We start from the raw sequence: 144,179 nt of genomic DNA, 5'->3' as shown, positions 1-144,179 counted from the left end.
TCTTTTATATACATTAACCGAGAGACTAATTTTATCTTATTAATGAGCGTACATATTCTAATAGTTTTTTCATTGCGTAAGTGGCAACAAGATGTCAAGTTTTTTGTGAGAGTGGTTTGTTTTTCTATATATCTTTAATAAGTAGGGATGCGCGATTTTATCGGTATACCGGTATATCGTGATTTTTTATTGTGTAATACGTATCGTGATACGGAGACTAAAATACCGGTATTTGGTACATAATTAAAAATTGCAGAAATTATTCATTTATATATTCGAACTATTAAATAAAAATTACAGAGAGTCTAAAAAATGTTGAAAAATGTTAAATTACGGCATCCAAACATGATTTATATTATATAAATTAAAATGAAGAAATTGAAGTTATGTTTTTACAGCGTATTTGTAAGAAAAATTACAGAAATTCATCAGAAATGTAGTAAAAATTCCGTGTAAAAATATCACGATATTATCGTGATATTTTTTGGGGGGGGGGGGGAATCGTGATATATCACGATACGAAATTTTTGGCGATACCCATCCCTATTAATAAGGCTCAATTAAGATTCAAAGAAGCTGAAAAACATGTGACATGATACATTTTGGAAATTAAAAAAAAAATTGCACTATAGAATTTTACAATGCAAAATTAATGTAACATTAGAATCAATTCAAGCTGCAAGCGCCATAAGTAGAGATTTCATTAAATCATGCAGTTGGCATATACAATCATTGAACAATTCACCAATCAGATACCTGTATTCTGAGCTAAAATAGTATTGATAGATTGATAGATTGAGACTTGAAACATTTCATTTTTTTTGGGGGGGGGGGGTCATTTTTCACTGAGAAGTAATATCTACCATTTTAAGTCGAGCTGGGGCAGTAGTAGTAATTTGCCAGAATTTTAATCAAGTCTGATATTAAGGACATACGCAGCGGACCTTACCTACTGATAATTGTTCAAGATATTCTTAATTTAAAATTATAGTACCATTAGATGTTCATAGACAAAAAAAAGCATGCATTTATTACCAGGGGTTTTGAATAGATATCAATTGATAAAAATTCTTGTATAATTCAAAGAAAAATATACAAAAAATATTAAAGATATATTCTAGATGTTTTTGTCATCCAATTTTGTTTTAGAAGAAGTGTCCAGCACCATATATAGAAATTAAAAGAGTAGCACACAGGTCCTTCAAGCAATGGAACTCTTCAATTCCAGGAAAAAAAGGACAGTAAAGTTCAAACTACGTTGCCTATGTCCTTAAGCTTATTATAACCAAGCATTGATACACAAAATTACTCAGTATGTACTGATGCAGTTTTATTTGTAGCAGAATTTTCCGGTATTTAAATTGTACCAAATTTGTTTATAAATATAAGACAAGTATCTTTCTTACAATATATTTTTTTTTACAGAAAACTCGGTATACATTTACAGTATCAATAAAGTTGATGGAAAATGAAAACCATCTCAATGAGGTCTATATGATTAACCCTATAATTTCTTCTATGATATTCTGTCTTAACTAACATAGTCACATAGCCAAGTAGACGGAGAATTCCATGGTTTATGTTTCCTTAGTACCCAAGAAAACTGGGAACCAGAAAAGATTTTTTTAAACGAGTTTGATTCTTCATCAGATGACACCCAAATGTTTGTACATTGTATAATGAAGCTGCTATATGCAGAGTATACTACATGTACTTAAATATAGGTCATCGTCAGACTTGGGTAATGAGGTACAAGCAAAGATTCCACAAAGAACTGCGAACGATAGTATTGTTCTCCCTCCTACCTCCAAGTCAATTTTCAAAAGTTAACATATTTGAATGATTTTTCATATATTTAAAGATCTTTATATGAATTTTCATAAAAAAATTATTTATTTAGGAAAAGAAAGAGAGAAAACTGTATAATTTTGGTAATACTTGTGTTTTTCACCATAGAAATCAACGGAAAACGGAAAATATTTTTAAAACATCCCCCCACCCCGAGAAACAGAAATTCCTTTTTACAGGTAATAATATGGATTGATATTTCACAAATTCATACCAAAGCTTCTTGTGTTTCACGGGGGGATATGTTTACAGACAAAATCGACAAAAATTTTCATTTTTTCACCAATTTCGAAGGGGGTTTACAACTTAAACGTTGTATTTTATCAATTACATAACTATGCGTAATTTTATATGCGTGAAACATAAGAAAAGATTTAAAAAACAATAATCCATATCCAAAAATATTTTTAAAATATGCTGATGCTTTCAAGCTTGATTTCACTGGAAAACATCGTCTACCCCCTTATAAAAAGAGCTGGAATTAACTATTTAACACTGGTATTAAAATTATTAATCATTTACCATTGCACTCTTTTCTGCATTCAACAAAGATTTTATGGCCAAATTGCCATTAATATTGAATTAAATGGGTGTAAAATGTAGGCGGGAATCCAGAGTTAGCGTGCGTAGCTTTTTTTTAATCCCCTACTGTTCACACACAGTTTTGGGCCAAAAATGTCTCCATTACATCACAGTGAATTGCTTGTGATTTATTTTAGCAATAATGCTCTCAGTGAGCCATATTTCAATTTGAACCAAACAAGTATATATACATGCATTATGTATATATACATACATGTATTATTATATCATTTTGGTCTTTGCAGTTTGAATAGAGTAATTTGGTATTATACGATTATGAAAGTTAAAGATAATAATTATACATAATAGTGTATAAGGTTCTGTAACTCTTGCAAAGAAAATGAAAACTGGCACAAAATTTTACGGTTTGGTTGAGGTTCATATTAGCTGATTGTCATCAAGTATACGGCGTGGTTTCTAAATTTCAAGGAACACGGGCGATTTTCAACTGTTTACTGCTATAGGACTTGAATAAGGGGGCATGATCGAATTTCACTATTTTTTCTACATGCCCATCTGAAAGAGAAAATGAATTTAGTTAAAAGAAGGCGTTTATGCATAAAGTTATTCCGCAAGCCAATTGCTTGATCATCGTCATGAAACCAAACAAGAGGCCCAAGGGCCTTGAATCGCTCTTCTGATAAACTGTGCAACCTATCACTTCTATTTGAAGCCTCTAAGTATCCTGTATATTTAGATAAAGCCTTGAAATTCCAAATGTAGGTCATCATGACCTTTATTTTAGATGAAACAATCTGAGAAACAAAAGATGATTCTAAGCCAATTAGTACCTGAGAGTAGGTCATGGTGACCTACTTATCACCTGTCATTCTCTGAGGATCCAAGATACATCAACTAACAAAGTTTGATGATTCTAAGCCAAATAGTACCTGATATATTTAAATAAAGCCATAAAATTTCAAAAATAGGTCACGGTGATCTACTTTTCAATCAACTTACTCCGAGGACCCAAGATGCACCAACCGACAAAGTTTGATGATTCTAAGCCAATTAGTACCCGAAATATTAAATAAAGTCATATAAATTGAAAAGTAGGTCATGGTGACCTACTTTTCAGTCGAGCTACTCCGAGGACCCAAGATACATCAACTGACAAATTTTGATGATTCTTATCCAAATAGTGCCAGAAAATATTAAATATAGCCATAAAATTTCAAAAGTAGGTTACGGTGACCTACTTTTCAGTTGACATTTTTTGAGGACCCAAGATGCATCAACTTATTAAGTTTTATGATCATAGGCCTTAAAATGTCCAAATTATGCCTGTAAAACGCTTTGAAATCGAATGCCTGCAAAGTTCAAAAAGTAGGTCACTGTGAGCTACTTTTTAATAAATAAGTTTTATGGCCCCAACATGCATCATCTTACAAGATTTAATAATTCTTAACCTCTCAGTATTCGAATTAATGACCTTAATTGTTTTGAAAAAGATTAGCCATAAAATTCAAAAGGAGGTCAAGGTGACCAACTTTTTAGTTGATGTACTCCAAGGACCCAACATACATCAACTGACAAAGCTTGATGATCATAGGCCTTAAATTGTTGAAAATATGCCTCTAAATCATTTTGAAAAAGAATGGCCGCAAAATTTAAAAAGTAGGTCACCGTGACCTACTTTTGAGTTAACATGATATGAGGTCCTTAGATGCATCAACTGACAAGATTTGATGATCCTAGTCCTTATAGTAAGCAAAATATCAACATTTTAATAAATTGTAATTTTTGGTCAACTTTGAAGTGACCTTGAGACCACGTCCTTTGCCCCAGGGTGATGCCTTGAACAATTTTTTAATCTACAACATATCCTCATCCTTTTATGTAAGTTTGGTGATAATCTGCCCAGTGGTTCTTGAGAAGAAGATTTTTTAGCAACCAGTACGTTTGGTTTTATTTACCCAATTATCCCCCCCTCCTTTTTAAGGATCACAACCCTAGTTTTAGTATGAACAGGAGATCTTGGGCCAAGGATACCCTGTGACAAAGAACAAGGTACGGTTTCAATACAAATTTTGCCCTGTGTTTTTCTTAAAAATAAAAGTGATGTAAAAAATTAAAACTCATGCTTTTTGAATTATTGAAATTCCATGCAGAAAGATCATACAAATCTTTTTTCTCACATGACCTTCCAAATGCTAATTGTGACGTCATAAACTTGTGCATTTTCCCGTATTTTCTTAAAAAGTTGCAGAAGACATCAATTTTCAATGGAATTTTCTTTCAGATAATATTGTCCACAGGCATCGCCCACAAAGATTTTGAGATATGTGATTTTTCAAAGAATTTTACACAACATATCTAAAAATTAACGTGGGCGACGGCTGTGGACACTATTTTCTTAAGGAAAATAACCCTTGAAATGGGTCATTTTGAGCCCTTTTCTGTTTAAAAGAGAGAAATGCATCAAATTAATGACGTCATATATCCAGAATGGTACTCCATCTTGCTATATTCTTTCCTGATTTATTACAGTCATATACTCAACTAATATTTAAGCCAGTTTCAAAACTTTTGAAAACAATAAATTTTTAGGGTACAATAAAGCTAAAACCATACCTTCTTCTTTGACAATAATTGCCAAGGGGTTCTTAAATTAGGGCCCATAATCTAAAAAGTTTACGCACACCGCACAAATGGCTGTAGCATTAGCTCTTTGAAGCTTTGGCTCAGAAGAGCTAAAAATCTAACAGTTATTCCCTATATTTACATGCTATCAATTCCGTTAATTCACGTGCTACAAGCCCCACCTATTTTTGTCTCTCCGTGTGCTGCCCCGTACGTGATTTTTTAACCACGCCTATCGATGAACCAGTAGCGTTATGTAGAAATCAAGTATTTTTTACTATTTGTAGTTTTGTCTCAGACAGAGAAATTTTAAAATGTAAATATAAAAATGTATTTTCAATATTTGACAAATGAAACCCTACAATAAGTTCTCAACCATATGAAGTTCACAATTTTTGAAGAGGGCACATTGCCTACATGTATAATAATCATGCCAAGAATTTGACTGCTTCACTATGGGAGTATAATAGATGACTTTAGAAGCATGCATTAATTTTGATAGTTTTGGCCCCAACCCTTAGGCGCCAGGGAGACAGAGATAAAAAAGATTCACAATATTAACTTCTGCTTCATTTATTGTTGCTATATGACAAAATGGGCAAAGTTTGTTCAGTTGTTCTATAGAACAAGCTGAAAATATTCCAAAGTTTATGACAGACAAGTAACCAATTAACTAGGATAGAAACAGACAGGTAAAAGATCACCTGAGTGACAAACATATTTGTTATACTTCATATTAGGAATCTGGCTGTAATCTAATAAATCAATAATAGTTCAATGGGGCCATCTTTTAAAAAAAAAAAGTTTGTTGCCCTCTACCAGCTGGTCATTGTAACCAGAAGTCTCTGACGAGACTGTAGCTCTACTGGTTGTACTTATAAAGGAAGATAAAAGTAGCACTTGGACTTGAAACTTTGCAACAGCAATAGCAATTTACTTTCCATCGACGTATAAAAGTATCTAGTATTCATTAACACAAGGAGTGATGTCAAAATAATGCATTTGATAAATATGAATAAATGTATACTCTTTTAATGAAGTTGGTTTACATATGGCCATCCCTGCACAAAGAAGGACAATCTGAAAAACACATGTTAAGCAGAGCAAAAAATTTAATCAACATTAACTTATATTAGGTAAAAGATCACTTCGCGATAACAAAAGAAAACAATAATATTGTGCGAAAAAGGTCATATTTCAATTTTAATATTCTTTTTTTCTTACTTTCTTTTGTATTTGAATATTTTTTTTTCTGCATTTTGATCTTATAATTGATTATTTGAAACTTTAAATTAACTTCAAAATTGTTTAAAACGGAGTCTTCCTCATTTAAACACCGAATTTTGTTTGAGGTGTCGGTCTAGAAGTCCTTCGGAAAGGCATGTCCCTGCAGATGTTATGTTGAAAGGTTTGTGAACTTAGTACTATATTTATTTTGATAGTTTAACTTTGCAATACTTTTAATTCGAAATTCAATTAATATATTTTAAGGGGCAAGCACACAAATACTCATATAACTGATCCTTATTACCGGCGTTATTTTGTTGGCATTGTACAAATCCATTCAGAGCCCTGCTTTTACTGTTTTAAATGTCTTGCTATTTTTTACACGTTAACTAAAAATAGCTTTTCGTGTATTTCATTGTATACGTTAATGCAACTCAAAAAGCACAAAAAAGAAAATGTTGGAGGAGAATTTCATATTTTCCTACGCTGAATCATAATTTTGTTTTAATACAATGTTTGAAAACAAAGTCCGAAGTTTTGTTCTCTTCGATTGTTTTATTATCAGGCTATTTGCGTATAAGGCGATTTACTTATTTTGGTCTTTTGTTTTAAATAATTTTTATAACAATGTATAGACATGTTTACCATATAAAGGTATACTGTGGAAAAAGATGATCTATCACCTTCCCCAGCCCCCACCCCCACCCTTCCATACCATATCATATAAATACAAATGAATGGATTAATAAATTTAAAGTGGAACACATAAATTTAAATATCTTGTGATTGGTCATCTGCAATTTACTTTGTTAAAATCATTTGACATGCAATTTTATTTTATTATATTTTATTATATTTTATTTCAGGAATTCATTCATTCGTCCATAAATTAATATTATTAATATGTTTTTTTTATTCCTTATTACTGCCTACAATGCTAATTTTAATGAGTGTTTAACCCAAAGACTGTAGGTTATTGGAAATTTAAGGAAACAATCTATCTATAAATAAGGGCATTGTCCATTTCCATAAATTGTATTAGTCAGTTGATATTGCATGGTGGGAAACCTTTGATTTTGGATTCCATTCAGAGATTTTGTCTGACATTGTGTGTAAAGGTCAATGTTTCTGACTGTGTTGTAATTTGATATATTTTGGATTATATTTAGACATACCCTAACCTTTAGATAAAATCATTTAATGATGATGAACTAAAATTAAAGATAATGAATAAAATAAAGTATTTTGATTTAAACTTGGTAAATGAATATTAATGTGTCAGAGAAAAAACGTTCTAAACGTTCTTAATTTATTAAAGTTAAGATTAGTATTGCAAAGAAATAGCAAGTTATGTTTTAATCTTATGTAGATCTTTGGACTTAATATCTAGGTTCGATTATTATGATTTTGTAATTTATTAATCCATTAGGCCATCATGTAAAGAGCTCTGAAAGTCATCCTGAGAGATAAATCACTCAGTTCCATACACTGATATGTTAAACCTATCATATTCATAAATTCTTGGAGCTATTTCAATATTTTGTTTGTTCTTCAATCGAAGAGTTTCAAAGAGTTATTGTCCTTTGATTGCCTTTGCAGAAAGTGTACTGAAGTGGCCTAAATGAATGCTTTATGTTTTTAAATTGTGATCTATTTGTGCTGAGAGTTAATGTGTTTGTCTATATATTTTCAATGTCTGTTAATTTGGGAATTCAATTTTTATTGAAAAACAGCAGTTGTCTACGATGTCAAAAAACATAGTCTTTAGTTTACCAAGGAGAATGGTTATATATATAAAGTGTCGCGGAATGGTTATATAAAGTAATGGGGAATGGTTATATAAAGTGTTGGGGAATGGTTTGTATTCATATGAAGCAGAATTTGTCCAAAATCTTGTACGTGAAAAGAAGAAAACACTTGCTGTGGCCTTCAACTCGACATTTAGATATATCGACGACGTATTGTCAATTAACAATGGCTATTTCCATTCTTATGTCGATACAATATATCCTTGTGAGCTTGAGATAAAAGATACCACAGAGTCTGACACATCTGTTTCATATTTGGATATTTTACTTGAAAAAGACGTTAATGGTAATCTAACAACCAAGCTTTATGATAAACGTGATGACTTTAACTTTTCAATCGTCAACTTCCCTTACTTATGCAGCAATATACTCATCACCTGCATACGGGGTATATATCTCTCAGTTGATTCGATGCGCAAAAGCATGCTCTACGTATGTACAATTTCTAAAACGAGGTAAATTATTGACAAACAAGTTGATGAAACAAGAATATCAGCTGTCTCGTTTAAAGTCATCATTTCGTAAGTTCTATGGTCGATACAATGACCTTGTCAGCAAATACAATTTATCATTGAGGCAAATGCTGACTGACGTTTTTCATACAAATTGTTAGGCCATTATTTACACACTGAATTGTCGACGGATTTTTCCGTTATTTCCCGATCATGACAAGGAGCACACGGCGGGTGTGACCGGTCGGCAGGGGATGCTCACTCCTCCATGGCACCTGTACCCACCTCTGATGTTTGGAGGTCCGTGTTTACTCTGCTCCTATTTTGTATTGTTTGATGGACTTTTGAGCTTGATTACTGTTCGTTATCTTCATATATTTCATTGTATAAAATTTTAAACAGTCACATGTAACATATGGGTTTTTTTCTTTTAATTTATTTATTTTGCAGCTGCGATATAGATTGTGATCTATATGAGGTGTATAGAAGGCTTGATGGAACATATACCAGAACCCACTATGTATCTTTCTTTGCAAGATTTTGTTTCTGTAAATTAGGAATCCAGCATAGGTAATGTACATCATGGGTACGATTGTGTATTTTTTTTCCTTTTAAATTTCAGAGGTAGGATCTGGTGTCTAGGAGTAAGTATTCTCGATCGACCGGACACACCTGCCGTGAGCCCTATGTATTGGTTGATTGATTGCTTATTTTTTAACGCCGAGTCGGCAATATTTCAGCGATGTTTCGGCGGATAATCAGTTTATGAAAGGTTTTGGTTTCTCTGGCGGCCCCGAGTGAGCCTACTCTTTTTCGGAATCCAGAGAAACGATCTTTTACGTGCCTAGGAGGTTGTAATCCTTGACACAGGGCACCATTTAATGTCCTTATGTATTGATCAGGTAGACAGTTGCCTAACAGCCTAACAAGATTATGTAACACGTCAGCCAAAATATCACCCAATGATAGGTTATATTTGAAAACAGGGTCATTACAACGCAAAAGAATTTACGAAATACCGACTTTAAAAGAGCTTTTTGAATTCCCTGTAACATCAACTTAACTATCAGTAGTCTGCCTCGGTTTAAAATGTATTACTATGTAAAATTGTGTCTCCTATTTAGTCCGATCCTACCTCTGGGGACCAACATTTGAATAAATTTGATTAAGCACTACCCGTGTATGTTTTCATACTAATATCATTACTAAATATCCAGCTGTTCCTGAGAAAAAAAACATTTTAAAGATTTTCTGATACATTTCTATGGGAAACTGATCTCCTACTGCAGTCCCACTCTACTGTCTGTGGCCATAATTTGAACAAATTTGGATTTACAGTACGAGGTTACTTGCATTTTAATTTCACTGATCATAACATAGCTGTTCTTTAGCTTTTATAATTATTTTTTCTTATGTCTTTCCACATAAAATTTGATCTAAAGCAGTGGCTTCTCATACTTCAGAGGATCGTAATTTAATCAAACATGAATTTTCATCTTTAGCTACAAGATTTTAAAAGATTTTAATATATATACTACCTTATAATATTTTGATTTCCTATTGTGGCCCATCCCTTGGGGCTATCATTATTGCCCATCTGTTCTGAAGAAGATTTTGCAAGACTTTTTCTATAAATTTCTCTTTGAATCTTTGATTTCCAATTGCGTTCCCAAGGGGTCATAATTTCATAAAAAAATGAATTTGCATTCTCTGATGATGCCTGTATGTCATACTTATGCCAGATACTGTTCGCTAAGAAAAGTTTTGTGAATTTCATTTTAGGTTAGTTTCAAGAGGAAGACAACAATAATTTTTTCCCCCTATTTCCTCATTATTCAAATATCAGGAAACATAATTTTAAAATATACACCCCAAAAGTGTCTAAAATCCAGATTCCTCCTATCTTTTCTTATATAAAATTACAAACTAGAACAGCTGCACTCTGATCAAAAACATCTCATTGTAATATATATATTTTTTTAATTAGGTAAGTAACACCATTACAGAATTCAATAAAAATCTAGGAAGTTTTTTGCATTTGCTTTCAAAATGTTTGACATTTTGAAAAAAGGTGTTGTAGACAGTTTTTTTTTTTCTTTTTTTACAATATATAGATTAACAAACAAACACAACCATTGAAATTTTAACTGAGGATATATTTTGAGTAGGATTTCTAATTTAAGAATCTTCTGCATCAAATCTATATCGCTCATAATCGTGACTCTGAAGTTTAGAAAGAAACTTGACTTCAAGCTTAAATTAAATTGCATCAGTTATATATATTACGTTTACTGTTACACATCCGTCTCTATGTGTGTTATTTTCAAATATTTCAATAAAACAAAGTCAATTCTTATACTAAGTAACGTAGATTGATGAACAGGAATAAATCTTTTAATCAGTTATCAGTGATTTCTTCAAACAACTTATTTCTTCAATGAATGCTTCAGGATAAATTATGAAGAGGTCTAGAACGTTCAATTCTGGCCAATAATATAACTCTTGGCTGATCTCAAACACACATGGTAATGGTAATTCACTGCATAGTTAGTAAAGTTACCGCATGAATTTGATTTTCTTGACTTTACCACTCCCCCATTCGGCCACAAAGATGTTGTCTCTTGTGTCTACACACAAACCCCAAGGGAGGTCTAGTTTAAGTTGTATGTAACGGAGGAACTGTCCGTCTTGATTTAAGATATGGATACGATTGTTGTAACAGTCTGCTATCAGGATTTGACTCTGACTGTCTGTTGTGATTCCGTATGGATCGAAGGATCCCTTGGTAAGAGAGGGATGCCCTTACCAAACTGTTATGTTTGCTGCAGACCTGCAGCAAGTCTGCTGCAAGTTTGCAGCAAACAAAATTGTTCGCAGGAAGAAACTTTTCTTGTTCGCAGATGATTGCGGCTAGCTGCGATCTTGCGGCAAACATTGCTGCAATTGCTGTGAGCTTGCAGCAAATTCGCAGGAACTCAACATGTTTGCAGGAACATTGCAAGAAACATACACGCCAATCTGTTGTTCGCAGCAAGTTCGCAGGAAACATTTAACAAATTGAATGTTTGCAGGAAGTTCGCAAGAACAGTAAACAAGTCAAATCAGCCAATGAAATGCAGATTGTACTGGAGTCAACACAGAATTCGCCATTTTGAAATGTTTGAATTGAAGTGTAGATGTTTCAGTATTTTGTTAGGAATACTTCCCATTTTGAGCATGTTGAATGATTACAAAAGCAAAATTCTGAATGTAGGTGTATATTGGCATACAAAACATCTAATTGGTAAGATCTGATTTTGTTTTATTTTGATATGAAACAATTATCTCTTTAAAGCATGTTCAAGTAACATGTTCAAGTAACATGTACTTGCTAGGTCAAATCTTAATCTATTTATGAATTTTAATCTTTATTTTAATGTCACAATTGTGTGTTTCTTTAAATGCATTAAAGGTTCCAAATCAACTATTATAAATGTTTATTTGTTTTCAAATAAATTAGTATTAACCGTAAAATTTTATTGTTAAAGGAATGTGCGAAGTTTTTAATTTTCTGTACTTGTCAAAAAAATTATATTTTTTATTAAGAATAGAATGTGAACATTGTCAAGGAACATAAGGAGAGACTATCAACACTTCAGAAACTAGCTTGCATCATTTCATACACATGTGGTGGATTTTCTCTATAGTTAACTTCAACAGATTAAGGTCAGGACAAAGGCTTTCTGCGAACTTGCTGCTTGTACGCAGGAATGTGCCAAATACAATAATTATATTCCTTGCCGCAAGTTAGCAGCAATGTTTGCTGCAAGCTTGCAGCAATGTTTGCCGCAAGCTTGCAGCAATGTTTGCCGCAAGCTTGCAGCAATGATTGCCGCAAGCTTGCAGCAAGGTTTCCATATTTGGAAAATCCAGTGTTTGCTGCAGACTTGCAGCAAACCTCATTTGCATGGTAAAATGTTTGCTGCAAGCTTGCTGCATACTTGCCGCAAACTTACTGCAAACCCAAAGGCTTTGTATAGGCTGCCATGGTTTACTTAGCTTCATTGCAGCAAGCTTGCAGCAATGTCTGCAGCAAGTTTGCAGCAATGTTTGCTGCAGACTTGCAGCAAATGTTTGCAGGAAGGCAATATTTTTGGTAAGGGTGACCAGTGTATCTAAATCTGAGTTTTGCAGCCCGATTAATCACCACTACAGCCCCCGCTCCATTGTCAGCCACACAGATATAGGTTTCTGTTCTCACTGATATATTTAATGAAACCCAGTTAAAACAAAGGTTTTCTTTTTCTATCAAACTGAATTAATTGTTTCTCTATGAAGCTAGCAGAGTAACGGACAACTTTCTATTGTTTATGATAATCACTGACGATGTAAACCAGGAGGTCACCAGAAAGGGTACTACAGACACTGTAGGGTTTCCACATCTGAAATTCTTTCAATTCCATTCTCCGTTGATTCTTCACTAGGTTTATAGTTTTTGAATCAGGGTCAGTATAAAGCAGATCTCCACTTCTTGTTACAGCAATGTCACCTGGAAAGTCCCCTAGCTTTGTTTGGATTGTCTTTAATATTCTTCCCTGTAGGTTGTAAAGTTTCATGACTTTGTCTTCCCCACATGTCCAAATGTGTTTGTCACAGAGACAGGTAACTCTATTCATTTCATACCCAGTGTCTATGGTGGTAATGAGCTCCGGTTTATAAAGCAGAGGTTTGACTGATAAAGAACCAAACATCATAAAGATTTGTTATGAGTTGATTTTTTAAGGATATACTTTTTCTTTATATATAGTTCTTTCAATTCTATTTCTAAATCTTTTCCTTTAGAACGTACTTTCTATAGTGCATAAGAAATACTGTGTCCTTGTGAAACTAAACGATATGCAGGTAGAAAAGACAGGAATGCCATGTATAAAAAAAAAAAAATAAGTGCACAATGTTTCTGGTTGTGAATTGGACATTTTCGAATATTAGACAAAGACGAAATATATGTAATTTTGGTAAAAGACTGCGTCCTTTGGATGAATCGAAGAGAAGTTCCTCTACGCCGGCCCTAGAGATTAATCTGACAAATTCACGATTAATCTACACGGGCATCTACATTAGGTATCTCGTCCAAGAGGATGCTGTAAAAAATGCAGTATACTTAAGGATAAATAACACAAATAAACTTTCTTTTCAGAAATCAGCAACATTTCTCGTAGATTTATATTCAAATATGTAATTTGAATAATGTTTGCAAGGTAAATTTGATTTAAAAAAGAAAAAAGAAAAAGATTTTAATTATCACAATGTTAAAAATGTGTGCAAAATTTTGTATTGAATGACTTAGAAATCGACACAAAATTACATATCTAAGCAAAATAAAAAAAGATTTCATAATATTTTAGGGATTATAATTATTTGTGTCGTTTCTATTCAAAATCTGTCAAAAAATATATATCAATCCATAGATTATTTTTTTTTGTTTGTGTTATGTATCTTTAGAGAAAGGGTCGATTTTCATTCAGGTGGTTTTGAATTTTACACTAAGGTTCTTTTGGATGTAAAGGGATGCTTACTCCTCCTAGGCACCTGATCCCACCTCTGGTATATCAAGGGGCCGTGCATTATCGTCATTGATTAAAAAAACAGCTGATATGTAGTGCATTTACAAATAATCTCAAGTTCAAAATCAGAAGTTGGAAAATTTCTGAAGTTTATTATAATCCAGGTTATTTTAAATATATTTAAATATTTGAGGCATTTTATTAGAGTAAAAAAGAATTGCTTAATTCTCTATTTTTTTTTTATAAAATAAAATACATATTTACTTCTTGCTTGTGTTTACTGCCATTTAAGAGAAGATGTCCTATTGATCCAGCTCACGTTTTGAATTCAGGCCGGTAACTTTTATGCTTTGAGCTAAAATGATAGAAATAATCATATCTTGCAATCTGAAAGTTACTTTAATAACTCTAATACCTTAGCTTTTGAGGAGATTTAAACTTTGAGATTGGAAACTGACTTTAAAAAGAAAATATCAAAGCCAAACAAGTCAAACACAACAGAATAAACAGAGTACTTCAATTGGGGGTTATCATAGAAGTCCAGTAATATCAGTAATTATACAGGTGACTCTCGATGGCTCGAACTCCGATCTCTCGAAGTTCTCGATCTCTCGAAGTGAACCTCCGGTCCCGTTTTTTTCTTCTATATAACTAAGCAAATTTACTTCCTATCTCTCGAACTTCCGATCTCTCGAAGTTCTCTATCTCTCGAACCAAGACCTGCGTCCCGTTACACACATTTCATTGTTTTTTACTCTCTATCTCTCGAAGTTTTGATTGCGCGTGTGCACACGCCGATCAAGCGTAAAATTAATGCAGCTTAGACTTACTAGGATAACAGTGAATGCCTCGGGCTGGCATGGAGGTGTTAATTGGGTGTTTATATAGATGACACTATACCTGTGAGCATCCGAGTGTTGATATAATTAATTGGTTACAATTAGTAAACTATAAACGAATTGCTTCACAACTTATTTTGACTTGACAGCGAGACGATAATTTTTAGAAAATAATTTAAGAGACGTGTCAATAATTTTTCATAGATTATGAAGTTTAATTAGAGTTTACATAATCCCAGTATGACAAACACTGCACAAAAAATCCTATCTGAAGAATTGAATATCCATTTAATACGAGAAATCTGGTGAAGGACCCGATGAAGCCCTGGGGGTAGCCACGCCGATGATTGCTATTCAGGTTTCATGTAATTATAAAATGAAAACTTCAACAAATAAATACTGAAACTTATAGAGATCGTTTTATTTATTCAAAATACGATCATTGTTGTTGAAATCAAGTGAATTACCTGTAAATACGAATGAAAACGTGCAATGACATTATCGACATATACTTCCGGTATTTATAATAGTAGAACAGTGATGATCGGAACTGAAAATTCCGGATTTTATTCACTTTCTGTCTCTCGAACCCCTCGATCTCTCGAACTTTTCTTGCGGTCCCTTGAACTTCGAGAGATCGAGAGTCACCTGTATTATAAATTTAATAAGTTATAAAGTTAAACAATGCATCGTTTAGCTTCTCTTTAATATCGCTTACAATAATTGACAGCATGAACAAAGTGTCCTTTTCCTTCGGTGATTAATGTTAAAAACATTTTAACCTTTACACTAATATAAATTTTTTTCGATTTTCTGAAAACTTAACACGATGAGATTTCCTCATTCATTTAATTTCATTTAAATGTCTATATTCTTGAGACCATATTTTCACATAAAATGATACATGAATGCTCTGAACTTTAAAGTAAACCATTATTTTATCTTACAGAAAAAGTTCAGGTCCACAGAAATGTATTAAAATGTATCAAATCTTTAAAATTGATTTTACAAGTCTCACCATTAAAATTAAGATGGCCTCCCTGTCTATTGTCGATTGTGTATTAATGTGCATTTTACTTTTCCTTTTACTGCATTTTTTATTGATTAAGACCTACCTTTAGGTCATGTGATTTAAATACCCGTAGGGGTTTGTAGTAAACTAATATCCATGACATAATTTGCTTTGTTAGAATTGTTACCAGCCGTCAAAAGCAATTGTGAAATAATTTCTGACAAAATGTATTTCTAATTTCCTCCGCTAATTCCTTTTTGTCCTTTGTGGATGAAAGAACTTTTATGATGATAATAGATTATACGTACATCTTTTTGACAAATGTCGTCTGTAAAGTTTTCATATATACATCTTTTTGGAACCAATTGACCTTTTTACCAAACTTTCGTTATGGGAATTCAAGTTTGTTATTTTTTTTTAATTCAAATCAAATTCTCTTATATAGGAGCGGTAATTGAAAAAAAAAATTAAAAATATATACCTGAGGTCGACATAAAACCAATAGATGAAAAACTTTATATTTCCTGTTTCTGAAGTATTTGGAGGATGGGCTTCAAACGAACTATGAAAGAGTTAACATAAATGAGGGAAATTGTGATAGGACAGATCAGGGTTGCAATATTACAGATATGTCTAAGAAGAAAGGATTGTTCTGTAATTAGTACATATAACGAAAACTTTAAAGTTTGTTCAAATGCTACAAGTAGTAGGATCCTCTGTGGATAAAAATATGATTTTAAAGTGTAACGTAGAATTGATTAATTGATTATGTGTTTCACGTCGCATTCAAGAATTTTCCACTCATCTAGAGACGTCATTAAAATTATAACAATGAATGGCTTCAAATTTAGGCCTTTACTTGGCACTTAGGGTTAATGAGCAGTCAGGGACCTTTATCGTACCAACACCTGCCTTGACACGGGTCCTCGGTTTTTAAGGTTTCATCCTGTAAGACCCGAAACTTTCACTTCAAAGTGCCGAGCGCTTTGCGAAAAAACAGCTTCTATCTTTTTTTTATCGACTTATCGACTTACTTTTCTAAAGTACAGCTTGTATTTATTTTTTCCTCACCAAGTGATACTTAAGTATAATGTGGATCAGGCCCATAGGCATCTTCGCTAGCCAAGGGTTTCCGATCCGAAACCCTTGGCTAGTGAAGATGGCCCATAGGAAGCAATTTCAGCTTGGGGGGGGGGGGGCTTAACAAAACCCAAACATTTTCAGCTGGGGGGCACTACCAATAATATTAAAATTCCTTGACAGGCCAAAAAAAAAAAAAGGGTCATAAGACGTTATTATTGAGAGGGCACAAGCATATAGTAGCTATGTTTTCTATATATTGGCAAAATTACTGGGGGCGGAGGTACACCCCCATCCCCCACCGGCAAAATTATTGGGGGTACCCCCCGCCCCAGCCCCCCACCGGTTCCTAACGGCCATGAAGATTGTTTTAATTTAGATTGAATGGTTTTAATGAGGGCCTGGGAATACTTTCTCTGAGGCCAAATAAAAAATATGTGTGGTTCCGGTTACCCGACCTTCCCTATTTTATACCCCCGACCCTAAACTTTTTTTTTTTGGCAATTTTCATATTTTTTCCGGAATTTCCCCGGATTTCCATCAATGGCTCCAGTTTAAGTTTTAGTTTCAGCAATGACGGCCTCCTTGCAAAACATAGTGCAAGTGTTTAATAGTGTTAAATCCAAAGCAAGCTAGCATGTAGGTGTCCCCTACCAATATTGACTAGTATATTATCACACCACATCTAAATGCCATTTGCAAAGCAGTGATAGGTCTTATTTAGAAAAAAATTAAGAAAATCATTTTGTTAAAAAAAAAAAAAAAAAAAATCCCTACCTACCTACCCTAATTTTTTTGGAAGTGTAACCGGAACCACACATATTTTTTTGTTTGGCCTGACTGAAGTTCTATTTTTATTAGCATCTCATTTTTTTATATAAAAAGAGATCCAGATTATGCATGACTATTTATGAATAATCTTAGGGTGTGTTTTAGAAAATTCACTCATCAAGCTTATATAATTGCATTCATATAATTCAATCTGTAGAAATGTAAACATTTATTTTTATAATAGTTATACCATTATTAGTTATAAAGTGAGTATGTTGGAAATTCATTCATTTCAACTTTTTTTCATTCCTTTATTAATTGAAAATGAACACACAATTTTAGATTATGGATCATTAATTGGAAAAGAATTAGAAAAAGTACTTCAGTTCTTGCTTAGAAGATCTGTGCCATCTATTATAGTAAAGACCATTATATTCCAGCTCATGAATGTTCAAGAAAGTTGGTTGGATCGAGCAAAGGTGTGGAACCAGATATGCCAATACCAGTGGCCCAGAATTTGGAGGAGACTGGTTACCCAATAAATGTTATCCATGGAAACAACGATTCCACAACAACATTCTATTACAAGTTGTTTTCCTTATAATTGAAAAAAAAAAGAGTCTTGAGATGATTACAGTACATTGCTTCTCACTCTTTGAACTTGTATTCACTAAAATAAATGTATGAATTAGATGTATTAATTGAACGTGACATATGTCTGCTTAACAAGTTTCTATGTAGCATTCAAAAAGTGTTTGTAAAATTTCATGTAAATTGTTGTAGCAAAATATCCATAGATAATGGACAGAATATATATTTGTGTCATTATGGCATTGTTATTTTGTTTCCTGTTCTTGTCCAATATTTATGACAGTGTAATAACTTTGCAATTTACAATTTGACTGATATTGGAGGTATTTGCACTGTAAACTCATTAAAATATGAATTTGTAACTTGAAATCCAGTATAATTGTTTTCTTACATACAGCTGCATTTATCCAGAATCTGGGACTGATCAAAGTCGCCCTCATGGTGCAGTGGTTAGAGCGTTTGCTCTAGAATCACGGAGGAAGGAGTTGATCCTTGCATTGCGGGTTGGAATCCCACTGTGGAGACCGGTCCTTCGGATGAGAACATGTAATCCGAAGTCCCGATAGCAGTATTTACTGACACAGAAAAGATCCCTCACTGATCAAAGGCCATAAGTGTCGAGTACAGTCTAGATTTGCAGCCCTTCACTAGCAAGTGGTGGCGTCTCAATATGAGTGAAAAAGTGTTAAACAAACAAACAAACAAACAAACAGACTAATAAACTGATTGATATGTAGATATATGTTACTGCTGTTAAGATAGCAGCTACCTTGATGCAACATTTCACTCAAATGATAGCATGTAAAGCCTCACCAGTTACAGATGAGTAAAGAGATTAGCTAAGGATGCCTAGAAATTAATACATGTAGTTAAAATCTTTTGGAATGATTAAATCAACATGAGGTCAATAAGCTTTTATTGGTTTACTTAAACTTGTTTTCCAACTGCAGCATATTAAGAAACCATGATGAACAAATACATGTACATGTACATGTATACACACCTCAAGCACGTTAAAAATACATGTATTTCTAAAAGGTGTTGAAACGTAACTCCATTGACTATTTCATCAATAATATTGTAAACTTTTAAGGTGCTTTAAGAAGGAAATGTATACCAAGAGTCTTTCCATGAACTGATTATTTAGTAACATAGAGGGAGTGTTATTATGGTCAATTTTTTTTACCAAAAAACAATTTCATATAAAAGTTAGTATGAGGAGTACACTTTCTCAAAATTGTATCAATGTTTGCAGAAAAAGTCTGATTTTTATGCACAAAACCCCTTATAAAGCCTTTGTTTCCATGGAAACGGTATTGGGGATATACATATTTTTTTTGTTCATTGTAATGAAAATGATCCAGTTAACATTTTCTTGGATTTTCGTGGAATCGGTAGATATAAATAATGGTGATTTTTAATTGTTTATTGCCATGGCAACGGTTTCACTTTATTATGGAAAATTGAAAAAAAACCTCATTTTTACCCAAATTTTTACATTTTAAATAACAGAAATAAAAAAATTAAGATTAATTAAGCATAAAATATTGTAACTCATGTCATATTAGTTATTTTAATATGATAATATATAAAATAAATCAATTTTTTCAATGAATATAATTAAACATGTAAAACGCCAAATACCTCAAATTTGACGTCTTTTACTCAAAAAACGGGACGGGCAATATCTTCTAAAATCATATTAAATGATGAAGCTATTCTTCCCAAACAAATTGGTGTATGACATATGTACAATTAAAAATAAATAAAATTTGGAGGGAGTCGCAAACCTTACCTTAAGGCTACAAAAAGGAGGCGGGACCTAATTTGTACAGGAAATATTAACTATGACATCACACAAAACTACCGATTCTTTAAAATACCACAAAATGAAATGATCTGTGATTTTAAACTGTACCAGAGCATTAAAGGTGCTTGGACACAGATTTGAAGTTAATATTTTCTCAAATTTTCTGTATAATTTCATGACTTATATGTTGCTATAGCATTTCATACTTCTAAAATATAATAAAAATCTTATTTCATCTCGAAGTTATTAAAACTTCGAATTTCTGGACGTGTTGGATTAACACATCCTTGCGCTTTCACATACTTTAATTTTATTCTTAATACTTAAGAAAAGTGGCAATTTTGTTGTGTATTAATGAAAAATATTAAAACTATAACCCAGAAAATTCAGAGTAGAAATGTTCGAAAGCAAAACCCACTCACAGTATTGTAAGTCCGTGCTCAGTGGTGTGTGCAAAGTTTTAACAATTGAACATACCCGGCGAATCGTAAACATTAACAATAACATAGCTCGTGCCCTGTTTACAAAAACAGTTTACGTTTCACGGGTGTGTTCAATTTGTTAAACGCTGTACACATCACAGAGCACGGACTGACAATACTGGTGAATTGGTTTTGCTTACGAACATTTCTACTCTGAATTTTCTGGATTATAGATGAAATATTTTTCATTAATACATAACAAAATCGCTTCTTTTCTTAAATATTAGGGATAAAGTTAAAATTTGTGTAAATGCAAAGATGTATTAATCAAACTTGCCGCGCCCCGGAATTCGTTGTTCCAATAATTTCTAGATAAAATAAGTTTTTAATTATATTTTCGTGTGAAATGCTATTGCAATATATAAGTCGTTATATTATACGGAAAATTTGAGAAAATATTAAGTTCAAATCTGTGTTCTAAGCACCTTTAACTCAGACACGCCATATTTAGCTTTAACCCCCCCCCCCCCCCACCCCCGTTAAATGTATCGGACAAGATGAAAATTATTTACGTTTATCTACCGTTATATTACACTTTCAAATACAAACAAATTATTTGTCCGAAATTAAATTTCTTGAAGTAAAGCAGAAACGACTAGGTGTGAATAAATACAGCGGCGAAACGATTCCGGAACCTGCAAGCGCCAAATCGACGTTGATTCGTGAGAGGGAGCGGTATTCTCAAAATGTTGTGAACAGGAAAAGCATAAAAAACCCCGTAGTTTCTATCTGTTGTGATTCTAAGATCTCTGAAGAAATAATCAAGGTATCATTTTATCCAAAGTCTCAGGTTTGATAACGATATGTGACCATTGTCTCACTCTGTGTACTAACCATGACTCGAAACTTGTGCAGGTCCGGCACAATCTCTTGATTTAGCTATATAGCTTGATTTTGCTATATAGCTTTATTAAGCTATTCAGAATAGCTTAATTTAGCTATTTTATCACACTTTTTTCTTAAATGTATTATTTTCTCAGCATGCACAAAAAGTCGCACCTTGGTGCAGTGATAATATTCAACCTTGAACTCTTCTGGAAACAATGCATGTAAAAATCACTCATCAAATTGCGTCTCCTTAATAGACTTTGTACTCAAAGTTCTAAAAGTTTTGGGGCTATATAAAGCAATTGATACAGTTACTTCTTCATTGAAATTATAAAAGAGGCCAATTATGGTCAACAAGATAATGGATTGGTAATAATTCAGTACAATGAGAAGCAATCGTACTTATCCATGCCTCAACGCACACAAGGTGGTGTACAGTTACTCAAACAATGGAAATTCATCTTTTGCTTAAAAGAATTCAAATGCTGCAATGTTAGAACTATCTTTGATTTCAGTTGTTGTTTTGATAGCCCAAAGTACATATGATCTTAAATTCACTGTCAAGGAATTTTTGTTACATCACACAAAGCTTTGTGTCCAATATTTCAGACTAAAGATATCACTCTAAAAATTGTTGCAAATTGAAGATTAGTATCAGGACCAAGTCACCTAGGAAGGCCGAGATAGTTGCACTTGAAACAATTAAAATACAATTAAAATTTAATTCATTAGTATTGAGTGATGTAACGGAGACACTTCAAATTTAATTCAAATTAATTTATTACAACTGCGTTATATCTTACTTGTGACACTCATTTTTGTTCCTTTGTATACAAAATTTCTGTCCATTGTTCTCATTTACACTCAAATCTAAAGACTAATGCATAAAAAGTTCACCTTCTGTTTCAGACGTAACAGGACACAAACTTCAGCACACAGAAATGAAAATTTTCTCCAGAATTAAAATTAATTGAACAAATTTTTTATTAAAGGATTTGCACTTACATTCTGGCATTTTTTGCTCAAGTTTGCATAATCATATGGCAAAGGAAGAAAATTATATGCCTCATTTCAACATATAGAGATGTAACACTGGACACTGAAGCCTTCTGGCAAACTTTTTTTTAAAATTTACTTCACTGTTAAGTTTTTACTTTGAATCAGATCACAGGAAACTTTAAGAAAATTTTAACTTAATAAATAAGTAAACAATTGAACAAATTTTCAGTTCTATTTAAATAATATATACATTGTATTGTATATGCCCCTTTCTACACAAACGTCATTTTATCTTCTGTCAAGAGATCAATCTTGATTTTATCGGAGTTAAAGAGTCACAGAAGAGATCCGTGGCCATTCTATGACCTGAAAAGAAAAGAAAAAATGGTGAAAAGGTAGTTTGACAAGGATATTAAGATCTATACTCATACTTTGATAGTGATGTAACATTGATCTCATGATATTTTCACAAATTTAACTTGGACACAAAAACTGGTGTCCTATGTTACATCTTGTAATGAAGTTTAAGCATGGCAGAACAATGTATAAAACACACTATTTCACTCAAGTTTATTGTGCGTTTTGCACTTCTTAAAACAACAATTAGGTATTTTTGTCAGAAGCAAATCAACAAAAAGAATTTGCACATTCATAAATAGTGATGTAACGATGAAACTTAATAATCTCGTCAAAGTTACATCTTTTATAAATTTTCAGATATTTTCTAAAATTTTCTAAAATAGAGTTTATAATGGTTATAACTTGATACAATTAAATTAAGCTCAATCAGTTGAAATTTAATCACATGTAAATGAACATTTTTAAATTAAAAGATTTAGGTCATACTTGATTGGGGGGCGTGATGTAACTGTGGACACAATCAGTCCAACCATAGTGTGAAAATAAATAAGCATAATTCTTAGATTAGTGTAGCATAGTTCAATATTTACAGTTTATTACAAAATTAGTTCTTATTTCTTTGCAAACACGCAAATCTGGCATTTATATTTTTCAAAATACATCCTTAAATTGCTGAAAAAGATGAGGTCCCAAAAAATGAGAGACGTAACATGTAAATGACCTACCTACTACTCGCGTCTCCTGTCATCGTTTTCTTGGAACTGATCCAACACGTGCACGGGTCTCACCAAAAAATGAAAGTAGAGACCAGAAAATGTCATACAAACAGGATGTCGTCCTCTGGTCACCCGATTATTTGATGTATGACACGTGTATACAGACGTAACATTTTGACACGAAAATACATATAAAATTATGATGATTATTTTTGAAATAATACTTTCAAAATTTGAACACAGCCATAGTTCGTAAATCTTTTACGACACTGTAATTGCTATAAATAGAACATATCGATCGAAGTTTCCTTCTGTTGTATCTGAAAGCGGCTGTGCGCGAGACGTAACAAAATTGACACGAAATGTTACATCCCCAAGCATAAAATTTAACCTTTGTTTAATTTTAAAAGTATTCAGTATTTTTTTTAACAAACCCAGTAAATTTAATAAAAAATTTGTGTATAATAGACGAATCAAGAAAATTAGGTGGAATGATTTTATTTACTGCTGCTATTCCTTCATTTCTTCGGACCATATGAAAAAATGTCACAGAGATTGTCCACAGAATTGCATCAAAACAATCATTACAAGTTTGATTATTCGCTTGACAATCATTAAAACATCATTAGTTATTAAATATGATCATCAGAAAATTAGTAAATAAGTTTATTCATCAAAGTTGTGAAACAAAAAGAAATAAATGGCAATTTAGATAGACGTAACGTAAATTCCTTGACAGCGAATTTAGGATCATATATGAATAGTCTAATACGTGTGACTTTTGGTCTTTTTCTTACAAATTTTTTTTTTCTGAAAAACTGCACATAAATAGCTTTATCAAGCTATTTTGAATAGCTTGATAAAGCTATATAGCTTTTTCAAGCTATATAGCTAAATCAAGAGATTGTGCTGGACCTGTTGTGTGAGACTGACATTTTACGAGTGAAAGTAAATAATTAGAAGAAATGTCTGGCTCCTTAAATATCTATTGCATGGAGAATCTGTAACAAGAAACAAGAACATAGGGTAGCTATCCTCGTGAAGCTGAATAGGTATTGTTTACATTGCTATGTTTTGATAAAACTGCCTACTCCTGTGGTCATTTGGCCAGTTCCAAATAGGGTACCGATTCAATGGTGATATAAAGAGATGTGGTAATATTTTTAAAATCTAAATTGATTGTCAAAGTAGTCCAATGACCTGTAGATTTAAATGTAGATTAAGCAAACTTAATCTTTCAAACTCCAAAGTAACTTCTATTTTAGCATGTTAACGTGGGAAGTCATTTTACCAGTTGCGAATAAGCCAATGAATTCAAAATACTTAAAGGACTTATCGCATGTTTCTAAATTATTTGAAATTAAAAGCGTAAAAAATACCTTATGACCACAGTTTATAAATTTTGTGTTTTCACTGCTGATAATCTGCGGCAATTAATCAATTATTGACTCAAATGAAAACCCCTGAATTAAAAATCGAAGTTAATCAGATAGCGATCACGTGACCCTGTGACATCAAAGGCGACAATGGCTGATCAGCTCTTCACGTAAATCTAACTAAAATATAATTTTCCGATCACGAAACATTGCCGTAATCAGATCTACAGATTCTAAATGTTTGGAATAAAAAATGAAAATATCTCAAAATTCTTATACGTTAGAACTAGTTAATGTTTCTATAGTAATTGAAAATCACATTAGGAATTAATTTTTTCAGCATTTTTCATAATTAAGCTGCATTTGTCGTTGATAATTCCATAAATAGTGTGCAACTTCTCATCTCTCAATCACTGTCGCCTATGAAGTCAGAGCAGTATTTCACCAAAATCCGACTGAAATATGCATATTGCCATATTTGAATTTCAACTCTCAATATCTCTTAAAATACGCTTTCAACAACGTTTACTGTATTCAGAATTTTAATAAACAAGGTTGTAGATAATATTTTTCATAAAATTAAGATTTTTGAAAAATAATGTGATAAGTCCTTTAAGCTGTTGCCAGGTAAATTGACCCTAGGTTAGAAAAATACCTGTACTTAAGAGAGTTAATTGAGATGCATAGAAAAAGTTCAAATAAATGCCCCCAGTAAGATAATGGTATGGAGTCCACAATGAGGAAATCAACAGAAAACAAATATATCACCGTGTTTATTATCAGGCAGGGGTGAGACTGAAATCCGTCATTTTTAAAATGACGATTTTTAGTCATAAAATAAAATTTTTATTATGACTTAAACTCGTCATTTTTAAGAAAATGACGAAAAACAGTCCTAAAAATTTAGAGAGTTCCTAGAAAAATGTTAGATCCACCAACCCAAAAAAGGACAAAAAACATCGTAAACAAACTTCATTTCTCTAATACAGTTGACTACAATACTGGTTATGTTGACAGTAGAAATTTCCCAAGCAAAAATAAGAGTGGAAGAGTTATTTGTCAATTTATTTGCATTAAATAGGAAAGAAGACGAAAATGATGATATTCCGTCTTTTTTCAAAGTGGAGGGTCTGGGCGCACTGAAATATTTCGCTTGTTCTACAGGGCGCACTACTTTTTTATGACATTAACTTTTTGTCGAGACTTTTCTCTACAAGTACGTATTCTTCCAGATGGTGTACTGTATGTTTTTATAGGGCTAAAAGCCATGTAAAAATGGCGAATTAGTTCTACCAAAATTCGACACTTTACCGCTAAATAATAACTTTCACCTTCCATGTTCATGTTCTCACGCACGTGGTCGGCAGTAATTAGTGACCCAGATGAAATGAAACTTGTGTAAACACTCTTCTTTAGCGTGAATTCAAATTTCGCTTTTATGTAACCAGGATAGAAGAATTAAGTTGAAAAAGAAAATATGACGATAGTAAGTCATATTGACAATCAAAGTACTGAAAGTACTGAAAGCCGGGCTTTAATATGTTCGAGTGTATTGTCTAATCCTAAATTAGTACATATTTGAAAATCTTTCTTTCTGACCATTGATATTTAACAGGTAGAGTTTGTATGATTATGATTAACAATAACCCATCTACCAATAATTTACGGTCCAGAACCCAACGTTAAGACCCCAGGATAGGACTTGGTGATATTTTTCATGAAAATATATTTATACCTTTATAAACATTAAGCTCACAATGGTTATGCATGGTAACAGTGCACTTTGAGTGGTTTTGCTGATTCATACAGGCACATATATAGTATCGGAGGAGCTAGGGGTGTCACCATTTTTCAAACATAAACTTTTACAATGGACAATGTACATTGAAAGGTTGATTGACTCTTCGCAATCAAATTTAAATTGGAACTTTCATCTCACTCTTCGTAATATAAACCAGGTATTTATCACGAGCGACGAACAGATTTACTAAAAGCAAAATGGATATAGTCTAATTTTAATTAGATTGTACCATCATTTTATTGTAGCATATTAAAAGTACGGTAATTTGGTAATGAATTAATGAAATTCGAAATGTGAAAGTAAGTTGTAGCCCACCCCTACTCCTTCTCCAACGGAATAGGATTTTCGGGTTTGGACAATTCTCCTTTTTTCTGATAATGATACTACACGCCTGTATTAATCAGAAAAGAAATATTCTTTATTTTTGGTCCTCTAGGAAACCAGCTGCACGAAAATTATAATTATCTAATCTTTATGACATGAATATGAGTCTAGTTCTAGTTCCAGGTTCGGCCATAATGGTCATTGCCTGAGAAAATCATGATGTATTCAGGTCTTTATGGCTCGTACATGGATGGCTCTTCATTCTGAACAGGAAGTTTTGAAGCAAAGACTAACCAACTTTTTCTGAAAAATTATAATGTGTTGTACTTAGATAAAGACTAATGAACATTTTTATATGTTGTTTTCTTTTAATTATATATTAACATAAACGTATTTTATTTCCGAGCACCCTTGAGAGCTTGCATGTGTTTTAAGACCTTTTTTTTTGGAATGCGCGCGCACGCTCAATATACTGTAAAGCGCTTTGGGAGCACATGCGAGATGAATCCAAGGTGAGAAGTCCCGAACAAAATTTTCACATTCAAAACATACCATTGACTTTTCACTAAAAATTTGATCTGAATTTATAAGCATAAAAATTTTCGACGCTAAATTGATTGTTAAATGGGTATAAATAATTTATATATTATACATAAACATATTCACATGAAATTTCTATCTTAAAGTTTACATTTTTATTTATTTATATTCCATGCTTCACAGAATATAAATCTTTATCCCTGTCATTTAAATTAATACTATTAAATTAAAATATTAACCAAATGGAATCGCATTGTTTATTTCATATTATGAAAGAAAACAAATAGTTTTGAACTTCATTTACATCACCTTTACACAAGATCTTAGCCGCTCGCGTGGCGCAGTGGTAAGAGCGTCTGCTCTAGAGTCGCGAAGTAAGGAGTTAATCCTTACGCCGCGGGTTCGAATCCCACTGTGGGACGTGGAGACCGGTCCTTCCGTTGAGACCGTATAAACCGAGGTCCCGTGTCGCAATAGGTGCTTGCACGAAAAAGATCCCTCACTACTCAATGGCCGTAAGTGCCGAGTATAGGACAAAATTTGGAGCTCTCCACCGGCAAGTGGTAGTGTCTCCATATGAGTGAAAAAATTCTCGAGAGGGACGTTAAACAAAATACAAACAAACAAACACAAGATCTTAACCATCATAAGGATTTTTTTTCGAAATTATTTATTAGAAAGGAGAAAGTTATTTTAATTGCATTCAGGGTTATCGAAGTAATACCGTATTTTCAAACCCTTTTCTTTAAACGCATTCAAATTTTAACTTATTTATTTGAGTAGTAATATATTGAAAACATTACAGCATTACCAGTATTACAACTGTAAGATTAATCTTCATGAATATTTACATACATACATCATAAGGCTAAAAAAAAATTGTTTGTTTCCGGTTATACCCGACTGACCTCCTACACATTTTTTTTTTCAGAAAATTACGAGTATCCGTAACTGTCTCTTTGTTTTACGAATTCGTAATGGCGGCGCACTTGTTTGCTGCAAGTAGTCGGTGTTCGCTGTTATTTTATGCCGTTAATATAATCATAAAATCATCATCTTTTTGCAATTATTTTGAAAGGAAAAATTTAATAATTTGTCTCCTGTTAAGCCGTTTTCACAAGATCAACCCTGAAAATATCAGCAGAAATTAACACGGTATCGTACCAAATTACATCATTCTGATAAATGACCACCGATGTTTTTAAAATTCATTATTACATTAACTTTCTTGCCATTCAAGACACCTTAATGCTATACTGATCTTAAAAAAACAATTACAGATATCACGACATTGTCAGTGAGCTTACTGTTTATACATGCATCACGGACGTAAATTCAGACTAATTATACTATAATATCAGTAAACGAACAAAAAATGTCATACAATTTTTTTTAATTCTACCAATAACATATGGCTAGTGAGGAGAATATATAAGTCATTTGTTTTATTTAATGTCACTAATTTAAACATTTAAGGTCACTAATTTTAACTTTTAAGAAAACAATTAATTTTTTACAAAAAATGTTTGTCTGTCAATTGCCAAACTTTTTTTTAAAAGAATGTTGAACCATATGGTTTGCTGATTTTTCTTTAGATATATATGAATTAGAAATTTATTTAAAAAAATTATATTCATATTGGTTTAATAATTTATGTAATTCATAGTTAAAGAAATGCACATATTTTTAGAGATATTATTAAAGTTTCAAACAAACAGTACTTTTATCGCCGACTAGGTACACCAGATACACCATGTACAATTGTCAGGCGACCTAATTCAGGCATAACGCACATTATTAATTCTTTAAACTCCAATTTACTTATCTATTTATTTGCTGAAAGACAAAACAGAGAATATAACCACTCACATAACATCGACGAAAACGATATGAAATATAGGCAACCTGTCGAAAAGCCCGCGCTTATTGAAAATAGTTCGCTTACAATATGCATTCAGTAGCGTATGTGCACAAATTGTTATATCACGATTACCCTAATAAAGTAAATATCTAATTCCTCTTTCAATTTAATTCTCAAACAAAAATATTGATCAATTAACAATTCCGTAGATTGAGATGTAAAAAATATTTGTTTAAGTATCGTCTTTCAATGTGACTATTTTGTTTATCGGAAGCGTCTGCTTTGACGCTGTTAGGCTTTTTGTTTACTTTTCTGAACATGTGCTATTTATAGTAAGGCAGTCGATCACGATGCCTACAGCCAGGACTTTGCTTTCAGCAAAGCCCGGCTAAAAATGATGAAAATACGTAGTTAGTAACTATCACGATTATCCATCATTTTTCAGAAATGACGGATTTCAGTCTCACCTCTGACTGATTATAGGTTATTGATAGATTATTTTCTACAGACAAATGCATGGTGATCCAGATTAATTGCTCTGTAAACATAGTAAAGTAGGTTAACTGTTTCAATTCAAGTATTATACATGTATTGATCAAATACTGATTCATTGACTGCAAAAAATAAGAACAATACAGAATTTAAACAAACATCAATAAGCCTCCATACCATAGGTATCAATTTACTTTAGCACTTTAAATTTATTAATTACCAGCTCTTAAATAAATGATTATTCGGAACTGGACAAAGGAATGTGTGCAGTACAATGTTGCTATAATTAATTTATTTAATTATGTGAATTAATTGTCTTTGACAGGAGGTTCTCGGTAGGATGTATAACATAACGACTATTAGAAAGAATTCCTCTGGAGATGCAACCAAAGGTCAGAGGTTATGACAAGATTACAGCAACCAAAGGTCAGAGGTTATGACCCTTAAGGTTACAGCTGGAGTCGTACAGGTCACTAGTCTCGTGGATCATTACAGACTCTAACCTATAGTCATGTCAACCAACATCAATACAGTAAGTTCAACATACAAAAGATACTAGAAAATATACCCTGGGGCAGTGTTCGAAATTCAGAATTATTTTGTATGGGTCCAAAGGACCAAAAGACAAAGGGGCTACATGAGTCCTTCCAAGGCATCATAGGCCCCAAAATAATACATCGTACCATCAAATATTTTGGAAAAATAAACTGTTATTGATGATCTGGGTAAGTTCATCGGTTTGTATATGTCACTTAAACTCCAAAGTATTAACAATATAAAACAATAAAACATTAAAAGTTACACAGTCTTACTTGGTCATATTTAAACACCTAAAGAGGTTAAAATGTGTTTATATTACTGTATGCATACTTTTTTTCCACAGGCTCAAATTCCGCGGTATTACAATTTCTGTTATTAAAATCCGTGGATAGAAAATTACACAGGTTTCTTAGGTTGCCACAAAATGTTAATAAAATGTGCTTTAAGTACACTGGGACTTTCCACGGAAAGTTTGTAATTGCATACATATAGGGTAAATTTATACCATGCAGAAAAAATTAAATCACGAAAAGATCTTGATAAATTAACAAGTTTTACCCATCTCAAATCTAATTTTTTTAAAGACACTCATTGGTCAATTTGTTCAATATATCCAATCAAAATGCGGGAAATATAATTAATGTACGCTAACCTGAATTGCAACTTCTAAGGCCTTTACGTTCTGACAAGCGGTGTAAAAAAAAAAACAGCGTGTTTTTTTTCCAAGCTTGCTGGTAAGGTTCAAGAAGATGCGATTGACATTAACTTGTTTCCCGGCAAATCATCGTCGGCCCAAAATAATTTCAGGGACCCATTTAGCCATACTGTACATGAGTCCTTCTGATTGTACATCGGCACATAACTGACGGACCGACGCTAATTTCGAACACTGCCCTGGGGATGTTGGTAATTTTTATTGTATTATTATTTTTTGTATTTTTATTGAAATAAGAATTGATGTGTGACCGTCGCTCGGGGAGGGTAGGGGTCCACCCGGAATAAGTAGTGCACCCTACAACACTTGGTCACGCAGTAACCATAAGACTTGGTTACTGTCCTTGACATAAAACCTTCAAGGATTAAGACATAAGTAGAAATGTCTTTTCCAGTCTTTATTACAGGAATATGTACATTATATATACACATCTAAGACTGGGTCTGCTAGCTGCATGCCCTAACTCAAGCTACATGTAACTCTCTCTATCACTCACTCTGACTAACTGTCCTCTTTCTACTCTCTAAACTACTATTCTTTTCTCAATATATATTTTGTTTTAAAGTAAATCTAGTAATTATTTGATTTACTCAATTTGGCTTTTCAATGAATGAGTAGGTGACATGGACAGGTAGAGTGATAATTGTTGTCACACCTGTCATGCTTTAAGAATAGATAATTAGGCAACTTAATTGACTTGAGAGATTAACTAATTATACTTCAATGGGATGAATAACAATGTGATATTAGCCAAACCATCTGGTAGACCTTAATACTGGATCAATTATTTAACTTTGACATCAACAGATATTGTAACTTAAGGGAAATGAAGTAATATCTTAAATTTACATCAATCACATCAATGCACATAATTATAAAATGCATCAAATTTTATTACTGTGATAACATATTGTTGACAAATGCATTGCGATCAGCTGCTTGTTTACATCTTACTGTGTGGCATAAACAGTTTTAATGCATTCTTATACTTTTATACAGCTGAAATAGAAAATTATTCCATTTTGTGGCATTTTGAAGCGTTGCTTGTTTTGCTTGATGTCACAGAAAATATTTCCTGAATAAATAAGGCTCCACCTCTTTTTTCAAGTTTTAATAGTGCTGTGTGAACATGTTGATGTCTTCTTTTTATATAAACATGTGATTGTCTTGGTTTTAGAATGTAGGATCAGATATTGATGCCTCGTTTTCGTCGTCCTTCTGTACAGAGCTGGATGCACAGATGCTGGTTGCCATGGAGACAATGGAGAGACCTCAAAGGTCACAGAAAGGTCAGCAGAAGTGTTGATTATTGATGTACATTTAGAAATCAGGCAGTTGTCAGTATTTAATATAGACATGAATATAATTGTTTGATGTTATTAATTACAGGTTTTCATGAGAAATTATGCATTACAGAAATGATAACTAACTGCCTTTCAAGTTACATGTGTGTTGCCATGCCTTACTTTTCAGATACTAAGATGACAACTCCTGGTCTGACATCAACACCAGAATGTGTGACACCGTTACCAAGACGACAGTCCCAGCTGATTAAATCCCTCTTCACCCTCCAGAGCCCCTTAAATGACAGCTTCCTCTCCCCCTTCCCATCTCAGACCAAAACCTCCAAAGTAAAGAAGATGGGAGGAAATCTGACCCCTGCTACTGTGAATAGCTCTGTTAGTAGAGGTGTAAAGCCCAGCAGAAAGAAACCAAGGAATGTTTTAAATGAAATTGTCAATGACAAAGAAAATGAAGGTGGAGGGGGTGTAGAGGAAGAGAAGAATGTCATTGACCTTGACATGATAGGTCAGAGGTCAGTGGGAGAAAAAAATGATGGTGATATGAGTACTGGAACACAAGAGCGGATTGCTGAAAATCAAGAGATGATGGAAAATGCTAATACTGGTGAGTTTAATGATTTATTTAGAATTAATTACATTAAATGTAAGCACCAACAACTTAAACAGTACTTACAAACAAGAAAATTTTTAATGAGAATTTGAAAGGCAGAATTTAAAAAAAAAATAATTTTATCAAGTTTTAATACAGTGACACTGAATAACAATGGGTGTCTTTCATGCTTACTGAATGAAGCAAATACAGAATATACATGTATACAATTCAGACATTAAGTACATAGTCCAGTGTGTTGTTTACATTCTTTTGTACAGATGGATGTTTGACAGAAGACAAGCTTTTATTAAGTAACTGGGGTCTGCCTGAGCCTGTATTAAAACAGTACACAGACAAAGGGATCACCTCCATGTTTCCCTGGCAAGCTGAATGTCTGTGTTTACCTGGGGTACTGGGTGAGTGAGATTGTAAGGAAATAGTTACTCAACAGAGTTATCTCTCTTTTTTTATCTGTTATACTGGGTTGTTGACAAATAATTACTCTGCAGAGTTATCTGTCTTTGTTGATTGTTCTGTGTCTAGGGGGAAATAAGGCCTACGGAAAAGGCATGTTAGTTTCTTTTTTCCAAACAGACCTTATTTTTAAAAAAATGTTTTTCAGTGAATATCTGAATTTTAAGTTTTTGTCACTTGAACAGTGTTGAATGAAAATTTCTAATATGAAATAATAGTCATAGATTTGCCTTAAAGCACTTTTTTCCTGTCATCAGTTTTAATTAGATGTTTTATTTAAGAAGTTCAGGGTGAAAATAAGAAATGAGTAAATAAAAATTTTCAACCTACCTTCCCTTATTTTTTTTCAGATTAAAGGTGAAAACAAAAATTTTTTTTCCAGACCTTACCTGGTGTATTCAGCCCCTTCTATCAATCTACAGTTAAATCTCTTTATATCTCTTTGTTTATTTAAACATACACACTGAATGAGCATTATCTTATGTGTACCCAGGGGGAAGTAATCTACTTTATTTAGCCCCTACCTTCTATTACTCTGAGGAGTTGTCTCCCCATTTTGATAAACTGACATTATTCCCTAGGGGTACATATAACCTCTATTACTCTGTAGAGTTATCTCTCTTTGGATATTAACTCTGACATTATTCCAAGGGGAGGTAACCTGGTGTATTGAGCCCCCACTCTTACTCAACAGAGTTATCTTTCTTGATTGTACCATCATTGTTTTGTGTGTACCTACATGTGGGGGGGGGGGTAACCTGGTATACTCAGCCCCCACTGTTATTCTGCAGAGTTATCTATCTTTGTTGTTTGTATCATCATTGTTTTATGTGTATCTAGGGGGAGGTAACTCTGTATACTCAGCCCCCCACTATTCCTCTGCAGAGTTATCTATCTTTGTTATTTGTATCATCATCGTTTTATGTGTATCTAGGGGGAGGTAACCTGGTATACTCAGCCCCCACTAGTGCTGGTAAAACAATGGTGGCTGAGCTCCTGGTCCTGAAGAGAGTCCTAGAGACAAAGAAGAAGGCCATCTTTATCCTACCTTTTGTGTCTGTGGCCAGAGAGAAGATGTTCTATTTACAGGTACGCTGTTCCTGACATTCTATTTACAGGAACACTGTTAATAACATTCTATTTACAGGTATGCTGTTAATAACATTATTTTTACAGGTAGGTTATTTACAAAATCATCCTTATAAAGTAAGCTGTACTAAATATTGTATATACAGGTAGCTATGTAATCCTATATATATTTTCTGCTTTACATGTGGACTTAATATTGCAAAATGATTCATAGACAATTCATATTTATATGGAAGCATCCTCAGGTAGTGTAGATTCAAGTTTGTTCAAATCATGACCCCGGAAGTAAGGTGGGTCCACAATGGATGAACAAAATTAACAGAGGAATATATAGGAAAAAAAATCTTTTTCTTAAGAATAGAAAAGCCATGATTAGTCATATTGATATGGAGGCATCCTTGGGTAGTGTAGAATGAAATTTCTTCAAATGAGGGCTTCCAAGGGTAGGGTGGGGCCACAATGGGGGATCAAAGTTTTTCATAAGAGTATATAGAAAAAAACTTTAAAAATCCTCTTCTTAAGAACAGTAAAGCCATGATTGGTCATATTTATATGGAAGCATCCTCAAGTAGTGTAGATTCAAGTTTGTTCAAATCATGGGGCCACAATGGGTGATCAAAATTTACAGAGGAATATATGGGAAAATATCTTTAAAAATCTTTTTCTTAAGAACAACAAAACCATGATTGGTCATATTCATATGGAAGCATCCTTAGGTAGTGTAGATTCAAGTTTGTTTAAGTCATGACCCCCCCCCCCCCCCCCCCCCCCACGGGGATAGGATGGGGCCACAATGGGGGATCAAAGTTTTTCATAAGAGTATATAGAAAAAAACTTTAAAAATCTTAAACCCCCCATCCCCCATAAACTTTTCAATACTGAACTGATTTTTGCTTTTTTTTTTCTAGCCAATGTGCTTAGGTGAGCGATGTGGCCCATGGGTCTCTTGTTACATTTACATAATTATCATTTATTTCAACAAGATGAAAATAAAAGTTAGTTTATATTTTATTAATTCCTTGTAGTTGTATATATTTTGGAATTTACAGTAATTGCTATGTATGTTTATGTAGGTCTCTATCCTTAAAATTCTCTACCCAGTCTGAAATCATTTTAGTTTTTGATTACAGCAACTGTTCCAGGATGTGGGTGTGGTTGTGAGTGGGTATATGGGGAGTTACTCCCCTCCAGGAGGGTTCAGTCAGGTGGACATAGCGGTGTGTACCATAGAGAAGGGAAACGGACTGATAAACAGACTGATGGAAGAAAACAACATCAACAAGCTAGGTCTGTTATCATGTAATACAGCATCAACAAGCTAGGTCTGTTGTCATGTAATACAGCATCAACAAGCTAGGTCTGTTGTCATGTAAAACAACATGAACAAGCTAGGTCTTTTGTCATGTAAAACAGCATCAACAAGCTAGGTGTGTTGTCATGTAACACAACATCAAAAAGCTAGGTCTGTTGTCATGTAAAACAGCATCAACAAGCTAGGTCTGTTGTCATGTAATACAACATCAACAAGCTAGGTCTGTTGTCATGTAAAATCATCAACAAGTTAGGTCTGTTGTCAGGTAAAACAACATCAACAAGCTAGGTCTGATGTCATGTAATACAGCATCAACAAGTTAGGTCTGTTGTCATGTTAAACAACATGAACAAGCTAGGCCTGTTGTTATGTAAAACAGCATCAACAAGCTAGGTCTGTTGTCATGTAAAACAACATCAACAAGCTAGGTCTGATGTCATGTAAAACAACATCAACAAGCTAGGTCTGTTGTCATGTAAAACAACATCAACAAGCTAGGTCTGTTGTCATGTAATACAACATTAACAAGCTGTCTGTTGTCATGTAAAACATCATCAACAAGCTAGGTGTGTTGTCATAAAAGTTATGAAGACAAAATAACCTTGATTCATTTGATAAAGACAGTGTAACATGTCATACTAGTTCAAAATGTGATAAAAAGAATCTCCCATCTCTTATGGTTAGATATAACTTTTATCCAACCTGTGTCATCACCAAGGCTCAGGAATAAAAAAACTCACAACTTGTTGGATAAAAACCATATCCATCCATAGACCATGGGATGTTCTTAGTAGTTATATTCATAAATAAATACAGGAAAACCTCATTATCTTAAATGTGATGGGACTGAGAAAAAAACTTCAAGGTTTGTGAGGATTCAAGATATTGAGGGTAAAATGCTGAGGTAATGATAAGTGGTTTGGACTTCCAAATAACTTTGACACATCTCTGGTATTTGAGATATCAGTGTTTGAGATACCGAAAGTTCAACTTGATATGTTAATTAATCACTACATCTAGAATCAAAATTGTTTAGTGTAAACAAACTTTTCTCACCTGTCCAACAGGTATTATAGTGGTGGACGAGTTACACATTGTAGGAGACCAACACAGGGGCTACCTACTAGAGCTGATGCTTACCAAGATTCGATTCCTCAGTAAGAAAAAGCAGACAAAAACAACTGACACTGAGGATTCTGGGTAATGAACCGTGACTTTTTCTTTGTCAATTGTATACTATATGGCAGAAATGGAGTACTTATAAATTAACTTATTAAATGACACTTTTTTCAGTTTCAGTTTGTTTCAGATTTTAAATGCATTCCCTTTGAAGTTTTCTTTCTCTTTTAAGCTGTGCAGAAGGAGTCCAGATTGTAGGTATGAGTGCCACACTGCCCAACCTTGACCTTCTGGCTCACTGGCTGGACGCCACACTCTACCGCACAGACTACCGACCCGTTCCTCTCACGGAGTGTGTCAAACTGGGGACAGACATCTTTGATTCAAGTCTACAGAAAATCAGAGAGGTGGATCTAAGGGTGGTGTGTAAGGGGGATACTGATCACGTAATTCCGCTGTGCTTAGAAACATTGGCTGGGGGACATTCTGTGCTTATTTTCTGTCCAACAAAGAACTGGTGTGAGAAATTGGCAGAGACGATTGCCAGGGAGTTCTATGGCATTCTGAAGAAAGGTAAGGATTAGGGGAAAAGCATGTTTTCTTAATTTAATGTTGTTATGCACCCCTTTGAAAAAAGGAGGGCATATTGCTTTGCTGCTGTCTGTCAGTCGGTCTGTCTGTCCTCCAACAGTTTCTGTTCATTTTCTTCCCAGAGGTTGCACATACTGAAATGAAATTTGGTTGACAGAGTTTTTCCTCTTTGACTTATGAAAATTCCAATGTTCATTTTCTTTGCAGAGGTTGCGCATACTGAAATGAAATTTGGTATAGAGATTTATCATAAAAATATCTAGGTCAAGTTCTGTTTTGGGTATGATCAAGCAATTTTTGACAGAGTTATGCTCCTTGGACTTAGAAAAAAAATCCAATTATTTGGGGGGGGGGGGGGGATAAGTGTTTCACAAACATTTCTTGTTTGTTTGAGGGAAGGTATAGGTTTTTATATGGTTCGTAATGATTTATACCTGTTCTTATTGAAAATACATTAAAATTTTATTATAAGAAAGTCACTGGGATTGTGTTTCCTTATAACCAGGATTCTTTATATTCATATGAAACATTGTGAGAAGTCTTCTACTGGAAAATATAAGTAACATTGTGAGAAGTCTTCTACTGGAAAATATAAGTAACATTGTGAGAAGTCTTTTACTGGAAAATATAAGTAACATTATGAAAAGTCTTTTACTGGAAAATATAAGTAACACTGTGAGAAGTCTTCTACTGGAAAATATAAGTAACATTGTGAGAAGTCTTTTACTGGAAAATATAAGTAACATTGTGAAAAGTCTTTTACTGGAAAATATAAGTAACATTGTGAGAAGTCTTCTACTGGAAAATATAAGTAACATTGTGAAAAGTCTTCTACTGGAAAATATAAGTAACATTGTGAAAAGTCTTCTACTGCAAAATATAAGTTACATTGTGAGAAGTCTTTTACTGGAAAATATAGGTTACATTGTGAAAAGTCTTTTACTGGAAAATATAAGTAACATTGTGAGAATTCTTTTACTGGAAAATATAAGTAACATTGTGAGAAGTCTTTTACTGGAAAATATAAGTAACATTGTGAAAAGTCTTTTACTGGAAAATATAAGTAACATTGTGAGAAGTCTTCTACTGGAAAATATAAGTAACATTGTGAGAAGTCTTCTACTGGAAAATATAAGTAACATTGTGAGAAGTCTTCTACTGCAAAATATTGTGAGAAGTCTTTTACTGGAAAATATAAGTAACATTGTGAGAAGTCTTCTACTTGAAAATATAAGTAACATTGTGAGAAGTCTTTTACTTGAAAATATAAGTAACATTGTGAGAAGTCTTCTACTGGAAAATATAAGTAACATTGTGAAAAGTCTTCTACTGAAAATGTGAAAAGTCTTCTACTGGATCTTATAACCAAGATTTCCTTATAAGCAGTTATTTATAACCAGGTTTTACTGTATAGGAATCTTTGGGTTAAAAAGAACAGAACAATCCTCTCATTAAGAACTCTATTTTTAGCTCTACTGGTCAGAGACCAGAAGAGCTTATGCGATAGTAATGTGTCCGTCGTCCGTCCGTCTGTCTGTCTGTCTGTCTGTCTGTCCGTTCGTCTGTAAACAATTTTTCAAAATGCTACTCCTCCTACAGTTTTGGTCTGATTTCAGTATAACTTGGCACACAAGTAGACTACACTAAGATACATAATTCTGTGTATCGGTTTTTGATTTCAATGAACAGTGTTGCCATGTTACTAAAAATAGAAATTTCTGTGAAAAACATTCAAAATGCTACTCCTCTTACAGTTTTGGTCTGATTTCAATATAACTTGGCACACAAGTAGACTCCACTAAGATGCGTAATTCTGTATATCGGTTTTTGATTTCGATGAACGGTGTTGCCATGGTTACTAAAAATACAAATTTCTGTGAAAAACATTCAAAATGCTACACCTCCTACAGTTTTGGTCTGATTTCAATATAACTTGGCACACAAGTAGACTACACTAAGATACATAATTTAGTGCATGGGTTTTTGATTTCGATGAACGGTGTTGCCTTGGTTACTAAAAATACAAATTTCTGTGAAATTCTTTTAAAATGCTTCTTCTCCTACAGTTTTGGTCTGATTTCAATATAACTTGGCACAAAAGTAGACTAAACTATGATACATAATTTAGTGCATGGGTTTTTGATTTCGATGAACGGTGTTGCCATGGTTACTAAAAATACAAATTTCTGTGAAATTCTTTTAAAATGCTTCTTCTCCTACAGTTTTGGTCTGATTTCAATATAACTTGGCACAAAAGTAGACTACATTAAGATACATAATTTAGTGCATGGGTTTTTGATTTCGATGAACGGTGTTGCCATGGTTACTAAAAATACAAATTTCTGTGAAATTCCTTTAAAACGCTACTCCTCTTACAGTTTTGGTATGATTTTAATATATCTTGACACACAAGTAGACAGTACGATGATACATAATTTAGTGCATGGGTTTTTGATTTCGATGAACGGTGTTGCCATGGTTACTAAAAATAGAAATTTCTGTGAAATTACTTTAAAATGCTACTCCTCCTACAGTTTTAGTCTGCTTTTAATATAATTTGGCATACAAGAGCACTAATATACTAAGATACATAATTTAATGCATTGGTTTTTGATTTTGATGAACGGTGTTGCCATGGTTACTAAAAATAGAAATTTCTGTGAAATTCTTTTAAAACGCTACTCCTCCTACAGTTTTGGTCTGATTTCAATCTAATTTGGCACACAATTAGAATACACTATGATACATAATATGTATATCAGTTTTTGATTTCAGTGAATGGTGTTGTCATGGTTACTAAAAATATAAATTTCTGTGAAATACTTTCAAAACGCTACTCCTTCAACGATTTTCATTTGATTTCAATATAACTTAGCACAGAAGGAGACTACATTAAGATACATAATTCAATTTGCATGTTGCAAAGTTTCAAATTCAAGTGCTACTTTTCCTTTGTTATACGTACAGACCAGTAGAGCTACAGTCTCATCAGAGACTTCTGGTTATTAATTCTATCTTCCCTATGGTTTAAGTTCCTCCCATATATAAGTTTAACACCCCCTATAATTTTATTTATCATTGTTCTGCAAAAAATAACCATGTGATGATAGGTTGATTTGACCAGAGGTACCATCAATATGTTATCAGAGTTAAAAGTTTGATAAATTCTGTTTTACTTCGTCAGGTCCTGAGACAGATTGTTTGCCACCTTTACCCCTGAACAGATCCTCCCTGATGGAGGTCGTAGAACAACTGAGGAGAACTCCAGTGGGGTTAGATTCTACCCTGGGGAAGACAGTGCCATATGGGGTGGCATATCACCATGCAGGTATTATGATTGTCATTTGTTGCATATTTGTGGTGTCAGAATGCATCCATCAAGAGTTTCAAAAAGGTTACTAAAATTTTTAAGAATTTTGGTTTTTATTGTATTTGATCTTCATTATATATGGAAGCTGGTAGGTGCATGATAGAAAATATTTTATCTAACGTCCGCCAAATAATTATCTGGCGGCCCCCACATAAATAACTGGCAGCCACCAGATAAAAAGATCTGGCGGCCACTAGAAAATTATTTGGCGGCCGCCAGATAAAATATTTTTTCTACCTGGCACCTACCTACTTCCTTAACAGGCCTCTATGTGACCTCTAAAATTTAGGCGCCAACGGGCTCCTTATCCAAAAAATTTAGTCATCAATGCAAATTTTTTGTCGCCAGGCAAATTTTTCTTAGGCGCCAATTTAAAAACTGATATTAGTCAACATATAGAGACATGTCCATTGCTAACTTTTAAACTTCTTTTCTGCTCTTTATAAAAAAATATTTAAAAATGTTTATAGTTCAGTAATTTGATGATCACCAAGTCAATTTGAAATGGTCGCCAATTTAGCGACTTATAGAAAAATTTTAGGCGCCAATCATAATTTTTAGACACCATGGTGACTAAATTAGTCCCCAATTAGAGCCCTGTGTAATTATACAATTAAACAATTAAACATGCAAATAATATTTAATATGTGATAAGAAGGTCTTTGTGTGTTTACATGAAAATACATTCCTCAAAAAACCTGATTTACAGTGTTTCCTGTTCCAGGGGCCTGTACTATTATACTACTCAAAAAGTGTACCAGTATAAGTATTTTGATAAAGATTTTACTGTTAAATCATTATATTCCAGATCCATCATTGACAGATATTTCTGACTTCATCTTGCAGGTTTGACCTTTGATGAGAGAGATACTTTAGAGGGCGCCTTCAGACAGGGATCAGTTAAGGTCCTCATTGCTACGTCCACCCTGTCCTCAGGGGTCAATCTTCCTGCCAGGCGTGTTATCATCAGAACCCCAATCTTCCATGGCAAAACCATAGACTTCCTGACTTACAAGCAGATGATTGGTCGAGCTGGAAGAAAGGGTGTTGATACTGAGGGTCAGTGAATTTACTAGTATTACATAATCTTTTTAAAATTTCGACCGCTCCAGAACAACTCGGCCAATTTTAAGTTAACCAAACTTACCCCATAGCATCCTTATTTGATGGAGATTAATTTTTGTTTAAAGGAAGATGATGGAAAAATGATAAAAATCAAGTGTGATGCTTTAGAATTCTTCTAAAGAAAATCTGTCTACACACTTGAACATCCAACTCACTTTAATTTCATATTAAATTTAATACATTGTCTAAACAGCCAACTCATATAATCTTATTTTTCTTTAGAGTTTTGAAATTGACAAAGGTTATACATGCCATTGTATCATGTTCAACTGAAATTGGAAGTCATCGCCGCCAGTATATTACACTTTGTCAAATTTTAATTCTCTGACAGATCAAGACACATGGAGGCCCTATATATTATTATACAGAGTATAAATTTACTGTAAAAATAATTACATGTATAGTAAAACAACACAGTTTATTCCATTACACAATGTATTTCCAATGAAAATGTTTTACAAAATGTTTATGTCATGATCACTTCACTTGGTGATGGTTAAAACAAACATGGATATACTATTCACTTCACTGTGTGGTTATGGTGGATATTTTACATGTATTTGATTTTCTTCACTCTACCCCTGAGACGCTCAGTCACAAAGAGGTTGTCTCTGGTGTCTACACATAAACCAAATGGATAGTATAGATCACAGTTATCAATGTAACGGAGGAACTGTCCATCCTGATCTAGGATGTGGATACAGTAGTTGTTACAGTCTGCTGTCAGGATCTGACTCTGGCTGTCTGTTGTGATGCCGGCTGGAACAAATGATCTCTTGTTAGTAGAGGGAGGACCAGTGTATCTAAATCGGAGTCTTCCTGCCTGATTAACTACCACTACTGCTTTGGCTCCATGGTCAGCCACACAGATATCCAGGTTCCTGTTCTCACTGATGTATTTAAGGCCTTCAGATGAATACAGAGGTTTACCTTCACTGTCAAACTGAATGGTTTGTTTCTCTGTGGAGCCAGAGTAACGGACAACTTTCAATTGTTTATCATCATCACTGACCATGATAACAAGGAGGTCACCAGAGGAGGTACTACAGACATAGTAAGGTTTCCACCCCTGTAGTCTGATCACTTCCTGTATCTGTTTATTCTTCACTATGTTTACAGTTCTTGTATCAGGGTCAGTATAAACTAGATCTCCAATCCTTGTTACTGTTATGTCACATGACCAGTTCCCTGACTTGGTTTGGATTGACTTCAGTAGTTTGCCCTGGAGGTTGTAGAGTTTCATGATTTTGTCTAATCCACATGTCCAGATTTCTTCATCACTGAGACAGGTAACACTGTATATAGTATACCCAGTGTGTATGGTGGTGATGAGCTCTGGTTCATCAAGCAGTGGTTTTACTGGTGAACAGGATACAGCTTCTGGTGTCTTCATTGTGTAGCCATGTTCATCTGTCGTAATGGATAATGCTGACAGAGAACCAAACATTTGATGGAGCTGTTCTGTGTTGATCTGATGAGGAGAGAAACTTGGTAATGTAACATTGACTTTAGGAGGTAAATTTCTGAATTCAGCATTCCTGGATTTGTATGCAGAGGTTAGGGAGACATCATTGGAGTCTAGTATTTTCTTCAGATCAAGTATGCTATGTTTTACATCAGAAGTAATCTGTTTAATATCTATTTCCTGTTTATTTAAAGCAGCCAGGTGTTTAGTTTTCATCTCATCAATTTCAGATTTCTGTTTGTTGACAATGATGTCAATTTCTCTGTGCCAGTCTTCTCCTTGTTTGGTGACAGCTGTTGTCAGTTTCTTGTAATGTTTTTCCAAGTTAACTTTTTCAGATTTTAAATCTAATGTAATTTCTTCATATGTTGGATAAATTCTTTCTTCTAGTTCTTTCAAGTCTTTCTCTAAGTCTTTTGTTTTAGAAGTTAGTTTTTGCAGAGCATCAGATAAATCATGTCCTTTATGTTTCCCAGAGGAGATGCAGGTAGAACAGACAGGAATGTCACATTTCTCACAGTAAAGTTCACAATGTTTCTGGATGTGATTTGGACATTTTGGGTAGTTAGGAGTAGAAGTTCTGTGTTTGTATGGTACAACATTGTGTCTTTTGGATGAATCAGAGAGATGTTTTCCGACACAGACAATACAAAGGTTTACATGACAAAGTTCACAATGGCTCTGTAATGCAGCTGTTTGACACAGGTCACAGAGGAGGATGTCTTGGGCACTATAACGGGGGTCCATTATAGTTGTCTCTGTCACATGATGAAGGGGATACTGTAATATTGTGTATTAGTTATTATACTTTATAAAGAGAGTATGAAGGACACAGATATTTCAATAAGCTCAAAATAGAAAAGGGAAAAATTTGTTCAATTTATTGAAAGGAAGAGATACATGATTACAAACAGAAAACACTCAGCACTTCAAGACATTTATAAATTATCAGAAATATTATAAGAATGAACATCATATCAATCTTTAAACTTTAAAGAGAAAAAAGTTATTGAATAACACGTCAAGTCCAAGAAGCATGAAATCGTTATTATAATATCTCACCTGTCATTTCAATATGGCTTCCTAGGTAGTGTATAGAGACTAACAATCAACTTCCTGGTATTGGTTCTAGATTTTGACCTAATTTCAGGTCACATGATTTAAATACCCTGTATACCTGCATTTATTGAAGGTTTTGATATCAGCTCGACATAGTTACCTTCTAAATGTAATAAACAATAGTTTTAATTTTAAGTTATGATATCCTAATCTAGCTATTTTTATAGTTTAGTAGGAATAGGAAATTGAGATTTTCTTAAATGCAATCAATTTTACTGTTATCTTCATGACAAACAGAAATAGGAAATTGAGATTTTACTTAATGCAAGAATTTCAATTGTGTACAAATATTTCATGTGATTACCTACATACACACTACAATTTCAACTGAAAAAAATTAAATCTTTTCACATATTTCTCATTTTTAATTTTCAGGAATGTTGTCTCTGAAACAATCAATTTTCACAGCTTATGATTTATTTTCAAATCTTTAAAATCTTATGTTTATGTGATGTTAGGCTAAGCTTAAGTGATTTTAATTCTAGGTACCATCATATATTCTATATAACGTGTTTGTTGAAGGAAAAAATTAATCCTGATAATAAGTGATTTATTAATTATATTTGTAGGTGAGAGTATCCTGATCTGTAAGCCTAGTGAGAGAAGTAAAGCCGTGACCTTAGTACAGTCTGAACTGCCACCTGTCAGGAGTTGTCTGATCAAAAACCAAGGGGAACAACTCAGTTCTAGCATGAAAAGAGCCATACTAGAGGTTTGTTATGTAATCTACCATCAATTCTAGGTTGAACAGTTTTAAGAAATTAATTTTTTTTTTATATGCTGTCTTTTGAAGGGCCTTATTATCATGATTATGGTATATGTGTTTTCACATCAATCTGTCCAGTGGAGAGTCTGTTGCCTTGTTTTGTCCAACTCATATCTTTTATACTGTAAGGTCCAGGACCGTCAATCAATGTCAGTTGATACATCCTAAAAAAAGGGGGGGGATTCACAATTTAATACATAGTTCATAATGAGGTCAGTCATTTGGCTATATATGGTTAAAATGAGGTTTCAATCACATTTTGAAAATTGTTAAGGTCTAGAAACATCAAACCTTCTCAGTGGTGAGTCGATACATCTGGGTAGTAAGGTGATTAGATATGGATCACGGAATTCCAGATGGCTGAATCATGTAACATAGTGGTTCACTTTAATATTAAGAGTTATTATATCCCCCCTTCCCCCTCCAAAGGAGAGGGGGTATACTGTTTTACCCTTGTGTGTCTGTCTGTCTAGCTGCATGTATGTGTGTCTGTCCATAACAAATTGTCGTCGCAGTTTTCTCAGCAACTACTCATTGCAGATTCATGAAATTTTAGCACACTCTTTGTGTAGGATCCTGTATGGTGGGATTCATGAGAGCGTATATTTACATAAGAGCGGGGATATTACTATTGAGTATTGGCTCAAAGACTTCTTCTTGTCTCTGTAATTTTCCAAACTCCAGATTTTATTAGGGGGAGTGGGTTGTTAGGGTCCATTAATGGGGGGGGGGGCTTTAGTAAAAATTTACCTTCAGAAAAAAACAGTACAACCCCAACCCTTACCCCCACCTCCACCCCTGATTCTATGTGTCTCAATGTTTTGTTCACTTGATTGGAAGTAGGGTGCAAGTTAAATAACTTTTCAAAATTATTTGTTTGAATTTGGAAAAAAAATAATTCCTTAAGGAATTACGTTCACCTGGAAGGTCACTTGCAGGTAAACATACCTAGTATTTTTATCTCACTTGAGCTAAAAGCTCAAGTGAGCTTTTCTGATCACCTGGCGTCCATCTGTCTGTCTAGCTGTCTGTCAGTCTGTAAACTTTTCACATTTTCAACTTCTTCTCAAGAACCACTGGGCCAATTTTAACCAAAGTTGATACAAAGAATCCCTGGGTGAAGGGGATTCTAAATTGTTAAAATGAAGTGTCAGGCCCCCTTCCAAGGGGAGATAATCAAGAAAAGGCAAAATTAGGATGGAGTAATTAAAATTTCTTCTTCTCAAGAACCACTTAACCATAAAAGCTGAAACTAATGCAGAAGCATCCTGAGGTAGTGTAGATTCTAAATTGTTCAAATCTTGACCCCCGAGGATAGGGTTGAACCACAATAGAGAATCAAAATTTTACATCGAAATACATGTATATAGGAAAAATCTTTAAAAATCTTGCTTTTCAAGAACTACTGGGCCAGGAAAACTGAAACTTTTTCAGAAGCATTCTGAGGTAGTGAAGATTCTTAATTGTTTAAATCATGGCCCCTGGGGATAGGGTGGGGCCATAATAGGGAATAAAAGTTTTACATTGAAATATATAGGAAAAATCTTTAAAAATCTTCTCAAAAACCACTAGACCAGAAAAGGTGAAAGTTATGTAGATGTTTCCTGAAAGAGTGTAGATTCTAAATTGTTCAAATCATGACCCCTGGGGGGTAGGGTGGGGCCACAATAAGTAATAGAAGGGGGAAAATCTGGTGAAGAATAGCAGGTCCAAAGTTATTCAGGTGAGTGTTGTCGTCCATGGCCTCGTTTCTCTCAGCCAATCAGAGAGCTAGGAATTATTAAAAATTATTAAATCACAAAAAAAATAAATTATATTTCTGTATTATACATTATTTTGTGTGTTATACAGATTGTTGTCAGTGGTGTGGCGGTGTCGGTGTCAGATGTGGCGGCTTATGCCTCCTGTACTATGTTAGCAGCGTCCCTGGAGTCCAACTCTGACCAGACACAGGACATGATTGCTGCTTGTATACAGTTCCTTCAGGATAATGAGTTTGTGTCTCTTCAGAAATCTCATACAGAAGGTAAGGCATAGCAAAGTTATTCTCTTCATCAGACAACAAACATCTTGCTCCTCAAACATTTTAGTTAGTGCTTTTAAATGTGAAGCTGTTTTTCCTTTTCTTATTCTTATTTCTCTTGATTTATGAAAAGTCTTACTTTTACTAGTCCATTAAAATATGATTGAATGATTCCATCTCTTTGATTAGCTGAAATATGATAAAACATGTTTTTCTGAGTCAATTAATACCCATCAAAGTCAATATTCACCTTACTTTATTAACTGGGTAAATATTGTACTCCTTGGGTAGTCTAATTAGTATATTGACCTGTTAGAAGCAGTCATTGTTTAGAAGTAACTGGAATTTCATCCATGGGCGATTCATTAATAAAAGCAAGATTTTGTGGCTATATCTGTTTGTGTCATCTGCAGAGCAGAGCGGCACTAAGGGATCACTTTACCCGGCTTCTGTCTGTCTGTCCATCTGTCACACCCTATATTTCAAGAACTGTAACAGGTATGGATTTGATTTTTTGCACATATAATGCTTGGCACCATAGCTTTTGTAAATTACCATGACCTTTGACCTTGACCTTTGACCTACTTTTAAAAATATTTTATAGTACCAATATACAGCATATTTTTGACATTTATTCCTTAAATATATGCTATTTAGCATGTGCACTGTTTGTCATATGAGACAATATGAAAAATACCAGCATTACAATCCACTTGACCTAGTCTTTTGACCTACTTTGCAAAAAATATCTCGGGCAGTTTAATTAAACTTGTGACATTTGAAACAGTGTTTAGATATTAGCATTTATAAAATTAATGTTCATGAGCTCATGATAGTGTACTTTGAAACTGTATGATATTCAGTTACCAGACAAACTTATATTTAAATCAGTGAAAATACATCAGGATTGGTATTCCACAATGTAGACTGAGAATTGCAGTAAAGATAGACTGAAATCTCTTTTGAATGATTATTGGAAACACGTGTAGCTCATGAAAAAGTACTTTGAAACTGTATGCTATTCAGTTACCACACAAACTTAGTATATTTAAATACCATAAAAATGCATTGGGATCGGTATTCAACAATGGATTGTGTAGACTGACAATTGCAGTAAAGACAGACTGTAAGCTCTTTTGGAGGATTATTGGAAACATGTATTAATAAAATTACAAATAGTTATTTCTAATAATTTGAATTTAATTGTTCATTTTAGGATTTTGGTACCTTTTTTTTTTTTTTGGATTGTCCGATTCTATCACAGTCTAATTATACTATCCATGGATGACATTTTTTCTTTGCAGGAAATGCATGAAATATCAGTCTATCATGCTTATAGTATATAAAAAGCTGACCACTCTAAGATTTATTTACACCTTTAATGAAGCTACAAAGCAAGCGACATATGAGTTCCTTGGAACACTCTTAGTTTATATTAGGTGATCCTTGTAATTGCTTTGTTTAATAGCTGTTTATCACTTCTGATAAATCGTTTGTTATAGATGGTACGACCGTGACAACGGAGGAACAGTTTGTTCCCACTCAGCTCGGTGCAGCTGTACTAGCTTCAAGTCTGTCTCCAGATGAGGGTCTAACTGTGTTTGCTGAACTACAGAAAGCTCGACAGTGTTTTGTTCTGGAGAATGAACTCCATATTGTCTATCTAGTGAGTAATGTGTGAGATAGTGTTTTGTTCTCGAGAATGAACTACATATAGTCTATCTAGTGAGTAATATGTGTCAGGTAGTGTTTCGTTCTGGAGAATGAACTACATATAGTCTATCTAGTGAGTAATGTGTTAGACAATGTTTTGTTCTCGAGAATGAACTACATATACTCTATCTAGTGAGTAATGTGTGAGATAGTGTTTTCTTCTAGAGAATGAACTACATATAGTCTATCTAGTGAGTAATGTGTCAGGTAGTGTTTTGTTCTGGAGAATGAACTCCATATAGTCTATCTAGTAAGTTATGTTTGATAGTCACTCAGTGTTTGTCATGGGAGAAAACTTTTTTGAACAGAACAGACTTTTCTTATCAATTTACTTATGGGCCATTCCCTCAATTCCAGATTTAGCCTGTAACTTTATAGCAGGTCATAAATATGAATTATATTGGTAATGAAAGGAAGTATGAATAAAGGGATTATCAGTTTTGAAAAATCCCATTTTTTATGAAAGTAATTCAATTGATGTAAATGCCATTAAAATGTCCAGCAAATACGCACAGTACAACTCTGTTATAAAGAATTCATGAAGTTTTAAGGAAACTTTTATAAATCTTCTAGAAATATTTTCAATATACATAATTATATATATTCTAATATGGATACAAAGAATCTCTTATAAAGAAGCAGAAGTTGAAGTCCCAGTGCCTTCCTTGTAGCCAAGTTTTACTGAAACTTCATATTATTAGTATTATATAGGTGTCTGGTCTTCCAGAAGCTTTTTAAACCTATGTTCCAATGTTGTAGGTGACTCCCATTTACTCCCTAGACTTGGGGGCTAACATGGACTGGTACAAGTTTTATTGCTTGTGGGACAAACTTTCCCCGGACAAGAAGAGAGTGGCCCAACTGGTAGGGGTCAGCGAGGCATTCCTCACCAGGGCCATCCAGGGGAGGATACCAACTAAAACAGAGAACCAGATAAGAAGTTTGGCCATACACAAGAGGTCAGTTTGTATAAGACACTCAAATTTATTACTCAGTAATTTAATATACTATTAAACCCACTAACAATGAACTCTGATATAATGAATACTTGGTTATAAGAAAGGTATGTCTTTTTTCCATCCCTAATATAACACTCTCTAGTAAGAATTTGAAGAAATATGATAAATAGAAACCAGAAGTTCATGTTCCAATAACATTTTTATAAGCAAGTTTTGCTGTACATGTATTAATAACCTTCTCAGAGAACACAACTGGGGTAACTTATTGTCTAGAGATGCAGTATGTAGTACATATACACACAGAATTTTAACATGGACTTATCTATGTGCATAATGTTTCACCTACTGAAAGAGAACTGTTCATAGTTGAAGGGTACCATTTATACATGTAGTTTGTGCATGAATAGAACAAAGAAATTTAACAGGATTTTATTTGTGTGTACTAGGTTTTACACCTGCCTGATACTGAGTGACCTTGTACAGGAAGTTCCCCTGGGTGAGGTCTGTCATCGCTACAGCTGTAACAAAGGTCAGCTCCAGTCCCTTCAGCAGACAGCTGCCACTTTTGCAGGTACAGAAAGATATAGGTTCTGATATAAATGGTCTTGCACTAATCTCTGGCGTTTTTCACCTATATTTTAAAAGCAACCTTTTCATCTATTTCTGGAAGCATATTTCATTGAAATCTTAAAATGGCATGTATTAGGAAAATATTGTTAAGTTTGTGACAACAGGATAATTCTTTTTTTAAGAAATTGCCTCTTTAGTTTATGCTGTGATTTTAGATTATGAAACCCACCCAAATCAAAAATTAAATTCGTTATTAAATTACGTGTATTTATGATTTGAAAATTGTTTCTGCTGTAGGAATGGTGACAGTGTTTTGTGGCAGGCTGGGTTGGTATAACTTAGAGTTGATCCTTGGTCAGTTCCAGCATCGCTTGACCTTTGGAATCCAGAGAGAGCTATGTGACCTTGTCAGACTGACCTTGCTGAATGGACAGCGGGCCAGAGTCCTGTATGATGGTGGGTTCCACACTGTGGCAGCTCTAGCTAATGCCTGTGTCACTGATGTAGAACAAATCTTCAAGAAATCTTCACCCTTTCAAAGGTAGACACAGAATTATTTATCAGTAATCATACTTCTGAATTAGTTATCCCCCATGTATAATTGTTACAAAGTTGGAGTGGATGGGTTATAACGTAAGTTATAATTTACACCGTGATTGATGTGCTCTTTTGTGAGGGGATGCTCTGCTTTGGGGTGCCTTTGTTTTATCTTTAACACTGTTATAACAAATAGAAATAAAGTTTGGAGGATCAAAGAAATTAGCTTAGTTTTCTAGCTTTACTTAGCCAAAGGTTGGAGTTGTTTCTGATTTTATCCATTGTTTTCTTTGTTGATGTCAATGATAACATTTGCATCTTCATCTCCAGAATTACTTGACCATTTTCAATCAAACTTGGTGCAAAGTATGTTTCAATGAAAAAAAAAAAATCAAGTTTGCAGAAAGTAAGGGCAATGTGCATGCAGCCCCCTTCAATGGGAGATAATTATTGGATGGATAAAGAATTATTATCTTTAATTTTTTTTTTCAAGAAAAGGAGGTCCACAATAAGTCATTGATGTGCAAGCATTTCTTATTATGGCACCCTTAAAGAAGGGATGGCATATTGCTTTGCTGCTGTCTGTCGGTTGGTCTGTCTGTCAGTCCTCCAACAGTTTCTGTTCATTTTCATCCCAGAGGTTGCACATACTGAAATGAAATATGGTTGACAGAGTTATTCCCCATGGACTTATGAAAATTCCAATGTTCATTTACTTTGCAGAGGTAGCACATACTGAAATGAAATCTAGTATACAGATTTATCATAAGAATACTTAGGTCAAGTTCTGTTTTGGGTACAATCGAGCAATTTCTGACAGAGTTATGCCCCTTGGACTTAGAAAAAATTGTCCGGAAGGGAGGGCATAAGTGTTTCACAAACATCTCTTGTTTCAAATCTTGTCCTCCATTTCAGGGTCTATATAAATATTGAGTTAAACTTTAATTCCGAGCTCATAGAGACAATATTCAAGTGATTTTAATTTTAATTTCCAGCTCCAAGAGACAGGACAATGAGACAGACTGGGAGGCAGCAAAGAGACAAGAGAGTCGCTGTATCTGGTTAACGGGGCGTAAAGGTGCAACAGAGCATGAAGCAGCAGAGGCCATTATAGAGGAAGCCAAATCTGTAATCCAACAGGAGCTAGGGGGACTGGGAATCCGGTGGAGAAATCCAGAATCCAGGGACATCCAGAAAGGGGGGTCAAATCTTGATCAGAGTAAAATGGAATGTCAAGATGACAAGAGGATTCAGGGTTTAAATCAAGATCATGGTGGTGTGACCTTGGTAAAACCCAAGGGAAGGAGGTCAGTGGGGAAAAGAAAATCAGTGGGAAAGAGAAGTCCTGGATTATCTAAATCTGGGATTTCAAATGGAGATGACTCCAGAGTAATGGAGAAGTCTGTTCTGGTCAGCCCACCTGGCATCAGAATACAGGGGAACACACAAGGACACATGAACAAAACCATCACATCTGATAGTAGGGGGAGCATAAATGATGGAGTAAAAGGAGGAAAAGAAAATTTTGTCAAACCTTCCACAAGACTTACAACCACAGCAGAAGTTCACCATGTTCCACCAAAAGCAGTAGGAGAAAAAGAGATCTCCACAGATAAAAACTATTCTGGTCCTCAGATACAGGGTTCTAAGTCTTGTGATGCAACAGATAAAGAAATGCTGCTGGTTGAAGTTAAGAGACAACAAATCTTCAAACAAAAGGAAACATCATCTGCCATGACGTCTCAAATTTCTTCAGACACAATGGAGGAAATACCAGGATTTGTTCACCCACTAGTCCTAAGGAATACAACTGCCTCCTGTTTAAGTGCACCCAGAAGTCTTCCTTCCTACACTACCAGAAATCCCTCTCCATGTTTAGTTACTTCATCTTCAGTTGTTACTTCTACTATCACTGTTACAAATTCAGGATTGTCATCTGGTTTAGCAAAAACAGCACACAATGTAAATCACAAAATAGACAACAAGCAAATTTCTGGGGGAAATGAAGTAGTCTATCAACTTTCACAAGTGAAAAATGCAAAGAAAAATAATGAACAAACTTCAACCATGATACAGGGTTCTGAATTTAAAAATCCTCTAGAGAAGAGAAATCCAATGAATCATTTATCAATGGAGACTGTCAAAATTGTACATCTTGGAAACAGTTCCAGAGAAGGGGATGATATAAATTCAGACAAAAATCCTAAAGAAAACAAAGAAGAGAGAGATATAGATGATATGTTTTGTTCAGGGGACTTTACAGATAGTTTTGTTTTTGAATCTCAGATGGATGTCAGTCAAGTAGGTTTCCCGGGATTAGCTTCTGTGAGAAAATCTCCAAAATCCAAGGAGGATAACTCCTTTCAGGAACCATTGCCCAATACAAATGATGAAAAAACTGGGTCAGATGTAGCAAAAGCAGATATTTGTCCCATTAATGAAGTAGATAGACCATATTCTGTAGAGAATAATTTAGATAAATGTATGCAAGGAAAAGATATTTCAGAAATTGGAATTTGTGCTCAGTCATCTATGTATTCTACAGAGGAAAAGAACAGCAAGGATAGTGACATAAAGGACAAAGGTGCTAACTGTTTGATACCTGTGTCTAGTAAAACTGCAGATGGTAGACAAAGTAAGAAAAATGTCAATAGTGAAAAAAGAATTGAAGATAATGCCGTAAGTGATTTAAATGATAAGTGTGATAAAGATTTGAATCTTAGCAGCAGTCTGCTGTTGTCACATGACATGTCATGTGACCTCTTACCAGCCAGTAACTTTGAGAGGTGTGTGATGTCAGATGATGAATCGGATGTTAGTAAAAATGAGTCGTACAGGGACCTCAGAATTCCTTTTCTTAGTGGACAGGAGGCATGTTTCCATGGCAGTGATAGAAAAGAAAATGGTCCAACTCAGGTAGGCTACAGCCAGTTGTCACAGGATTTGAGGCTGGCACTGGAACTCAGTGATACTTTTAATGAGGACCCTGATGGAACACAAAATAAAAAGTCCTCGGAAGTGGGCATTCCGTCAAAGAGCAGTAAAACAAATAGGGGTTTTAAAAATTGTGAAGTGAAAACATCTCAACAAAAAATTGGAGGGAAAGAGACAAGTGATAATACAGAAGAAATGAGTGACTCATTAACTTTTTCCATGGTTAATGAAGTGTTAGAAAAGAGTGATATGGGGCAGTGCAATAATAAATCAAATGTAAAATTGAGTGATTCAAAATATACTAAATTAAAAAATAAAGGGACATCACAAGTTAAAGACAAGAAGCTAAGTCCGGGAACATTGGCATTCCTGGATGACCTTCACACCAGTATAGACACTGACACTGATACATTAGTGGGAAAATCACCTTCATCCAAAAAGGACATTTCTCAGAAACCTAAATATGCAAAAACGAAAGAGAAAACAAGTATCAAAGAAAAACCTGATGGTAGAAAATCTAAAAGGAAAAGTCTAGAGAAGGCTGAAGGAGGTAAAGTTAAAAAACCTAAAGAGGATAAAACCAGAACTAATGAGTGTATGTCTCCCACTCCTCCAAGACCAGGTCTGCTAAACTCTCCAAGGACAATTAGAAAGACAACACCCAATAATCTGAGGTCTAAGAATCAAAGCCCAAGAAATGGAAGGGTCAGAAAATGTATTGACACCACTGGAGCTTCAAAGAAAGATGAAAATATGGTAGTGGATAATTGTTCAAAGAACAAAGGGAAATTACAAATGATTATAAACAGTGAAAATAGGTTGGAAAATGCACCTGAAGATGGTGAAGTGCCTTATGAAGAGAGGGGGCCTATAGTGGACCCTAATGAGACAGGACTCCCTCCTTCTCAGGGGACCTTCACTATTATAGATGTGTGTGCTGATCATAGGTTATTTGAGACATTCCTTGCTGAATGGAGGACACAGTCCTTGTTCTCTTTATCCGTGGCCTGTAGGACCAAGCCTTCCTCCTCAGTGTCCTCCTCTGCTAGAGGACAAATAGGAGCCAAATTTTCCGAAGGAGGAACGACAGACAAAAGTAACAAAGGTATGCAAATATAGGCAAGTTGACATTTTCTTTCAAAATAATTAAAAATTTTTGTTGTTATTTTGTTCCTTTAGTCTTGTTTTGTTTGTTTCCTTTTTGTTTTTGCATTTTTTAAGAGTATTTTTAATCCTGAATTTACTTTTCTTTGCGAACTTGCCTACTACTTCTTGTGGTCATGAGTTTATTCCTTTAAAGATAGTTGAAACTGCTTCTAAACCTCATCACATTCTTCAAAGAATGAAGTTTTTGTGAACATGTCTATTCCTAAATAACATTGAATATATTTGCAAGGATGATACATTTTGGGTTGGATAGTTCTAGGCATGATCTACATTCTTATCCTGAGCAACAAGTACCTGCTCTGATTGGATTTCATTCAGTAGGTTCATAACAATAATATGACCCATGTAGTTGTTTCCAAATGAAATTATATTTATGGTAAAAATTGATTCTTTTTTATTAGAATCTTTGGATCTTTCTTTATGCAGAAAGAAATAAACACGTGTATTATTAAAATTCAATGTTACAGACCCAGAACCTGGAGTAGTCTCCCTTGGATTACCTGTTATGGGAACTGACCTGTTAGTTACAGGTGTGTCAGTCAGCTGGGAAGACAGAGATGCTTATTTCATTTCCTTGACCCCAGGGAATGCAGAGGGTATGCAAGTTTGTTGACTTAATTAATATGAAGGGATGTAACATGTATAAAGAAAAATTTGGAGTATAAATAACTATTCATGATTATAGAGAAGACTTCTTTTTTAAATAGTCGCCCGTGTGGCGCAGTGGTTAGAGCGTCTGCTCTAGAGTCGCGAAGTAAGGAGTTGATCCTTACGTTGCGGGTTCAAATTACACTGTGGGACATGGAGACCGGTACTTCAGATGAGACTGTATAAACTGAGGTCCCGTGTCGCAGTGGGTGCTGGCACAAAAAAGATCCCTCACTGCTCAGTGGCCGTAAGTGCCAAGTATAGGACAAAATTTGCAGCTTTCCACCGGCAAGTGGTGGCGTCTCCATATGAGTGAAAAATTCTCAAGAGGGACGTTAAACAAAATACAGTCAATCAATCTTCTTTAAATTGATTAATTATTGTGCATGAGTTTTAAACAGTGTATGCAAATACATATATATATATATACAGGTTATAAAGTTAAATGTTTACATGATTTTCTTCAGATGAAGATGACCTTGACCTCTCACCCCCTGACCTTGATAAATCTCTCTCAGTGTCAGCTCGTGTTGCAGCCATTAAACAGTCACTGGAAGAACACAACAACTATACGGTGTTAGCTATGGATGCCAAGTCCTGCTATGGGACACTAGAGAGAGGTTGTGGTATATGTTGCCAGGGAAAGTTTCAGGACCCGAAAGTAGCCAGTTGGATAATGGACCCAGGAGCTAAGGAGAAGAATCTTCATCGCATGGTTCATGATTATCTCCCTTTAGAAGCAATTCTCCTAGAAGGTTAATTATAGAAATTTTAATAGCATTTGGTTAAGTGTTGGTATTTAAGAATAATAGGTGAATTGCTGTATCTATATTTCTTTGAAGGTATCGGTGGTGGAGTGGGCTATGGGAGCCTAGGAATGTCCCCCGAGAACCCTGGGACGGGTCGACTTCGGGCCTGTACTGAGGCAGTCCTACTGACCCACTTAATGCAGTATCTCACACTCTGTCTGGCCAAAGAGAACCTGATGACTGCCTTCCAGGACATTGAGATGCCATCTGTTATTACTCTGTCTCGTATGGAGATGAATGGATTTGGTAAGGACTTTGTCATGTTTATAGAGTCGTTAATATGTATTTCATAAAGGAAAGACAGCGATTCTATATACATTCACAAAAACAAGCATCTTTTTGATGAGGATTTATTGTTGATTTAAAGATCATTAATATTGTTCAACTAGAAGCTCAGATTTTTTGAGACTAATCAGCTTCTTCATTGTGAATTGGGTAAATGATTAAATTTTTTAGTAGTCAACTCTAAAACAAAATATATTTAATACAAATACAGGTTTTAATAGTGAAGAGTGTGAGAGACAGAAGACAGTTATGATAGAAAGACTAGGTGAACTTGAAGCTGAGGCATACCAGCTAGTGGGGCACCAGTTTTCTCTGACCTCAACAGAAGATCTGTCCCAGGTTAGAAACAATCTGTAACCTTTCCAATGTCAATCCTGATCAGGGTCATCACATAGTTTTAGGTACAACAGGCATATATTGTATAAGGATTCTTATATGGTAGTATTCATCTGAGTTAGATTAACATATATCCTTTTGACAGGTGCTATTTATAGAACTCCAGCTACCTGTTAATGGTGACCCCAGCAGTCTGGGACAGCCTACCAAACCTAACAGATGGGCTCCCACAGGTCGTAGAGGCCGCCAGAAGACCCAGTTTTCTACCAGTAAAGACGTCCTGGAGAAACTCCGACCCTACCACCCTCTCCCTGGGATCCTTCTTGAGTGGCGTCGTATCAGCGGTGCCCTGACCAAGGTGGTGTTTGCCTTGCAGAAGGAGAAGTTGTATGTGGAAAGATTAAAGATGTACAGGATATTTACAGATGTCCAGTACTTCTCAGCCACAGGAAGGGTCAGTCTATCTGAACCTAACCTACAGAACGTTCCAAAAGATTTCCAGATCTCTAACTCAGGTGTGTGTTTGAAATTGAATGTGTCATTTTTCTCTGTAGTACAGAAGTCAGAAATTAGATTTGGGGATGGAGTCTTGCAGTGATACAAGGATTTGATTGTAGCAGCAGAAAAGGTGCTTAAGGACCCACTATACACTAAAGGAAAAGATTTTTTGGACAGTGAGAAACTTATAGGGTGTAAAGGTGTCAATATTGAGCTTATCTATTACATGTTCAACATAGGGTACCTTGCATTTACCCCAAGGAAAAATGTTCAAGTACAATGAAGTACTGATGAACAGAAATCACTGTTGTTTACTTAAGTGGACAAAATACCTGCAAATGAAGTGTTCAATGTATTCATCTTGACCTATTAAAATGTTATGAATGCTTGATTTGATCACAAATTTAGTAATTGGATGTACATTTCAATTTATTTTATTCTATATCAAAGGACAAATAACTCTATCTGTATAAACATACCACAAGATCAGAACTCTTTTGTGTGCAGTGTAAAGAGGGCTGTTAAGGTTTTGCCAAAGGTCAACATTTCCAAAAATTTATTTTTAAAATAGCTCCAAAACTATGTGGTTTATAAAGTTAATACTTTTACAGTTTATAAATATATCATTGATTAACAGATAGAAAGTTTCACTTGAAAACAAATATTCAAAAAAAATATATTTTTTGAGAAAAAATATTTCAAAAAATTTGCATATTTTAAAAAAATGCAGGTGCATCTTGACCTTTGGCAAAACCTTAAATATGATTACCGAAGGCTCAAGTGAGCTTTTCTGATCACTTTTTGTCAAGTTTGTTCAAATGAGGGCCATGCTCTCTTTCAAGGGGAGATAATAAAGAATTAGTGAAAAATTAAAAGCATCTTTTAAAAATCTTCTTCTCAAGAACCAGAGGGCCAGGAAAGATGAAACTCATGTGGAAGCATCCTCAGGTAGTGTAGATTCAAATTTGTTCAAATCATGACCCCTGGGGGTAGGGCAGGGCCACAATGGAGGATCAAAGTTTTACATAGAAATATATAGGAAAAACCTTTAAAATCTTCTTCTCAAAAACAGCAAAGCCATGATGAGTCATATTTATATGGAAGCATCCTCAGGTAGTGTAGATTCAAGTTTGTTCAAATCATGACCCCCGGGGGTAGGGCGGGGCAACAATGGGGGATCAAAATTTTACATAGAAATATATAGGAAAAATCTTTAAAAATCTTCTTCTCAAGAACAGCAAAGCCATGATGAGTCATATTTATATGAAAGCATCCTCAGGTAGTGTAGATTTAAGTTTGTTCAAATCATGTCCCCCTGGGGTAGGGTGGAGCCACAATGGAGGATCAAAGTTTTACGTAGAAATATATAGGAAAAATCTTTAAAAATCTTCTCCTCAAGAACCACAGGGCCAGGAAAGATGAAACTCATGTGGAAGCATCCTCAGGTAGTGTAGATTAAAATTTGTTCAAATCATGACCCCTAGGGGTAGGGTGGGGCCACAATGGAGGATCAAAGTTTTATATAGAAATATATAGGAAAAACCTTTAAAATCTTCTTCTCAAAAACAGCAAAGCCATGATGAGTCATATTTATATGGAAGCATCCTCAGGTAGTGTAGATTCAAGTTTGTTCAAATCATGACCCCGGGGGTAAGGCGGGGCAACAATGGGGGATCAAAATTTTACATAGAAATATATAGGAAAAATCTTTAAAAATCTTCTTCTCAAGAACAGCAAAGCCATGATGAGTCATATTTATATGAAAGCATCCTCAGGTAGTGTAGATTTAAGTTTGTTCAAATCATGTCCCCCTGGGGTAGGGTGGAGCCACAATGGAGGATCAAAGTTTTACGTAGAAATATATAGGAAAAATCTTTAAAAATCTTCTCCTCAAGAACCACAGGGCCAGGAAAGATGAAACTCATGTGGAAGCATCCTCAGGTAGTGTAGATTAAAATTTGTTCAAATCATGACCCCTAGGGGTAGGGTGGGGCCACAATGGAGGATCAAAGTTTTATATAGAAATATATAGGAAAAACCTTTAAAATCTTCTTCTCAAAAACAGCAAAGCCATGATGAGTCATATTTATATGGAAGCATCCTCAGGTAGTGTAGATTCAAGTTTGTTCAAATCATGACCCCCGGGGGTAAGGCGGGGCAACAATGGGGGATCAAAATTTTACATAGAAATATATAGGAAAAATCTTTTAAATCTTCTTCTCAGGAACATCAAAGCCGTGATTGATCATATTTATGTGGAAGCATCCTCAGGTAGTGTTGATTCTGTTTTGTTCAAATCATGACCCCCTGGGGTAGGGTGGGGTCACAATGGAGGATCAAAGTCTTAAATAGAAATGTATAGGAAAATATCTTCTGAAGAAGAACTGCAAAGCCATGGTTAGTCATTTTGATTTGGAAGCATCCTCAGATAGTGTAGATTCAAGTTTGTTAAATTGATGACAATCGGGGATAGGATGGGGTCACAATAGGGGATCGAAAATTTTACATAGGAACATATAGGAAAATATCTTCTTCTAAAGAACTGAAAATCATGTTTAGTCATTTTGATGTGGAAGCATCCTCAGGTAGTGTAAATTCAGTTTTGTTCAAATGGTGACCCCTGGGGGTAGGGTGTGGCCCAATGTGGGATCGAAAGTTTTACATAAGAACATATAGAAAAAAATATTTCTTCTCAAGAGCAGAAAAGCTATGTTTAGTCATATTGATATGGAAGCATCCTGAGGTAGTGTAGATTCAAGTTTGTTCAAATGATGACCCCTGGGATAGGAAGGAGCCACAATGGGGGATCAAATTTTTACAAAGGAATATATGGGAAATTTTTTTTAAAATCTCAAGTACAACAAAGCCATTTGTTATATTGACATGGAAGCAACATCAGGTAGTTTAAAATTCAAGCCCCCCCCCCCCCCCCCTCCTGGTTATCTTTTCAATACTGAACTGATTTGTGTTTTTGCCTTGCCAATGTGCTCAGGTGAGCGATGTGACCCATGGGCCTCTTGTTTATGTATTGTGAACTGTTGGGTGTGTTTAAGTAGACCTGTGTGTATTTTACAGTGCCAAAGGAGATCAACCAACAGATGGAGTTTGCTAGTCCTATTGGCAAGACCCGTAACTCTTTAAGGAACCAGAGCAGAGTTCTTCCTCAGATGTCAGCTGATCTTTCATTCAATGTCAGCATGAGACATGCCTTCATTCCTTTCCCAGGTAACATTACTTATTGATATACAGTAAACCCAGTACATTGTATTATTCAAGACAATTTTTAGTTGCATTTCATCAGTTTCAAAGTTCATGTTTGCAACTGCGAAAATATTTAACATTAAAAAATTAAATAAATGTCCCAGTTAGAAATATTTGTATGCAAAATAAGGTTGTAAAAACCTGCAGATAAAAGTTGGTTTACAGTATACTTAAGATTTTGGAGAAATAGTTACCTAACTTTGACTTAACTACATGCCATTTTTATTCATGCATTTTTGAATACATAAGAAAGAATGGTTAGATTGAATAATGCTGACTATTTCTTCCTGGCTGCGACTCATAGTGAATTAATGGTAAAGTTTAAATTAATTAATTATGATATATATGTATCTGTACTACGTAGGGGGAGTTTTGCTGGCAGCTGACTATTCTCAATTGGAGTTACGCATGATTGCACACCTATCGCAAGATGCCAAGCTGATACAGATTCTGAACGGTGATGGGGATGTTTTCAAACTGATCACAGCTCAGTGGAAATCAATCAGCGTGGAGGAGGTCACTGCAGAGGAGAGACAGCAGGCTAAACAGGTGAGAGAAGGTCACAGGTTAAAAAGGTCAAACTAAAGAGATGAGAGAAGGTCACAGGGTCAAAAGGTCAGAGAAACAGGTGAGAAAAGGTCACAGGGTCAAAAGGTCAATCTAAACAGGGACAGTGGTCTAATCAGGTGAGAGAAGGTCACGGGGTCGAAAGGTAAGTTTAAACAGAGAGTGATAGCTAAATCAGTTGAGACAAGGTCATGTCAATCTAAATACTGACAGCAGGCTACATATGAGAGACAAGGTCATTTAGTTGAAAAGTTAATTTAAACAAGGACCACATTATATAAAAGAGAGGGAAGACTAGATATTGAACAAATGACACAGAGTGATAAGGTTGATATATCTAGATTGAAAAGAGACAGCTTGTCAAACAAATGATACAAGGCTATAGTATTTAGGACAATTTCATAACGAAGCTAAAAAGAAAAGAACTTAGCACCAGCAGGACTCAAGTCCAAGACAGCATATGTACATGTATGTTGAAACGGATTTGATTTTCAAGTAACCATCAAAGTACATAGTCATCTTTTCTTTATACAGATCTGCTACGGTATGATCTATGGTATTGTTGTCTTTATACAGATCTGCTTTGGTATGATCTATGGAATTGTCTTTATACAGATCTGCTATGGTATGATCTATGTTACTGTTGTCTTATACAGATCTGCTATGGTATGATCTATGGTATTGTTGTCTTTATACAGATCTGCTTTGGTATGATCTATGTTATTGTTGTCTTGTACATATCTGCTATGGTATGATCTATGGTATTTTTGTCTTTAACAGATCTGCTATGATCTATGGTATTGTTGTCCTTATACAGATCATCTATGGTATGATCTATGGTATTTTCTTGATACAGATTTGCTATGGTATGATCTATGGTATTATCTTTATACAGATCTGCTATGGTATGCTCTATGGTATTTTCTTTATACAGATCTGCTATGGTATGATCTATGGTATTTTCTTTATACAGATCTGCTATGGTATGATCTATGGTATTGGAGCCAAGGCACTAGGTGAGACACTGGGAGTGGATGAAAATGATGCAGCAGTTTTCATGCAGACCTTCAAGTCCAAATACCTGGGTATGATCTTAACTTCATACAGTGATAGGATTGAAAGACATTAAAATGGATTAAGATTGTGACATACTCAAATATGTTTCAGGAATGAGGCGCTACCTGAAGAACACAGTAGATAAATGTGTAAAGGACAAGTTTGTGGTGACAATCAGTGGGCGACGACGGTATCTCCCATCCATTTCAAACACAAACCCCTATGTCAGGGCTCATGTAAGTAACACAAACCCCTTTGTCAAGACTCATGACACAAACCCCTTTGTCAGAGCCCATGTAAGTAACACAAACCCCTATGTCAGGGCTCATGTAAGTAACACAAACCCCTATGTCAGGGCTCATTTAAACAAGCTCAACCAAGTTGGATAGACTGACAGACAGACAGGGGGACAAACAGACAGACAGACAGACAGACGGACAGACAGACACACTCAGAGGAAACCTATAGTCCCCTCCAGTTTCAGGGCTCATATTAATAATGCATATGCCTATGCCAGGGATCATGTAAGATGCATAAACCTCTCAATCAAAAATCGATGTGTTTTAATTTGATCATTTATTTTCACTCACAGGCAGAGAGACAGGCTGTTAATACCACAGTTCAGGGGTCAGCTGCTGACCTTGTCAAGGTCGCCATGAACAGGATTGATCAGAGACTCTCTGAAATATTTCCTCTCTCACAGAAAACCCTCTCACACAAGGAACAAGGCAAGTTTATGCATATTTACATGTATATTTATAAAAAAACCCTGAGAACTGTATGAATGACAGACATGTTATCACTCATTTAATCATTATCAGAGATACAGTTTTTGGTTTGTCTGTCTGTCTAACTGTCTGTTTGGCCACCAGAACTTTAACCTTAACCATCACTTTTGAATGGTAGGTGCCAGGGCTTTCATATTTCATATTATATATTCCTTGTGTCAAAATATTTCTGTTTGACATTGTGACCTTGACCTTGATGTTTGACCTATTTTTGTAAAACTTAACTTGGCTGTAAGCTGTCATACAGGGGCATCAATGTTTCACTAACACATTTTGTTTTAAACTTGTTTTAAAACAAGTTTATTATTTCCCAACAATTTATAAACAAGTTCAAGTACTTATTTTTTTTGTTGGCATTTCAGATACCACTGTTGATATATCAGGTGACAGATGTTGTTTAGTTCTACAACTTCATGATGAACTGATTTATGAGGTGTCAGAGACATGTCTGAGACAAGCAGCCAAAGTCATCAAACAGGAAATGGAGTCAGCAATGACCTTGTCTGTTAAAATGCCAGTGAAGGTCAAAAGTGGGTTGTCCTGGGCAACAATGCAAGATCTAGATGTGTAAATTATGAACTCTGTATTTAAGAATGTCCGTTTGAGTCCAAGACACTTCATTGAACAAAAATATTGTGGATTTGAAAAATGCTGTGAAGAAAAATCTTGACATTTTTTTTATTTGATATCATTTGATGACAAAACGGGTCCATATTCTGTGATATAATATAATTTCTATTTTAATTAAGGAAAAGTTGTTTCTTTTAAGTTGTTATGATTTGAATAAGCTCTCCGAATCAAATGAAATTGTTGATTTTTGAATGAATTTCTTAAATTATTATGCCATAGATTAAACAGTATCATTTGACTGTATGTGTGTGATATGGAGGAATCTGATGTACATAGAATGAAATGGTGTAAGAACATAATCAGGTCTGATCAAGAATTCTGTGTGAATTAAATACAGATGTATATTTATTGTAACATGTACATAGTTGTGATTCGATCAGACAATCTTTGAAATAATGTTTACTTTTACTTTGTTTGCCCTCTCCCAACTCAGGGTAAAAAAAATTTGGGTCGATAGGTAAGTGGGAAAAATTTTTTTCCTAGAAAATTTCAACATGCACATTAATAAGGTGAGAAAATTCAGGAATAAAAAGAAAGAAAAATATTGTTTCTTGGAAGTTAAAGAAAATTTTTTGAGTTGGGCCATTTTTAGCTCTACTGGTCAGAGACCAGAAGAGCTTATGCGATAGTAAAGTGTCCGTCGTCCGTCCATCTGTCGGTCTAGCTGACCGTCCGTCTGTAAACAATTTTTAAAAATGCTAGTCCTCCTACAGTTTTGGTCTGATATCAACACAACTTGGCACACAAGTAGACTATAATAAGATATATAATTCTGTGTATCGGTTTTTGATTTCAATAATTAGTGGTGCCATGGTTCCTAAAAATAGAGATTTCTTGGAAATACTTTCAAAAGCTACTCCTCCTACAATTCTGATCTGATTTCAATATAACTTGGCACGCAAGTAGACTACAATAAGATATATAATTCTCTTTACAAGTTTTGGATTTCAATGAACAGTGTCGCCATGGTTTCTAAAAATAGAAATTTTCTTGAAATACTTTCAAAACGCTACTCCTCCTACAATTTTCGTTTGATTTCAGTATAACTTGGCATACAAGTGGACAACACTGAGATACATATTTGTCATTATTTCAGCATTTTGATTTTGTTGAATGAAGTTGCCATGGTAAATTAAATCGAAATTTCTGTAAAATTGTTTTAAAAGGCTTCTCCTCCTACAGTTTTAGTCTGATTACAATAAATCTTGTACCTAGGATCATTATTATACCTCTCCCCCCTGCAAACGAAATTTAGGGGGGTATATTGGAATCAGCATGTCCGTCTGTCTGTTCATCTGTCTGTATTTTGAGAGATTTTGTCCGGACATTTCTTGGAAACTGTTGCAAGGATTTGTCTGAAAATTGCACACTTATTAGTCACCATAGGAAGGTGTGCACCTGTTATTTTCATCATGATTGGATAATTTTTTTTTGCATTTTACAAGTTTTTTTTTTTTTCATTTTTATTATGTGGTTTTGTCCGGATCTGTTCCCAGAGACTATTGCATAGATTTGTATGAAAATATGTATACTTATTATTTACCATTTGAAGATGTGTACCTGGTATTTTCAACATTATTAATAATTTTTCTGCATTTTACAGGTGTTTTTTTTTTTTTTCATTTTTATTGACTTAGTCATTTCGGGTTCATGTCTAAGGTTTGAGACATAGAATCTAGAACATCTGTACAAAAATGTGAACTACAGCTTAAAACTACTCATTAGAACCAAAAAAAAAAAATCACAAAGTATTAAAACAGTTTTTACATTATAACACAGCAGATAGTGTAAATCCATTTGTCCCTTGGGAGTAATGAGTGGACATGCATCCAGTTAAAGGCATCTCTGATCAAGCAGGTCTTATATATATCTCATGGAATTGGGCAGAAAGAAATAAAGATCTCTGTTGTCTAAGCCTCTTAATTGTAATTTATGTCTGTCAAAATACATAGTTACTGGAATCAACCTTTCATTTTTAAAATGAGTTTGATATTAAGGTATTAAGATCAATTTGATTTTGTATAATTAATTATGATAATTTTTTTACAACAATCAATTTGCAGAGTGTCATGTCTAACAAAGATGACAGATAGTTACAAACTATTTTTTCAATGTAATAAAAACACTGTAATTATTAGTATTGATGTTTTATTAGGCTGCATCTTAGTTTCATTCATTAAAAAATATAATGAGTGAACACCTCTCACATCTAGAAAACATTAGTGATTTGGTACCTTCTCTGAAAAACCCAGCGGGGGTATTTGTCCCATTTGGACAGTTCTAGTTCTTTTTATATACACTTCTTAATTGTATAAACACATGGGATCAAGGAGAACAGAATTACTGAAAATACATTGAATTCAGCATATTGTGTCGGAAATTTCTTGCGATAAAATGATAATTTGATGTTACAGGGTGTCATCATCATTATCATGAACATAATAAAAATTCATGGTAGATACAGTGGTTATATATTTTTAGGTCACCTGAGTAAACTCAGGTGACCTATTGCTATCCGTTTCCATCCGTCGTCGTGCATTAACATTTGAACATTTTCAGCCTCTTCTCTGCAACCACTCAACCAATTTCAACCAATTTTGGCATAAAGCATCTATGGGTAAAGTAAAACAAAAATTGTGAATTTCATGGTCCCTGCCCCCCTGGGGCCTGAGGGGTGGGGCAAAAACCACTAAAATTAATGCAATCTTCTTTTTTACTCCTGGATATCAAGCAGTTAAACTGTTGGCATGATTGTAATAAGCATTGAGCCCTCTACCAAAATTATGAAATTCATGGCCCCAGGGTCAGGGGTTCTAGCGCTAGGGCGGGGCTCTAATGATTATATAGTGAAAATCCATTAAGTCTTCGAAAATCTCCTCCTTTGCTCCTGGGTATTAAGCCGATGAATTAATTACATAGTTATGATGAGCAAGAGTGCTTCTTTCAAAATTGTGAATTTCATGGCCCGAGGGTCAGGGGTTCTGGCGCTAGGGCGGGGCTCTAATAATTATATAGTGAAAATGCATTTATTCGTTGAAAATGTTCTTCTCTACTCCTTGGTATTAAGCCGATGAATTAAGTATATAGTTATAATGAAGAAGAGTGCCTCTTCCAAAATTGTGAATTTCATGGCCCCTGGGTCAAGGGTTCTAGTGTTAGGGCGGGGCTCTAATGATTATATACGCGGGTATGTTAAGGAAGCATACAAATCATTTCTCGAGAAATTTAGACTTTTTAAAGAAAATTAAGATTGATAATTTGTCAAAGTCGCCGATAAAACGTAAACTATTTTTAACTATTATATAAAGACACGGAGTGTCTGAGGCCAAGTAGTGCATCACCTCGACGTCATCACGTGACTGCTATTAATAGCAAAATATTCCTTAATAAAAAAAGTTCACAGAACAACAATACCCCGGAGTTAAATATTTTCTTTAAGTAAATAATATAGTTGAAAAACATCTCTTACGCCTAAAAAGTGCTGCTAGAATCCCACTGTCCGGTCGGGAAAATAATTATTCCACATATTTGCACGAAACCTTACCCGATGTTTTGCATTATATACATATAACCCGAGATATTTCTTCAAACCATGTTTACCTCACGATTCTAGCAGCACTTTCCAAGTATTTTAGAACACAAGCTTTCGATATGTACAAATCTTATGTTTTTAAATATCCAGCTTAGTGTTGTTCTTTTGCATTATTGTTGTCACAAATGACAGAGGAAAGGCCAACGGGGATACGTAAATAGCTGACTGTCTTCAATAGAAGATATAATCGATGAAAAAAAATCAACATACCTGTTTAACAAACTTTAACTTCACATGAATAACACACAATATTCACGGTATTTGCTTCTAAACCCCTTTTACGTATCTTTTTACATGCCGTCTTAGCCAAATTCTCGTTACACAACATGATCAATTCTCAAGTTACTTGTTGAACAGTTATGACGTCATCGGTCGGAGATTTTAATTCAAGTGACAGATACAGCATAATAAAATAAAAACATTTGATTCTTGTCAATATTTGCACGTTTCTGTTTATTTTCAGGAGTTAAACTTTGTCTCTAAATAACAATATTAAGAAAATTTGTTTTCTAAACTTGACGTCATATTGTATCACTGATTCAGTCAAGTCAGATTATCATAGTGCTTCCTTAACACACCTGCGTAGTGAAAATACATTAATTCTTTAAAAATCTTCTCCTCTGCTCCTGGGTATAAAGCCGCTAAATTAATTACATAGTTATGATGAGGAAGAGTGCCTCTTCCAAAATTATGAATTTCATGGCCCCTGGGTCAGGTGTACCATTTGAGGGTGGTGGCGGGGGGCTTATTTATTATATACTGTATATACACGCCTACAAGTCGGATTTTTGGGAGTTAAAACCTTGGTCCAAAACTCTTTATCCGACTTATGCGCGAGTTATAAAAAGATTTTGTATTTTAGAGTGTCAATCCCTCTAATTTAAGCTTAAAAAATACAACCAACTTATAGGCAGACCGAATTATAGGTGAGTATATACGGTACTGAAAGTAAATTAATGCTTTGAAAATCTTCTCCTCTGCCAATTGGTTTTAATAAGACAAACTAAATACATAGTTATGATGAGAAAGGATGCTTCTTCCAAAATTAAGAATTTCATGGCCCCTGGGTCGGGTCAGGGGTTCTTGCACTTGGGTGGGGCTCTATTGATTAATTAGCATTAATGCTTTGAAAATCTTCTCCTCTGCCAATGAGTACTAAGCAAACTAAATGCAATAATATCAATGTAAATGTATAAGATATAATTACAAGTAAATGTGCCTTTTTTTGCTTCTGGGTATCTAAGAGGCAAACAGAGTACACAATTATGATAAGTGAAGCAAATGAGAGTTACTCCCCTTTGCTAAATGTTGTTAATCAAGAAATCTTTGCATATACTTTAATTAACAGGTTATTTGATTGAATGAGAATACAAGAAAGGATAGAAACAAAATAAAAATGAATGTTTGGTTTAAATGAGCAAAGCATGCTCAAAGTCAGATTCTTGCCTGAAAAGCAGTATAAAAGATTGACATAAAGATTATTATATATTTAGCAAAAGTTGTAAGTGTACATTGTATGTTTACACTGAGGTGATCTACATTGTAATTTATTGTCAGTGGTAGAAGAGTCATGATAGACAAAAGACTGGATATAGTTGTTTTATGCTCTATTAAAGTGAACAAAGAATCAAAGAGAGCTGGGCAAGGGTGACTTATTGTAGATAGTGACAAGTGGCAAATAGCCACATTGTATACCCAAGTCTGTGTGTACTGAATTGTAGCACTAGGCAAGTGACAAAAAATGTCTGTTTATATTGAATACCTTACAGAATAGGCAAGTGTCCATTCTTTTTTAATATTTTACATTCATTATCATCCCTGTAAGACTTTGGAAAACCAAGTATGATCTCAAGGAGATCACTCGAGTCTAGCACATTACAATAAGCAAGGGTATTTTTACCAGAATTTTGAAATTCTTGGGCAACATTGCTTCGTCTGTCAGTTAATTTTGTTTTATACTTCTATGGATCCTTTACAGTGTTGTATAATACTCAGGTGACCGTTAAGGCCCTTGGGCCTCTTGTTTGTTTTTAGGTTAGAATGACAGGGTAGATTCCAATATGGTGTCTTCAGAGGTCTGTTTTTGCTCCTCTTCACTTTGTAATGTATAGTTGGACATTAAAAAATGGTCACAGTTAGCTATATTCACATTTCATCCAGTATTTAATAAACTCCATTAAAAGACGATTTCTTCAAACACGTATGTAATAACTTCACTTGAAGTATCATCTATTAACGTTTGTTCAAGTAAAAACGAATGGTTTAAAATTTATGTATATGAGATTTGTTTCTGGAGTAAAAAAGAATATACACTGTATATATGTATAAATTTGTAATTTAAAAAAGGGTTTTATAGATTGTTTGATTTCGTTGAATTTCAATCCTTTACAGTTGCGCATTACTCTCACTGAAGTTATCGATCGTCAAAGTGGAATTTTATTAAATATCCTCAGATACTTGAATCCAGTATGTATAGACAATAAATAAAGTAAGGCTTGCTAAACATCAACAGATTTATATATTCTTCTAAGGAAATACTTTGAAACACTTTTGTTAGATCGAATGTTGACTAATGTTTTTCATACAAACTTTAAGGGTCACCTGCATAGCGAAGTGGTTAGAGAGTTTGCTCTAGAGTCGCCGAGTAAGGAGTTGATCCCTACGTCGTGGGTTCAAATCCTACTGCGGGACGTGCAGACCGGTCCTTCGGATGAGAACCTATGAACCGTAATCCCATGTCACAGTAGATGCTCGAATGAGATCACTCACTTCTCATAGGCGTAAGTTCCGAATACTGGTCTTAATTTACAGCCCTCCACCGGCAAGTGGTGGCATCTTGATATGAGTGAAAATTCTCGAAGGGACGTTAAACAAACAAATGAAAACAAACAAATGGTAAGGCCATTATTTTCACAATGAACTACCTACGGGTTTTCTGTTTACCTGATCATGACAATTAAAGAGAAAGCGGTCGGCAAATGATTTCTATCAAAATATTTACGTCAGTTAAGGAGAAACTTCCGGAGGGAGTATTGTTCAACAGTATATTAGAGAAGTGATGTAAATCAGATGTGGATACTTAACAATTCCAAGGAACATTTAGAAAATTTGAAATCACAAAGTTATAACAAAATCGATAACATCAAAACGTACAACTTTTTAAATCTTTATACAAACATTCCCCATAAATCTAAGTCCAAGCTTTTTGACATCAAAGACAGCTTCCTTTTTAATAAAAATCGAACTCGTTAATATACTTACCTTGTCATTGGTCATTTGCGAAATTATTTTAAAAAAAATCTGTATACACAAGTACTTTGAAGTTGATATTAAAAAGAAGCTTGAGTTTCTGATTGACAATATCTATGTAGTTTTTGGGGATCATGTCTTAACTGTTGGAATTTCCATTGGTACCAATTGCGCCCCCTTATTAGCAGACCTTTTTTTGTATTCATATGAAGCAGAATTTGTTCAAAAACTTCTACATGAGAAGAAGGAAACACTCGCTGTGTCCTTCAACTCGACATTTAGATATATCGATGACGTATAATCAATTAACAATAGTTACTTCCATACATATGTCGACTCGATATCTCCAAGTGAGCTTGAAATAAAAGATAACACTGAGTCTGACACATCTGTTTCATATTTGAAAAAAAAACACGGAATGATTAATCTATATTCATGAAAATGTTACAGAGTGTTTTTAAAATCTTGTGGCATTTTAAATTTGATATCAACAGACATAATTTTATACTCCCTTATCATTCATGTCATTCTCCAGAATAAAATACCTCACATATTGCTCACTAGATAGACTATATGTAGTTCATTCTCCAGAACAAAACACTACACCACACATTATTTACTAGTTAGACTATATGTAGTTCATTCTCCAGAACATAACACTATCTCACACATTACTCACTAGATAGAGTATATGTAGTTCATTCTCCAGAACAAAACACTATCTCACACATTACTCACTAGATAGAGTATATGTAGTTCATTCTCCAGAACTTAACACTAGCTCACACATTACTCACTAGATAGAGTATATGTAGTTCATTCTCGAGAACAAAACATTGTCTAGCACATTATTCACTAGATAGACTATATGGAGTTCATTCTCCAGAACAAAACACTGTCGAGCTTTCTGGAGTTCAGCAAACACAGACCCTCATCTGGAGACAGACTGGAAGCTAGTACAGCTGTACCTAGCCGAGTGGGAACAAACTGTTCCTCGGTTGTCACAGTCGTACCATCTATAACAATCAATTTGTCGGAAGTGATTAACAGCTAAAAAATATAGTAATTATGAGGTTTTAACACCTGATATATAAAAATATAAATTAGTCACAAAACCTAGTTTCTTTTATGAGTTTACTCATGGATGAAATTCTAGTTACTTCTAAACAACGATAACTTTTTAACTGAGGCTACCCAAGGAGTGCGATAAATTTACCCAGCTTACAGAGCAAGGTGAATATTGTACTTTGATAGGTAGTAATTGACACAGAAAAACAAGTGTTTTATCATATTTCAGTCGATCAAAGACCTAGGAATCATTGAATCATTTAATTATAAGATGAATTCAATGATATGTATTTCATGTATTAATCTATTAATGGACTAGTGATTCAAAAATTGATGTTATTTTCATAAATCAGGGAAATAACAAAAGGAAAGTCAGCTGGACATTTAAAAGCACCAACTAAAATGTTTGAATAGCAAAATGTTTGTTATCATGAAGAGAATGACTTTGCTAACCTTCTATTTGAGATTTTTGAAGAGACACAAACGCTTTATCCTGAAGGAACTGTATACAGGCAGAAATCATGTCCTGTGTCTGGTCAGAGCTGGACTTCAGGAACGCCGCTAACATAGTACAGGAGGCATAGGCCGCCACATCTGACACCGCCACACCACTGAAAACTATCTGTATAATACACAAAATAACACCACTGACAACTATCAGTTTAACACAAGTTAACGACATCACGAACAACTATCAGTATAACACATAAAAAATAATGACACAACTGACAACTATCTGTATAACATAAATAATGATACCACTGACAACTGTCTGTTTAACATAAATAATGACACCACTGACAACTGTCTGTATAACATAAATAATGACACCACTGACAACTGTCTGTATAACATAAATAATGATACCACTGACAACTATCTGTATAACATAAATAATGATACCACTGACAACTATCTGTTTAACATAAATAATGATACCACTGACAACTGTCTGTATAACATAAATAATGACACCACTGACAACTGTCTGTATAACATAAATAATGACACCACTGACAACTATCTGTATAACATAAATAATGATACCACTGACAACTGTCTGTATAACATAAATAATGACACCACTGACAACTATCTGTATAACATGAATACATGTAATGATACCACTGACTACTATCTGTATAACATAAATAATGATACCACTGACAACTATCTGTATAACATAAACAATGACACCACTGACAACTGTCTGTATAACATAAATAATGATACCACTGACAACTATCTGTATAACATAAATAATGATACCACTGACAACTGTCTGTATAACACAAATAATGACACCACTGACAACTATCTGTATAACATAAATAATGACACCACTGACAACTGTCTGTATAACACAAATAATGACACCACTGACAACTCTGTATAACATAAATAATGATACCACTGACAACTATCTGTATATAATACACAAATAATGACACCACTGACAACTATCTGTATAACATAAATAATGATACCACTGACAACTATCTGTATAACATAAATAATGATACCACTGACAACTATCTGTATATATAACACACAAATAATGACACCACTGACAACTATCTGTATAACATAAATAATGATACCACTGACAACTATCTGTATAACATAAATAACGATACCACTGACAACTGTCTGTATAACATAAATAATGATACCACTGACAACTATCTGTATAACATAAATAATGACACCACTGACAACTATCTGTATAACATAAATAATGACACCACTGACAACTGTCTGTATAACATAAATAATGATACCACTGACAACTATCTGTATAACATAAATAATGATACCACTGACAACTATCTGTATAACACAAATAATGACACCACTGACAACTATCTGTATATAACACACAAATAATGACATCACTGACAACTATCTGTATAACATGAATAATGATACCTCTGACAACTATCTGTATAACATAAAAAATGATACCACTGACAACTATCTGTATAACATAAATAATGATACCACTGACAACTATCTGTATAACACAAATAATGACACCACTGAAAACTATCTGTATATAACACACAAATAATGACACCACTGACAACTATCTGTATTTAACACACAAATAATGACACCACTGACAACTATCTGTATAACATAAATAATGATACCACTGACTACTATCTGTATAACATAAATAATGACACCACTGACAACCGTCTGTATAACATAAATAATGATACCACTGACTACTATCTGTATATAATACACAAATAATGACACCACTGACTACTATCTGTATAACATAAATGATGATACCACTGACTGTATAACACACAGATAATGTATAATAAACAGAAATATAATATAATATATACAGGATGCATAGGCTGCCACATCTGTTACCAACACAGCCACACCACTGACAAAGTTCTATGTGTATAACATATAAAATAATGTATTTTATTACATTTTCAACAGTGAAATACTGTGATTTATTTATTGAATAAAAGTGATATTCTCTCACAGTGTGAAAGGATACATAAATGATATTCTCTCACAGTGTGAAAGGATTATCAAAGAAAGTAAAAAATAATTTTTGGCCTGTCATAAGATTGAGATAGTAACTAAGCATCTTGATAGAACTAAACCTGCAAATTTCTTCCCAAATATGTTGCTAAAATCCATGCTATGTAATGTTTTCAATCACACAACTGCTAAGCTATGACGTCTCAAACGCTCAACTATGACGTCAAGCCTATGACACTGTGTTAAGAAAAGACAGAGGCAAAATCGAAGAAAATGTAATAAACAGAAAATTCAATGTTTTGTAGATGAATATGGAATTTATTTCACTCGTGAAAATATCAAAAAATCCTGTTCCACTCGTGAAATAAATTCCATATTCATCTACAAAACATTGAATATCCTCTATATACAATAAACAGAAATACAGTGAAACTTGCCTAATCCAGATATTGTGTATTTCAAAATCTTGCCTGATATGATGTAATCTTTAAAGCCCTATCAGTGAATTCACTTGTGTCATATGATGTCTAACCTGGAATGTTGTCCAATCCAGCCAATTTCTCTGGTGTCCGAATTAGACAAGTTTTACTATATATTATATATTCGCCTATAAGTTTGTTTTTGGGAGTTAAACTTTGGTCCAAAACTCTTTATCCGATTTACATGTATATGCAAGTTATAAAAAGACTGGTATTTTAGCGGGTCAATCCCTCTAATTTAAGCTTAAAAAATACAACCGACTTAAAGGCAGACCGACTTTTAGGCGAGTATATACGGTATATTCACAGGCTGCATAGGGTGCCACATTTATCAATGACACGGTGACACCACCAACAACTATCTGTATAATCTCCGTATAACACACAAAATATGATATAATAAACAGAAATATAATATACATACAGGATACAAAGGATATCACATATATGTTACCATGCAACACAGCAACACCAGTATCTATATAAGTAACACACAATGCAAGAGACCCATGGGCCAATTTAAATTTTATACCTACAGAGACAAAAATTCTTAATATGAAAGTGCATGACTGTGGTACATATGATACATCTGTCTGGAACTCCATGATCCATGATTATTCACCTCACCCTCTAGATGCATCAACTCACCAGATTTTATGGACCTAGGCCTAAAAGAGCAAGGGCCACTTAGGGTCTTTTCTGGCCCTGTAAATTTCTGAAAAATGAAAACTGCATAGTTTTAGTCGACAAGGCGATAAATATCACTAGAACACTTGGTGACTGAATTTCTACTAAAAATGACATAATTTTATCGCTAGTTAATGCATTATGACGTCAAGATTTGCGTCATTATTCACATATCCCGAATATTTCTTCAAAAATGATCAAAATATGATGCTATTTTTCAATATTTCGTATACAGCACAACCTCCGATCCAAAATGTGCAAACAGTTGGATGATTGTAATAAGCATTGAGCCCTCTACCAAAATTGTGAAATTCATGGCCCCATGGTCAGGGGTTCTGCTGCTAGGGCGGGGCTTTATAATTCATATAGTGAAAGTGCATTATTTCTTTGAAAATCTTCTTCTCTACTCCTGGGTATTATTGAAACAAATTAAATACATAGTTATGATAAGCCAGGATGCCTCTTCCAAAATTGTGAAATTCATGGCCCCGGGGACAGGGCTTCTGGTGCTAGGGCGGGGCTATATAGATCCTATAGTGAAGGTGAATTATTTCTTTGAAATCTTCTTTCCTGCCGCTGGGTATTATATAAACAAACAAAGTACATTGTTATTATTAAGCAAGGATGCCTCTTCCAAAATTGTGAATTTCATGACCCCAGGTTCAAGGGTTCTGGTGCTTGGGGGGGGGGGGGGGGGGCTTCTATCGATTATAAAGTGTAAAAGCAAATTTTCTTACAAAATATTCTTTTCTGCTTCTGGTTAAAAACCTAAGAAGCTAAGTGTATAGTTATGATGAGCAAGAGTGCTTCTTCCAGAGTAGTGAATTTCATGACCCCTGGGTCAGATGTGCTGGTGTAAGGGTGGGGCTCTTGATAATAGAGTGAAAATGCATTAATTCTATTAGATAATCCTGTTTGCTCCTTAGTGTTAAGCAGATAAACAAAGTGATTACTTATTATGAGCAAACTTATGGTCCCAGGGTCAGAGGCTCTGGTGTTTCTTGGGGGGGGGGGGGCTCTATTGATAATATAGTGAATCTTTAGTAAAAATGCATTATTTCTTTAAAAATCTTCTCTGCACCTGGGCACATCTGAGGCAAACAGAGTAAAAGTTTTTATAAGGAAGGGTATTTTTATTAGATTTTTGAACATCTTGGACCATTTAGTTAAGTGTTCTGGTCCTGGCCAGGCTGTATTAATTTGTATTCTACTGAAAGGAGTTATTCCCCTTTGCCATTTACTTTAGATAATTCAACACCATAATTAATGTACGTGAAAGGCAAATAGAAAAAGAGAATTATGCAAGAATTCTTATTGTATAATACAGAAAGTACTTTCATAGTTTTAATGATCAGGTAGACTTGTAAGTGGTAGATAAATAAAAATGAGACAAAAATAACTGATTATATGTTCATCAAATACCAAGAGAGGCCAATGTTAGAGATTTCATGAAGAGAATAAAATAGTACAGAAGCATTGATAATTTGTTAATATACTTTATAGTGATACAGTAAAACTCGATTAGTGCGAACACGGATATAGCGAATTCATGGATATAGCGAAGTTTTCTTGGATCCCCAGCTTTATAAATTTTACGAATTCCTTATACGAATATAACAAATTAAGGATATAACGAAGTAATTTCACAGGTCCCAGTGACTTCATTATAATTGTAGTGATAAATGGGGAACAGGTTAGAACCTAATATTAATTTTATATGAACTGTTAATGAATATTAAGACTAATTATTTTGTTGATCCTGATCAACCTATTTTTCTTGCTTTTGGGCAAGAAAGCTTCACCTTTCAGTTTATTTTATACTCTGTGCATCCTTTAAATTGTTGTATTATACTTAGTGACCGTTAAGGCCCTTGGGCCTCTTGTTCAAAATATGATTCCAACTCAATTAAACTAACAGCAGAATGATCTAGCTTTTAATCAAATTGTGACACCTTCACCCTCCGCTCAGGATGCAATTAATCTGACACTGATAAAGGCTAGGAGTTCATTATTTTAAAAGTGGTATCAACCTACCTCTAAGGAGAGGTGGCCATGATTTGAACAAACTTGAATCTACACTAACTGAAAATGCTTCTATATTTCTTTGACAAATCATGGCTTCAGAAAATTTTAAAAGATTTTTTCCTACATGTTTTATCTTCTATTGAGACAACGCCCTACCACCAGGGATCATAATTTGAACAAAATTGAATCTACACTACTTGAGGATACTTCCACATAAATATGACCAATTATGGCTTTGCTGTCCTTGAGAAGAAGACAGCTAGACAGACAGACAATGGACAAAATGTGATCAGAGAGCTTTCAGCTCAGGTGAGCTAAAAACTTCATTTATAATGTTCAAGATAGAATTTATGGTAAGTTACATAACAAACCTCTAGTGTAGCTCTTTTAATGCTAGAACTGAGTAGTTCCCCTTGGTGTTTAATCAGACAACTCCTGACAGGTTGTAATTAAATTCACATAAATATAACGTTTGAAGGAATAAAAAAAATTCACTAGCCGTGAAAATTGATTGTTTCAGAGACAACTTTGCTGATATTTAAAGCCAAAATATATTCTAAAAGAATTCAATTTTCTAATCATGGTACATGTATAGGTATAGCCACTTGAATTATATATACACAATATTAATTGTGGCATTAAAAAAATCTCAATTTCCTATTCCTGTTCGAAGACAACAGTAAACTAAATTAAAATTCTGTTTATGAGCCCATACACTGGATAAAATACATATATGTACAGCAAAGATAAAAAGTTCATCTTCAGAACCTTTTTTATAATAAGTAACCAGATACTCAGTTGTAAAATGGACTAACACACAGGTAGGGCTGGAACGATACAACTTTTTCAGTATTGATATGTATCACGATATTTGAGCCACGATACGATATGTATCACAATATGTTTAATTAGTTACATTTTTTTTGTATTGAAATGAACAAAACATTTCCTCACAAAAAAGAATAATTTATTCAAAGAAGTTGTATATTTGTTGTAAAACAAAATTATTTTACACAAGTGGTGTTAATTATTATAATGTATTTCATATTTATATTTCTTATATATTAAACCCAAAATGTTATATATTAAACCCAATATGTTAAGTTAACAAAGCAAAACATGTCAAAGTTTTGGGCGATATTTCGATATTTCTTCATACATATCAATATGCGTATCGTTCTCACAGAAAATCGGTATCATCGATATCTCTATATATCGTCCAAGCCCTACTCCTAGGTTACTTACTATAATTACATTTACAACCAAAATTCTAAGATTTTCTTTCTTTTTTCCCAAATTTACCTTTTTTGCCAATATATTAATGGAAAATAAAATTAAAATCAAGTTTATGTCAAATAAAACATTTGGAATGGACACCTCTCTACATAGTTTGTAGATAGATTAGGATATTATATACATGTATTATCTAAATTACAATTATTGTTTAGCATATTTAGAAGGTAACTTTGTCAAGCTGTAAGATATAAATACCCTCAATAACTTGCAGATATACAGTCTATTTAAATCATGTGACCTGAAAGTAGGTCAAAATCTAGAACCAATACCAGGAAGTTGTTTGTCTCTATAGCTACCTAGGAAGGCCATCTTGAAATAACAGGTGAGACACTATAACTATTTCATGCTTTGGATGTGTTATTCAGCAATTGTTTCTCTTTAAAGTTCAAAGATTGATATTATGTTCATTCTTATAATATTTTTGATAATTAAATGTCTTGAAGTGCTGCGTGAAGCCCTGAAGAGCTGTCTGTAATCATGTATTATCTTTTCCTTTCAACACATTTAACAAATTTTTGTGCTCATCAGACCTGGGGTAATGGTAATGTGTAATGGTAATGTATTGTAATCATTACATTTTTTCAAAGTAATTGGGTGTAATGTGTAATGGATCCATCTTTCAATTACAAGTAATTGAAAAGTAATGCATTACTTTCAAAAATGTCAGTAATGACCAATAACTTTTCAATTACATTCAATTACATTTTGTTTTTAATCTCTATTTATTATTATATCTGGAACAAATAAATAATGGTCACTGTGAGTTTTTTTTTTAATATATTATGTTAGAGACTAAAAAATAAAATCCCATAGCTTACCATTTTTTAAAAAAGTTTATTCAATGGTGATTGATAGACATGCTAAAAATGGCGATTGATAGACATACAAAATTATTGTTTTAATAGAAAACTTCTTGACAAGACAGTTATAAAATCAATTGAGGAGAGCCAGAAAAAATATTAAAAGAAATCATTAGGTTTCATTAAAAGAAATCATAAGGTTTAAAAGAATTTAGCCACGAAACAAGTGAAATTAAGTAAGAGTCACCTCAAAATTCAAACCCTATATCTAGGTACTGGTAATTATCACCTTTGGTTGTGTTAAATTTATGGCTTCATCGATTATGTCTGCTCAGATGTGCTAATTAATTCATTAAATTATTAATACATACTCATTTTTCAATTATCGCATAATCTGTTACACATAATTAAAGATCACTTTTATACATAAAACATATAGTATGAAATGTTTATCATGTATTTAAAAAAATAGAGGAACTAACATCAGAGACTGAACAAAACTTCAACATTGAAAGTGTTCCTTTCCATTTTCTTTGTAAACTGTAGATTGGTAAACCACAAGAACATGATGAATGAATCCAAAATCCAAATACCACTCTGACGTATAGACCTGAGAGAAAGCATATTAACCGAGCACAAAGTGTGACAAAGTTATTTTATAGTTAGAATTGTTTGGTCATAAAATTTGTGTTTTTTTTCTTATAAAATGTAGTGTGTAATGTAAATCATTACTTTAACAAAGTAATCGAATTTAATTAATTACTTTTCTGAATAAGAGTAATGGTATTGGTAATTGTGATGGTAAAAATTCCAAAGTAATTGTAATTTAATGCATTACATTTCAAAGTAACTGACCTAAGGTCTGGTGCTTATTTAATTAGTGTCCAAAAATGTTTGTCCTTCATACTCTCTTTATTAAGTACAATAAATAATACACAATATTATAGGATCACCTTCATCAAGTGACTGACACACCTATAATGGACTCCCGACACAGTGCCCAATACATCCTCCTCTGTGACCTGTGTCAAACAGCTGCATTACAGAGTCATTGTGAACTTTGTCATGTAAATCTCTGTATAGTCTGTGTAGGAAAACATCTCTCTGATTCATCTACAAGACACAATGTTTTACCATACTACCCAAAATGTCCAAACCATACACAGAAACATTGTGAACTTTACTGTGAGAAATGTGACATTTCTGTCTGTTCTACCTGCATCTCCTCTGGGAAACATAAAGGACATGCATTATCTGATGCTCTCAAGAAAACAAGTTCAAAAAGAAATGAATTACAAAAAGACTTAAAAGAACTAGAGGAAAAAATTTATCCTACATATGAAGAAATTAAATTAGATTTAAAAACTGAAAATGTCAGCTTGGAAAAACATTACGAGAAACTGACACCAAACAAGGAAAAGACTGGCACAAAGAAATTAACATCATTGTCAACAAACAGAAATCTGAAATTGATGAGATGAAAACTAAACACCTGGCTGCTCTACATAAACAGGAAAAAAGAAATGAAACAGATTGCTTCTGATGTAAAACACAGCATACTTGATCTAAAGAAAATACTGGACTCCAATGAAGTCTCCCTTACCTCTGCATACAAATCCAGAAATGTTGAATTCAGAAGTTTACCTCCTAAAGTCAATGTTTCATTACCAAGTTTCTTTCCTCATCAGATCGACAAAGAACAGCTCCATCAAATGTTTGGTTTTCTGTCAGCATTATCCATTACAACAGAGGAACATGGCTACACAATGAAGACACCAGAAGCTATATCCTTTCCTCCAGTCAAACCACTGCTTGATGAACCAGAGCTCATCACCACCATAGACACTGGTTATGACTTACTATGCAGTGTTACCTGTCTCAGTGATGAAGAAATCTGGACATGTGGGAATGACAAGATCATGAAACTCTACAACCTCCAGGGTAAACTACTGAAGTCAATCAAAACCAAGTCAGTGAAAAAACCATGTGACATAGCAGTGACAGGGAGTGGAGATCTAGTTTATACTGACTCTGATAGAAGAACTGTAAACATAGTGAAGAATAAACAGATACACAAAGTGATCAGACTACAGGGGTGGAGACCTTACCATGTCTGTAGTACCTCCTCTAGTGACCTCCTGGTTACCATGGTCAGTGATGATGATAAACAAACAAAAGTTGTCCGTTACTCTGGCTCCACAGAGAAACAAACCATTCAGTTTGATAGTGAATGTAAACCTCTGTATTCATCTGGTTACTGTAATAATGTTAAACACATCAGTGAGAACAGGAACCTGGATATCTGTGTAGCTGACAGTGGAGTCAGCGCAGTAGTGGTGGTTAATCAGGCAGGAAAACTCCGATTTAGATACACTGGTCATTCCACTACTACCAGGGAATCATTCTATCCAGTCGGCATCACAACATACAGCCAGAGTCAGATCCTGACAGCAGACCATGACAACTACTGTATTCACATCCTAGATCAGGATGGACAGTTCCTCCGTTACATTGATAACTGTGATCTACAGCATCCATGGTGTTTATGTGTAGACACCAGAGACAACCTCTTTGTGGCAGAGTGTATGAGTGGTAAAGTGAAGAAAATCAAATACACATAAAAGATCCATGCAGTGACTGAGAATTACCATGTCTGTTTTAACCATCAATAAGTGAAGTGATCATGACATAAACATATCATGAAACACTGTATGAATGAAATATGAAGACAACGAACAGTACTCAATCTCCAAAGTCCAATGAAACGATACAAATTTGGAGCAGATTAAAAACGGACCTCAAAATTTAGAGGCGGAATCAGGTGCCATGGAGGAGTGGGCATCCCCTGCCAACTGGTCACACCCGCCACGTGCTCCTTGTCATGATCGGAAAACCCCCCCTGAAAAATCCTAAGACAGTTCTGTGTATAAATAACGGCACAACAATAAGTATGAAAAAAGTCAGTCGGCATTTGACTCAATGATAGGTTGTATGTGCTGACAAGTTCATCGTATCGATCGTAAACCTTACGAAATGATGACTTCAAACGAGACTGTTGATATCCTTCTTTCATCAACTTGTTTATCAATATCTTGCCTCGTTTTAGAAATTGTTCATACGTAGAGCATGCTCTTGCGTATCGAATCAACTGAGCGACATATCATAAAGCTTTGTTGTTAGGTTACCATTAACATCTTTTTTCTAGTAAAATATCTAAATATGAAACAGATGTGTTAGAATCTGTGGTATCTTTTATTTCAAGCTCACTGGGATATATCGAGTCGACATATGAATAAAAGTAACTATTGTTAATTGATAATACATTTTTGATATATCGAAATATCGAGTTGAAGGTCACAGCAAGTGTTTTCTTCTTCTCATGTAGAAGTTTTTGAATAAATTCTGCTTCATATGAATACAAAAATACGCAGCACAATTAAGGCTACAATAAGGAGGCGGTGCCTAATTTATACGGGAAATGCTTACTATGACATCACTCAAAAAAGTTCTTCAAATTATAACAAAATGAAATGATTTGCTATTTTAAACTGTTGGAGAGCTTTAAAGTACATCAATACTATCTACTGCATGCATTTTTGTCGTTGATTAAACCCCACACAGCTATATAAAACAATTCAATGATCGTAATGCACTTGACAATGTGACGTCATATCGTAAAATTTGACGCAGTTTGTATGCAGTGAGTTATAAATATTTTATACAATGAAAAATCTATTTTTATTTTAAATATAATTAAATATTAATTAAATATTATTAGAGGCCATTAATTTGGATGCGATGTCTATTTTATGATTTTATTCATAAATTTCCCATACATTCCCTGGACAAACGATACTGCCGTATATTTGTATACAGATTCATGAAAGGGTAATAGAAGGGTCTTAATAAATCGATATATTGCAAGGGCATACCCTCAATAAATTATGACATTCTTTTATACATAAACTCAAGAAGTATGAAGATATTTGAAAAGTTCTGCGAACCTGATGAAATCTTGCAATTGAATTAATTAGATCTATATTTAATGTACTTGACCAGCAAAATATTCAACATACGGTCTAACAAATGTAATTTTAGCAATTAGATAGTAGAATCTACATAGGATCGCAGCACTTTTCACAAACTACAAAGAATGTTGAAAATAATTATAAATTATTAACTTGGATATTAAATATATAAACTTGGTTATGCCCTTGCAATATTGGAATTTATAGATGATCTAAATACTTCAGGTATATTTGCTAAGATCACATGACTGCCACATCACGTGGCAAGTCTAAATAAGAAATCTAATAGTCCTCAACATTTAGTTTTCAACCACATTGCATTTGTTCGATAATAGTAAAGTCCTTAAAAGAATCGCCCATCCTTGTAAAGAATGTATTTTCTATCTTAAAATTCGCCGATATTTCCATTTGGCACCTTAACTGTACTGCGTAGGTCTGCTAAAAAGGGGGTACAATTGGAGCCATGGGAATTCCAACAGATTGTGGGAAGATCTGATCTCCAAATACTCGATAGATATTGTCAATCAGAAACTCAAGCATCTTTTTAATATCAGCTTCAGAGTACTTATGTGTATAATCAGAGTACTTTTTAACAAAATAATTTTATAAATGGCCATTGACAAGGTAAGTATATTTAAGAGTTCCATTTTTATTGAAAAAGCAGTTGTCTATGATGTCAAAAAGCCTGGACGTCAATTCATCATGGGGAATGGTTGTATGAAGTGTTGAAAAGTCATAGGTTTTGATGCTATTGATTTTAGTAAAAATTTTTGATTTCAAATTTTCCAAAAGTTCTTTGGAGTTTTTAAGTATCCACTTCTCGAATATACTGCTGAACAGTACTGCTGAAGTTTCTCCTTCATTACAGTATATATTTTAGTGAGGAGTAAAGAAAGAGGCTTGGTAGAACATTTACTAGAACCCGCTATGTATCTTTCTTTGTAAGGATTTTTTATGAAGTTTAGGAATCTAATAAAGGTATGGTAATTCAAATTCATACAAACATTTTCAATGGAAATACATTGCGTAATATTTACATTTGCTGGGTTTTTTCTACTAAGCAAACTGTGAAATTGATTTGAAAGCCATTTTTGTGTATACTCACGCGTAGAAATATACACGGAGAAACTCAAGCTAAAGTGACGTCACAATGAGGCTACAGAGACGTTAATAAAAATATGACGATATAGGGCAGCGAATAATTCAAACATTGAATATATTTTTGGTGCATTTAAACATGTAAAATGTAAATATTAGGGATGTTTTCAAGTTAAGTGTGAATTATTGGTGCGTAAATCCCACAAACTTGCACGTAGGCATATTTTTTATGAAGCGCCAAAGTGCTTCATGAAATATGCCTACGTGACAAGTTGTGACAAGATATATATTGTTTTTTTTTAAATTGGTATATGCATTTTTTTCCCTTGTGTTATCAATTGATATAATTATTTTGCAATATTACTCCTATGTATGTTGTATGATGTTATTAATCACTATAAAGTGGAAATAAAATATGAATGATGGTAATGGTTCTGTCAATGCAATAAAGAAATTTGACATGTTAAATAAAAAAAACAAACAACTTCAGTCTCTATATCAGGTATATGTTTTGTTATTTCTAGAGAAATCTGACATGTTAAAAAAAGTTCTACATAGTGTATATGTTTTGTCAATTCTAACCCTGTGGTTCTTGAGAATTCTAAAACATCACACTCTATTTTTGCTCTTTCTCAATCATCTCCCTTTAAACAAAATTAAATTTCCATTAAATAGGGATGCTATGGGGTACGTTTGGTTGTAATTAGGCACGAAGTTCTAAAGGGGTCGAAAATTTGAAAAGATAATGTACTAAAAACATTAAAAAAAAAACAAAAAAAACAAAAAAAAAAAAAACAAAAAAACAAAACAAATCAATTAGCAAAAGTCATAGCACTGTGTGACTAAATTCTAATTGTGTTGTAAATAATACAAGATTGATTCAATGTGGAATTCATATCATTTCATAAACGTGAATATTTGAAACCGGCATAAGACTGATGGAAATGTATGTCTGATTTTGGATACCACACAAGCAGGGATAATTTTTCGTCTCCTTTATCTAAGGACATAAGAGATCCAACGAGTAAATCGTCTGTATGCTAAGTACCTGTATAATCTGTAATATAGAATGAACCATGAAGAAAATGCTAGTTATATAAATTCATATGAAGGAAAAAAACAGCTTTAATATGCTTAAATATAAAAAAAAGGTTGTCTGTGTACATTATCAATGGGCCCATCCGTGTCTATTAAATCATAAATGGAGACTTCCGGGACATCAATATTAAGACAATTTTCCTGAAACCCATCATGTTCCGTGATGCACTTGAAATGTTTAGCTTCTATTTTTTTCTAAAATGGGTGCAATTTCATGACAGCATAAACATTCTTTATTAGTTTCCATTACTTGGCGCCTTTCACAGACACACCTTGTAATATGAATAAATCAAATTATTACATTTACTCTTTATATATTGAATATATGTATTGATAATGCTAATGATGAAAGTGTGAACAGAAGTTGTCACATCTAAATTATAAGCTAAAACTAGGCAAATATTTGTTTTGCTTTCATACCATGCTAAATTTTCTCTTCGGGTACCAATTACTCCTACTGCATTTTCCTCATCATTTTACCACCCAAAATCACTGTCCTCTCAATCTTCAGATTCACTTCCATTTTTGCCTTGTGTGTTGTTAAATAAAGGCTCAAAATTATAGGGTCTAATTTCTTCTGGTGCAATAGAAAATCCATCTGACAAATCTCCTTCCATTGTTTTGAATAAGATACAGTGAGAATTTGCAAGAAGCTCACCTCTGACGTATAAAACACCCACGTGACGCTTATCTCATTAACTCTCGGCATTGCTCGGAGAACTGCTTCGGCTAGTATTTATAGATTACTATATCCAGCAGTGCCTTGTTATCTGATGATTGTTTAACAGATTCAGTGTGAGAATCTGACTTAATAATGATTAATGCATTGAATGCAGACAAAATATTTTTTGTGTCATGTGTTCTTTAATTTTACAATTCACTTACCCTAGGTATCAACCCCCTTCCTACCAGCTCAACCAATCATCTGCTTGTAAGACAGGAAGTATATGGTTTTGTCGTGGAAGATTGGGTTGGGGTCCTGAGGATAACACGACGGGCAGGAAGAATGCCCACTGAGGTACAGGGTAGTTGTAGCGACAAGGTCCCAAACTGACCGTCTGAAGGCTCCCTCTAAAATGTCTCTCTCATCAAAGGTCAAACTTGCAAGATCAAGTCATAAATATCTGTCACTGAGGGATCTGGAATATGATGATTTAACAGTAAATTCTTTATCAAGGTACACTTTATGAGTAGTATAATAGTACGAGCCCCAGGAACAGGAAACACTGTAAATTAGCAGGTTTTTCGAGGAATGTAATCAAAGACCTTCTTATCACATATATATTATCTGCATGTTTAATTGTATAATGAAGATCATATTCAAGAAAAACCAAAATTCGCCCAAAATTTTAGTAACCTTTTTAACTCTTGAAGGATGCATTCTGACACCAAAATATGCAACAATTGACAATCATAATACCTGCATGATTATATGCCACCCCGTATGGCACAGTCTTCCCCAGGGTAGAATCTAACCCCATAGGAGTTCTCCTCAATTGTTCTAAATCTACAAGCTCCATCAGGGAGGGTCTGTTCAGGGATAGAGGTGATGAACAATCTTTCTCAGGACCTGACAAAGTAAAACAGAATTTATCAAACTTTTCATTTTGATGACATATTGATGGTACCTCTGGTCAACATCAACCTATAATCACATGATTATTTTTTGCAGAACAATTAGAAATGAAAATTATAGGGGTGCTAAACTCATGTATGAGAGAAACTTATACAGTACAGAATATGGAGTTATTGATGGGAAGATTGTTCTCTGAGTTTTGGTTTCCTTTTCATGCAAATTTTAAACAAAAGATTTCTAAACAGTAAAACCTGGTTATATAGTCAAACCTTGTTATCTACAACTCGATGGGACAGAGAAAATTTTTTGAGATAGCCAAGGGTTCAAGATCTTGAGGGTAAAATACTTAAAGATAAAGTGCCTGGGAAATCCAAATCACTTCGACATATCCATGGTATGTGAAATATCGGTGTTCGAGATACTGCAACTCAACTGGAAATAACTTGTTTATATAAAGGAAATCTTGGTCATAAGGAAGATTTTACAAATCCTGTAGAAGACCTTTAACCATGTTCCTTATACAGAAATAATTTAATTCTGATTGTAAAGGGCCTTTTGATTGGATAAAAATTTACTTTATATCGTGTTAATTGGGTTGCCTACGTCACAATGACGCATCAAAAACGCATTGATCCGCCTGACGCTACATTTAAACTTAAATTTGAAGTCATTTTTTAAAGGCAATTATCTTCATTGTTGCACTAAAACCGCTTCGCAGTTTATAAAGCTTAAACTGCCCCAACCCACTTTATTCCATATAAATTGGGTGGCTATTAAATTCATTCCTTAAATATGAAATCTGAGGTCCCAGTTACTTTTCTAATAACCACCGAGTTTTACTGTGTTTTCAATTAGAACATGTATAATTCATTACACACACATACAGAGAGATACCTTTCCATAAATAAACATAATTTTAGCAACCCCTTTTTCTCTAATCCTTACCTTTCTTTAGAATGCCGTAAAACTCCCTGGCAATCGTCTCCGCCAACTTCTCACACAAGTTCTTTGTCGGACAGAAAATAAGCAACGAAAGTCCCCCAGCCAATGTTTCAAAGCACAGCGGAATCACATGATCAATATCCCCCTTACTCACCACTCTTAGATCAACCTCCCTGATTTCTGTCTGCCCCTAGTTTGACAAACTCTGTGAGAGGAACGGGTCGGTAGTCTGTGCGGTAGAGCGTGGCATCCAACCAGTGAGCCAGAAGGTCAAGGTTAGGCAGCGTGGCACTCATACCTACAATCTGGACTCCTTCTGCACAGCTTAAAAAAAGAAAATGTCAAAGTAAATTCTTTTAAAATCTGATATTTACAAACTGAAATTGAAAAAAGATCATTTCATTAGTTAATGTATTACATACTTTATGACTGCCATACAGTATACAATTAACCAACAAAAGAAAACACCTTGTTCATTACCTCGAATCCTCAGTTGTTTTTGTATGCTTTTTCTCTTTGGGGAATCGAGTCTTGGTGAGCATCAGCTCTAACAGGTAGCCCCTGTGTTGGACTCCTACAAGGTGTAACTCGTCCACCACTATAATATCTGTTGGAAAGGTGAAACAAGTTTATTTAAACTAAAAGACTATGATTATAGATGTAGTGCTAAATTAACATGTAAAGTTGTAGCTCGAACTCCAATATCTCAAACACCATGAATATGTTGAAGTAATTTGGACATCCCAAACACTTATTTAAGCATTCAACTATCAATATCTTTAATCCTCGGATACCCCATTTTTTTGGTTCCATCTATTTCAAGATAACGAGGTTTTACTGTATTTAGTAATAGAATGATATGACATCACCAATATACTTAAAAAGTATATCTCATGATCTATGGATGAATATTATTTTTATCCAACAAGTTGTGTTTTATTTTATCCCTGGGCCTTGTCGATGGTATAAAAAACACATACGTTAGATAAAAATCATATACAACAAACCATGGGATATTCTTTTTATCACATATTAAACTAGTACAACATATTTCACACTGCTTTTATGAAACAAATACACTTCATTTTGTCTTTCTATTTTATAAAATTTTTTATGACAACAGACCTAGCTTGTTGATGTTTTATTACATGACAGCAGAGTGAATTTAACAGACCTTCCTTGTCGATGCTGTATTACATGCCAACACACCTAGCTCGTTGACGCTGTATTACATGACAACACACCTAGCTCGTTAATGCTGTATTTCATGACAACACACCTAGCTTGTTGCTGTTTAACATGACAACAGACCTAGCTTGTTGATGCTGTATTACATGCCAACAGACCTAGCTCGTTGACGCTGTATTACATGACATCACACCTAGCTTGTTGATGCTGTATTTCATGATAACACACCTAGCTTGTTGCTGTTTAACAAGACAACAGACCTAGCTTGTTGATGTTGTTTTACATGACAACAGTATGCCAAATTTGATAACGGCTTAGAAATCAACAAACAGAGAGAAGTGAACATTGATTACTAATAAAAATGGATGCAGGACAGTTCAGAAAAGTGTTATCTATTAATTAAATTAATTATTAACCATTAATTAATTAAAGACTTCGTTTGGTGGAGTGTATCCTTTAGATTTATTACCAGATCAATTAAAATTTGGAGAAAAGGTTATTGTGGTCAATACAGATCCTCAAGATCGACCTGGAGAACATTGGGTGTGTCTGTATGTGAGTAGTCCAGTGGTAGAATATTTTGATTCTTATGGATTTCCTCCCTTACAAAAAGAAATTCAAGACTTTATGGATCGTCATGCTAACCAATGGATTTTTAATCCGTATAAATATTAAGATTGGAAAACAGATGTGTGTGGACAATATTGTGTATATTATTTACATGAAAGACATAAGAAGAACATCAACGCAAATGAATGGTCATTTCCTTTTGGTCAGAATGTCAAAGCTTTACGAAGAGATCATTATGAAGCTCAATGACATAAAAATACTTATGATTAAAGACCATCAGGTCATGGAAAAACTTGTCAATGTATCTACCAAAATGTATTTCAAAGAATTGTTTGTTTGTTATTGTTATTTTTGTTGTTGTTTGTTCTCAATAAATAGGAAAAAATCTTGTTATTATTTCGATACATGGAGGGGTGATGACGTCACAATGGACATACTTGAATTTCTGTCAGGTATTACTTACTCAGCAAAAAAAAAAAAAAAAAAACACTTCAAGGTTTTGTGCACGAGACACACTTGTGCTGCCCAGGTGTTTTAAGAACTACAGCTCGTGCTCATATATAAAAAAAAAGTAACAAAGATTTAAAAATAAACTCACAAAAAAAGGTATAAATATCAAAGTGTAAAGCATATTAGAATCAGTTTAATGATGATGATAAGCTTGAGTCAAAACAGAATTCTTAGATTACATAAAGATATGGAGAATATATCCTTATTAGAAAAAAGAAAAGATTCATCTTACCTATGGAGGTAGAAGATGATGATTCCAGTCATTCCCAAAAAAGAAGAATAGACTTGAAAACTCTAGAGGAGGCAGAAGAACCTTATAATGTTTACAAAACTCTGAGGAGATTTATGATATAAAGGATCCTTACAAAGGATATAGAATAGCCATCAACTGGATATTTATTATCAATCAAGTGAGAGAATAACAAGATCTAGTCTAATTCCTCAACAGTGATTATCAGTACCTGATTCTTCAAAAACAAATTCATCCCTGGACAGGAAAAGTAAATCAAATCAGAGGATTCATTCAAATGAAAGAACCTGTAGAAAGTCTGAATATGGAAAAAAAATCATATGCATGCAAGATTTGATATGTCTCACACTACCCGGGAATTAGAAAGAATGTTTTACAGGGAAGAAGGTCACTATGAAGAATATGGAATTCTGAAACCTGAAGATAGAAACAAACAATAAGAGTCCAAAGTAGAATTAGAGAAATGGGAAAGGAATGCCTGGAGAAATTATCAAGAAAGAAAGAACAATAACACCCTATATAGACTTAATACTTATTGAATGTGTGTTTATGTATTATAAAAACATTGACTGTTATAAGTGTTATAATAATATGGACTGTGTATTACTAAAAAATTGAGCGATATGTGTCTATAAAAAAATAAAATAAAAATGTTTTTTCTTATATCATTTCATTTTTATTAATTCTAATTAAAAAAAATAATGTTTTAATTTAATTTAATTTTAATTAAAAAAATTACATGTTTAAATTTAAAAAAAATTAATGTTTAATAACCGTGACCCCTTGAGTTATAACCGTTATCCTAAAGATAACCTTTTCGTAAAATTTGGATGGCCCTTAAAAGGGCCGTGGGGTTGATTTTTTTTTTTACTAGGGTTTACTCCCTATGGCGACACCCTCTGCCTCTCCCGGCGAACTCCCTCCTTTCTGACAAAGGTGTAGCGGGCTCCGAATTCCTGCAGAGTGGGCACCCCTCATTCCTATCGATTTACCTGGCCTAACAGAGGAAACAGGCCGGCCGCTGACCACATCACACACACTGAAAGTTAATCTCCTCCTGGTCGCATAGACAAAGTACACAAAATCCAGTCTCCACAGGTGCTTGTATTCCCCAGAACGGAATATATCCCTGGAACCTGTTGTGAGTTGGCTCCTCCTCCATATTAACTGTTGTGGGGATCCCAGGTCTGGATGGTGAAGAAGGGGAGGGGGAATCCGGAGAATCCGGGATGTTAAAATTCCTCCCCTCTTCTTCAGGCCGAGGATGGAAAATCGGCCTGAAACCTGTAGCCGGTGCTGGTGGTGCTGGTGGAGGTGATGCTGGAGCTGCTGCTGTGAATGAGGTGTTCCGCTCTGGTCTGGTCTGGTGTCCCTTCTTCTAGATCTAGAACGGCGGCGAGGGTGACCAGATCATTGTTCAGACGAACACGCCCCATGTTGATCAAGGCGTATTCACGACCTGGTGATTAGTTCCGTACCACCCACTGACATATGACTTCTATTCCTGATATCAGGAAAATGTTCTCGTGGAACAGAAACATCCTTCTGGTCGCTGGAAACAGCTAGTAAGGAATGACAGTCAACAGCTGACAAGCGTCGGCATTTATGCACAGAGCGCGAGCGTAAAAGAAAACATCCTAAGAGCCCGGATGACGGAGAGCTAAAAAAATCAAGGAAAATTCAAAATTGTGTTATTTATGCTTGTGATTACATATATTGGAGTAAATTAGTTATTATGGAATTATAAATACTTTCAAACTTTCTAGTTAGAGAATGAAGGTAAGTTTTAGACATGATTTCACAGTAGTTTTAATACACGATATAACTTCGTTGTTTAGAACAGGATGATTCATGCCGAAGCGAAGGGTTAACATTGACTGACCTGAATACATACAATAAGTCGTTTAGACTTTTTAAGAGAGTAATATCAAGAAATTTTAAGAGATTTCATGAGATTGAACTTAGGGAAGAGTGTTCAAATAGATTTTAAATCAAAAGAATCGTTACAAATGTAGAAATAAACATAGCGTCGGTTCAGAGATAAACACAAGGGAGGTCAAAGGTCAGCCATTTTCAGAAAATCACACCGTATAGACATATATAGAGAATAAAGAATTTTTTTAATCCTGACCTTTTCAAATGAAAACTTTGTGTTAGTGAATACTTTTCAAACAGTCCTGAGTTTAGCAAAAAAAAAAAAAAAAAAAATTAAAAAAAAAAAAAATAAATAAAAAAAAGAGAGAGAAGGGCAAATATGGCAGAAGCAATGATGAATGTTAATAATGTGACAGGACAGAATTATGTTCCACCTAGTCAAAATTATGCTGCTTTACCCATGATGCCTGAAACACAAGATCCCATCGGCTTTGATTTATGACTTTACAACATTCCTGAACCTATGACGAAAGAAGATATGAGTATCTTTACGACTACTCTGGATGGGATTATTAAGATGATAACGGATTTAAAAGCATATAACGCCAGAAAATTTTGTTTGATGCGTGCAAATTGGCCCGATTAGAAGGGAAAATCACTATCATTCAAGAAAAATGAGAGGAGAAGGAGGAGGATCTTACCAGAGAAAAGAAAACAGAAGAAAGAAAACTAAAGAAACAAACACCTGTTACATCTGTAAAGAGTCGGGTCATTGGGTTCCAGACTGTCCCATAAAACTAAAAGACCTGTGTAACAAGTGTGAAAGGATTGGACACTGGGCTAATGAGTGCCCAGAAGATGACCAAAAATTACTTCAAGAAGTAGAAAAATTATAGAAAGAAAAGAAAAGGAACAAAAAAGACCCAGGAGAAAAGGGCGCAGGAACACCAGATTCCTACCGGTGGGACTCATAAAAGGAAAAATCTGAGTACTAAGGACAAATTGAAACTGAAAATCCAGAAATAGAATTGATACTTTTTCGTTTGTGAATTATTATTGTTTTCATATATTTGTTGTTATTGTTTTCAATCTATTGTTGTTGTGTTGTTCTCTGAAATATTTGATTCTATCAATAAATGTCATTTATAAAAAATCGTTGTTTTTTGGTTTAAAAAAAGGGTATGTGTGTCTAAAAAACAGACCTATTGAAAACTCTCCTGTAAGAGTACTAGTGTTAAAAAAAGAGTACCCCCTATACTGTGAAAAAAGGTGTAACTCCTTAATCCCCTATCGGTTTTCCATTTCATATATGTAAAATTTACGATAGGGGTTAACAAAAATTTACGATAGAGGGTTTTTCCACCCCTACCGGTTTTTCAGTTCACTAAAAAATCATACGGTATCCTACATGTATATAGGACCCCTTATACTGTGAAAACTGGTGAACCTCCTATAATGAAAAAACACACCCTATCGTATTTTACGAAAAATTTACGATAGGGGGTTCTCCATATAAAGGTGCATTTTGTCCATTTTTTGGACACTGGCCCCTATATAGGAAAAGCCTCTTCCTGGAGTAGTCTACTACTCCTGTACACCTTTGATTGGACCTGGATAACGAATTTATTTCCTCTGTACCTAAATAAATTCTTTGTAAACAAGTCCAATCAACTGTGTTTCAAGCTAGCTAGGCCTATCGATAAGATTTACTACGTCCTACAATGCATCCTGACGTCATGTTATTTGCTTTTTATCATAGACAAACTATGCATTACGACCTCACGTTTTTTACCCCCGGCTCAAGTCGAGTGTTTGGAAATTTACACCCGACTTTGTGACCAGTCAAAGCTTGTGTTACAAGCTACATAGGAAATAACTAATACTGTCCACTTGGTAGTCTGCAACGACTAAGATACAGTGTATTCATATTGCCTATGTCAGTCTCAGGTAACTCGCCAAGAATATCAGTGGCTATCCTTTCTATGGGATACCCAGAACCAACTAATTGCATAGGAGCTTTATTTGACATGGCTGATGCATTTCTCATTGTGCATATTAACAACCCAATATGTACTGACGCACATCTTTTGTAAACCTGGCAAGTAATAGGACTGTCTTATCTTTGCCAAGGTTTTATGTGTGCCTAAATGACCAGCTGTTCTATCATCGTGACAAAATTTAAGTATTATCGCCAACCCTCCTAACTCCGTCACTACCCTTAACTCCGTCACTTTCTGGACACTCCGCGCTGTTTGTAGACGAGTGCGATTGTGACGTCATTTTTACATTCTGAAAATCTACAATCAATTGCCGAGAAATTAATACAGTCAAGTTCAAGAATGCGTCAAAAATAATTAACAATTACACGTGATCTATTCTATCTATCATATTTTATGTGAAATCAGTAAGCACTTTTTCCTTTATGCGCTATTCCATCAATACCTCCGACATGTGCATCATTATGCCCATTTTTACATGTCAGTCATATTTATGAAGGTCTTTGCCAAAGGATTAGTTTGACTTACCATATTGAATAAGGCTAAAAATATTTTATTTTTCGTCTCAATTTGTCCTAATATGCTACACGTTGGAGATAACGTAGCGTGACGTTATTACATATAAAATACGTTATATTAACGTTATTTTTTCTGTTGTTGATACTTTTCCTAAAATACAAATTAATACTATTTTAAATAGTCTAAACTAATTTTCTATGTTTACAAGTTTAAGATGAAGGAAGATTGATTGATTGATTGATTGTATGTTGTTTTACGTCCCATTCGAGAATTTTCACTCATATAGAGACGTCACCATATACCGGTGAAGGGCTTCAAATTTTGACCTTTACTCGGCACTTAGGGCCATTGAGCAGTGAGGGATCTCTATCGTGCCAACGCCTGCCGTGACACGGGACCTCGGTTTTTAAGGTCTCAACCGAAGGACCCGCAACTTTCACTTCAAAGTACCGAGCGCATGGCGAAGGAACAGTTGCTACCCATTTTTTATCGACTTAGGTCAGTCGCGGCCGAGATTCGAACTCACGACCTCCCGATCACGAAGCGAGCGCTCTACCGACTGAGCTACCGTGAACGGTGAGATGAAGGAAGAAAAAACTAACCTGGAAAAAAATTCTAATTAATACGTTGACATAGTGTAGAGGGCCTTGGTTTTGTTTGTTTGTATGTTGTTTAACGTCCCTCTCGAGAATTTTTCACTCATATGGAGACGCCACCATTTGCCGGTGGAGAGTTGCAAATTTTGTCCTTTAATGGGCACTTACGGCCATTGAGCAGTGAGGGGTCTTTTTCGTGCCAGTACCTACTGCGACACGGGACCTCGGTTTATACGGTCTCATCCGAAGGACCGGTCTCCAACAGTGGGATTCGAACCCGCGACGTAAGGATCAACTCCTTACTTCGCCACTCTAGAGCAGACGCTCTAACAACTGCGCCAAACGAGCGACTAGAGGGCTTTGGTGACGGAGTTGGAGTTCATTGGACGAAATGTACACAAATGTGATACGCATTCTATTTATAGTAGTTTTGTATAAACCCAATGACTGATTTTTTTAAAATAGTTCTGGAAACAAAGTTTAAGTTCATTAACTAAATGTAGCAAACAAGAAACAAATTGAAAAAAAAATAATTCACAGAGTAACCTGGCGTGTTTTCCGCTTATGGTGACGGAGTTTGGGTAGTAGGGGATACTCTGCTGTCTGCACTTGGAATAACAACTTATTTCTTTTTGTCACCAAATCCTGTCATTCCCTACAGAGGACATCCTTATGCATGTGCCAGCTGACCACCACTACTATCTAAGTGTACGAATTTTTAACTTTAATTGTAAAGTGCCTATGTTTCCCTGCGAGGGATTTTATCCTTGTCCGAGGCGCAGTGATAACCAAGTATAACCCTCTATCAAAACTCGTATCAAAGAAGAAGAAAGCGTAATTTACGCTCTGCAATGTTATATTTTACTTAAAATCTACGTAAATGATATTTTCTGACTGAAATTGACTAATTCTATTCAAAAACTTTTGATTCAAATAAAATCACATAAATTACAATATGGTACTAAAATTACTTATACTTTTTTAATAGGTCTTGTACAAAATATGTAAAATGACACCAACATCACGCAAAACCTCAAAAACAATGCAGCACATTGTGACAAAGTTGGAACTAGCTTTTTTTAGGTGGTTCCCCACTTGAGAGAAAACAAAAGTAACAATACGAAAAAAATCATAGGAGAAACAAGAGACCCATTGCCCACATCGCTCACCTGAGCACGTTGGCTAGAGAAAATCAATTCAGTATTGAAAGCTTTAAATATATAAGTGGTGCCCCCCCCCCCCCCTCCGGGAGTGGCAGGGGGCACGACTTGAACAAACCTGTATCTACGCTAGATGAGGATGCTTCCTTATTTATATGACTAATCATGTCTTTAAAAGATTTTTACAATTTTTTTCTTCTATATTTTCATTTGTAAAAGCTTAGCATTTATTCTAGCCCTTACCTACCATGATGTGAACAAGCTTGAATCTACACTACCTGAAGATGCTTACATATCAATGTGACTAATCATGCTTCAAAAGATTTTTTCAGATTTTTTTCCTATATATTCCTATGTAAAAGTTCGATCTTCCGTTTTGTTGCCCTGCCCTACCCATGGGGATCATGATTTAAACAAACTTGAATCCACACTACCTGAGGATGCTTCCATATTAATATGACTAATCAGGGCTTTGCTGTTTCTGAGAAGATATTTAAGATTTTCCCTATATATCCCTATGTAAAACTTTGTTTGCTCGTTGTGGCCCCACCCCACCCGAATCCCGGGTGTCCTGATTTGAAAAAATCTGAATTTACACTACCGGGGGATGCTTTCATATAAATTTGACAATTTAGGACTTTGCTGTTCTTGAGAAGAAGATTTTGAAATTTGAAACTTTCTATATATGCCTATGTAAAACTGAAATTGCCCCTTGTAGCCCCACCCTACCCCCTGGGGTCATAATTTGAACAACCTTGAATCTACATGTACACTTTTTGAGGATGCTTTTATAAAAATATGGCTAATTATGGCTTTGTTGTTCTTGTGAAGAAGGTTTTTGAAGATATTTTCAATATATTCATATGTAAAAATTTAATTACTTGTTGTGGTCCCGCCTTAACCCAGGGGGTCAGAATGTGAACAAACTTGAATTTACACCATGTTATGAAGCTTTCATAGAAATTTCATCTTTTCAGGCCCAGTGGTTATTGTGAACAAGATTTTTAAATGATGCCACTACATTTTTACTAATTCCTAATTATCTCACCTTGAAAGAAAGCGTGGCCTTTCATTTGAAGACATCTAAATTCCATTTATCCAAGGATGCTTTATGCCAAGTTTAGTTGAAATAAGCCCTGTGGTTCTTGAGAGGAGGTCAAGAATGTGAAAAATTTATAGACGACAAACGACGCCGGACATAAAGCTCAATTGAGCCTTCGGCTCAGGTGAGCTAAAAAGGAAAGCACTAAAATGTACATGTTCGTGTATGAGTGTCTGTGTTTGTGTTTAAGGGGGTGGGGGGGGGGGTGGGGGTTAGTAACACAGTCTTGCCTCATGGACAAGTCACTTTCTTTCATATATTTCAATCTTTGAAGCATCATAGGATGAATCCGTTTTTTTCTGTGGGTGCGAGGTGTGGATGGGAAATTCATAGTACTGCGTACATTTAATGGTACTCGGAGTCTTAGGTAGATTGTCTATGAACTGTAAAAACTAAATATTTTTTTAATTAACGAATCATCGAATTAACAATAAAATAAATAGCAAAAGTCACAACAGTAGGACATTAAAATCTGCCAAGAATTAATCCCATTTTTCTCGTTTCATATACCATGTATACAGGTAATGTAAAACTATTCAAAGGAAATAAAGCTGTACTAGTATTTTTTATTGAATATTCCAAAAAAAATCTAACAAATTCTGCCTCCCCCACTCTTATACAGAATCACCTTGTTAACACAGAATCTCCTTGTTAATACTCTTTTCAGAAATCTTGCATTGAGTTGATGGAAGTAATAAAACACCAAACCTTTCTCTACCCCCTCGCCCCCAACCTCCATCCCCCCAAATCCTAGTATCTTTAACCTCAAAATTTTGCAGACTTTTCCTCATCTTAGTGCACATTCTTTTCAAAAAATGCAGGTGTTAAAATCCATTCACAATGTTCGAGGTACTTTGTAGTCAGATACGTAATCTAACCCCTTTCAAGCTATGTTAGAAAAATTGAAATAGTATGGGAAAAATCTAGAAAAATATTAAAATATCTAATACATAATGTATAAAAAATGCCTCAAAATACATATGGTTTCTAACGAGGTAATGTACAATATAATTATGTGTGAGATTTCTAAAGCCATTTTCCCCCAATGAAAGATGACGCAATGTATGAATGGAAGTAACTATTGTTAACTGATAATACGTCGTAGATATATCTTTATGTCAGACTGAAAACCGCGGCAAGTGTTTTCTTGTTCACGTGTAGAAGTTTTTGAATAAACTCTGCTTCATATGAATATAAGAATAGGTCTGCTTATATAGGGGTGCAATTGGAACCCATGGGAATTCCGACATATTGTTGGAAGACTTGATCATTTTTTTAAATATCAGCTTCGGAGTATTTGTGTGTACAATCAGAATATTTTTACCAAAATAATTTTGTAAATGACCAATAACAAGGTAAGTAAATTTACGAGTTCCATTTTTATTGAAATAGCAGCTGTCTATGATGTCAATAAGCCTGGACTTTAATTCATCATGCGGAATGGTTGTATAAAGTCTTGAAAAGTCGTGCGTTTTGATACATTTAATTATATTTTAGGAATGACTCTAATTCTTGGCCAAATTATTCGAGTATAACCTGGTTTGGGTCAGTTTACGCTTTATAATCCGCGAAGCGGATTATAAAACAACGTAAACTGACCCAAACCAGGTTATACTCGAATAATTTGGCCAAGAATTAGAGTCATTCCTTATAATTTAATTTAAATCATTAAATAACTATGGGTGTAAAATTTCGTTGCTTTTTATTAGTTCAAATTTGCCGCTCAATAATACAACCGTAGTAACGGAAGTAACGGAAGTGATGGGAAGCGAGGGGAGGTAAAATCTGATACATAGGTCTAGCAGCTTGTTTACATGTGGTAAGATCGAATTATTGTTTGAAGTTAAAGGTACCTTTATTAAATCTGGAATTTTCCATGAATCCCGAGGACTGCGCAGCACTGTTAAGGCGTACTTCGAAGAAATCAACACAATATGAACTTGCATAAATACCTACCTTTTTAAAATGAATTTTAATTTTGTAAAGGTACTATATTATCTTATGACTTTAAAATTCTTTCAAATAACATTGTACACCCTGCTCTGTACTGAATTTGGTTTGGTCACGTTATTTGACAGTCACGTGATAAATGCATGTAAAGTGTACTGTATGTAGGTCACAAACAAATTTCAATATCGCAAGGGCATACCCTAGTCAAAATTAAAAATTAAAGTAATAGATTGTTTCTACATAACTTGTAGTTTATGGAAAGTGCAGCTGCTTTAAATAGAATTTGCATTTTATTAGTTTAAATTTCAAGTTATCTTGCTAATGTCGAAATATGCGTGACCTTTACCAAGCATTTTATGTATTTATTAAGTTATGCTATCAATTTCAGGAAAGCAGCAGCACTTTTCAAGTTAAGGAATATGTCCGTTATGTGTATTCAAAAAATGGTCAAGATCTATTAAGTGTATGCCCTTGCGAAAAGGCGATTTAATGAGGCACCTCGGCGTGAAACATGCACTCCCTGTAGACAAAAACACGGTAGAATTAATTCAATACATTCTCTCGATAATTTTTAGATAATGGCACTAAACAAACGTTTCAGATTTGTATTAATGGTCTACCTAAGATTTGCAAATAATATTCTGTTTAATAATTAAATGCATTTTTCACTGTGAAAAAATCACTTGATCCGCCTCTCACTGCACATAAAATGCGTCAAACTTTACCATAATGACGTCATGTCGACAAGTGCATTGCGATCAGTGACTTGTTTATATCTTGCTTTTTGAGATTTAACTAGCGACAAAAATGAATGCAGTGGTAAGTTTTGATGTAGTTCATTACTCTTATGCAGTTTAGATTCGCAGATTATTTCATTTTCTGTTATGGTGAGGAATTGCAATATTTGTGTGATGTCACAGTAAACTTTTCCCGTATAAATTAGGCCCCGCCCCCTTTATGCAGCCTTAACAGAGCTGCGTGGAAATGAGAGGATTGTATGGAAACATATGATTCAGCTGGTTGTCAGGGGGTGTGTCCCCATACCAAACCAGGTTATACAGAAATAATTTGTGTTCCTTTTTGGATATTAACCAATCAGGGGCTAGAATACAAACAAAATTAAATTTTATTTAGTTATATCTTCTATAAAAAAAATATACTGATACCGGGCAATTGATGAAGCGTTGTCGATATTCATTGTATCTTAATACTAAATTAAAGGCCAAACAAAGGATTTTCCTCCTATTTTAAAAGCAATAAATTATTTACTTCCCAACAAATGCGTACATGATAAAGAGTATTACAGTTAAACTTCGGTATCTCGAACACTGATCAATGACCCTAAGTGCCGAGTATAGGTCTAAAATTTGCAGCCTTTCGCTGGCAAGTGGTGGCGTCTCGATATGAGTGAAAAATTCTCGAAAGGGACGTTAAACAAACAAACAAACGATTTCCTTTAAAGTACATGTATGAGGGTACAGCATGCTATACATAGTGTCATTGAGATGTAAAATATAGGAAAGTACATGTATATTGCTAATGCTTATGTAATAGGGTGATATTTTCAATATATTTATGATTAATAAATGATACTAAAGGTATATTGTGTTTCTTGTTGTTTTATGATTTTTTCACTTGATCATCATCTACATCATCATCATCATTTTGTATATATTTAGTTGAAACACAATTGGATACACATTCCTGTATTGCCCTATTCTCCCTTGGTTCTTTTATTGTGCTATTCATTGATCATTAGTTGACTTCTTCAATTAATGACTTTTTGGTATTTAATGCGTATGGCTATTTTACCTATGTGGTAATTTTCAGACATGTGATACATGTCATGTGGTTTGAAGAACCAATAGATTTACTATATATATTTTCCCGCTTTTGGTGAACTGCCTTTGTTCATTAGAAAGTTAGATTCCTTAGAGGAAAGTTCTTATAATATATAATTATGTAATGACTGTATCTATGTGAAGTCTGCCATATTTGAATTATCCTGACTGACCTGAAAGATGTACTGACAGATAGTAAGTGCACTCTATATTTTATTATCTTGATTAATATCTGATTTAATATTTCTGTAAATTATCTAATTTATGCATTTTCTATCATTCATGAGTAAATTCAATTGATTTGATTATCAAGTTTATTTCTTTTACTTTTATCATTCGACCTTAGTAATTTATAAATATCAGTTATCAATTTCATTGATGGGATCTGATTATTTATTCTGAAGTTATATAGTTAAATTATTATTTACAGTTGATATGTAGTATACCCGAGACTTGATTCAGGCAGCTTATTGAGTTTAAGCCTTGTTCCATAAACAGGTGATTAATTGATAAGCATATGAAATATAATACTTTTATCATAGATAAATGTAATGTGAAATAGTTGCATTGAAATGTATATATTTATTGAGTAATATTGTATATGCATAATATTCATTATCAGAATTAATGTTTTTAATATATTTTTATGCAGTCAAGGGAAATAACTTGTAAAGTACTTTAAACTTTAAGAAGATAGCAAGAGTTATCCTTCTTGTAATATACATATTCCCTTATAAGTTATTGTTGACCTTTTATGCTCAATATTGTTTATTCCTATTACAGGGCTTAACTACAACTATTATATTATCATTGTGTCCATCCATATCAACACTAAAGTATTTAATAATAAACGATGAACCCATAAGTGGTGTGTTATTCTTCACTAAAGGCCACTACTACACTTACAAAACTATCTCGGCTAAACAATGCTAATAATAATTTATTTGTCAATAGACGTCAACTTATCTAATAGTTTGTTATACATGCTATACATATCTAGATAATATATCGCATATTCACAATAGAGAACACCGGAGTAAAGTAGGAGCAAAGGTCAGGTGTAGAAAACAATCAGGTCAAATCAATTGAGCATTATATATATACAGAGACAATTCGTCTTATTCATTCATATTAATGGTTTGAATATTTACGTACAGGTATGTCTTTCACTAGTTCATTTCTTTACTAAAACCTCACGTAATAATTGAAGAGTTGAAATAATGTTATTTCTTCATATTACATGATAAGCTTTTATTCTAACGCCATAAAGTGTTGGCACAATGTAATGTAAGGTTAACACAATGCAATTTACGTGTTCTGCTTTAATGCAGTGAAGGCGTTCTATATATTGAGGTACTTGGTCCTGTAAGTTCTGAAAATCTGTAGTTAACAATGCTCCCACAAATGTCACTGAGTTCACACAGTAATATGTACCGGTATTACCATTGTTAATTCTTCAAAGTTCAAAATTCATCCAAATAGTTAATTACATTATGTAGGAAAAATAATAAAATCTATCATGCAAGAGTTTTTTTTCAATTTTTTATTTTTTAGACAATTATTCTTATTAGTCTTATTTTCCTTTAAATGTATGATTGAGGGAAAGAATTGTATACAAGATTCAAAAGCGTTATCAGTATCTTACATGTACTACTGTACAATTTTAAATGTTTGTGATATGTGGTTAAAAAGAGCTCACATTCAGACAATTTTCAAAGATTAGTTTATCTATTAACATCAAACCATATCATGTGAAAAAAAAACCCTGAAAATAAGTCACTACATAAATGAAATGGCAAGAGGCCCTTGGGCCTTAACAGTCACCTGAGTATACTCGTAATGCAACGATCCATAGATTAAAACAAAATAAGCTGATAAATGAAGCTATGTTGCCCAAAAGCAGGAGAGATAGGATGATCAGCAAAATAATCATTTAGTACCGTAAGCAGTAATAAATCTTTAAGTTGATCTATTTATTTGCCCCATTTCTCACTATCCTCATGCGGACTAAACAAAACAATAGTTCAAGAGAACTGTTGGTTAACACATTTAATCTCCCTCACATTGGTCTCTCTCAGTCACTCTTTTGTCCCATTTTCATTCATCTATTATTTAAAAGTCTACCTGACCATTAAAAACTACAGAAGTACTTTAAGTATTCAATATTATAAAAATTCTTGTTAATTAACATTATTTACAGTGATTAACTACCATAGATGAATAGCAAAGAGGAATAACTCCTTTCAGTAGAAATTAATAAATCGACCAAAGGGTACAGAATTTCAAAATGTGGTAAAAACACCCTTGCTTATTACAACTTTATATACATTGTTTGCCTCCTAGATGCCCAGGAGCAGAAAATAAAATTTTCAAAGAAATAATCCATTTTCACTAAAGATTCAATATAGCCCCACCCTAATACCAGAGCCCCTGGCCAGGTGACAAGATATTCACAATTTTGGAAGAGACACCCTTGCTCATCATAACCATGCACATACTATGATTCCTTAATAACAATGGGCCGAGAATGATTTTCAAAGAAAAAATGCATTTCTACTAAATATTCAAAAGAGTCTCACCCATAATGACAAGCAAAAGTACATATACAACACAATTGACAATTTTCATACTGCAGATTAGAAAGCATGATATTTTTTAATAACATTCATATTTAGGGGAATTTACGGTCTACGTAATGTGTTTCTTTTCACTAAAAATTTATCTCGTAATAACGAGAAAAGTTCAAGTTATTACGAAATATTTATTTCGTTATTACGACAAAAGATCCCGTTATTCCAAGAAATTATTTTGTTATTACGAGAAAAGATCACAAACAAGAATCGACTTTTTAAAATTATTATTATTAGGGCTTTTCGCTTTCAGGCGAAAGCCCTATTGTTTTCGTCTTGTATTATTATTATTATTCTGACACTTTTTACGTCGAAGATTTAGAGATCTTTAAGAGATATATTTATGATTTTCTGCTGACTTAGTAGAATGTCAAAAAGTCTCTGGAATGTAAGGTTTTGGACTTCCGGTCACGTCACTTCCGGTTTATGGAGGTAAAAAACTACTTCTTTTTTTTGTTTACAAACAGCCAATATCAGTAACTATTTCCTACAAAAAAGTTAGCTACAGTAATTTTTGACCACAGATACTTTTCGCGCTATAAGACTCCAAACATTGAAGAAGGTGGGGGGGGGGGGATTTCAAAAAGCAATAAATAATGGTCGGAAGGATAATCTGAGCAGTGCAGATTGTTAAGACTGTTAAATACAAGCAACATCGTAAGTTTCATGTCAATCAGAGCAGTACTTCCTGTTTTATGAGTCATTTCATGTTTTCTCTGAAAGTAAACAAGATATTCTTGTGAAATTCAGAATATAAAATGACTGCGACATTTTTCCGACCTGTTTAAGTTTTAACACAGGAAAAAATAAGACCTTTCAGTTAAATCTGAAAGGCGGCTTTCAGTGACTTTTCAGTGGCCATTCAGTCACTGAATGGCAGGTACATTTCAGTGACCTTTCAGTTACTTTTCAGCCACAATTCAGGTACCTTTCAGTCACCATTTAGCGGACACATTTCAGTTATCTTTCAGTGATCTCTCCGTCGTCTTTCAGTCGCCTTTCAGTGACTTTTCCGCCGTCTTTCAGTGACCTTTCCGTCATCTTTCAGTGACCTTTCAGTCGTAATTCAACGACCTTTTCATCGCCTTTTCATTGGTTTATCAGTAATTATTCCTTAAAATTTTTTAAATAAAATTATTCGCATTTTTAAATGACTGTGTTTTTGTTTTCTTATATTGAAGATAAAATTCAGATAAGTAGAACTGGTAATGGTTAGATGTCCAATTGTCTTAAAATTGTTCACTAAAATGTTAAATTGTGATTATTAACTATAACATTTATGTCTAAATATAATTTTATAAACATTAAAGATTACAATTCAACTATGGACTCATAAAATTCAGAATGATTTTCGAATTTCTAATTTGTTTCATGAAAATTGATTTAGAAAAAGAAAATTATTCAAATGATGAAAAAATTATATTCGTATCAGAATTTAATTAAAGGGAATACATTTGTCTTGTTTTTTCTTTCTGTAAAATCTCTAAATCTGTTATGAATATTTTCACAAGCTTCTTCAATTTGATAAGTAGTTAAATGAATAAACAGACAGTCAATCTGAATAATAAATCTAGTATATCGATCAAAATGCTCTTAAAATAAACTAGAAAAAAGTTTTCTTATTTTTTCAGCTCTAAAATAATTTTTCATTAATTTTATATCCATATCACACATTGTATAATGCGGTTAATTTTCATGGAAATACATAATTATGAAAGACGAGACAGAATTAATTATTTATGCCTTTTTTTCAATATTGTAAATTTTGTTTCTTAATTGTTAAAATTGCATAATATTTTAGCTTCCAAAGGATATCGTTTTATTTTACATAAACAGAATTAATTATTCATGCCTCTTGTACGATAATTTAGCATGATAAAAGATATCGTTTTATGAATTTACAATGTTTTCCGACGTGAAGATCCATCTTGAATCATTTCTTTGGAGAGAAAAAAAAAAAAAAAAAAAAAAAAAAAAAAAAAAAAAAAAAAAACAGGTGCTCGTCGCCGATAATTGTCATCATCCCGATCAGAGATGTATATAAATTAATTAGTCAGCCCCGAAAATCCGCACAATTAACATAGAATATACGGTATATACAATATATATACACATCGCCCAGCTGATCGATACAACAGATGAACTGGGTATCTCAATTCAATTTCTACAAATTTATTGATTTTAAATCACCAACTTTTCAACAAGACGCCGTGGCGTAATGGATAAGGTCACGCACTATCAAACGGGAGGCCGAATTTCAATACCGGCTTCCTGCAAGAATTTTTTTTATATCCATTTAAAAAAAAAAAAAAAAAAATATTCAAAAATAGGTCCATTGAATACCAATATAATAAGAAAACGTGAAATAAAATTTCTAAGTTAAAAAAATAAGTCGATTATTCAATAAAAAGATACAACTGAAAGATAACTTAAAGGTCACTGAAATGTCACGGGAAAGGAACTCTTCAGTGACCTTTCAGTGGCCATTCAGTGGCCATTCAGTTACCATTCCGTCGACTGAATGGTGTAATTTCATCCTGTATAAATTGAAGTTCGGGAAAATAAGGGATTTCAAGGGGCAAACCTGAAAACAGACTTTTCCCTGTAACTTTTTTTTTACATTTCTTAACCAATTTTTAAACTGTTTCCGGTTTTGGGTTCAGCAGAGGTTCTGGAGTTAGGGAAAGGCTTTTTATGATCATGCATGGGAATTTTTACTATGCTTTAAGAGAAGTTAATTCCCTTTGTTATTCGCTAATGATAATTAATCATTGCAAATAATGTATTTGATTAGTAAATTGAATAGAAGAATGAGACAAGAATTTCTCTTATGTTATGATATAAAAATACTATAATAGTTTTTGATAATAAGGTGGACTTGATAGAAGAAAAAAAAGTGACAGAAATACCTTATATATGTACATAAAATATTCATCAAAGACCATGAAAGGCTAGCATGGTGTTGGGTTTGTACTGGGTGTATCCTGCGAATATTGTGTTTTATGCAAAAGCACTAATGTTATGTTTGGTGAGTATGATGTAGTGTGTAGATAGCACTGATATATAAAAGAAAGTTTTTGAGTTGTTGCTGATTACCAGACTAACTATTTTGATGAATCTTGATTATCCCATTTCTCGAGTTCCCGATTTTCATTTTATTTTGTGTTATCATATAATTGGATTCTCTACAGGGTTATCTTATACCCAGGTTACTGTTAAGGCCCTTGGGTCTCTTGTTTAAAGATGGCTTTACTTTATGTAGACAGAAGCAAAGTGATTGGAAATCAATGGCAAGGTGGAGATAACGAACAGTGATCGATCTCATAAAAATCTATAAACAAAACAAATCTGTGAATAGGGCATAAAACATGGGACCCTGGAAATTCCAGAGGTAGGACCAGGTGACTAGAAGGAGTAAGCATCTAATGAATAAATGAATAAAATACAAGCACTATGTCAATATTTCCCCCAATCAATAATACATTTTTAAAATTCATACTTATTTTATACAAATATATATAATTGTCCACATTTCAATAAATTTTCTAAATTTGACTTTTATCTGGACAAGGACATGCCTTTACCGTATTTATAGTATACTGAAACGCAACATCCTATTTTATGGGGAAATATTAAATATTGGATATAATTTTGTATCTAAAAAGCAAGGACATCTTCAACTTTGTAAATATCGGTAATTTAACGGTTGAATGATTTTCATACCATTATCGGAAGTTAAATTTGAGACCGCTTAACAGAAATCAAAAATTGCATGTTTAACAAAACATTTGGCAATAATATGGGGTTTTAAGGATTTGTATCTGTTCATCATAAGTAATGTAGCAATGTTTCGAAAAATAAATTCTCCTTTCTTTTCTGTAGGCGATGCCAAGGCTTTCTAAAAATGACTTAAGTGCGCATTTCTACTGCTCTAGCTGGAAAATCTCAAAATAAAGGTGATGGAGAGTTGCAGATGCAAAAATGCACCACATCACGCCTCAGTAGGCTCTTACGTATCACTAGCATAAATGACAGTCCTTGGACCGGAAGTCCAAGGGTTACTACACTGCGCTTGGCTAGAGAAAATTCGACCTCATCATCAGAAAAACGGGCATTTAAAAATGGCAAAGAATATTTCTTTCGCTCAGATCTCGAGATTGATGAACCTATTGCATAGTAGAAATCAAGCTGCAACTGTTGCACATGGCAGTCTTGCACGCTGTAATTGAATGGCCGGGGTGGGGGTGTTTTAACATTCATGTGTTACTTTCTAAAGTTAGAAGATAATAATTTAATTTTGTTTGTATTCTAGCCTCTGATTGGTTAATATCCAAAAAGGAACACAAATTATTTGTGTATAACCTGGTTTGGTATGGGACCCCCCCCCCCCCCTCACAACCAGCTTTATCATCTGTATCCATACAATCTTCTCATTTCCAGTCCTCGGGATTCAGGGAAAATTCCAAATTTAATAAATGTACCTTTAACTTCAAACAATAATTCGATCTTACCACATGTAAACAAACAACAAGGCTGCTAGGCCTATGTATCAGTTTTTACCTCCCCTCGCTTCCCATCACTTCCGTTACTATGGTTGTATTAATGAGCGGCAATTTTGAACTACTAAAAAGCAACGAAATTTTACACCCATACTTATTTAATGATTTTGAAATTAAATTATAAGGAATGACTCTTATTCTTGGCCAAATTATTCGAGTATAACCTGGTTTGGGTCAGTTTACGTTGTTTTATAATCCGCTTCTTTAAATTACATTGTTGTCAAAAACGTGTTAATATAAATTACTATGTCATATTTGAAACATTAGAATCGAATCCATGTCAAGGTTAATAATTATTTTGTGAGGTATTTAAATCACGTGACCTGGCAACAGTTATAGAAACAAGACTAGGAAGTTCATTACAAGTAAACATTCAGTAGACAAGGAGGCCATCTTGAATTGAACAGGTGAGATTTTAGATTAATTTTGAGTTCTAATATATTTCTATGTACTAAATTCCTTTTAAGCATAATTAAAGAATTGCTCTGCTTAAAAGTTCTACAAATATAGTTTGATAAATCTGAAGAGCAGAGGGACGAGATGTGCATCGTAACGAAGTCTCTGGAATTTACCGCTAAGTTCAACATGAAGATCGTCCATAAAAAGCGCCATATGATCTGAATAAAAATGCAATTCATTGAGGTCAAGTTCAAAGTAATGGGATATCCAATTTAGCATATACACGTCTGTATAGGAGTTCGAGTTAACCACAAAATCTACAGTCTATTTATACATAAAAACAAATTTATAAATGTAGAAATGTCTAAAAAAAAATTAGGCAGAAGAAAATACTCTTTCTGAAACACCATAGAAATTACACTTCTGAAAAACATACATGCTCATTACTGCAGAACACTCTAGACGTTCAGTTGAGGTCAATTTCAAACATTCAAAACATTCAGAACACCCCCTACACCCACACCCACCCACCCACAGATATATATATATATATATATATATATATATATATATATATATATATATATATATATATATATATATATATATATATATATATATATATATATATATATATATATATATACATACGAGGGGCATTTGAAAAGTTCTGAGAACTGGTTGATAAAATCTTAACCATTTAACGGAAATTACTGAATTTGATATCATTGGACAGATCACAAAAATATACACGTATTGTGACGTCACTTTGTAATTTTTGTTACGTAATAATTTCGAAAATGACGTCAGAATCTCGAATGTCTAGCGTACTGACCATAAAAATGACGTAACAAGAGACACAATTTCAGTGAAGTAAAATTTTAAAGTCCAGTTTTGTTCATTACTCGGATGCACGCTAACGGACACGACTGCCAGTTGGAAAAACGTCTATCATATGAACTTATATTCAGGGGCTCCTATAGTTCTGAAATGGTTTAAGAATGTTTCAAACATAGCATGTTATTATCGAATCTCGCGCAAAATATTGGGTAAAAAAGACGTTGCTGTGAGAAAATCACAAAGTTGACAATCACAGTAGAATAGTGGATGGTGTTACAGAGTTTGCTGGCATTAATTCGTCAGGTGTTTTAACCAATTTTGCGGGAACGATTAAAGCTCAAAAGAGGTTAAGCTAAGGGTGTCCTATATTTTCTCGTAAAAACCAAAATGGCGCCGGTGTAGTTCTGACCCCACTGTAACTCGATATGTTCGAACTTTTTAAATCATGGAAAATAAATAAGATTGTACATGGTAATGGAACTCAGATGGATTTTTTGTGAGTCGAAAGTCAAAAAGAATAGTGAGTTTTGGATAGCCGAAGTTGAAATAATATGAAAAAATACGCCCAGAAGTAAGTCCGGGGGAAGACTTTTGTACGTCTTATTCGTAAACGGTAACGGTACTGTTACTCAAGATACATTTGTGGAAAACAGCATTGTTACACATCAGTTTTATATAGAATATCTTTTATTTGATATAGTGGAGAGCTAAATAATTGACTGAAAATCCAGCTATGTCATATAAATAAAAATCTTTTACGAACGCCTATGACAATATTACCGTACTTATTAATCAAGCAAAAAAATAAAATATGGAATTGCTGATTTACCGTCCCATTCTTACAGTCTTACTCTACCTCCATGCAAATTTTCTTTGAAATATCATTTCAAATGAGCCTTTGACAGCACTTTTTCAATCCTCTCATGTGGACAAAAAACGGGACTTTTCAGTATGCCAAACATTCGAGATTCTGACGTCATTTTTGGAGTTATTACGTCATAAATGTAAGAAAATTACGTTAATATAAGTGCAAATTTTCCAGCTCTTTTCAATGGTATCAAACTTATTAACTTCCGTGAAATGATTAATATCTTAGCAAGCAGTTCTCAGAACTTTTCAAATGCCCTCGTATATATATATATATATATATATATATATATATATATATATATATATATATATATATATATATATATATATATATATATATATATATATATATATAGACCCTGAAACGTGCTACTACCCCAAAAAAGCGTGTGACTTTCGTGCGCTTTTCGTTTCGTGCAAACGATGTAGCGTTTCGTGTAAACCGTGCAGCGTTTCGTGCTAACCGTGTAGCGTTTCGTGTAAACCGTGCAGCGTTTCGTGTAAGCTTCAAAGCGTTTTGTGCAAACTGCGAGCGTGCAAAAAGCGTGTGAGAAACGTGCGACTTTCGTGTAAAACCGTGTGAGAAGAGTGCGACTTTCGTGCAAGAATCGTGTGAGAAACGTGTAGGATTCATTCGGAACTCATTTTATTTTAAATACTGTATGGCCATTGATGGATCAACATGTCATTCTGTGTTGTTTGTAACTAATATTATTCGAATATATTATACCGGTGGTATTATAAGAGAGAAAAAACTACGGAAACAACAAAATAAAATTACTCGGTAATGTATTACATATTTGTATGATTTTCTTTCTTTTTTTATTTAAATAAAGAAGGAAAGAAAATAGCATAGTGCCATAAATGAGTCAACATTTTTAATGGCGCACAATTACAAACGCCGCTTCAATATTTCGAAGTTACGTTGTAGAAATATAAACGATAAGGTATCGATTTTTTCATGATCAAAGGGAAGTAACACTTACTGAGTTTTAATTTCCGGATTTTCGTTAGCGAATTTGATTTTGTTATTACTCTACTTCCTTGTTTACGAAATGGCAAAACACGGCAATGAAATGTCAGACGACACTAAAAAAGTGATCGTACAATTAATAGAAAGTGGACACAGGGCATCAGAAATTTCAAAATGTTTAAAGATAAACACGTCTACAATTTCGAAATTTTTAAAGCGGTGGAGGGAACGTGGAGACATAGAAAATAAGCCACGGAAGGGAAGACCCCGATATGTTAATGTCAGAGGAGAACGGACACTTTCTCGCCTTGTTAAAAATTCTCGTAGGACAACTTTAAAGGATATAACGGCAGAATTCAACAACAGTACACCGGTTAAAGTTTTTCGTCGCACAGTACAAAGGACCCTTCACTCAATGGGCTATACAAGGCGATCTTCTCGGAAGTCTATAGGAATTCGGAACGTAAACAAAAAGAAACGCATAGCTTGGTGCAGAGGGATGTTACACTGGAATGTCAATAATCAGTGGAAGAAGGTGATGTTTACCGATGAAATGATGGTTATTATTAAACCTGATGGAAAGTTTAAAGTATGGAGGAAGTCATCTGAAAAATGGAGACCTGAATGTTTGGGCCACTTTGCACCAATGTCGTCTGCTACTATTAAAATAATGGTATGGGGATGTATCACCTACTATGGGGTAGGAAGTTTAGCATTCATAAATGGAAATATGAACTCTCAGAAATATATACAAACACTTGATGACAATATTTGGCAGGTTGTTGTTAAACATTTTGGTAATAGTACATGGTACTTCCAAGATGACAATGCCCCATGTCATCGGTCCAATGAATCTGAAAATTGGAAACATCAGAACAGAATTCCACAGATAAGTTGGCCTCCCCAGTCTCCCGATTTGAGCCCAATCGAGAATGTTTGGCTATTAATGAAAAACAAAGTCAAAAACAGACTTTACCTGATCCACAATGTAAATGACTTGAAAACTCAGTTACTGAGGGCTCGGAATGAAATCCCTTTATTTTATATTCAAAAACTTTATGCAAGCCTTCCAAGAAGATGCAGAGAGGTACTGATCCAGAAAGGTGACATCACAAAATATTAGAGTGATTACAGTTCATATAAGAGGCTGGCAAGGAATTCAGGTAAGTTGATTTTATATGATTCAATTGGCAGCCATTAAAAAAGTTGACTCATTTATGGCACTATGCTGTATGTTCAAAGTAATTAATTATACGCACATCAATTTTAAGGTATTTCATTCAATAAATTTTTAAAGGGAGCAATACTGAACATTGTTTTAAAAAAAACATCAATAATCCGGTCTTGTCCTTTTCATTCATTTATTTGAATCTCTTCACCATTTTACAGTTGTGGTATATAAATATTACAAAAACATATGGGTGATTAATGCAAAACAATGAATAGATAAGGCAGGCGTGAAATATAAAATACTAAATTTAGTGCGTTGCTATAAATGTGAAGTATTGGAATTCTAGGCCGGGGAGCACAATTATTTTTTTTCTTTATAAACGAACATAATTTTCTTCTATTACAAGATTGTGATTAAAATAATTTTTAAATGATGAGTCATTTATAGTCTTGTTATGCATAAAATTGGTTGATTAATAATTGTCTTATAAATGAATCAAAATTCACATTCATCGGCAAATACAAGGTAAAATAATCCCGGAGGGGGGGGGGGTTCTAATGTAAACACAAACTTTGAGTTTTGTTATTAACATGTTTTATAGATAATTTTCATTTTAAAGAAAATATTGGGTTTTTTCGGGGTGAACCTGATGCACCCCTTAAAAATGTATTGGAATCTTCTTTACACTTCCGACACTCTTCTTACTACTGTGATCAAGGTCATTTACAACAGCGATCACGGGCTCCGCGTGCCGGGAACTGAAAACTTGTTCTGCTACATGTATTATCTCTTGCCAATCATGGCTTAGATGACACCCGACAATAACGATTGATTTTTAATTCGTGAAATTTAATAGTTTTATTAATATTTAATGGGTAAAAATAAATCCCCGTGGATTTCATTTCTTAAATTTATCCGATTCTCTGTAAACAGTGAATTAATTTGCCAGTGTATTCGAGAATAATAAAATATAGAAAAAACTCCGGAGTAATTATATATTAGTTGTTTTATTAATCACGCAGTTCTAGAGCATATTTTTCTTAGTTTTTAAGACCATTGGACATGATTTCATGTATATTGAATGTATTGTTAAGAGCCGCGACTATTGATTACATTTTTTTTTCTAGACGGGATTTGAAATCAAGGATTTTACAAGGTGGTGGGTATATTGTTTTTATTTGATAAACACAATGCCTCAAAATGGAGAACTAAAGCATTACAATATCTATTCTCCCGGCTTCTCTACCATATTAAATTTTAATGATAAGCCAAAGTCTGATTCTGTAATGAAGCGATATATTTACCATTCTAATTAAAGTGCAGTTAATGAGTTACATGTATCTGGTCCCGCTGGAGATATGGATATCCTTTTTTTCTTAGAACGGGCATTTGTTTCTATAATATTTTTTCCCAATGGTATACTTACTGAAACAAGTACCAGTTATATATAGCCATGAACAGAAGTAAGATCTCGGTAATCTACCCCCCCCCCCCCCCCCCGCCCTCCCCCATCCTGCACAATGTTCTTATTTGATTTAGTGTACATATTACCTCACCTTTGCAAATTATAAACAGAACTTAATTCAATCAAATGAAAGTATTTATTTACTAAATCAAGAAATGAATAAATCAGTCAATAATTAAAAAAAAAAGGAAAGGAAAGAAAATCAATCCGTTTACAGAAATCATACACAATTTAATCAATATTTTCTTTTCAAATCAATAACTGGGTTTATTTGTCAGTCATAAAACGATTTGTTAATATCAAACTATAATTGTAAAAACATTGAATGCTGTAAAAGATTATGAATTACAAATATAATTATTTTTTTCAGTGCGTAATTTAGAGCCTAGTGAAAAAGTTTTGTACATACATGTAGACGATGATAGGCATTTCATCGGGCGCGTCACATACTCAGTGACAACTATAATATTAATTAAATACAACTTAAAATTGTGTATTTTATCTGTTAATATAGCCCTGGTGTGGCGAGTTCTAATCCTAACTTTATCTGAATGATTGCAAATTCTTAACTTATCTTTGATTAATCCGTAATTTACTTAATTTAAATAAAGTCAGAGAGATTCCGAAAAGAAAATCCAGATCGAGGCCAAGTCGTGCGAGAATCGTGTACAAAGCGTTCGAGAATCGTGTACAAAGCGTGTAAGAAACGTGTACAAAGCGTTTCGTGCAGCCTTTCGTGTAAACCGTGCAGCCTTTCGTGCAGAGCGTTTCGTGTAAACCGTGTAGCGTTTCGTGACAGTACATGCAAACAATGAAAACTGTTATATTTCAAATAAAAAAAAAACTATTAAAAAGCTAGAGATCACTCTGGCCCCTTCATAGCTCCATGTTATCATTATTATTTAACCTGAATTATATCCACACTACATAAGGATGCTGAATAACAATATCACTGCCATCACTTTGCTGTTTGGAGATTTTAGTTTTCCCTTATAATTCATGTATTATGAAAAAAAAAAATGATCCCCCGTTTTAGCTACATCCTAAACCAAAGTTCAATTTTTTTCTATATACTCGTACATGCATTTTAATGTTAAAACTGATATCCCTATCTTGGGCAAATCCTGTCTTGAGGTATTGTTTTGAACAGAATTGAATTTACATCCACCAGGGACTCCTTTATGAAGTACATGTATTCTCTTTTCTGACCAAATGATTATTGAGAGGTAGATTTGTAAATGAACACACTTATTTCTATTTCTTATCCATCTTCCCCTGAAAGAGAACGTGGTTCTTTATTTGACAAACTTTAATCTCCTTCAAAAAAAGATATTTTATGGTAAATTTGGTTTGATATTGCTCTACTGCTCTACTTCGACAAAGAAGTCGAAAATGTAATAAGTGAAAGACGACAGAAATCAGACGATGGATGGACGGACAACAAATAAATGTCGATCAGAAAACCTCGTTTCACCCTTTGGAATTTAAAAAAACTCAATCGAGGTAATGAAAATCTCTCAAAATTTACAATGATTTTCTATTATTTCTTTCACAGCATCACCTTTATCAAGTGACCAAAATACCTATGGACCCCAAGTATAGTGCCCAAGACATCCTTATCTGTGACCTGTGTCAAAGAGCTGCATTACAGAGTCATTGTGAACTTTGTCATGTAAATCTTTGCATTAACTGTGTTGGAAAACATCTTTCTGACTCATCAAAAAGACACAATGTTGTACCATACAAACAAAGAACTTCTGTCCCTAACTACCCAAAGTGTCCAAATCATACCCAGAAACATTGTGAACTTTACTGTGAGAAATGTGACCTTCATGTGTGTTCGACCTGTCTTTCTTCAGGTAATCATAAAGGACATGATTTATCAGATGCTCTGCAAAGACTAAGGATCAAACTTAAAGATTTACAAAAAGACTTGAAAGAACTAGAGAAAAAAATCTACCCAACATATGAAGAAATTGCATCAGGTTTAAACTATGAAAAAGAAAACATAGACAAACATTACGAGAAATTGACAACAGCTGTCACCAAACAAGGAGAAGAATTGCACAGAGAAATTAACATCATTGAAAACAATCTAAAATCTGAAATTGAAGAGATGAAAACTAAACATCTGGCTGCTCTTCATGAACAGGAAAAACAAATGAATATGATAACGTCTGATGTAAAACAGAGCATTCTTGATCTGAAGAAAATATTGGATTCCAATGACATTTCCATAACATCTGAATACACATCAAGAAATGCTGAATTCAGATGTCTGCCTCCTAAAATGAAAGTTTCAATATCAAGTTTCTCTCCTCATCAGATCAATACAGAACAACTCCATCAAATGTTTGGTTCTCTGTCAGCATTATCCATTACAACAGAAAAACATGGCTACACAATGGAGACACCAGAAGCTGTATCATGTTCTCCAGTCAAATTACTTCTTGATGAACCGGAAATCATTACCACCATAGACATTGAATATGATTATCTTTACAGTGTTACCTGTCTCAGTGAGGAAGAAATGTGGACATGTGGGAAGGACAGAATCATGAAACTCTACAATCTCCAGGGTAAACTTCTGAAGTCAATCCAAACCAAGTCTGGGAACCTGCCACGTGATATAGCAGTGTCAAAGAATGGAGATTTAGTTTATACTGACCCTGATGCAAAAACTGTAAACAAAGTGAAAAATAAAAAAATAAAGGAAGTGATCAGAGTACAGGGATGGATACCTTACTATGTCTGTAGCACCTCCTCTGGAGACCTCCTGGTTACCATGAATAGTGATGATGGAGAACAATCAAAAGTTGTTCGATACACTGGGTCCACAGAGAAACAAACCATTCAGTTTGATAATAAAGGTGAACCTATGTATGCATCTGGTTATTATAAATACGTATGTGAAAACAGGAACCTGGATATCTGTGTGGCTGACTGGGGAGCCTATGCAGTGGTGGTTGTTAATCGGTCAGGAAAATTCCGATTTAAATACACTGGGCGTCCTTCCTCTACAGCGAAAGAATCATTTTATCCATACAGCATCACCACAGACAGCCAGAGTCAGATCCTGACAGCAGACTGTGCGGACCATTGTGTCCACATCCTAGATCAGGATGGAGAGTTCCTGCGTTACATTGATAACTGTTATCTACAGTATCCATGGGATTTATGTGTAGACACCAGAGACAACCTCTTTGTTGCTGAATGTTACCGTCATAAATTGAAAAAAATCAAATACATGAAGGATACACAATAATCATGCAACGAAATCGTAATGACTAAGCATTATTTGTTTCAGCTTCCAAACCAGCAAGGGTTTATCATATAATTCACCATTTGAAATGATAGAGACATTTCGTATTATTTACATTATTCTCCAACATTTTCAGCAGAAATTTTAAACTGACCAGTCAAGAAGGGCCACGCTGATGGATATATTTCAAAAACTAGTGTGCTCCAAGGAAATCATGTGTCGCCTGCTTTGTAGCTTTATTAAATATGTAAACAAATTAAAGAGTGGTCAGCTATATATTTACTACTTGAATGACAGTTCATGCATATGTCTGCAAAGAAAAAAAATCAAGGATAGTATATGACTACGATAGAATCTGACAATCAAAGAAGATAGGGTTTCCCAACTCTCAAATGAATAATTAAATTGAAATTATTAGAAATAATTGTTTACCATTTTATTAATACGCGTTTTCCAACAATCCTCAAAAAGCGATTTCAATCTGTCTTTACTGCAATTGTCAGTCCACATACACGATCCATTATGGAATACCAATCCCGATGTATTATCATTTATTTAAAATAAGTTTGTATGGTAATATCATTGAAACAGTTTCAACGTACAGTATCGTGCTCATAAACATATATAAATGCTAATTATCAAATCCCTGCCTTTCAAAATTCAAAACTCATGTTAAATTAAACTGCCAGGAGTATTATTTGTAAAGTAAGTCAAAGGCCAAATCAAGTGGATTGTAATGCTAGTGTTTTTCATAATGTTTTATGACAAACAGTGCACATACTAAATAGCATAGTCTTGCCTCTTAAATGTCAAAATATGCTTTTTATTGGCAATATGTACTAATTTGAAAGTAGGTCAAGGGTCACGAGATCGGTAACCATGGTAAGTGTTAAATATCAAATCCATACCTCTTACAGTTCTTTAGATATAAGTTGTGGCAGACTTACAGAGACAGACAGACGCCAGGTAAAGTGATCCGTAAGTGTCGCTTTGCTCTGCAGCGCAGATATATTAAGGCAGTACCAAGATCATTTTTCGGCAATTTTAGACTTTTTTCGTAAAATGTAACATTGGTAAATCGGAAAAGGTATAGATAAAACATATACTACTATTATCCATTGTATAGACTTCACTGAGACTTAGGCTAAAAGAAGCACTCCACTTCGACATCATCACGTGATGTCTATGATAGAAAAATTGCCTTAACCAAAAAGTGAAAAGTTCAACACTACCCCGGGGATAATTTATTTCTTTTTTTTTTTAAATAATTATGTAAAAACATCACTGGGTCATGAAAAGTGCTGCTGGATTCCTACGCTCCCGAAAGAGAAAAAAAATATACCAAAGTTTCGCATGAAACCTTAACAAAATTTTCACATTTTGTACATACGATCAAGGAATTGTCATCAATTAATGTTAAAAACACGATTCTAGCAGCACTTTCCAAGTACTATAGAATACAAACTTTTGATACAAACAAAACTTATGTTTCAAAGTATGCAGTGTAGTGTTGAACTTTTGCATCTTTGTTGTTAGAACGACAGCAGAAAGGCTGATCAGAATTTCAAAACATTGCATATATTCATTATAAGAAAACATAAGTACATGTATAAATCAGCGTTCCTGATTCTTAATCTTTAACTCCTTATGAATCACACATGACATTCACGGTATATGCTTTATTTGTTTACATGAATTCTCGTCACGTTTAATTTTCACTCGGCAAATATTTGATCAATAGTTATGACGTCATGGGTTTGGTATTTTACCCCCGTGATAAATAGTAGGCTATTTATACCACCAGAAAACGACAAAATGTTTATATTATGTTTTTGAATGATTCCATTCACTTCTTAGACCTGAAATTAAACTTTAAATATAGATATTAAGAAATTATCTCTAAAGTTCACGTCAGGCAGCTTACTATGACGTCATACTGTATAGACAAGTAGGATATATGAGTGCAGCCTTTATATACCCACGAGGCAACACAAAAATGGGGTTAAAGAGATGAGAATTTGATAACACGATGGAGAAAAAATTTAAAAGGAAATTTAAAAGTAAAAAAAGATAAAAGAATGTTGGAGAAAGTGAACAAAATCATATCTACCTATTTAAAAAAAAGAACAACAACACAACAGCCGAAACATAAAGGACAAACGTTAGAAACGTATAAAGAATAAAATTCAAACAATTTGGTTTCTTTGTTCTATTTTTCTCTTAGAAAGATAAATGTCTTTGCTAAATTAAAGTAGTATATGATAAATATATACTTAATTTGACAGATTCTCTAGAAATATTGAAAGAAATTGACAGAATCCCAACGTATCCATCAAAATAATCAATTCCTGAATTATGGTGAAGGGCTTCAAATTTAAACCTTTACCCGACACTCAGGGCCTTAAGCAGTGAAGGATCTTTATCGTGTCAACACCTGCAGTGTCAAGGGGATTCAGTTTTTAAGATATCATCCAAAAGACCCACAACTTTCACTTCAAATTGCCGAGCGCTAAGTATGGATTTATAAAAGTTAAATCCTGGTGGCAAATTTGGGGATGTGAACTGCTTGGGATTTGAGAAAAAAACCTACATTTAGAGAGAGAAATGCAAGATAACATGGAGAACTAGATGTTCTCATCAATGCAAAAACTCTACACGAACAGTTAGAAATTGATAAAGATAACAAAATTGAAAAAAATATCAACAATTCAACGCAATGCTTGCGCAAATCGTGCAAATACTGAGTAAAAGACAAAAGGATCTAAAAGAGTTTAAGAGTAAAAGAGAATATACAATTGAGAAACTAAAAACTGAAGCTGGTTCAAATTGAAAGGAGTCCAAAGTGGCGTTTATTCTCAGCAAAATCCAAATTTCACTTTGTGACATTAGAATAGCTATGTCTGATATTAACAAGACAACAAGCAATATATTGCGTATCGGCTCCATTATGAATGGGATTCCATACCCAATATCATACAAGGTAGATTGGATAATCAGCCGAATAACAAGTGCTTAGTTGACACAGATTCATCGCTGCAACATCTCACTGCGTGTTTCATGCAATTATGTCAAACAACAAATCCCTGAATGGTGTGATATCCGCAGCAATACTTGCATAACTGGAAGTACAGCATATGCAGCAAAAGGTCTTGAGTCATTAAAACGGGAACAGGAACATTTTGATCAGAGATTCTTTGGCAAAGAAAAGAATCCTGTGAATAAGAAAACAGGGAAAAGAATGGCACATGGGGAACAGAACGAAGTCAATAGAATGGCAACTCTGAAAGCTTCAGTTTTTTCATCCTTTTACCCAGACTTGCATTTCCAAGAAGTAGGCGTTTACGTCATTGAAAGAAATGGTAAACCATTTTTTTGTCAGCCATGATGGCAGTCTGCGACGAAATGACAAAGCAGAGAAAGCTATCGAAATAAAATGACCTTATTCATCTGCAGATGGGTCTCACTACAAAATTCATACAAGATATGTCTTACAATTGATGTTGGAAATGCAGGCTATGAAAGTGAAATCAGCATTGCTGGTTTGTTGGCTACCAAATATAATAACAGTTATTAATAATAAGGTTACTTTCTTAGAAAACCTTTGGAAGAAGATCTGGGATATTATAATGAATATTTAAGGAGGTGCTTCTGCTTTAAGACCAACTAAGCATCCAAAGTTGAAAGAGCTGAATCTGATATTTCGGAATACATTGAAATGACTCTACCTCACAGTTGTGAGGTAGAGTCATTAACAGCAAATCCTTGCTCACAAGAATTTGTTCAAGTCAATAACGTGAAAAACATTACTTATCTCACGGAATAAACGAAAATAACGATTTTTTGTTGGCAAAATTGAAATGGTATCGACAAAAGAAATAGAAACAAGTTTTCGAAAGTACCAAAATTGTATATTGGCTGCCAATTCGCTGACAAGAGATATTGCAAAACAAGTGCTAGTAGTCATGCTGTCTGACTTTGACCGACATTATAAATCAGAGATTCCACACTCATGCCCGGTAGCTTATTGTCTCTCTGGGTATAGTTTTACTTCGCATCACAGTTAAGGCTACAAAAAGGAGGCGGGGCCTAATCAATACGGGAAATATCTATTATGACATCACACAAAAATGGCTTTTTATAAATTACCACAAAATGAAATTATTTGTTTTAAACTGTCGGAGAGCTTTAAACTAGATCAAAACTTACTATTTCTTGTAGTTTTTTCGTTAGTAAAATCCCACACAGCAAGATATATGCCATCCACTGATCGCACTGCACTTGTCAATGTGACGTCATATCGTAAAATTTGACGGTTTGTATGCAGTGAGAGGCGGACAAAGTCATATTTTATACAATGAAAAATGTATATTGTAATCAAATAAAATATTTTTTGCAGATGTATAAGAGGCTATTAACTTGCATGGGGTGTCTATTTTAAGATTTTACTTTCCGTACATCCCCTAGTCAAGTGATACTACCGTATCTTTGTATGCAGATTCAATGGAGGGTAATAGAAGGGTCTAAATAAATCGATATATTGCAAGGGCATACCCGCAATGGATCTTGACAAGCTTTTACATAGAAACTCATGAAGTATTAGGGTATTTGAAAAGTGCTGCCAACCTGATGAAATATTGCAAATGAATTTATCATTTCTATATTTAATGCAGTTTACCAGCAAAATATTCAACATACGATCTAACAAATGTAGTATTAGCAATTATACAGTAGGATCTATATAGATTCGCAGCACTTTTCACAAACTACAAGGGTGTTGAAAATATTTATAAATTAGACTTAAATTTTTTACTTGCTTATGCCCTTGCAATATTGAAGTTTATAGATAACCTCAATACTTTAAGTATTTTTGATAAAATCAAGTGACTGCCACATCACAAGTCTAAATAGAAAATCTAATCGTCCTCAACATGTAGTTTTAAAACAATATTACTTTTGTCCGATATCAGTAAAATACTTTAATGAATCGCCCATCCTTGTAAAGAATGTATTTTTTATTTTAAAAAAATCGCCGATATTTCCATTGCGCACCCTAACTGTACTGCGTTGTCAGCAAGCTTCAGATATACTCACAGAAGTAAGGAAATGTTGTAAAGAAAGGGGTATCAACATTGAGGCGCAATCTTTGACGGTGCGTTTGCTCGATTAGCAGTGCCGGGAGAGAGAAATGAGCCTCCTACATTATTACAGCTGTCAAAGATGTCTAGGCAGAAGCGTGTTCTTTGCCAAAACACCAAATTGTGAAAAAACATTGTTGAATCGTTTTAGGTAAAGATTTAGTAAATGTGTTTAAATTGTCTTTTTTGTGCAAGATCCATTATCACGTCATAATTGATTTAAACTTATTTTTCCCGTACTTTACGGCTATAATAGAATTAAGTAGAAATAAAGCATCTTAAAGCAATATAAGCTGTCAGCGGCGGCAATTTTTTAACCCAATTTTATGAGGCTAATTAACAATAATGTGTTAGAAATAGATAATCTGCAAGTATCAGTAAACTACAGCTGTTGCGTATACACAAATACATTAATTAAATCGATCGTTTGTTTGAACTGACCGTCTCTCCAGCCACCGGTAATTAATATTCGGGACGGGATACGGAGATAACCGAGTATTAAGCAGCGCGTGCAAGATGATGAATCCATTATCAAATCGAAGATGGAAGAATCAGAGGTACGTGATAAATTTACTCTTTAACATTTTTAAAGTGTTGTTTCTTTCACAGTATTGCATAAAAACTTAAATAAGCCTCACCGAAAGCATAACAGGCTAAACAGAAAATAGAGTGACGTTTGCATAAATGAAGAGGCCCCCAACGGGATTTCTATCTCCAGATCAGTAGAATGTGTAAGATGCTGCAAGTCGCGTTTTACGCTCCTATTTGCCTAGTTATTGCACTCTCAAGTAATTTGAACTTCTTTTTTAGTGTCTGCATAGAAAAAAAAAGTAATAAAAATTTTAACCATTAGGCCTATAAAAAATTGTGCATAGATCAAGTTTATATAAGTTTGCTGAGAATATTATTTCTCTGTCAACACGTGTATGTAGTATAATCATGGCAATAAGTGAGTCATAACTGCATTTTCAGTCTATATATTTCATGGAAAAACCTTTTTTTTTTAATAAAAAAAATGTTATGAGGTCCAATTTCCATAAATGTTTTTCTGAATAATACAGAATAGTTCAAATTTTCTTGTCTCAAAATGCAAAACAAAATGATACACTAATCACTGAGAGTGAGAATAATTCATGAATTTTTCAAGACAAAAATTTCTTACCTCAAATTATGATTTCTTGTAAATTAGAGTCTTGGAATTTTACTTTCACATTTGACATGTTATATCAATGTAATTCTTACACTACAGATAAAATTATTTTGAAATTATGTGAAGAATCTGCAAACAAATTCTACATTTTATGTGTTTAAGTTATAAAAATAAGCAACAAAAGACACTGCAATAATATTTTAGAAAAATGGATTTTCAATGAAATATATAGTGGAAAAAAAATATGGCTCACATATGGTCAGGTACTGTGGGTTTTACTTGAATGTAAAAAATAAAATAATTTTTGAAATCATATTTGATTATATTCGTACTAATTTTATAGTTATCAAATGGATCAAGATCAAGGAGTGTTTCACCAAATTCACCAAGTTCATCAGATGAAGAGATATCCAATGTCAGACGAAGAGGGCGTGGTAGAGGCAGACAGCCTAGAGCTACTGGGGTAGGAGCAAATTATTTAAATTCTTTACCCCCTCTCCCAAAAAATGTGACAGTTTAAAGCTACTGAGGTAGTAGTGCAGTTCTACTCCTCCCCTACCCCCCCCCTTCCCCCCAATAAAACATAAAAAACAAATGAAGTGTTGTTTATGATTTTAGGTCTTGAGAGGTCGAGGACGTGGAAGGTGCAGAGGACGACAGCGCGTGCAGCCAGCTGGCTTGAATAGACTGGAAATGGCAGCACAGGCTCGACGGGACAGACAATCTCAGCTTGAAGTATATACACATATATATTAATATTTATATATTATAAAATGTCTATATAAATGTCTATATCAATTGAAATATATAAAGTTCTTATTTCAGCCAGCTTATAAATATCAATTAAATTCTTTTAAAACAAGCTCTTCAATTTCAGGAATGTATTTCCAATATGGACTTGGCTGCACTACAGGAAACTCTCAAGTTAGTCTGCAAGAAACAGCCTTCATTATTGATGGATGTCCTGAAGACTGCAAATGATAATGGTGATCCAACACCAGGGAATAGCCCTGCGGTTCCAGACTGGTGCTCTTGCAATAACTGTAGGGAGATGCCTACCGAGAGGGAAAAACTGTGCTGTGGAAAAATACCCCAGAACTGTCACACAAAATTAGCTGTAAGTTTTCATTTTTTCAAATTCTGATCAAAATATTATTATTCACCAACTAGATATGAAAAAAGGTGAAGATAAACAGTCAGTGTAATGTCTATTATGTATAGGATTTCTATACCATAGTGCTAGATGAATTGGTTCTCGAAGTTGCCATGAGATTTAGGAATGATGCTTTGGCAGAACCTAGAGATGACAACTACAACAGAGCTCATCGACATACAGCTTACAGACAATATGTTATGTGGATGCATGGCCGTCTTGGAGCTGGAAACCGAAAGGTCATTCCCAGCTGCTGCATATGAAAAATTCGAGACCAATATCCTGAACCTTCTGGTCAATATGTGGAATACATAGAAGGAGTCTTAGATTGATAAAGACAACATTTGATTTTCACATATTGCTGTTTTTATATAATTATAAGGTTAATTAAACATTGAATAAATCTTTGAAATACTATGTATCATTTTTCATTCATCAATGTGAAAAGAAAAGAACAAAAAAAGCAAAACATGCAATGTCATATTTAAAAGACTGTATCAAACACCTATTGATGAGTTGATGAATATTTACAAAATTCTGCAATAACATAAATGTTCAAAGTATCCAAGCAATTCAGAAAATTGCATATCATAAATCTAAAAAGTTTTTTGATTGCAACATTATCCTTGTTATAAGTAGCTTGCATAACTCCAAAGGAGTGGGGGGTATACTGTTTTACCCTTGTGTGTATGTCTGTGTGTTCCGTGTCTCTCCAAAACAATTTTTTTGCAATTTTCTCAGTAACTCTTCATCACAGATGCTTGAAATTTTAGCACAATCTTTGTTTAGGCATGCCATACGGTGGGATTCATTTTTATTTGAATCCGATGTCAACTTCCTGTTTATCCGTGCGTCTGTCACTAACAAATTTTTCGTCACAGTTTTCTCAGCAACTACTCATCACAGATGCTTGAAATTTTAGCACAATCTTTGTTTAGGCAAGCCATATGGTAGATTCATTTCTGTTTGAATCCGATGTCAACTTCCTGTTTATCCATGCGTCTGTATGTACCAAATTTCCGTCGCAGTTTTCTCAGCAACTACTCAGCGCAGATGCTTGAAATTTTAGCACAATCTTTGTTTAGGCATGCCATATGATAGGATTCATTTTTGCATGAATTCGATGTCAACATGAGAGTGTATATTCACATCAGAGTGGGGGTATTACTAGTGAGCATTCGCTCACCCACTTCTTGTTGTTACAGGTAAATGTTCAAAATTGCAATATTAAACAAGATCAGAGACGTGTCTCTTTTCTTGATTCTGACTAATTAAGGTAGAGATTGATAGGTTGTCAACAAAAAAACTAACCATTGAAATTTTCTGAATTTAATATATGTTTGTGTTGAGTCTTTGTTCTAAATCATATTAAAAATTCAAGGTAGGTCATCGGGCTAGTTTAAGAGAAATTTGATAATTTAATATAGCCTTCATCACCCACCGAAGAGCTGAAAAAGCAGGGTAAAATAATATAAGAAGAAGAAATGAAAAGGGCTATAAAATTTTTATTGATATATTAATTATCATTTGTCTTATATGAATTCAAACATCTGTCTATATGAATTAATATTTGACATCAATCTTAAAAGTATCAACCATTGTAAACGAAAAACAGAATTACATTCACCAAGATGCATGGTCAAATTACGTTAAAATATTGCCTATTCATTGCTCAAAGACTCACACTTCTGCTTCCACTGTGAAAAAATTACCCATCAAATTTCTTTTTTTATTGCATATTATAGTTAGTCAATAGGTATCTTAAATTTCAGAAGAAAATCATACTACATAATGGGGTTTAATTTCAACCTGGCACAAGTTTATTATCTTACACCCTACCCTACCCCCTTTCTTTACAAAGGATGCACTTTTGAAGAATATGGCGACTAAGAGGGATTATCAAAGAATTCATCAAAATATTTCACAGAAAATGAGTAAATTCTTTGTAATATTCTTCTAAATTACATTTTATATCACAAAAGCAAACACTTATACATCCTAGACACATGTTGCCCTGGTTGACCTTTTTGCACTTACACTCAAACAGATATAAACTTTCCTTTATATCGTTAAAATTGACTTTGATAGATTTATTATACATATGATTCTTGGATGAATTATCAATGACAATATCTTCTGGCCAATTCTGTGCATAAATAAACTGGTCTTTTAATCTTCCTTTGACAACATTAGTATTAATTTCACTTTCCTTTAACAATTCCTTTTTCATTCCAAATACATGTATAACATGTATAAGAATACCTAGTGATTATGAAGTTTTGTAAACAGAATCAATCCACAGTATGTTATCCTTGTTTTAAAGATATTCAAATAAAAGCATGAGTTATATGTTTCACTGTTTAATGAAGACTGCCTGGTCATCAGTAGTCAGATATTAATACACTAAAGCATCACATGGTAAAAAGTGCGGGGAAATAGAGAGTGATTGGGTTATCATTACAAACATACAAAAATAGTGTAATAATTTACGTAAGAACATATAATCTATTAAAGGTAATAATTTGTAACTTTAAAGTATAGATTTTACACACAGATTTATAAAAGTTAGAGGAATCCCACCATAAACTGTATATGATGGTGTACAACTTTTAAACTCAGGATGTAATTCAACAAAATAAAGTGAATACATTCAATAATATGTAAGTTTTTCTTGAAGTCCAAACTCCTCAAGTAATTTCAAGAAAATTGGAATGTCATTTGATACAACATTATGACCTACAACAAGAAAAGGATGGTTTGATTTAAGAAAATCTAAGAAATATAACAATGCTTGATGAATGTTGATGCTACATGTACATGTATTACCATTAAGATTCATTTGGAAAAGTAAGATAAACTTGTTATTTTGCTAGCTGTAGTTTTTTGGCTTATTGGCTGATGAAGATCAATCATTTATGTACACATGTATGAATCTTTAATTACCATCATATGGATCCAGTTGTGTCATGTTCAAGGAACGGGACAATTCTGTTGATTCTATGTCAATACAACAAAGGTGTTCTTTTCAGAAGGAGCTGCAATGAGCGGAATTCATTCTGTATATTCAGATTTTGAAGCACATATCTAATGGCCGGGATATGTCTGTTCCTCTTTACTGTATCCTTCTGGTAGTTCTTTTTCTGAAATGAACACATTATTTTAATATTTAAAGAACTAAAATACATGTATTACTTCTTTCAAACATGGTATGACTATGTCTATATTATGAATATAAGACATTTCTGTCAGATTATACTGTAGCAATACATTTTATATATATATATGTAATCATCAAATTGTCATGAATCTTTTAATCAAATGCATATATAGTTGGCCTCATTAATCTGGACACTTTTGCTCCCAAGGAATTTGTTTGGATTGATGAAGTGTCTAAATTAAAAAAAAATTGGTACATATAGATAAAGATTCTAGTATAAAGATATTCTAGTTTCTCAATGTAGGTCACACCCTAAGGCCAAGATCATGGGGTTAAAAAAAGAAATAAACATGTGAAATACAAAGACCCAGCAATAATTGTTTAAGAGTTAAGGCCAAAGGATATAGTTTTTGTGGAAAAAACACTACATGTACCTGTCATTGAAACATCTTCAATGTAAAACAATACATACAGCAACTAGCAACATGCTGTATGTGTACTTAAAAAAGCGGGCTTCATATTTTAGCAGCTTTGGCGCAGACAACAATGCGCTAATTCAAGAATACTGCTAAGAAATCATTTATAAATACAATATACAGCAGAGACTTATATAGCTCAAATTCATGACTTTGCCAAAAATTCCACACCCAGTAATTGCGCTAAATTTTAAATACGCAAATTTATGTACACATACAGTAACTATTATATGTGGAATTAAAATACATTTTTTACATCATTCTTATTCCTTGGTTTTAATCCAGTCTTGTCCTAATTACCTTACTGACATAATTCCAATATTCTTTTGTAACAATGCATATGACACTTGATTATATAGCCAAGGATCATGTATGTCCATAAGATCTGTAACATGAAGAAAAGACAATAAAAATTAAAGTAGATAGCTTGATCTATTTAAAAGATATTGTAGAATTTATTAACAATTCTGATTTAATTTGTAAATTTAATTTTTTGTAAATTTAGGTATGATAATGTGAAGAAGTCAGTATGTACATGTATTGTTAAAAAAACCATGTCTCATAAGTTTTTTAACAATACTGACTTCTTCAGATTATCATACCAATTCTTTGGTGTTATAGTTGAAACAATCTCATTCAAGTTAGAAGACATCTTTACATTTTATAATTTTTGGTTACATGTATTCAGTTTTTAATTCAATTTACAGTGTTTTTTTTCTGTATGTCTATACACAAGCATTTACCGGTACATGTATTTAAGTCAATAGATCACCTGACTTGTGATGCAGGGGTCCCAGGTTAGAATCTCGGTCCAGCCATACATTTTCCTCCTTTCCTGTCGCACATGTATGCTACTTTATGTACAGTTACTGTAGCAGATCTGTCTTGAATTTTCCTGAAATATGTATATGTACTTTGAAAAATTATTGACTTGAGAAAATGCTTCTACATGTATACAATAGTTTGTACATTATGGTGTGTAACTTAAGAATATAAGGACTAAAAATTTGAAATCTAATAAATTTATAACAATATAAAACACCTCCTTCCCCACCCCTATTGGAAAAATTTCTGGATTTTCCCTGTTACATGTGCAAGTGTAAATTGAAAGGAAAAAATAAGAGATGAAACAAATTAAGCTTTAAATACAAACCAATGGCTACTTTGAAGTTAATGTAAAAAGCACTCTTGATATTCCTCTTTCCAGCTGACACTTGATTTGAATGGCCACATTATTTCCGCAGAGAATGCTGAATACACTGCCTTAGCCTAGTCCATATTTTGCTTCACCTGTAGTATTTAATATTTCTTTTAGTATTTATGATATCTGTTTATAATCAGGGCCCTTTTGAGCATACAACAAATACATACATAATTAATTACATGTGCATAATTATTACATAAACTTGCATTTATTTCAAAATCTTTTGAATACAGCACCATTTAAACTGTAATTTATCATCTATGTATATGGTTCATAAGTTAACATGTAAAATACATGTACTTAAATAATATACAATGTTAAGTATTAAACAGGTCCAGTACAATCAGTACATTTATCTGCATAGGTAGAATTACCTACAGATGGCTACTGTAACTTTATTTAGCTACTTTCGGTAGCTTTATTTAGCTATTTCAATGCAACTTTTTACAAATTTGCTTTTTATTTCAAAAAGACAAAATTAAAAGATCTAGAATTGCAAGTAAATGTCCACTATTACTTATACAAGGGATTAATATTTAAAAAGCGATCCAAAGCAGAGAAAGTTTACACATTTCTGCATTTTAACGCTTTAAGCAAAATATGTATTTCTATTGTTTGAGTAACTATACACAACCTGGTGTGCTTTTAGGCACAGAAAAGTATGATTACTTCACATTGTGCTAAATAATTACCAATCCGGCCTTAATCATGTTTGCCAGAAATGTCTGGTCTTGTTATTTCATTCAAGAAGTAAGAGTCTGGTCATAAAAAAGTTTGACTTTGTAGCTAAATAAAACTACTTTAGTTAGGTAAATAAACCTATGTAGGTTATTCAAGCTACGTAGCTAAATCTAGTGATTGAACCAGATCTAGACCTGTACGTTAAACTGTTAAACAAGCATGCACCATAGTCGTAATATTCACCTGATCGATGTATCTGAAACGGACACTGCAAACAATACATTTGTTCTGCAAAATTTTTACTTCTTCCATCATACCAATTAACATCTGCAGGGTCATGGCCTTTAATCAGTTAATGTCTATATTCAAAACTACATCACACACAGATACCGGCACCCACGTGGTGCTGCAGTCGACAAGGAGTAGTTTCACCAAAATTATGTTCATGGTCGGTTTCAGTCTCATTTTCATTTCGATTCTTATTAAGAAGCTTCAATTCCGAGGACCGTCAAGATCAAATATGTATGGAAACTTTCTCGACTGCTTCGTCGGCCATCTTGTAGCATAGACAATAATGTGTAAATGAAGATTATTATTTGGCGGCGTTGCGGAATCCGGAAAAACAGCACGTGCTAATATGCGGCTTCTATCTATCACGTGATTGCTATCCGTCTCTACCTTAAATGCTCTCATGGAGAAATCGAGATTTCTTCTCTGCCACAAGAGATTCAGTTGGCGGTGGAGCAACAGGAGCTAGGGTCTCGGACACACGTCGTGGATCCTCCACATCAAGGACAACTGGCTTGTTCATACCAACAGGGTCAAAAATCCTATTCTGAAGACACAGTTTCATGATGTCAGTTGCTTACCGCTGATGCCTAAAGTACAAGATTCAATATATTTCAAAATGCATTCCAACCTAGTCAGCAAAATAATTTGCAATGGTATATTGTAGATTTTAACTTAAAAAATAAATGAATGAGACAAAAAGAAACCTTAGTGATCCATCTTTTCTTTTGGCAGCTTCTCTGTCACAATTTGCATTGTGGTCCAGTGCAGCAACAAGGTTTCTCGCTCTGTACACTGGAGGTGTGTAAGAATGGCGCTTTGATGAGTACTTCAAAATAAGGTTTTGAAAGTTCTCCAAAGCGGCTGTACTTCTGTAAAAAAAAAAAAAATCACTAAATAAACTATATACATGGTGAAATCTTCTTGAAAAGTGTTAATCTAACATTTAAGAAATCTGTTATATATATATCACATTTGTGTTTTCATTTTCTAATGGAAACATTATAATAGGATATGCATAAATAGAAAATATCTGTAGAAAAATGTGAGTATACAATCAATTTTGTGTATACCGGCAATTAAGGTAGTAAGGAATCTTCTTTATTAGTCTTTTGTCCCTAACAATTTCACGCAAGGCAACATGTGCTGGGGATCCTGCCTCAAGCCAATCTTTGTTCCTTTCCTCTGTTAATGGCCCATGCTGACATAAACTTTTTGCTCCTGCTCTGTATGGCAAAATCCATTCATGCTCATTCACAACATGATGTATGACTCCAAAACAAATGCCCTGAAAAGAAGAACAGTCTAAAATTATTTTTTAACTCTCTATTAACACAAACTGAATCAAGTGGTTTTTCTATTTACAGTTCAAACTTACAATAAACTCTTCTTCTGTATTTGCTACAGAGGAACAAAACCAAAAATGGTTTACTATCTCTCTTGTCCACTGTAATATTGGTTTTTTTGATTTTTCTTGTCCAGTCTGAAAATAATGTTCAAAATTCAGTTTACTCATTTAGCATTTTTCCAAATTTTGAAAATGTTCTCAAAATAAAAATCTTAAATTGTCTCACCTTTATTAGTGTTTTCCCAAGGTTTTTTGACCCATGCCAGATGTCGAATGAATGTTTTATTTCTGGGTAATCTTTTTCTGTTATAAAAACATGATGATAGCTACAGTAAATCTAATTTATATATTTATCCCTAAAGAAAAATCAGAAAAAATCCTAATTACAGATTTAAGCTTTAAAAAAAACAAAAACAAAAACAAAACAAAAAAAAAACAACAACAAAAACAAAGAAGTATACAGAGACACATACTCATTAAAGCTTCAATCTGCACATGTGCATCTGTCACCACTTCCACCACATTTATTTCTTTTTCAAGGAGAAACTGCAGGCCCTTCTGAAAACACGCCTTTTCAAGGATTGCACTTTTTCTTCCTGTCATTCTCTTGTCCATGGTCACTAAGCACAGTATCTTGTGGGTTTCATTTTCCATAAATGTGTACTTACAGTACTGTGCGGAATGACCTGGACTGTCCATACGACCATCGCCTAAGCAAACAAACAAAAAAAAAAAAACAAAAAAAAAAAACAACCAAATAATCGAAATAAAAGAAAATTTAAATATATCCTCTTCTTGACAAAACAAACAATACAAGCATTTGGTTGATATTGTACTCACCAAGAACAACAACATCTTTTCCTCTGAATTCTTCTAGAATATCATTCTGATGCTTTTTCCAAATTTCTTCAATTGTTGGAGTGACATAGGTTCTTTGTATCTTTATAAATGATGAGACAGACAGAATGGGGGAGCTTCAGGAACTTAAAAAACAGGGAAATCTTTTGAAAATTATTTCCTGACGCCAGTAAAGCTGCTGAGAGTAAAACATCCCCACTGTGAACCCGTCTATTAAGAAGAGGTTGCGAACACCATTTGTGTGCCTCATGATTGTTTGTGCAGACCTGGAACAGAAATTTAAAAAGTGCCTTTGTATTTCAAAAAGAAAGGCAAATGATGCCTTGTCACAATATGTATTATATATGATTCTTTTAAAATTATACTGAAGTTGATTACCCATCTCAGGTACACAGCTGAAGACACTACTTCTGATGAAATGTGAACTTGAGCTTCACATCCTTTCACCCTACAAATCTTAGGGACTCCTGTTTCTGCCAAGGTAATCAGCTGATTAATGTAAACCATGGCTGGACAATCATGGACCAGTTGTTCAATTTCATCATTGTTGCGTATAACTGGTAGACAACCATACTCGGCATGTTCTACAAAGTTTTCTTCATCGTCCTCAATCTCTTCTGAATCCGACTCATCTAACGTCACACCATGGTCAAGTCTATAGAGAGAATAAAAAAAAAACATAGCAAAATTATAAAATTTATGTTATTACAGTTTAATGAACCAATTACCAATAATTTTTCCCATTAGTATGTTTCATGCTATCTGAAATATTTACAATGATTAAACATATTTAACCTCTTGTAATTAAATTTTATATTACTAAGTAAATAATAATTATAATAAAAATTACTTTAAAGACAGGTGGAAACTTGGCTCATATTCTTCATCATCAGAAGAGTCATTTTCTTCGCATGTCAGTTCAGAGGCACTCATTGTCAATCTAATAAAAATGCATATATCAAAATCATTCATGCTGAAATAATACATGACGTATTACGCTTTCATGATACACCGGATAAGACAGATTTAATATTTATTGCTAAAAAAATGTTATTTCAAACAAGAGGCACAGGGGCCACATTGCTCACCTGAGCACTCTGGCTAGGAAACAGCAGAAATCAATTCAGTTCTGAAAAGTTTAAATATAAAAGTGGTTCGGGGGATGGGGGGGTGGGGTGTACTTCATAGGGATGCTTATGAATTAATATGACAAATATGCCCCTGTATTTTCCTGGGGGTCATAATTTGAACAAACTTGAATCTACACTACCTAAGGATGCTTCCATATAATTATGACCAATCATGGCTTTGCTGTTCTTGAGAAGAAGATTTTTAGAGATTTTCCCAATATATTCCTATGTAAAACTTTGACTACCCATTGTTGCCCCACCCTACCCCCGGGGGTCATGATTTGAACAAACTTGAATCTACACTATCTGAGGATGCTTCCATTTAAGTTTCATGTTTTCAAGCACAGTGGTTCTTGAGAAGAAGATTTTTAAACGATGCCATTAATTTTTCACGAATTCATAATTATCTCCCCTTGGAAAAGGGGTGGCCCTTAATTTGAACAAATTTGAATCCCCTTTACCCAAGGATACTTTGTGGCAAGTTTGGTTGAAATTGGCCCACTGGTTCTTGAGAAGAAGATGAACATGTGAAAAGTTTACGATACCAACGCCAACAACAACAGACAACGGACAAATTTCGATCAGAAAAGCTCAAGTGAGCTAAAAAGTATCTTAGAGAATTATAAACCTTTAAAATGAAACAATGTCTATTTCCCTTGACCCCCCCCCCCAAAAAAAAAAAAAAAAAAAAAAAAAACATTTAAAATTTAAAGTACTGGGGAAAAGATAGGGTAAGGGCAATTTTGACAGGTCGGTCGGAGTACATCAAACAAATTAATTTTTATTGGCCTTAGAAGGAAACATTTTAATATGTGTGACAAAAGAGCAATGTTGTCAAACCTAAAAGGATCCACAAAACTGTCTGAAAATGGCTTAAAGCTCTTAGTCCTTGGATCTGTAGGTTCTGCAATTTCCTCAATGCCAGACATAGCACTTTCAACACTGAAAATATTATTTAAAATTTCTTTTTAAAAGTAAATTTTCTACATAATAATAATGATAATAATTTCAAAAATCCATTTATAATGGTTTTGGTAATCATATATGTATTCAAAAATTGACACAAATACTTCTCAAAATTTTGCAAATGTAAAACAAGCTTGGATATTTACTCTTTTCCCACTTCATCTGGTGAAATATCAGACAAATCAGACTGAACAATACATATTTTCTTCAAAGCTGGTGGACCAGGCGTTGATGTAACACAGGGTTTGAAGTTTTTTCCAGCATGAACACTTGTATATTTTTGCTCATCCTTAGCTTCATAGCTAGAACAATGAAATCTAAACGTTTAACATAATTATATAAATATCTTGTATAGTTATATAAACGTTTAACAGAGTTTGGTTATTTACCCTTTCCGTGCCTCACAATATTTACGCTATCAACTGGCTTACGAAGATACTTATTTGTTGTATATTACAACAAAAAACTAACATCGGCTGAATAAGATATGATGCTTACAAGTCAAGTAAGGTACTAAGAGTTTTCTCCAATCATTTATACTAGTATCTTACATTAAATTGGCTATAATTAAACTTGTACACACTTACTTGTCAAGCAGAATCTTTGCAACTTCGATATTTGTTTTCACGGATAATTTTGTCCGCAGCTCCGTCCAACGATCGTATTGATCTCAAATATATATTTTGTTTTTGTTTAACCTAGCATTCGCTTCCCTTTTATTCCTTTTTCTCGCCGAATCCGTTAATTAAATCTTCGCACCACGTTTTCCCGACATCTTTGCTCTGCATCTCCGACAAGCTGCACATGCGTACATCAGTACGAACATCAGTCTCCGAGCGTTTGACCCAGAGGTCACTTGCATATTTCTGACTACGTCGGGGAAATATTGTCTTGCAAGACAAAAATTCTTGAACGGCTATTTTTCTCTTTTTCGACTTATTCGACCTTCAATGAGTTCAAATTTAGTCTATAATTTTAAATTTCAGATCGATAAAATGTTTTCGTGCTACATACTTGATTAAAAAAAAACTGCCGCCGCTGACAGCTTATATTGCTTTAATGAAATGCAATTGAAATCATGTCAAAAGTGACCCCGCAAACTATATTCATGTTAATATAATTTTAAAAAAGAGGTCAAGAGGATATGATAAACAGTTTCTTGAGAGACTTTATGCAATTTTTATTGTTGTTTGTTTGTTTGTATTTTGTTATATGTCCCTCTCGAGAATTTTTCACTCATATGGAGAGGCCACCACTTGCCGGTGGAGAGCTGCAAATTTTGTCCTATACTCGGCACTTACGGCCATTGAGCAGTGAGGAATCTTTTTCGTGCCAGCACCTACTGCGACACGGGACTTCGGTTTACACGGTCTCATCCGAAGGACCGGTCTCCACGTCCGACAGTAGGATTCGAACCCGCGACGTAAGGATAAACTCCTTACTCCGCGACTCTAGAGCAGACGCTCTAACCACTGCGCCACGCGGGCGACATTATGCAATATTTATACTTTTCCTTTGCATGCAATAGATAAATAGATTGATTGATTGTTGATAAACGTCCCATTCGAGAATTTTTCACTTATATAGAGACGTCACGATATACCGGTGAAGGGCTTCAAATGTTGACCTTTACTCGGCACTCAGGGCCATTGAGCAGTGAAGGATCTTTATCGTGCCAACGCCTGCCGTGACACGGAGCCTCGCTTTTTAAGGCCTCATCCGAAGGACCCGCAACTTTCACTTCAAAATGCCGAGCGCATGGCGAAGGAACAGTTGCTACCCTTTTTTATCGACTTATGTCAGTCACGGCTGAGATTCGAACTCACGACCTCCCTATCACAAAGCGAGCGCTCTACCGACTGAAAAACTACCTTATTTATAAAAAAATTCTTCTTTTTTCATTGAAAATAGCAGTTTAAAGTATGTATTTGGGCTGAGTTTATCTGAAAATTAAGTCTCGATACACCTTATTTTACAAAGCTATACTTGTAAAGGATCATGAAATGAATTTCTTTCTCAAATTTGAGAAATCTGAAGGCACCTTTCATTTACTAGATCTTGACATTAAGATCGATAATATCAAGAATTATGAAGATTTGAAGTGTAGATTCGATGTTAATTGTAAAGACGTCTGCACATGAAATGGCATAGTCCATCAATTCTGTATTGGCTACCATGGGAAGAAGAACGATAATTTCAGAATTCCAATAAACTGGAGGGATATTCTTAATTCAGAAAGAGAGACATTAACAGAACGTTCTTAAAAATACAGAGAAATTGCAGAAGACATCGAAATGGCCATTGTACAAACTACAGAAGGTGACATTGGAATAGAATTTCAACAAAAAGCCGCAGAAGTAAATGGAGAAAATGAAACCGCGAACGTTGAAATTGTGATAAACAACGATCATGTTGACGATGACGTGAGTTCTATCACCCAGCACAAAATGCCGAAGAAACATAAAAGCTTTTAGATGATTATGAGAGGCATGAAATGTGGGTGAGATTTTGTGAAAATGAAAAAAAAAAAAAACGGAGAAATTGTTCAAAAGAAGAATTCTTTGACATTGTATCCACAGCAGCTTCATTGAGCAAACTGACCATGCAAGAGATAATTTCATTTTGTAGATCAATAAAGGAAAAGCTAAAAAAGAATGGGATGCAATCGCTCTCAAGTATGAGGAAATGTGAAATTGTAAACAATTTTTTGGAAAATTTTGGTGATGGATCCTTTGTTGATACATTGTTACACTCTATGGTAAAATCTCTCCCAAAACACTTTTTGAATGCAGTACAAGCAGCTTGTATTATCCTCGTTAACTCCAGAAGTGGCGGAATGAAGCAACATCTCAGGACGGATGCACGATCAATGGTTCTCAAAAACCACCTTTATGGTATTGCCAGCCAAAATGTCTACCTTCTGAAGCACTACACTTGCTTGAGTTCCTAGATCCTGGACATTTTTAGGGAAACACGAGAACAAAAATATGCAGCACAGACATGCCAAAATCAATATCTTGCCTCGTTTTAGAAATTGTTCATACGTAGAGCATGCTCTTGCGTATCGATTCAACTGAGAGACATAAACCCCATATGCAGGTGATAGAATATATTGCCACATAAGTAAGGGAAGTTGACGATTGAAAAGTTGAAGTCATCACTTTTATCATAAAGCTTTGTTGTTAGGTTACCATTAACATTTTTTTTTTCAAGTAAAATATCTAAATATGAAACAGATGTGTCAGAATCTGTGTTATCTTTTTTTTCAAGCTCACTGGGATATATCGAGTCGACATATGAATAAAAGTAAGTATTGTTAATTGATAATACATTTTCGATATATCCAAATGTCGAGTTGAAGGCCACAGCAAGTGTTTTCTTCTTCTCATTTAGAAGTTTTTGAATAAATTCTGCTTCATATGAATACAAAAATAAACAGCACAGTTAAGGCTACAATAAGGAGGCGGTGCCTAATCTATACGGGAAATTCTTACTTTGACATCACACAAAAATATAAGTTCCTCAAATTATAACAAAATGAAATGATTTGCTATTATAAACTGTTGGAGAGCTTTAAAGTACATCAATACTAACTACTGCATGCATTTTTGTCGTTGGTGAAATCCTTCACAGCTATATAAAACAATTCAATGATCGTAATGCACTTGAGAATGTGACGTCATATCGTAAAGTTTGTATGCAGTCAGTTATAAATATTTTATACAATGAAAAATCTATTTTGTAATTAAATATTATTAGAGGCCATTAACTTGGATGCGATGTCTATTTTATGATTTTATTCATATACTTCCCATACATTCCCTGGACAAGCGATACTGCCGTATATTTGTATGCAGATTCATGAAAGAGTAATAGAAGGGTCTTAATAAATCGATATATTGCAAGGGCATACCCTAAAAAGATTATGACATTCTTTTATACATAAACTCAAGAAGTATGAAGATATTTGAAAAGTCCTGCGAACCTGATGAAATCTTGCAATTGAATTAATTATATCTATATTTAATGTACTTGACCAGCAATAAATTCAACATACGGTCTAACTAATGTAATTTTAGCAGTTAGATAGCAGAATCTACATAGGTTCACAGTACTTTTCACAAACTACAAAGAGTATTGAAAATAATTATAAATTATTAACTTGGATATTAAATATATAAACTTGGTTATGCTCTTGCAATATTGGAATTTATAGATGACCTCAATACTTCAGGTATATTTGCTAAGATCACATGACTGCCACATCACGTGGCAAGTCTGAATAAGAAATCTAATCGTCCTCAATATGCAGTATTTTCGATCTTGGAATTCGCCGATATTTCCATTTGGCACCTTAACTGTACTGCGTAGGTCTGCTAATAAGGGGGCACAATTGGATCCATGGGAATTTCAACAGATTGATGGAAGACATGATCTCCAAAAACTCGATAGATATTGTCAATCAGAAACTCAAGCATCTTTTTAATATTAACTTCAGAGTACTTGTGTGCACAATCAGAGTGCTTTCTAACAAAATAATTTTGTTAATGGCCATTGACAAGGTAAGTATATTTACGAGTTCCATTTTTATTGAAAAAAGCAGCTGTCTATGATGTCAAAAGCCTGGACCACATCTCGAATATACCGCTGAACAGTACTGCTGAAGTTTCTCCTTCATTACTGTATATATTTTAGTGAGGAGTAAAGAAAGAGCTAAGCTTGGTAGAACATTTACTAGAACCCACTATGTATCTTTTTTGTAAGGATTTTTATGAAGTTTAGAAATCCAGTAAAAGTATGGAAATTCAAATTCATACAAACATTTTCATTGGAAATACATTGTGTAATATTTACATTTGCTGTGTTTTTCTACTAAGCCAACTGTGAAATTGATTTGAAAGCCATTTTTGTGTATACTCACGCGTAGAAACTCACACTAAAGTGACGTCACAATGTGGCTACTGAGACGTTTATAAAAATATGGCGATGTAGGGCAGCGAGAAATTCAAACATTGAATATATTTTTGGTGCATTTAAACATGTAAAATATAAATATATGGGATGCTTTTAAGTTAAGTGTGAATTATTGGTGCGTAAATCTCACAAACTTACACGTGGGCATATTTTTCATGAAGCGCTAACGTGCTTCATGAAATATGCCTATGTGACAAGTCTTGACAAGATATATATTGTTTTTCTAAATCGGTATATGCATTTTTCACTTGTGTTATCAATTGATATAATTATTTGCAATATTACTCCTATGTATGTTGTATGATGTTTATCAATCACTATAAAGTGGAAATAAAATATGAATGATGATAATGGTTCTGTCAATGCAATAAAGAAATTTGACATGTTAAATAAAAAAAAAACTTCAGTCTCTATATCACGTATATGTTTTGTTATTTCTAAAGAAATCTGACATGTTAAAAAAAAGTTCTACATAGTGTATATGTTTTGTCATTTCCAGCCCTGTGGTTCTTGAAAATTCTGAAACATCACACTCTATATTTGCTCTTTCTCAATCATCTCCCTTTAAACAAAATTAAATTTCCATTAAATAGGGATGCTATGGGGTAAGTTTGGTTGAAATTGGGCACGAAGTTCTAAAGGGATCGAGTAACTAAATTCTAAATGTGTTGTATTCAATACAAGATAGATTCAATATGGAATTCATATCACTTCATAAACATGAATATTTGAAACCGGAATAAGACTCTGATGGAAATGTCTGTCTGATTTTGGATACCACACAATCAGGAATAATTTTTCGTCTCCTTTTTCCAAGGATATACGAGATCCAACGAGTAAATCGTCTGTATGCTAAGTATCTGTATAATCTGTAATATAAAATATTTACATTTGCTGTGATTTTCTACTAAGACAACTGTGAAATTGATTTGAAAGTCATTTTTGTGTATACTCACGCGTAGAAATATATACGGTGAAACTCGAGCTAAAGTGACGTCACAATGAGACTACAGAGACGTAAATAAAAATGTAACGATATAGGGTAGTAATAAATTCAAATATTGAGTATATTGTTGGTGCTTTTAAACTTGTAAAATGTAAATATAAAGAATGTTTTTCAGTTTAGTGTGAATTATTGGTGTGTAAATCACACAGACTTGCACGTAGGCATATTTTTCATGAAGCGCTAGCGCGCTTCATGAAATATGCCTACGTGACAAGTCTGTGTGATTTACACACCAATAAATCACACAAAACTTAAAAACATTCCTTAAATGAACCATGAAGAAAATGCTAGTTATATAAATTCATATGAAGGAAAAAAAAACAGCTTTAATGTGCTTAAATATTAAAAAGTTGTCTGTGTACATCATCAAGGGGCCCATCCGTGTCTTTTAACTTATACATGGAGACTTCCGAGACATCAATATTAAGCCAATTCCCCTGATACCTATCATGTTCCTTGATGCACTTTAGGGAGGCTGGGGGGTCAACAAATTAACCACAAATTAACCACCAGATTTAACTTAATTTTTTAGATATGATATCTTAAGCTGTCAACTATCATTTGGCAAAGAAAAATTTCAAAAATTTTAGTTTTAAAATTTGATCATTTTCTATATCTTCATATGGAGCTCTTCTTCTAAAGGAGATCAATATAGTCTAAAAATGGCCACAACCCCCCAGCCTCTTTAAATGTTTAGCTTCTATTTTTTCTAAAATGGGTGCAATTCATAACAGCATAAACATTCTTCATAAGTTTCCATTACTTGGCACCTTTCACAGACACACCTTGTAATATGAATAAATCAAATTATTACATTTACTCTTTATATATTAAATATATGTATTGATAATGCTAATGATGAAAGTGTGAACAGAAGTTGTCACATCTAATTATAAGCTAAAACTAGGCAAATATTTCTTTTGTTTTCATACCATGCTAAATTCTCTCTTCGGATACCAATTACTCCTACTGCATTTTCCTCATCATTTTACCCAAAATCACTGTCCTCTGAATCTTCAGATTCACTTCCATTTTTGCCTTGTGTGTTGTTTAATAAAGGCTCAAATTATAAGGTTTAATTTAATTTCTTCTGGTGCAAGAGAAAATCCATCTGATAAATTTCCTTCCATTGTTTTGAATAAGATGCAGTGAGAATTTGCAAGAAGATCACCTCTGACGTATAAAATGTGTACGTGACACTTATCTCGTTAACTGTCGGCATTGCGTGGAGAACTGCTTCGGCTAGTATTTATAGATTTCTATATCCAGCTGTACCTTGTTATCTGATGCTTGTTTAACAAGTTCAGTGTGAGAATCTGACTTAATAATGATAAATGCATTGAAGGCAGACAAAATATTTTTTGTGTCATGTTTATGTCATCTATCGACGAAAAGCTCAAAGCTATCCGTTCTGACCTTGACCTTGAACTTCGAAAACAGCAAAGCCAAGTCGACTCATTGTCACAGTCTGTTGCGTCCATTCTTCAGAGACTCCAGGTGGTTGAAAATGTAGAACGCCCGGACCTTGTACATGTAAGTAGGTCAGCAGATGAATCGAATACGCTGTTTGAAAACAAGGGGAACCCCCTGAACAACGCGGATTTAACGATTATAGCTTTAAACATTCCACAGGAACCAGACGAAGACATCTTGGAGGTCTCAAAGGAATTGATAAATTATCTAAATGCATCAATTAATGTGGTTGCTGCTGCTCGGTTGAGAAATCGGAACACCGGAAAACCGGCTTTAGTTAGAATTAGCTTTGAGTCAGTCCAGGATAAAATACAGATCTTGAGGAAAAGAAACAATTGAAAACAGTGGAAAAGTATAAGCATGTGTTTTTGCGTGGTAGTGAAACTCATGCCGAAAGATTATTGGAATTGAATGCACGTACACTGCAAAATGAATTGCCTCATGGAAAAGATTTTCGAATCACTTCAAACGGCTGAATTGTTAAGAAAACCAGGGTAGATTGCAACAGGATTCTCAGTGAAGGAAAGGATCCGCACCGGTTCATTGAACATTCGTTAACTTTTTGTCATTTAAATGTTGGTGGCTGGACATCGAACAATCATGATTTAAGACGTGCATTGATCAAGTTTGTAAAGCAGATATTGTAAGTGTTTGCGAAACGCATTTACCAGGAGTTACGGGACTTGATTTAAAAGACTTGGGTTATGAATGGTATGG

The 144,179-nt window shown here is 34.0% G+C and overlaps 4 protein-coding genes and 2 pseudogenes across 4 annotated transcripts; 4 read left to right on the top strand and 2 right to left on the bottom strand.

Moving 5' to 3' along the window:
* The first annotated feature begins 30,436 nt into the window (after positions 1-30,436).
* LOC133186241 (DNA polymerase theta-like) lies at positions 30,437-64,422 on the top strand. Its single transcript, XM_061321471.1, has 28 exons — positions 30,437-30,457; positions 32,358-32,469; positions 32,654-33,088; positions 33,355-33,492; positions 34,485-34,639; positions 35,770-35,926; positions 37,019-37,151; positions 37,303-37,643; positions 40,846-40,989; positions 41,878-42,090; positions 45,310-45,452; positions 47,358-47,532; positions 49,032-49,195; positions 50,002-50,201; positions 50,648-50,772; positions 51,069-51,312; positions 52,304-55,347; positions 55,877-56,005; positions 56,525-56,812; positions 56,900-57,112; positions 57,363-57,490; positions 57,633-58,002; positions 61,061-61,210; positions 61,611-61,795; positions 62,787-62,898; positions 62,981-63,105; positions 63,462-63,597; positions 64,020-64,422. Exons 1-28 carry the CDS (start codon positions 30,437-30,439, stop codon positions 64,226-64,228), a joined length of 7,989 nt encoding a protein of 2,662 aa, XP_061177455.1. The 3' UTR covers positions 64,229-64,422.
* Positions 42,512-44,426, bottom strand: LOC133186332 (uncharacterized). The gene has a single exon (XM_061321584.1). It carries the CDS (start codon positions 44,366-44,368, stop codon positions 42,707-42,709), a length of 1,662 nt encoding a protein of 553 aa, XP_061177568.1. The 5' UTR covers positions 44,369-44,426; the 3' UTR covers positions 42,512-42,706.
* A 15,076-nt stretch (positions 64,423-79,498) lies between the features above and the next one.
* On the top strand, positions 79,499-118,483 carry LOC133186327 (E3 ubiquitin-protein ligase TRIM36-like). Its single transcript, XM_061321580.1, has 2 exons — positions 79,499-79,516; positions 116,757-118,483. The coding sequence occupies exon 2, from the start codon at positions 116,787-116,789 to the stop codon at positions 118,464-118,466; it is 1,680 nt and encodes a 559-aa protein (XP_061177564.1). The 5' UTR covers positions 79,499-79,516; positions 116,757-116,786; the 3' UTR covers positions 118,467-118,483.
* On the top strand, positions 80,941-82,617 carry LOC133186335 (uncharacterized; annotated as a pseudogene).
* A 6,661-nt stretch (positions 118,484-125,144) lies between the features above and the next one.
* On the top strand, positions 125,145-126,164 carry LOC133186347 (P2X purinoceptor 7-like). Its single transcript, XM_061321601.1, has 4 exons — positions 125,145-125,211; positions 125,367-125,483; positions 125,626-125,865; positions 125,970-126,164. The coding sequence occupies exons 2-4, from the start codon at positions 125,442-125,444 to the stop codon at positions 126,162-126,164; spliced, it is 477 nt and encodes a 158-aa protein (XP_061177585.1). The 5' UTR covers positions 125,145-125,211; positions 125,367-125,441.
* Positions 126,165-132,098: 5,934 nt separating this feature from the next.
* LOC133186239 (uncharacterized) lies at positions 132,099-135,979 on the bottom strand (annotated as a pseudogene).
* Positions 135,980-144,179: the final 8,200 nt, after the last annotated feature.

Source organism: Saccostrea echinata, unplaced genomic scaffold, assembly GCF_033153115.1.
Source record: "Saccostrea echinata isolate AGI-Se365-2 ecotype Australia unplaced genomic scaffold, CSIRO_AGI_Sech_v1 ptg000013l, whole genome shotgun sequence".
Classification (NCBI taxonomy): Eukaryota; Metazoa; Mollusca; class Bivalvia; order Ostreida; family Ostreidae; genus Saccostrea; species Saccostrea echinata.
Note: the sequence above shows the minus strand (reverse complement) of the source record. Positions and strands in the feature narration are given on the sequence as shown.

Coding starts and splice junctions, on each gene's coding strand:
- LOC133186332 (XM_061321584.1), bottom strand. CDS start 44,368: ATGGACCCCCGTTATAGTGCCCAAGACATCCTCCTCTGTGACCTGTGT.
- LOC133186327 (XM_061321580.1), top strand. CDS start 116,787: ATGGACCCCAAGTATAGTGCCCAAGACATCCTTATCTGTGACCTGTGT.
- LOC133186347 (XM_061321601.1), top strand. CDS start 125,442: ATGGCAGCACAGGCTCGACGGGACAGACAATCTCAGCTTGAA. Junction 125,484..125,625: donor ACAGACAATCTCAGCTTGAA/GTATATACACAT, acceptor CTTCAATTTCAG/GAATGTATTTCCAATATGGA. Junction 125,866..125,969: donor ACTGTCACACAAAATTAGCT/GTAAGTTTTCAT, acceptor TATTATGTATAG/GATTTCTATACCATAGTGCT.
- LOC133186241 (XM_061321471.1), top strand. CDS start 30,437: ATGTCAACCAACATCAATACA. Junction 50,202..50,647: donor AGTTTGGCCATACACAAGAG/GTCAGTTTGTAT, acceptor TGTGTGTACTAG/GTTTTACACCTGCCTGATAC. Junction 51,313..52,303: donor AAATCTTCACCCTTTCAAAG/GTAGACACAGAA, acceptor TTTAATTTCCAG/CTCCAAGAGACAGGACAATG.